The sequence below is a fragment of the Phascolarctos cinereus genome, unplaced genomic scaffold (assembly GCF_003287225.1).
Source record: "Phascolarctos cinereus isolate Bilbo 61053 unplaced genomic scaffold, phaCin_HiC Scaffold_3;HRSCAF=262, whole genome shotgun sequence".
Lineage (NCBI taxonomy): Eukaryota > Metazoa > Chordata > Mammalia > Diprotodontia > Phascolarctidae > Phascolarctos > Phascolarctos cinereus.
Window position 1 is genome coordinate 22961407 of NW_027555736.1, and position 144179 is coordinate 23105585.

Below are 144179 nucleotides of genomic sequence, written 5' to 3' on the forward strand. Positions count from 1 at the left end.
TTCCAGCATGGATCAACTCCAGGGACCAGCCTCACTGTATAATCAAAATGTAGCTCTCAAGTATCAGGCGATGAAGTTTTAACTTTTTACCACTGGGAACTCAGAATGTGGAGCCATGTGTTAACAGTTGAGGTGATAGGTCGGCAAAGAAACATATTGCTCTTGTCTAGGAGAAGTCAACTAAAAATGGGGAGAGAGAAAGTACTGAAGAAATAGATATAAATCCATTACTGCCCCATATGTCTGTGATATACCAAAAGGAGTTTGCTTCCCATGTAACAATGGCAGCCTGCCATCACTTTCAGTCTCCTCATATTAAAAAGAAGGAAGGAGAAGAGAAAAACTCAACAGACATTCTAGGGGAAAATTAGGCTGAAGTTCTTTAGGTATGTTTAAATTCAATAATGTTACACTTGTCGAGCAGTAAGGGAAAGTTGATAAAGGGCTGGCCTGAGAGTCAGGAGTTTAATTCCCAGCTGATACTTACTAGTTGTGGACCCTGGACAACTCATTTAGCATTCCAGTGAGTGCCCTAGGCAACTTCCTTAAGACTATGGTACAGGCATACTCTTGATCTGAATCAGTAAAAGGAGTTTTTCATACTAGGAGTTCCTGGTAAAATCACAAATCAAGATGAAACTGGAGGTCATTTCCCTCCACCCCTAAGCAACCCCCCCCAAAAAAGGAAATCTTTACCTCTCTCCAGAGTAAATGATAACCTCATTATATCATAACTTGTAGTTTGTCCAGTTCTTCTGGAGTTAAGTTATGTCTGATACTTTGTGATCTTATTTGGGGTTTTCTTGGCAAGGTACCAGAGTGGTTTGCCATTTGCTTCTCCAGCTCATTTTAGAGATGAGGAAACTGAGACAAACAAGGTTAAGTGACTTCTCTAGGGTTACACAGCTCCAAAGTTGCTGAGGCCAGATTGGAACTTAGGTCTTCCTGACTACAGGCCAGGAACTCTAACCACTGCACCTTCCAGTAGCGCCCCAGTTTGGCTTAATGGCTGGCTGCTATTTCTCTTATATGCAGGTTCTAATTCTGTCCATTTCAGACTAAAGTTGTTGTTAAACCCTGGAATGTGTCTTCATTTGGAAAGGGTGGAAGCAGTAAGGGGTAAGGCAAAGAACACTGTATTTAGATCCCATAGGATTGGGGTTTGAATCTCAACACTGCCACTTGTTAACTATGTGGTATCAGGCAAGTCACAACCTCTCTGGGCCTCAGTGGTCTCATCTCTAAAGGAAGGGGCTGGATGATCTTACCCCTATTTTTGCTACTCTCTGTGGTCTCCATTTTACAGAGATCTTTGCCCTCCCCTACCTTTATTTTTGTTAGAATCTGTTACTTCAAATAAAGATTAAAACACAAACACTTGATTCTTGACTGGTAAACCCCTCACTCAGCAGATCAATCCAGCAACACTTGACTGAATTTCCTTGTTCTCTTGAATAGAGAGATCCTGAATTCATTCTGCAGATTGGATTCTGCTGTAAAGTTTTCATTGTCCAAACTTGGCAGCTAATCAGCAGAGGGAGAACCAGAATGACCTCATGGAATTTCTTCATGTGCTACCTACTCCAACACCCTCTGGTGAAATGACCTGGAGCACTGATCCTCTTTGGCTTCTGCTACCAAGATTCCCCTCAGCCCCATCCCCTAGGAACTCGCCTCTGAATATTTAAATGAATACACTTCAATACTTTGGAAAATAAATTATCTAATCAATATGGGTATGCCCTCCAATAGTGTAACTTACAATCTGTCCATCTGGAGCCATAACTAATGTTTTGTTTTGGTTTTTTTGTTCTTGGGGAAAGCATCACAACTTATTCCAAATGAAACAACATGAAGAATAGATTTGGAAAACAGAGTGGATGGGGAGAAATTCAGCTAATAACTTCCTACTTAAGCCAACTACCTTGCTAATTAGGAGTTAAGTACTGATGTTTCTAGCTGCTAAAGGACTGAAAGTACTAATTTCTCAGCCTGGGACAAAGCTCTTATGTCTTCACCCTAGTTATGAATGAGGAAACTGAGGCAAACAGAGTTGAGTGACCTACCCAAGGTTATGCAGCTTTTGTTGTTCATCCTTTGTTTTTGAAGATTAGTAACATCACAGGGAGATGACTTGACTTATGAATAAGTGTCCAAGGCCGGATTTGAACTGGAGAAGATGAGTCTTCCTGTCTCCAGTACTGGCACTCTATACACTATGGTACCACCTAGCTGCCCCTATATAGGGGTGTGTGTGTGTGTGTGTGTGTATGTGCATGCGTGTGTGTGTATGTATGTATGTATGTATGCATGTATATGAATATGTGTGTATGTGTGTATATATATATCTATATATATATATATATAACCTCCTTGGGGGTTGAGATTATTTGCTTCTTGTCTTTGTATTTTCTTTTTTTCATCATGATTTTCAGGTAGTCCAATAATTTTTAAATTGTCTCTCCTGAGTCGATTTTCTGGGTCAGTTGTTTTACTGATGAGGTATTTTATATTTTCATCTATTTTTTCATTTTTTTTGTTTCTGTTTGACTGATTCTTGCTCTCTCATAGAGACATTAGTTTCCATTTGTCCAATTCTAGTTTTTAACAGATTGTTTTCTTCTGTTAGTTTTTGTCCTTCCTTCTTCAATTGGCCAATTGTGTTTTTTAGGGACTTGTTTTCTTCAGTGTACTTTTTTTCCAATTGGCCAATTGTATTTTTGAAGGACTCTTCTACTTCTCTCATTTGACTATTAAAATCCTTCTTGAGCTCTTCTAAGAAGGCTTTTTGGGCTTCAGACCAGTTCATATTCCCTTTTGTTATTGCAGATGTGGGTTTGTTGACAATATTGTCCTCTTCAGAATTTCTGTCTCATAATATGAATCTATGGTACATTTCTTTTTACTCATGGTGTTTCTTTATTCCCTGGCCTTCAAAGAGATTGAGCTCTCCTGCTGGGGAACAGAGGGTAATTGACCCAAGCTTCTCATGTTGGGAGCCTAGGTCTTGGTCACTGGCGTTGTGTGCTGGGACCTCTTATGCTGCCAATTGGAGACTGTAGGTTTCTGGCAGCTTACCTCGTGTTGGGCTGGAATCAGCAAGGCTGGAACTTTCAGGCAATTCTAGGTTGCCTGCTTTTCCTTTCCTTTAGCTTTCTTCAGCTCCTTTTAGATGGGTGCTGCAGGGTGTTTATCTTCCTGGGGACCCCTGCAATGTTGTCTCCCTCCTTTCTCCTAATGCACTGGGAGATTCCTTTGTGGTAGAGTGCCAAGGCACCTGGTGGTTTTCTAAGCTGGTTTCCATGGGTTCCCCCCTGCCCTCACTGAGGCACTCGGAGGTCCGGGTGTTGGTGTTTGCCTGCTCTACCACCTGGGCTTCAGGATTTCTTCACAATTGGAGGCTGCAGGGCTCCGACAGCTCACCTGGTGTTGGGTTGGAATCAGCAAGGCCGGGTCTTTAGGAAGCCTTTAGGTTGTTTTCTTCACCTCCTTTCAGTTGAATGCTGCAGGGTACTTGTTGGCCTGGGGCCCCTTGTAGTTCTGCCTCCCTTATTTTTGCTGAGGCACTGGGAGACCTGCTGCTACACTGCTGCTCCCCATCTTTCTTCTAGTTCAGCTGTTCCAGGGGTTTTTTTCTGGAGTGATATTTTCTGGGTTTTCAGAGGTTGAGAGGGGAGAGTGAGAGCGACCACCTTTGCACTGGTCCATCTTAGCTGCTGGAAGCAGAAGTCTTGTCTTTGTATTCTCTGTCACTAGCACAGTGCCTGACTTCAAGAAGGTGCTTAATTAATACCAAATGTCTGATCAGTTGGCTGGTTGAACCCTTAAATGAGTTGAATTATTGCCTTAATTTTATTTGGCTTTGTTCTTATAGACCTGTTCACAGATCAAGAGGTCACCTTCTTTGAGGAAAATAATTTCTGTTATTTTTGTGTTTAGATTAATCTGGTATGAAATCCATTTTAATTTTCTCCAAATTTACCTGTATCCAGAAAATCATCTTGTATATTGTACTGTATATCCATGTATCTACCCCCTTCCATTTGCTCCATCTCCTGCTATGGCACTTCCTATCGCACCACAGATGAGGCTGGGCCTGATTGGGATGAAAGTGTTTTAAAAATGCTGCAAAACAGAGACCAGATTAATCTTCCTAGCAGGGTACAATTTATATGAATGACAGTGTGTTTGTCCAACGTTAATTTGCCTTCTGGACAATTCTATCCTAAAGTGTCTCGAGTGAAAAGCATGGCGTTTGCTGCCCTGCATTCTGCAGTGAAGGGAGGGGGTACAGCTTGTACAAGCAAAATGCTTTAGGAGGATTCCGGGTCCAAGCAACAATGTGGCTGCTATGTGTAATTCAATAAACTTTAATTAAACCCCCAGTTTGTATAAGGGAGGGGAAGGAAAAAGGGAAGCAACATTTATAAAGCACCCACTATGTGCCAGCACTGCGTTAAATGCATTACAAACATTATCTCATTGGATTCAAGGGAGATTAACACATCCTGGCTGGGTGACCCTTGGCAAGGACCTTAATCTCTCAGCACTTTAGGCAATTCTCCCAGAAGGTGCCAGCTTGCATTGAAGGAGGGGGTTTCCTCACTTGGGAGTTCCTTATACCAATGAAATCATCATTCTAGTTCCCATTATCCCCCATGGGAAAGTAGTATAGAAAATGATAGTTATAAGGACAAGAAACAATCAACCAGCAAGCATTTATTAAGTACCTACTGTTATGTGTCAGACACCGTGCTAGGCTCTGGGTTAGAAGTCCAAAGAATGAAACAAGTCCCATTCACAAGGAACTTACATTCTATTGAGGGAGACCTTCAGGAAGCTTATATTCTACTGGAGATATAGAGTCAAACACAAGTAAGACAATTGTGCAGCTCATTCAAGGCCCAAATCAATCAAATAATGAGCATTTATTAAGTGCCTTCTAATAGCAGGCACTTTGCTGGGGGCTGACAAGAAACAAAGTAATCTCTGCCCTCATGGAGCCCACATGAACATGTATAGATATTTATGTACAAAATACATACAAAACAGCCTCAGGGGAGGGCAGCAGTACTTGGGAGCCCAAGCAAGGAATCCTGTGAAGTGGGGGGGGGGGGGTTGCTTGAGCTGGGTGTAACAGGGACTGGCACGCAGAAGGGAGAATATAGAGAAGCTGGGGGCCTGCTTCCAGAAGAGATGTGGCGATGAAGAATGGCAGTGCCTTTGGAAGAATGTGAAGTGTGTGTCAACATTCCGTAACTGGCTCAGGTCTGCTAAGCTCATGGTTAGGAGAAGCCTTATGTTTGGATGCATTTCTGGAACTGGAGGTGCCTTCAAAAGGCCCTGGTGACTGAAGTTGTATTCTCTTTGACTACTCTCTCTAAGTTTGACTACTTTGTTGACGGCATCCAGTGAGCGAATAGATTGTAAGGGCTTTCTCCCCTCTAAAGATGTGCAACCCTATGAAATGGAACTTGATTCTTTGCCTCTGTGTTTATTATTTTCCGTTTTAAGGGAAGAGATTGGAAACTCCACCCCTACATGTTTCAAAAGCTCAGAAGATGGAGCCTCTGGGTTTCCAGGTATCCCAGGATTGGGTTTTGCCACTTCCCAGCACTAATGTCCTGAGAAGTAAGTGATCTTCAGAACCTAGTCCAGTGGTTCCTAAGAAAAGAGCCCATCTAGCAGCAACTCTGCTTTTGGATACACACTCAGTGGGCCTATTGTATTGTTGCTATGTGTTGTGTGTTATGTGTTGTTCACTCATTTCAACTGTGTCCAACTCTTCATAGTCCCGTTCAGGGTTTTCTTGACAGAGATACTGCCATGGTTTGCCATTTCCTTCTCCAGCTCATTTTATAGGTAAGGAACTTAGGCAGAGTAAAGTGACCTGCCCAAGGTCACACAGCTAGTAAGGGTCTGAGGCCAGATTTGAACTCAGGAAGATGAGTCTTCCTGACCCCAGGCCCAGTGCTCTATGCACTATGGCACCGTCTGGCTACCCCAATGCTATGAACTAAGTCTGAGCCCACTCTCCTCAGAGAGTAAGGTGGGATAGGGAAAAGTGAGCCCTCAAAGTATAAAGTGGGAAAAGTTTGTAATTTTGCTCTTGCTGTATCTTTGAAGTAAATATCCCTTTGTGAAAGCTAATTGAAGTTAAATGGTCCAATTGAACTGGGACACTAGTCACTAACAACTAATAATAGAGAAGAATAAAATCAGTAGGAGGTTGAGCCATTGTCATAAGAAAAGAGATTCTCCCAAATCTCTTGTGGAGCTTTGATAGCAACCTTCAAGGGAGAAGACTGCCTGGCTCTGGACTAGTGACCCAGAATGTATTTGCCACCTAAGCACTAAAAGAAACTAGGGATTCCTAGAACTGGAGGCTGGGGTAGGGGTTAGAACATTCTATGCAGAATATATACAATTAAGGAAACAAAAGGCATACTCAAAGAAAACCAAAATAATTGCGAGAAGAAGAGCAAAATCAGCAGAGCCATTGGAAGAGGAATTGGGAAAGACATGGGGACCTGAGCTTGGAAGGGAGGTAGGGTTCCTAAGAAACAGAGGTGGAAGCCAGAAATGGGATAGAGGATATGGGGAATCACCAGCAGGCTAGTTTGATTGGAAAGGAAAATGCATGAAGGGGAATGATATGAAAGAAGCCTGAAAAGGTAAGTGGGAGTCTGAGTGTGGAGGTTTGTACATGTTGGGCTGGACATGTTTATCTTATCTTGGAGGAAATGAGGCCTTGACTTTCCTGGGGAGGAGGCAGGGGAATGCCATGCTCATATGTTTGCTTTGGGCCTCTCAGTTTGGCAGCTATGAAGAAAGTGTATTAAAGAAAAGAGACAAAACCATTAGCAGGCTATTACAGTTGCCCAGATGAGATGCGGTGAGGGTCTAGAATAGGGTGGAAGTTGCACGAGGTGAGAATGGACCACAGGGGTGGTGGGAGAGGGGGAGATTCAATTTGCCAGAGGCCCCCTGGAAAAGCTTTGGGGAGTCAATGTCTTGTCCAAGGCCACATACAGGGGCAAGATTTGAATGCAGGTTCTCTGTTCAACATTAATCCTCTTCCTATTGTGTCAGGCTGCCCCTCAATGCAAGGAGAATGTACTGTGTTACCAACAGTGACCATTCAGTTCACAGAATGGTGGAAAAGCCCAAATGGAAGAAGATAAGGTGATCATGTGGTGAAGGCAAGAGTTAGCCTATGACTGCCAAAGTCTACCAGTTGCCCATGGAGGGTTAAAATGACAAGAAGGAAGCCCCCAGTCTATTGGATAGACCATCAAGAGAAGATGGTTGCAAATCCATTGGGGAGAACCATCCAAGATAAGGGAGGGGATGTGCTATCGGGACTATTAAAGGAGTGTCTGCACTGAGTAGGTCAAGGACTCATGGATCCATTGAAGTGTTGAAGACTCCATCTGAATGTTTAATGCCTCGTTCTCATTGTAGACTCTTCAGTACAGGTGGCAGTTAAATCTACAATGCAATCAACCAATCAATAGACATTTATTAAGCTCCTATTCTGTGCCAGGCACTGTTCTAAGTACTAGCGATACAAAGATAAATGTTAATAGTTCCAAACCCAAGGAGTTTCCATTCTAGCAGGAAAGAAAATCATGCACCTATATATATACAAGGTAATTTTGGTGGGATTAGGCCCTAGTATCTGGAAGAATCAGGAAATACTTCCTGTAGAAGGCAACATCTGGGGTTAACTTTATTTGGGCCGGTTGCGTAGAAGTTGCCATGAAGAGCCAGTGCCCACCTTATGCTGTATGTTGCTGGCCTGGGACAAAGCTCCATCTCCCAATATCTGTTATAACTCTGCTACAGTGGCAGGGGAGACACAAATAAGAGGCTACCAATTCCTTGGTTGAAGTATATACTTCAATATATATCAAGAGTGTCTGATAAAAGGAATAGCATTTGCTGCCATCCCATTGCCATGAAGAAGCAACAACCACAGTCCTTCTTACCACCCTTGAGCCATGGCCCAGCCTTCTTGCATGATCTCTGTGCAATGCCGAGGACAGAAGTGGCGCTCAGAACACAAGGAATGCCACCCACAATGATAATTCATAATGCATCCTCTATTGCCATAACTGGAATTAGAATTTATTTTGCCTCATGCCCTAAAAAGGAACAAGTTCTTTGACCTTGTGTCACCAATCTGGCACCTCCCTAATCACTGATGAACATGTGCACATATGCATCTATACGTGGCACATGTAAAAAACCTACGGATCTGCAGCTAGCTTGTCGATGTACTGAAATTTATGGAGTGCTGTATATAACAATAGCATCTTTACACGGATGGATGAAGATGAAGGAGCAGATGCAGAAAGGCTGTTCATTAACCAAAAGAAGAAAATGAATCCAAAGACACTCAGGGAACCCCTTAATTTATTAGGGCTTTCATCGGAGAAGAGACAGGACCAGAGTGAGAATGGAGCCACAGACAATTGCAAGAATAAGTCAGCAAGCAGAAAAATAGAGGAGGATCATTTATAGCCTGGGAGGTCAGTGCACTTACAAGGCCAACAAATATCAGATTCAACACCCAATTCTTCACTTTATTAATTACTTTCCACAAAGCACTGGCCATCAATCTGCAGAAAACAGCTAGATTAGCGTGCTGTCAGAATTCTGTGTGGAGCTCATGAAGAGAGGCATTCTTGACTCTATTCCTTCTCTGTTACATTTGGCATAGACTGCCTCCCTCCCCCAGGTCTCCAGAGCTCTTTTTTGACCTTGATCCCTTAGACAGCAGCCCATTTTGGATTAGAATTGGGTAGCTATGAGATGCAGGGGATAGAGTGCTCCACATGGAATCAGGAAGACATGAGTTCAAATTCTGCCTCTGGATTCAATTAGCTGTGTGGTCTTGGACAAGTCATTTAACCCATGTCAGACTCATTTTTCTTATCTGTAAAATGTAAGTAATAGTATCTACCATGCCAGGAGGGGAAAAAAGAGAAATATATATATAAAGTGCTTTGTATGCCATAAAGTGTCACAAAGTGCTACTTATTATTTCTTTATTCATATTATATTCATTATTCAATATTAATTTTGTTGTTTCATTAATTATTGTTTATTTTATTAATTATTGCTATTGGAAGATCCATAGAATCTCAAAGTTGGAAGGGACTTCAGAGGGCATATAGTTTGGTATTCATAAGAAATCCCCTCTGAAGCACCGCCCCCAAGAAGTGGTAGCTGACCTTTGTTGGAAGAAGACCTAAGCTGCTTTATTTTCTGTTTTGGTACTCTACCTAATGCTCACTGAACCTTTGTACCTGACTTGAACCTTAAACCTACTGATTTGTCTCCTCCTGCTTGAGAGCTGCTTGAGAGGAAGGTTGCCTCTGAATTTTATTTGTACCTCCAGAACTTTGTCCAGTGTTTTATATGCAGTGAGTGCCTAGTAAGTGTTTTTCATTCACGCATGCATGCATTCCAATAGCATAAGCAAGATAATGCAGTTCAACTAAAAGAGAAGTAATTGGGGAAAATCACAGTAAATTTCTCTGATAAAGGCTTAATATCCATGCTATATAAAGAATCGATTCAAATATGGAAGAATATGAACCATTCACCACTAGATGATATATTCATCCCCTTCTCTCCAACAATGCCACCACTCTGGTGCAGTCCTTTCACTATTCACTATTAGCTATCACAATATCCTGCTGGTTGGTGTCCCTGTCTCAAGGTTCTCCCCAATCTGGTCCATCCTCAGCTCAGCTGTCAGATCAATCTTCCTAAATCAGAGGTCTGACCATATCACCCCCACCCCCCATTTAATAAGCTTCAGTTTAATTCAGTCATTTTTATGTCTGATTCTTTGGGGTTTTCTTGGCAAAGATATTGTAGTGGTTTACCATTTTCTTCTCCAGTTTACTTTACAGATGAGGAAACTGAGGCAAACAGAATTAAGTGACTTGCCCATAGTCACTGAGCTAGTAAGTGTCTGAGGTCAAATTTGGACTCAGGAAGATGAGTCCCTGGGACTTCAGACCTGACACTCTCTATCTCCAGAACTAAGTATAAAATCCTTTGTTTGGCTTTTCAAAGTGTTTATAGCCAGCCCCCTTCCTACCTTTCTAGCTTTCCACACTTATCAGATTGGCAAAGATGATGAAAGCAGAAAATAAAGGTTGCTAGAAGGGCTGTGGCAGGCACCTAATGAACTGCTGGAGGGGCTGATGATAGCACCTTGGCACAGTGAAGAGTATTCTGACTGTGGGTTCAAATCCTGCCTTTGATGATTCCTACCCGGGGATCTTAGGCAAGCTGATTCATCTCCCAAGGCTGGCTTCATTTTCCTCATCCACAAAATGAAAAATTTAAATGAGATGGTCTCTGAGGCCCTTCCCACCTCTAAATCTCTGATCTCTCCAAGTCACCAAATTATATAGCTATTGACCCAGTGGGACTATATAAAGGCAGCTGAGCTGGGTGGCTTACCCAGTAGATAGAGCACCAGGTCTGAAGTGAGGAAGACCTGAATTCAAATCTGACCTCAGACATTGACTAGCTGTGTGACCCTGGTCAACTCATCTAACCTCTGTTTGCCTTAATCCACTGGAGAAAGAAATGGCAAACTACTCTAGTATCTTTGCCAAGAAAACCCTGTACAGGGTCACGAAGAGTCAGTCACGATGGTACAGTAACAACAGCTATATACGTAAGTTTATTCGGGCTATTACTGGAAAGGCAGATGCTGAAGCTCAAGTACTTTGGCCATGGAATAAGAAGGCAGGATTCCCTGGAATAGACTCTGATGTGGGGAAGGATTGAAGGCAAAAGGAAAAGGGGGCGGCAGAGCAGGAGATGGAAAGAGAGTGTCATGGAAGCAATGGATATGAGCATGGAGATGTAGAAGATAAAAGAGAGAGATAGAAGAGCATATCGTGCTATGGCCCATGGGGTCATGAAAAGTCATGCACAACTGAATGACTGAACAACAGCAAATTGTGTGTTTGTGTATGTGTGTGTAGGCAGCTGGTTGGTGCAGTGGACAGGGCTTGGAATCAGGAAGACTCATCTTCACGAGTTAAGAGGATTAAGTGACCTGCCCAGGGCCACCCAGCTAGTCAGTGTGAAGGCTAGACTTTAACTCAGGTCTTTCTGATTCTAAGCCTGGAGCTCTATCTGCTGTACCCCTGAGTTGCCCCTGGCTATTTAAATATGGACCAGGCAAACAAATCACCCTATTGGCCATATTTGAATAACTCATTTGTCATTTCAAGTCCATTACATGTACCATACGTACATATACACATACAAATACATAGATATAAAATAAGTATACATAAATACATACACATGTACATACACATACATATGCACACACAGACATGACCAATGAGGTGTTCTGGACCGAACATATTTGTTACAAGGGAGGGCTTCTAGTCAATGAGGAGGGTTTGGGTAAGGAAGTTAGGAGATAGTTATTGGTAATAAAAAAAGAGCACTGACACACTACTAAAAAAAAAAGAAAAAACCAAAAACAGGGGTCAAAGTCCAGAATGGGACATGGCCAAACTTCAGCTTTGTTTCTACCTTGTCAGGTTTAGATTTCTGACATGATATGTCATGCTGTTCTGTTCCATTTCTTAGGGATTGGGCACTGCACACACAGCTGATATAGGCACTCATATATGCCCTGACTATGGAAACCTTTTGTTCAGGAGGCTCTGGATTGGAAATCATCCCCTTAATCCTGGATGGATGGAATTTGGTAGATACCCCAGTTCAGCTCAGTAAGAACAAGCCAGCTGTTGTCCTTTTCTCTTGTTACAAATCCTAGCTCTCGGGTGTTGGGAGATGAAGTCTTTCTTCTTTTTAATTACACTCAGGATTTTCTGACCACAAAGAGGCAATGTTGGTATGGAAGGGAGTGAGGTAGCTATAATTGGTTTTGTATTCCAGGTTGGAAAAAAAAACAAAGTTTGACTCATTTGTTTTATTTTTTTAAATGTCACTTCCCCACCTCCCACCCCATTCCCACATGGAAGATTGTAAGAGAGTTACTTCATTTTTAGGATCCTGGAAAAGAATTGTTTTGTAACCCAATACCAGCTGATATGTCATGAAGGCTGTGGCCCAGGGATATTGGTGTTAATATCCAAGACAGCCCTGAGAAGCTCAGATCAAATCATAGTCAAGAGAAGGCCAAAGGGATCAGGAGAGGCACCAGGACCCCAGAAATAGGGCAAATACAGTACACGAAAGCCTGGGCTTTGCTGAGCAAGAAGCCAGATAACCAATAGAAATTAAGAGAATGGGGCGGTGGAAGGGGGTCTAGGAGAGACAACGTGGGGAAAGTTCATGCAAATAGCAACAAGGAAATCTACAAGAGTGGGAGGAGCAGAGTTTTGGAATTGTCCAGTGGATAGGCATAGCAACCAGAAGGAATGATCTGGGGAGCTGAGGGAGGAAGGGCTGAGATATTAGAAAAGCAGATTGATGGGGCCAGGCAACTAGTCAGTGCATGTTTTTTTAAGCACCTACAACATTCAAGGGATATGTCAACCTGGAAAAGAAAAAGATGGCAGGTCATGTAACAAAGGAAATCATATGTGTAAAAACACTCTACCAACCTTAAGGCATCCTGGAAATGCTAGCTATTATTGGGAGAGGGACTGGGCTGATGATTTCATTGATAGAAGGAACTCCCAGATGGGAAAACTCCGTCTACACATATAGGTTGCCAACCCTTCTGTGAGACTTTGAGTCTTAGAGTTTTGCCTAGAGCATTGGGAGCTTAATTGCCTTATCTAGGAACAAACAGTAGCTATATGTCAGAGGCAGAACTGAATCTGGGTCTTCCTAGCTCTGGGGCCAACAATCTATGTGCTGTACGATTCTGTCTCTCTCTAGCTATTGTTGTCATATCATTTTAATGAAATGGAAAATAATTTGGTAAGTGCTTATTCTGTGCCAAGATGTGCTAAGCACTGAGGATATACAGTAAAGAGTCCATCCTGAAGGGATGGGGAAGTGGAGGTAAGGGACACTGAGGATTGCACTGTTATCTATGCAATAATAAAATGAGAGTGACAGCAGACATTTACCGTACACACTTCTGATGCCTTCTCTCATTTGAGCATCACGATGATTCCTTAAGGATACAATAGATATTACTATGTCCATTTTACAGAAGAGAAAGCCAAGGTTCAGGGAGACTAAACTGACATAGAGTCGGACATGACCGAAAATGACCGAATAACAGCAGAAAATAATCTCTATTAGGCTACTAGTGTCAGTGTGGCTGCATATGCGGATTAAGTACATATATGTAAATGTACACACAGGTCTGTACTACATAGATTATGTACACACATGTGCAAAGTATGCATTCATGCATAAGTATACATGTACATACATACCCATACACTTACATATATACTCACACTAAAACTATAGCCTGGTAAATAATACATAATAGCTAACATTTATAGAGGTCCTTGTTCTTTGCAAAACTCCTTGTATCTTATCTCTTTTTACATTGTAAACTCTTTGATATTAAGGGCTATATGTTGCCCTTTATTTTATCCTCAACCCTTGCCGCGGTGCTTGGTACATAGAATGTGTTTAATAAATGTTTACTGATTGATTGATGGATCCTTACAACAATCCAGTGAAACCGGTGCTATTATTATCTCCATTTTACAAATGAGGAAACTGAGACTGAGAGGTCAAGTGATTCGCCCAGGGGCACACAACTAATAAGTGTCTGAGGCAGGATTAGATTTCAGGACTTCCTGACTTCAAGGCCAGCTCCTCCCCATTGTGCCAATTTCAGTTACACTGAAAATGAAAGTAATACTGTTCCCTGCTTCAGCTGTGTCCTCTCTTCCCTTGGCCCTCTTTGGTCAAAATGTGGAGACTCGGCATATTTTTAATTTAGAAAGAGTCCTATTCTGTGAGTAATCAGAGTAGGCTTCAGCTAAGATAAGACTAAGGTGGGTGTTCCTTGGAAAACTGCCAGAGAGACCCCAGGGGGTCTGGTAACACTTCTGCTGACACTAAATACCCTATTATTTTTATTCAGTAACATATCTGTTTATATCGTGCTCTGCCATAACTCAATGCTGTATATTCAGTGTACCCTGGCGTTGTTTAATGACGTCAGGTCATGTGTTTCTTAATAGCTTGCTACCATGGCATCCACACACACTCTAAAGGAAATCGCAGCTGCATTTCTGAACAACTGAAGAACTGTCAAATGATGGCCCACCCCAGCCTTACCATCCAAGGACTAATGATATTGCTGTTCTAAAAGAGCCTTCACAAAAGACAACCTAACACATTGCCTTGCAAACATATCCTTTCCCATTTCCATTATTGTGAATTTTATAAACCTGCTAACCTGCTAGGCTGAGCCTTAGTATTCTATTTGCTGCTTTTGTAAACCCATAATCAGGGGAGATGTCTATAATAACTGTTTTACTCAATCCCCTGCTGTACTGGGGAAGGTGATTTTTTTTTTATCTGAAAGGGGACAAAACTGCATTATAAGTAATTGCTGATGATGACAATTGCTGGCCAGCATCCAGGTGTCTAAAAATAGGAGGCAATTGGCTCCTGCCTCCTGAGAAAGAATACAATGTCAGCAGTGTCAGGAAATGTAACCAAACCAAAAGGAAAACATCCCATGGGGTTACATAATTCACTGGGGTCGTTTTTTCAGGTTCTGCATGTAAATGGCTTATCCCCCTCCAACCAGCACCCCACCCCAGACAACCTAATCCTATGAATTTTATAGGAGCAGTCGATGGGCTGCAGTACTGTGCTTTAGACTCAAACAGTTCTTTGATATAAACAATATTTTTCATTACAAAGGTAATTGTTGGTAGCCAATAGGCACCGATGGTCCCACGGGAGACACACAATAAGTACAACAGCCTTTCAGAAAGCAGAATTGCTTTTTATATGATAGAGACCATTTGTGCAATGGAAAAGCCATTCAGAGAGGCAGCAAAGAGAGAGCCCCTTAGCTTGCCAAGATGCAAATGTGCAGGAGCGTATTATGTGACATGCTCACCCATGAAAGCCCCTGGAAAAATGATTGTATGTGTGGATCTACAAATGCATGTATATCCAGATCTGTATATATGCATATACACATGTATAAGCTTACATACAATGCCAAATGTGGTTATACATACACACATGCACACACATGTTTGCAAACATAAATGCAGGTATAAATATAAACACATAAGGATATCTATAATCTCTCGCTTTATGAATATATGTGCATATATAATATATAAAGTATATATCTGGATATCTAGATGGATAGATGGATAAATAATAGATAGATAGATAGATAGACAGACAGAAAGACAGACAGACAGACAGACAGACAGACAGACAGACAGATAGATAGATAGATAGATAGATAGATAGATAGATAGATATGTAATTGAAGCCAAGAACAGGACCTGTGATTTCATTGGTATATCGAACTCCTTGGTGAAGAAATTCCCTTTACCAATGCAGGTAGCACCTTTTCAGTAACTTAGTCTTAGAGAGTTGCATAGAGCCATTAGCACAGCTAATGGGCACAATGGATAGAGCACCAGACTGGGAGTCAGGAAGGCCTGATTTCAAATGTGCCTTCAGATACTATATGACCCCAGACAAGTCTTAATCTCAGTTTCTTTATCTGCAAAATGGGGTTAACAATAGAACATTACTTCTTGGGGTTGTTGTGAAGGCTCGAATAATATTCCTCATATTTGTAAAGCATTTTGGAAACCTAACAGTGCTATCTAAATACTAACTATTATGATGTTGTGTTGTTATAGTGAGAGATTAAGTGACTTGCCCAAGGTCAAACTCACAGTATGTTTCAGAGGCAGATCTTGAACCCAGGTCTTCCTGGGTCTGAAGCTGCCTCTAGGTCCTTCATACCATGCTGCATTTTGACTTTCATTGTATTTACATTCAGAGGAACAAGGGTGAGAGTTGTGCTTTCCTTGTTGGAGGGACCTCCTTGTTGAAGAGACCCCTTCATCGATGCAGATCACAACTATTCTACAGCTTACAACTTTACAGACTTACCTAGGGACACTAAGAGATTAAAAGACTTCACAGGGCCACACAGACAGCAGGGAGAATTTGAATTCATGACTGCTGACTCCTGGGCTGGCTCTATCCATTGCATCACACTGTTACTCATATTTACATTACTTGTGATCATTTCTTTTTTAAAAAAAAATCTGTCAATGCTTTTTTTAACTTCAAAAAAATCTGAACTTAACAAACACGAAATAAAATGAGTATTTCTACCTACATAGTAAAATGGAAAAGAAGATTGTGCATGATACTGCAAATTTCTATTATGTGCAGCTTGGTTTTCTTTTAAAATATGTAATGTTTAGCATCTAACTTTCAAAGCTGTCCTGCTTGTTTGTGCTTCTTTCTAGACATCCAGTTTTCTTCTGTGTTAAAAGAAAAAAAAAAGGATGCTTCGACGAATCTCTTTTCTTTCTTTTCTTTTTTGGCACATTATCCTTATCCTCTCTACTCCCCTGCCCCTCTTATTTATCTCCCTTCACTGGGGATAAAAAGAAAAGAAAAGCCTTTGTAATAAATATGCGCGCACACACACACACACATACACACACACACACACATACACACACACACACACACACACTAATCCCCACATTGGCTATGTCTGAAACTGTACCTTACTCTACATCTTGAGATCACCATCTTCATAATCCTTCCTCTGGAATCATGGTCAGTCATCACATTGATCAGAGTTCTTAAGTCTTTCACATTTGTTATTGTCTTTTTAAATGTTGTTTTAATTACAGAAACTATTCTTCTGGTTCTGCTCATTTCCCTCTGGATCAATTCATACAAGTCTTCCTAGTTTTTCCTGGAAATGATCCCTTCTGTCATTTCTTATGGCACCACAAAAATAGTTAATAATAATAGCTAACATTTATATAATGCTTACTATGTGCCAGGCACTGTGCTTTACAAGAACTTTACAATTTATATTCTATTTCTTTTGGATACCACTCTTTGTTTAGCCATTCCCCAATGGATGGACATCCACTTGGTTTCAAGTGCTTTGCTATAACAAACAGAGATGTTATAAATATTTGTTTATGAAGGGAGTTCTTTTCTTCTATCCTTGATCTTTCTGGGGTATAGACCTAAGAGAGACATCACTGAATCAAAGGACATCTATATGTATATATGTGTATATATGTATATGTGTGTGTGTGTGTGTGTGCGTATATAAATATATACATATACATACATATATATACACATGTATATGTGTGTGTGTATGTGTGTTGTGTGTGTGTGTGTGTGTGTGTGTGTAAATTTAGCAACTTTGGGTGTCTGGTTCCAGATTACAAGAATTTGCTTTACAAGTGACTTTACAAGTTCCCCCACTAGAGCATTCATATGACTTGTTTGTTTGTTTTTTTTTCCCACTGCTTCTCTAACAATCCTAATTTTCTGTCTTTTTGTTGGGTCATCTTTGTCAATCTGACTGGTGTGAGGCAGAACCTCAGAGTTGCATTAATTTGCATTTCTTGAATTATTAGTGGTTTGAAACTTTTTGTGTTATTAATTTGACTCTCTTCCTTTGAAAAATACCTCTTTGTATCCTTTAGGAAAAGAGATCTTATTATTATAAATTTGAATTATTTCCCTAGAAATCTTGGAAATGAGACCCCTTTCTAACAAACTTGCAGCACGTATTTTTTCTAGATGTATTTCCCTTCTAATTTTAGCTATATTGAATTTGTTTGCACAAAATCTTTTTTTTTAAACTTTATAGAAGCAAAATTATCTAATTTATTCTCTCTGATCCTACCACTCTTTGTTTGGTCATGAATTCTTTCCCCATCCATAAGACCAAAAGGTCAGTTCTTCTTTGCTCCTCTAAGTTCATGATGATAATGATGATGATGAGGAGGAGGAGGAGAGGAGGAGGAGGAGGAGGAGGATGTCACCTTATATATAAGTCTTCATTGTGTCCATTTGGAGCTTATTTTGGTATGTGGCAGGAGATGTTGGTTTATACCTAATTTCTGCCAGATCTATTAACGATTTTCACAGTGGTTTTTGTCATATAGGGATTCTTTACTGAAAGCAGGGGTCTTTGGGTTTATTGAACACCCTTTTACTCTGTTTGCCTCTGCATGTTATAGACATAATCTTTTCTATTGATAGACCTTGAATTTTAACCAGTACTAAATTGTTTATGTGATGACTTCTTTGTGGTAGAGTTTGAGATCTGGTCTTGGTAGAATCCCTTCCTTCCCAATTTTTAAATTATTATTTCCCTTGATATTCTTGACCTTTTGTTATTCAAAATGAATTTTTGTTTGTTTTTTCTATCTCTGTAAAGTAATCTTTTAATAGTTTCATTGGTATACCAATGGAAAAGTGAATTAATTTAGGTAGCATTGTCATTTTATTTCATTGGCTCAGCCTACCCACGAAGAATTAATATTTCTCCAATTATTTCTGTTTGTATTTATGTCCACAAAGAGTTCTGTAATTGTTTTCATATAGTCCTGTGTATGTCTTGGTAGGTATGGTTCCAAATAATTCACATATTCTATAGTTATTTTGAATAGAATTTTTCTCTTTTTTCCTTTCTGATTAAAAAATGTTGAAAACTTATGTTGATTTATTTTTATATACTGAAATGTTGATGAAGCTATTATTTCAATTAATATTTTTCCTTTTCCTTTTTTATTTTTTTAAATTTATGGAACAAAGCAAGCATTTTCATAACATAGTATAATAAAAAAGATGATTGCACATGATACTGCAAAAAATCTAGTATACACAACTTGCTATTCCTTTTAAATATACAATAAAGTTATCACATACATTTCTTTTCTTTGTCACTCCCCCCACCCTAGAGATGGTTACCATTAGACATAAATAGGCATGTAGGTAGGTAGATAGATATATACACATACATACATACATACATACATACATACAAACATATGCATATATATGTAACATTGTGCTATACATATTTCTATTTATCAGTTCTTTCTCTGGATACAGATAGCATCTTTCTTCATGTGTCCTTTACAGTTAATTTGGGTGTTTATAATAGTCAAAATAGCTTATTTGCTCAAAGTTGCTCTCAAAACACTACTGCTATTATTGTATACAATGTTCTCTTGGTTCTGCTCATTTTACTCTTCATTTTGTGCAAGTCTTTCCATGTTTTTCTAAAATCACCGAGTTCATCATTTCTTATGGCATAGTAGTATTCTGTCACAATCATATACTACAACTTGTCCAGCCATTCTGCAGTTGATGGGCGTATCTGCAATTTCCCGTACTTTGCCACCACAAAGAGAGCTGCTATAAACATTTTAGAACATATTGGTTCTCTTCCTTTTCCCCTAGTCATCTTTTTCAATTAATTTTCTGTTGACTCTTTTGAGTTATCTCCGGTTGATCATCACATGACCAGCAGAGCATCATAGTTTGGTTTCATCTTTACCTACATTCATTCTTTGGATTTGTTTATTATCTCATTTTAAATTCTTGTTGTTGTCATTTTCATTTATCAAGCATTTACTTCTCCCCTCTTTGGGGAAAAAAAGATAGAAACACAGAACACATGTATCATATCAGCAGTCAGGCAAAACAAATTCCCACATTGGTTATGCTCAAAAATGCATTACTTATTCTGGAAATGAGTCTACCTTCTTTCTAGCATGAGGTGAATCCTTTTTCCATTACATAAATGTTGGTTTTTGGTTTTAGATGGATACTATTTGCCATAGTAAGGAATGGTCCATTTATTCCTATGGTTTTTAGTGTTTATAACAGAAAGGGGTGTTGGATTTTTGTCAAAAGCTTTTTCAGCATCATTTGAAGCAATCCTGTTTATGATTATTATTATTATTTTAATATCATCTATTATGTTTACAACTGTCCTTAAGTGAACCAATTCTTCATGCTTGATATAAATCCGAACCTGGCCATAAGCTGTGGTGACCTCTTTGCTTTGGGAGTGTTTCAAGGGAATCTCAGAAGTACTTCTTTTGGAAGAAGGCCATATAGTAGACAACCAAGCTTAGAAAAACTACAGCCTCCAATTTCAGATTTTACCTTTGAGTGATGGAATTCTAGTGCTCCAAAGAACTTCCAAGATACTCTTCATAGACTTAAGACTGTCAGAGATAGGGGTGGGGGGTGGAGCGGTCTTAGAATATAGAACAAAGAATGTCAGAACTGGAAGTGAGTTTAAAAGGTTACATTTCATATGTAGAACGGGGCTCAGAACACAGAATTTTGGAGCTTGAAAGGCCCTAAGAGAGGCTATAGAATGTGAGAGGTGAGAGGCATCTTTGAACATTAAATGTCAGAATTAGAAGAGGTCTTAGAATAGGGAATGTTGAAGGTGGGAGAGGTCTAAGAACAATAGGAAATAGCATTTCAGAGTTGGAAGGAACTTTATGGATCATCTCAGACAACTTCTTTTTCCAGGTACAGACAGAATTGGGGAAATGATTTGCCCAAAGTCATGCGGTAAATACTCAACTTTGGAGTGAGCCTTGGGGCAGAATAGAGCCCCCTGGTGCTTCAAGCATGCTTCTCTGCTCTATAACCACCTTAGTCTCAGCACTCCTCTGAGGTCTCCCTTGACCATGGGAAGGATCTGGAAGTTTTAGACCTATTGTCTAAAACAAAACATCTCCTCTGCTCTCCTCTCTCCTTCCCCTGGGCCACCAGCTCAAGACCAAAAAGACCTTTCTGGGAGCCAAAGGGTGAGGGAGATTATCTGCTACTCATTGGAGTGAGCCCAAAGGCAGAGCTGCCCTGGCTCTTAATAAATCTCTTTAACAAATCTTGTTGTCATTGTTCTTCAGTTGTGTCCAACTCTTGGTGACCCCATTAGGTGTGTTCTTGGCAGAAATGGTTTCTTGGAGTGGTTTACCATTTCCCTCTCCAGCTCATTTTGCAGATGAGGAAACCAAGGGGTAAGTGACTTGCCCAGGGTCACACAGCTAGTACACTAGTAAGTGTCTGAGGTCAAATTTGAACTCAGGTTTTCCTGACTCCAGGCCAGACACTCTATCCACCGTGCTTCCTAGCTGCCCCCTCCCCCTGTCAAGTCAATGGCTTCTATTTTCTTCTCCTATCACCTATTTGCAAATAACACAGAAGGGAAGTTTGAGATAGTGACTTCTGCCCTAATCATGAATTTTTGCAAATAGTGCTTTCCCAAGTAAATCTTATCAATACATACTTGCCCTTTTCCCCAGGGTCAGTGATAATAATGCTGCCCAGGGAGTAGCAATCAATCAATTGATCTATAAGCATTTATTAAGTTTTTATCATGTGCCAGAGATTGTGATCTGCACTGTGGATACAAAGACAAAAATGAAAGTTGCTTCTTTCCTTCAAGGAGCTTATAGTCTCTTTTGTCAGGACACAATGTATTCATATTTAAAGAGATACAAAGAGATTATAAGAGATACAAAAAGGTGGTGGGTACTTATGGGAAGCATTAAGCTGCAGGATAGAGCTGCTTAAGATTAGGGGTTGTTTCATTTTTTTTCTTTGTATCCCAAGTGAATAGGACAATGTCCGTTGCATAGCAGGTGCTTTAAAAAAATATTGGTTAGTTGATTCATCAGCAAATTTTTATGTAGAAGGTGGTACTTGGATTGAGCCTTGAAGCAGCCCAGAAGGCTGATTTTGCTTCCCTTCCACCCATAAAATACCTTTCATCCAGAGAATGAAGCTAAGTTAACAGGAAAAGAGAAAAAAAGGATAAAGTATTTGGGCTCATAAGTATTTTGTACTTATTTTCAAGGCTAAGTTAAACACAGGATATCCAAGTGAACACCCCAGAACAAAGAGAATGATCTGAAGATATATTGTCTAAAACAAAACATGAGAAGGAAGACCAGCGAATGAATGTTCATCAAGAGATTAACAGCAATCCAATTAAGGGCTCAGAGTCAGAAACAAAAGAAAAGCACACTAATAACACGAAATTCTCTGCAACCTTAAAGGAAATCAATCCTTACATCATGTTGAGAGTAATCCCATCTGCTCCTCCAAAGAATCAGGCTAGATGTTCAATTAACATTATAAAAGGGCAAAGAAAATCCGAGGTTTTGTAAAAATCAAGCTTTTGGTCTTTCAATTTTGGTAGAGTGAAAAAGGAGAAAAGGCGAATTTAACTAGCTCTGGACATCTAGGGAGAATTAGGTCAAGGGATAAAACTCATCTGGGAGTCAACAAGTTTGGTTCATTTTCTCTTCCTACTCTAAGTGACTGTGAGACATTGGACGAAGTCACTCAACTTCTGACTGCCTTATTTTCTCCTTCTGTGAAAGGAATGGCAGGCCAATTCTGCTATTATTACAGTGGGGCCATAAGGGTCATTGACATCTGTCTCTAAAAGCACTGACAACATTTGAAAAATACTAAATTTCACATCCTCAAATCTTACAAAGGATTTTAAAGCCAATACATTATCTACACATAGTCAGTCCTTACTGGGAAATGTCCACCTATCAATTAGGACTTCTCCATATTCTCTACATCAGTTTGCATATTTCTGAATGTTCAATTCAAGAAACATTTATGGAATGATTTCCTTAGGTGAGAATCTGGCACTATTTTTTTCTAAATTTTAATTTATTTTATTTTTAATTTATGAAATAAAACAAGCATTTCCATGATATATAATAATAAAAATTATCCTAAAAAAAGATGTTCTGTTTTCTAAGAATGAAATAAGACTCCTTCACTTTTTCAATGCAAGGAGATCTTTAAAATTATTCTAAGTCTCAGAGACCATGTCTGATGTAGAATCCACATGGACAAGAGATTCCCTATAGCTAGTGAGGCCCTCCAGGTGCTTCTGTTTGAGCAGGTTGTTTTATTGATCACATCAGGAATCAGAGCATTGCAGAATATGTTCAATGATGTCCATAACCACTCAAAAGAGTTTGGCCTGACCATTCTCACAGGAAAAACCAAATGCTTGAAGAACATTGATTGTGCTGATGATAGCATATGGCTAGGTGGACAACAGTACATCAGCTCCTACATCTCTCATGGATTTCTGGCACACACACACAGTGAGCTAGTCCCAGAGTTGAAGGGGAAGAATCCAGCTGGCTGGATTGCCTTTAGAGAACTGAGCAGTACTTTCAATGACCCCAGTTTACTCCCTGAAAGAAAGTTACATTTTGGGAGAGAAGACAGAAAGATCCACTGGAAAGAGTATTGAACTTGGAGTGATGTACTTGGAGACATAGAAATTTGGTCCAAGTCTTCTCTTGGCCACTAACTTCCTGCATAATCTTGGGTGAGTCATTCTTTATCTGAGACAGGAAGACTTTGGGCTAGATGGCCTTTGAGGTCCCTTCCAGCTCTAGAACTAAAATCCTACAACTTAAATTCAACTAAAACTCTAGAACCAAGTTCGACTTTGAGTGTGACTGTTGAACAGTATTCTGCCTGTGATGACATATGGCTTTTAATCATGGAATACCACAACTTCTAAAGACTCAGAATTTCTGGTCCCCTAAAAGGCAATGGGCAGCTCTAGGAGAAATTTCAGCGGCTTATTACATATTGCCAACATCAAACTGTGCAACAAAAGAGTACAAAAGACATCATCAAAGAGATGCGTGATGGATAAAGCTGGTGGACAGATCATATAGTAAGATAGAGGGAAAATTAATGAGCGGGTCTTTTGGTGCATTGGTATCAAAAGATCTAGAGGAGACAAAAGATTCCCAGGAGGACATGGACAAGAGTCATACAGATTAAGAAGGTGTGCATAACTTGCAATCCACACTGATGCAGGAAACATTTACAATGATAAAATGCTGTGACCTAGTAGATAGAATGCTGAGTGTGGAGTCAGGATGACGTGGGTTCAGCTCCTTGTTGACTATGTAACCTTGGGCAAGTCACTTCATTGCTTTGAGCCTCAGTTTCCCCACATGTCAATTGTTGGACATGAAATCAAGAAGAACTAGGTTGAAATCCTGCCTTGGATACTTACCAGTTGTGTGACCCTTGGCAAATCATTTAAGTCCTAAGCCTTATTTTCCCCATCTGTAAAATGGAGATAATAATACTTGTTATGCTATAAGAAAACATATATGAAATGCTTTGCCAATTTGAAAGCACTATCAGTTATTACTTTTCACTACTTCTACTAGATTACAGGCTTGGAAATAAAAGTGCTTTTGTAGTTGAAAAATATAACCGTTATCAGTTAATAGTCTGAGAGGCATAAGAGGAATATAGTGGAAAGAGGACTGGATGTAGACTAGGGAGAAAACTGAGTATAAATACTGCCTCTGATACCTTCTTTTTAAAATTTTACTTATTTTATTCTGAACTTAAGAAATAAAAAAGCATTTCCATAACACAGTAGAACAGATAAAAAAAAGATGATTGTACATGAAACTGCAATTCTAGCATGTACTACTTGCTATTACTTTTAAATGTATTATAAAATTGTTATGTAACTTTTTTATTTTATTTTTTCATTTTCCCCTCCTCCTTTCCCCCACCCCTGCCCTAGAGATGGCTACCATTAGACACAAAGATATGTATGTATGTATATGTGTGTCTGTATTCACACATACATATATACATATGTATGTATATATGTAAAACCATTCTATACATACTTCTATTTATCAGTTCTTTCTCTGGATGCAGACAGTGTCTTCATATGTCCTTTGTAGTTAACTTGGGTATTTATAATAGTGAAAATGACTTAGTCACTCAAAGGTGTTCTTAAAACAATATTTTTGTTACTGTATACAGTGTTCTCTTGGTTCTGCTCATTTCACTCTTCATTATTTCATGCAAGTCTATCCATGTTTTTCTAAGATCATTGAGCACATTATTTCTTATAGTACAGTAGTATTCCATCACAATGGGCATTGGTGGAGCAGTGGTGAGAGGGACAAAGAGTCTTATGAATGTTCACTAATTTTGAAACCATTTCACACACTATCCTCTGTTGGAAAATATGCATTTTATAAATTATCAAATTCATTTTCAGTAAGGAACTGCGTATTGAAATACCTTTGAGAGGGAGACTCTTTGAAACACAGACAATAAGGGCAAACACTGCATGCTGATGGCTTGCATGGCCAACAGTACCCAGTCAATCAACAGACATTTATTAAGCACCATCTCTGTGTTAGACAGTGTGCTAGGCCCTGGAAATGATAATGCAAAAATAAAAACTCATTTAAACATTAAATGTATTGTTTTGAAATATGGAAGTACCTTATATTCAGTGGCCCCCAACACACACAGATTCATTGAAGGGGGCAAAAATTAAGTACTTGTAACTCTGGTACTCGTGAAAACTCTAGATCCCTGAAGTTTTTTCTGGCTTACAGAAAGGAAAGCAGCACAGATTGAGAATTGATAGGTATCGTGAGACACTAAGTTCAGCCGAGCACAGCAAATCCCTCTAGTTTGCCCTTATGAGATCCAATCAGGTAATTTTATCACTGGATTTTGTGTGAGGAAGTGCTTGATTTTATACACACACACACACACACATACACATGTATACACATACATATTATATATATATATATATATACATATTATATATTATATACATATATACTATACATACATTTTATATACTAACATTTACATAGCACTTTAAGGTTTGCAAAGCACTTTACATGTTTTATCATTTGATCCTCATAACAACCCAGTGACATAGTGACCATTATTATTCCCATTTTACAGACAAGAAAACTGAGACCATGGAAGGTTAAGTGACTTGTCCAGGGTCACATAGCTACTAAATGTCTGAGGTCAGATTAAACTCGGGTCTTCCTGATTCCAAGCCTAGGACTCTGTCCATTACATCCATGTAATTCATGCACAATCAATTTCGTTTGATCCATAAAATGAGCAAAATACCCATCATGCCTACCTGACAGGATCATATATGTAAATTACTTTGTAAAACTCAAACCATTATGTAAATATTGGTTATCTGGATAATTTGGCAAGCTATGCCCCACCCCCTCTTTATACAGTGAAATCCTTGAGAATAGAGATGGTTTTATTTTTTCTTCCATCCCTAATTACTGTCAGTGCCTGGCAATTAGCAGGTGCTAATAAATGCTTGTTGTCTGATAGAGTTGTTAACCACAGATACCTCTCTGGTCTATGTTCTTATAACACAATGCCTGGCACATAGTAGGGGCTTAATATATGCTTGATGATTGATTTGTTGACTGACTTTCCTATTCATAGTCTCATATTATACAGTTGGGTTTCTTGGCTAGGAAATCATTCTACCCTTTAAAAGATGGCTTTGTAATTATAAGGGCAGAATCAGACCTGCTGATGAGTGGTCATCTGAGCCACAGGATGGACAGAGGGCAGCATGTCTGGTATTCTATGCTCTGCCTGTAGAGTTGTGTGCAAGTTGGAGATGAAAGTCACTCGGTCTTGCCTGTCCACCTCAGTCCTAGCCTTGGCAATACTTCTTCCAAATAAATACAGAGATTTCAGTAGAATTCTATCTGACCTATGGGGTAAAACCCACATTGCCTTTGCCTTGTAGCTTTTAAAGGGGGGAGGGGGAAAGTTAGAATTTTTCAGGCTCTCAGAGAATTCATCTGAGTTAGAAATGTCAGCAAAACTCGAAGGGAACAAAAGAGTCAACTGTCTGCTTCACTGTCCCTATTCTACAAGGTCCCTGAATGTCAGGCAATCTATTTGTATTGGCTGCTTCAAATGAAATACACTAGATTAGGGCATCACTTCAGAGGAGTATGAAAGCGTGGGTTTAGAGCTACCAGAAACCTCAGAGCCCACTTAGCTCTCCTATTTCACACAGGAGGAATTGAGCCCCAGAGAGGCTGAATGATTTCCCCAGCATCACACAGCTAGCAAGAGTCTGAGGCAGGAAGGAGGGAAAGAGTGGCTAAAAGTAGGAGGGGGAGTTGGCCAGTCCTATCAAGAGCTCCAGGGATTAACCACTCTTGATGCCAAAGGAGACATATGAGCATGTGCCTTCCCCCCTTCTTTTCAGAGGTGGGGAAGTAGGATTGAGGAGAACTACACCTCATGTCAGACTTGGTTAATGTGTTGGTTAGTATTCTATCATTACAAGTGTTTTGTACATCAGTACATCTGTCCAGCAGCTTCCTTGTAAGGGAGCATGTGGGTGGCCAGTGATGTTCTCTGTAGACCATCCACAGAAGCCTTCTTGCTCTGCTTGGATAGCACCTCCTGTCCTGATTGCTCAGACTGTGCCCCATGCCAGGAACACTATTCCTCCTCATCTCTGCCTCCTGGCTTCCCTGGCCTCCTTCAGGACTCAATGCAAATCCCATCTCAAGAAGCCTTTCCCAGGCCGTTCTACAGCTAGCATCTTTCTACGGAGATTCTCTCCCATCTATGTGTAGTGGTTGGCATAGTCTTCCATTATAAAGTATATTCCATCAGGACAGGGATCATGTTTTCATCTTTCTTTGTATCTCTTTTTGTTGTTGTTCAATCATTTTTCAGTTGCTGACTCTTTATGACCCCATTTGGGGTTTTCTTGGCAAAGATATTGGCGTGGTTTGTCATTTCCTTCTCCAGTTTGTTCGACAGATGGGGAAACTGAGGCCAACAGGGTTAAGTGACTTGCCCAGGGTCACACAGCTAGTAAGTGTCTGAGACCAGATTTGAAATCAGGGAGATGAGTCTTCCTGACTCTGGGCCAGTGCTTTGTGCACTATAGCACACCCAGAGCTCCATCAGACAAGAATCGTGTTTTCATCTTTCTTGGTATCTCTAGTGCCTTTGTATCTCTTCCCTTCTGGAGGGAGTGGGGAGGTTATTACAGCCTATCTTAGACTGATGAGATCACATATGTAAAGTCCATTTCAGACCTTAAAGTGTCTTATAACCATTAGCTTGGCTTAGTTAAGAGACGATTGAGAAGAACTGACATAAGAAACAATGTTACCAGTCTATAACTAGACATGGTACTTCCTTAAGTCTTGATCTGAATTGTAGATCACATTCTTACAGTTTTTAAAAATAACAAATTGTTAAATAAGTTACTTTGATTCCCATAGTGTTCTTTATTCTTTTGCATTATTTAATTCTCACAATAGCTCTGTGAGGTAGCTTCTATCATTATCCCCATTTTACAGATGAGAAAACTGAGGCAGACAGCAGTTAGGTGACTTGCCCAGGGTCACACAGGCAGGAGGCAGGATTTGAATTAAGGTCTTTCTGAATCCAGGCCCAGTGCTTTATCTACTGCACCATGTAGTTTTCAAAATTTCAAATTCTCATTTATTCTACCAGAACAATTTACGCCAATGATCTCCTTGTGTTCTTAGTTTTTCGAAGGAACCTATGGATAATATTTAGTAGGCACCAAATGGGGAAATGCCTTTATAACTTCCTCAGCTTGCTCTGTCGTCAAGTTTTCACAGAGAACATTTCAGGATGAGAGCCATGGCAGAATGAGACCTTGAGATGACTGCTTCTCACGATGGTGAACAATCAAGGAAGAAGGAGCTTAAATAAAATACTGACTGCTCTATTTTTAATCAGAAGAAGTGGGTCTGCATGTAAACTTGAGTTTATGCCACAGTTGACATTGTTGAAACTCACAGCCTCTCTGTTTGACACAGAAACTGGAAGGTCTTTGTATGGGAAGCTCTAAAACAGGACCTTTTCCCTGTTTATCTTTTAAAATAAATGTAAACATTTTTATTTAGAGTTTTGAGTTTCAAATTCTACCCCTCCTTCCCCTCTCTCTTCCCTGAGACAGTAAGCAATCAGATATAGGTTATACATGTGCAATTATGTAAAACAGTTCCATATTAGTCATTTTGTACAAGACTCGACTAAAAGAAAAAACGAAAGAAAGTGAAAAATAGTATGCTTCAGTCTGCATTCAGTCAATCTCAGTTCTTTCTTGGAGGCAGCTAGTATGCTTTATTTAGTTATATTTTTACTATATATACACATTATATATAATAAACTATAGTTACAATTTATTCATTAGTCCTTTGGGATTGTCTTGGATCATTGTATTGCTGAGAATAGCTAAGTCATTCACAGTTCTTCATCACACAGTATTATTGTTACTGTGCACAATGTTCTCCTGGTTCTGTTCACTTCGCTATGCGTCAGTCTGGATTTTTCTGAAGTCATCCTACCTTTCAATTCTTACAGCACAATAATATTCCATTACAGTCATATACCACCACTTATTCAGCCATTCCCCAATTGATGGGCATCCCTCCAATTTCCAATCCTTAGCCACCGCAGAAAGAGCTGCTATACATATTTTTGTACATAGAAGTCCTTCCCCCTTTTTTTGGATGTCTTTGGGAAACAGACCTAGCAGTGCTATTGCTGGATAAAAAGGTATGCACAATTTGATAGCCCTTTGGGCATAGTAAAATAGGACTTTTAAATTTCTATGACATCTATGGAGAGATTTTAGGGGATGTGTGAATTTTGATGGAGGAAAAATGGGAACAGTCTCAAATTGAAATTTACCGTTTCTTTCAAATGTTTTCAAAACATGATTCTGTGAAGGGTTTTTATCATAGGCTTTACCAGAGTGATTGTCAAAAGAGTCCAGGCCACAAAAAAAGGATTAAAAACCCCTATTAAATGAAAAGATCAGAAATGAGGGCCTTGAGGAAAAAAGACATTCAATTTTTCCTTGTAGCTCCATATCTCCTAATTCTTTTCCATTTTGCTGCTGAGTAACATTATTTTTCACTGTGTCTTTGACAATGAAATGTGGCTACTTTTGATAATTTGTTGACTCATGACTGGGCATGGAAGCCAAGCTCTAGGAGAGATGCTGTCACTCTATGTGAAGGAGAGTAAAAGGAACTCCAGGGAATGTGAATATTTCACCAGCCAACATCTGCCATCCTATTGTCTCAGCCAGAGACTGATGGACAAGAGTATCCTTGAACAAGGCTCAAGACTGGGAGCTATTATTGATGGTGTATATGACATTCAGCCACCAGTTATAACTGCATCAAGAAATTAAAAGTAGATCTCGACTGAAGTCAGGTTGAGTGGAAATGGCTCCCTTTCCAAAAAGGTTTTCCTTACCCCTGTCTTATTTTCATGAAGACCCAAGATGGATGCACTACCTCACATGGAAATTGAATAAAAAATGGCATAATAAATTATAAATACAAGTCCATTTTATTCTTGTCTCCATAGGTCACATTAAATAGGAACATTGAATTTCTTTTAAGCTATGAAGTTAATTTTACTGGAGAAATTCATAAAATGATCATTGTTTTTAGAACCCTATTTGTAAAGGTATGGCTTCCTTTCATTTTCCCCCCTTTTATGGCTGTGTACAATTTGCTCCTTGAGGGCCAAGAAAGAGTTTCACAAATGTATGGTTGCCTTCAAGGTGAAAATGACTTAAAACAACAGTTGTATAGATCAATGGCCCATCAGATTAAATGCCAAGGGGAACTTCTAAAGAGACTCTTGAGGGATGGACCAAGAGACCTCATTGGTAAACAGAAGTCTTCATTGGTCAGGGTATGGGAGGCTTGGGCTCTACTATAAGACTGGAAAGTCTTAATGGAACTGAAGTGGAATAGATTGAAGTGTGGAACCATCAGTATCTTAAGTATTTCTATAAAAGAAATACGGAGAATAAGAGCTTGAGCTATGAAACCTTAGTTATGACAATTCCACTAACTCCAATTTGAGTGGTGGTAATGGATTTTGATGTAATTTGATGTAATGGAAGGAGCACCACTTAGGATGAGATGACTTGGAAACAATTACCACCTCTGAATGTAGATGTAAGACCTTGGACAAGTCACTTTACTCCTCTAAGCTCTCATTACCACAATAGAAAATGGGAACAATAGTAATTCCTAACTCAAAAGCTTGGTGGAAGTCTCAAAGGACATCCTGTGTGCTATTGTAGGCCAGACCTAGCACAGCTGGTCTAGTTGCTGGACTGAAATGGAAGGAGACACTTATAGTCCCTTAGGAGTTAAAAAAAAGGTTTACTTAACCAGAGAATGGAAAGGGTACTCCTTGCAGACGTAGCATTTGGATCAGGTAGACATGGTGCTCTTGATTTTCATACAAAAATGTGCTGGGTAAATTGATAAATGGTCAAAGGATATGAACAGACAGTTCTCAGATGAAGAAATTAAAGCCATCTATAGTCATATGAAAAAATGCTCTAAATCGTTATTGATTAGAGAAATGCAAATCAAAACAACTCTGAGGTACCACATCACACCTATCAGATTGGCCAGCATGACAAAACAGGAAAATGATAAATGTTGGAGAAGATGTGGGAAAATTGGAACACTAATACATTGTTGGTGGAGTTGTGAAATGATCCAACCATTTTGGAGAACAATTTGGAACTATACCCAAAGGGCTGCAAAAATGTGCATACCCTTTGATCCAGCAATAGCACTTCTAGGGCTATATTCCAAAGAGATCAAACAAATGGGAAAAGGACCCACATGTACAAAAATATTCATAGCAGCTCTTTTTGTGGTGGCAAAGAATCGGAAATTGAGAGGGGTGCCCATCCATTGGGGAATGACTGAGCAAGTTGTGGTATATGAATGTAATGGAATATTATCATGCTATAAGAAATGATGAACAGGCTGACTTCAGAAAAACCTGGGAAGACTTATATGGTCTGATGCTGAGTGAAGTGAGCAGAACCAAGAGGACTTTGTACAAAATAACAGCCACGTTATGCAATGACTAATATTGTTAAACTGAACCCTTCTCAGCATTACAAGGATCTAAGACATCTCCAGAGGCCTCGGGATGGAAAATGCTGTCCACATCCAAAGAAAGAACTATGGAAGTTGAATCGCTATCACTTATTTTTACCTTCTGTTGAGTTTTGTTTCATCTTTCTGATGGTTCCTCCTATTGGTTTTAATTTTTATTTACAACTTCACTAATGTGAAAATATGTTTAATGGGTATTTAAATGTAAAACCTATATCAGATTGTGTGCCATCTTGGGGAGGGTGGGGGGGAGGAAGGGGGAGAAAATTTTCAACTCAAAAGCATATGGAAGTGATTGTTGATAAATCAAAATAAATTAATTTAAAAAATGGAAAAAAATGTGTTGGGTAAGCAAAGCAGGCTGTGGTGATTCAATTTCAACCAAGTGTGAATGTCACTGACTCCACTCCACGTGAGGGGTAGCCAGGTAGCCATGTCAACAGCAATATGCTTGACCTTTGGCCCACTGGGCCAATCAATGGTCAAGGACAGCTTCCTTGACTTTTAAGGAAAGAACTAACTTAGCTTACATTAGGGGAGAGGGGTCCTGGTAGATATTGTTCCTAACAAATATATAAAACTTTCCACAAATGGTAGTTATAATAGTGATGATGACAATAATAAATATTTATTTAATGCTTTGTAATTTTCAAAACATCATCTCATTCAATTTTTGTGACAATCCTATAAGGAAGATATGACAGGTATGATTATTCCCATTTTACAGATGAAGAATTTTAGGCTCAGAGAGAAGTGGCTTATTCAGCAGATTTGAATGAATTGGATTTAGATGAATGAATAAAAATATTAATTAATGCTTGTTCAGTCATGTGTGATTCTTCATGATCCCATTTGGGTTTTCTTGGCAAACATACTGGAGTGGTTTGCTGTTTCCTTCTCCAGCTCATTTTACAGATGAGGAAACTAAGGCAAACAAGGTTAAGTGATTCAGCCAGGGTCACACCACTAATAAGCATCTGAAGCCACATTGGAATATAGGAAGATAACTCTTCTTGACTTCAGACCCAGTGCTTTATCTCCTGGACCACCTAGCTGCCCAATTAAGCACTTACTCTGTGCCAAGCATTATGCTAAGTACTGAAGATAGAAACTGGCAAGTCATCACCAATCTGTGCCTCAGTTTCCTCATCTGTCCAATTAGAGGGTTGAATTCAATGTCCTCTAAGGTCTCTGGAAACTCTGAATTTACAATCTTATGTTCCACTGAACTGAGGAACATATATAAACAAAACAAGGGAGTATATGTGAAAGGTCTTTATAAACTAGCATTTTATGCAAGCCTACAAGATTATGGCCTTAATTAAAATCTCCTTCTTTGTGATTCCCTAAAGGTAAAAAGAAACATTATCACAAGATAATCACATTAAGTATTCTAGGGAAAGGTAGGAAAGAAACCAGCACAAAAAAAAAACAACAAAGAAACAAACAAAAAATAAAACAAGAGGCTCTCAGAGAGATAGAAAAGGACTTTGAAGAGATGGGGTCTGTATGACAGTCTACTAGAGGCAGTTAATGAGGCTAGAGGAAGCTAGGAACTGTATTTCTTAAAAGGGAACAGATGTCATTCGAGTGGCTATTTTTAACCAGCCTGATGATAAGCAACCTAGACTAGAAAGAGTTTTCAAATAACACTGGTCAGCAATTTGAGTCCTGATGGTATTTTTGGAGTGACTTTTAAAAATGAAAATGAGCCATAGGTCTTAAAGAGAAGCAGCTGGGGACACAGAGCTGAATATGGTGCCAGTAGGGTGTCTTGGGACTGAAGCACCTGATTCACGTGCATACTAGGTTATTTTCTGCCTGTGTGACCTTGGGGAAGTCATTTCCCCTCTGCTGGCCTAAGTTTGCTCATTGGAAAATGAAAGTGGAGGAAGTGTGGACTGGGTTACTGATCCACCTCCAATTCCTATGAAAGAGACAACTATTCAAAGTATTTTTAATCTCTACAACCAGAGCCTCAGAAAAGAAGTCTTCCCCCACCTCCTGAAGTAGCGTATTCTACTTGTGAATGTTCTGTTCATAGGAAAGATTTTTCCTGACACCAATCCTAAATATTCCTCTTTTCAGCTTCACCCAATTGATGCTCTTTCTGTCCTCAGGGACCAGTTTGTGTCCTCAGAATTTAGCACAGTGCTTGGCACAGAAGAAGTCCTTAATAAATGCCTTTTAGCTATTCATCCAAATCCAAGTATTCATTCATTCAAATCCAGTCCTTCTTCAAAGACATGTCCTTCCAAGTACTTGAAGGCAGGTATCATTTCCCCCTGAAATATTCTCTTCTGCAGGCAAAACATCCCTCACTCCTTCCATTAGTTCTCATGTGACATGAACTAGAGTCCCTTCACCATCATGGTTTCCCTACTCTGAAAGTCTCAGGGTCATAGGTATTGTTCTTAAACTATGAACTTAACATAAGACTTGGGACAGAGAACATGGATTATCACCTCTGTATTCCTGGAGGCTCTACCTTTCTTAATGCAAATAGCATTAGCTTATATGGCAGCTACACCATGCCTTCTCCAATGACCAACAGGCTGGTGTATTACTCATAGAAATGAAACATCATTCCAGCTATAAATGGAAACAGATGACAGGGCAGAAGGAAAGGGCAGCTAAATGGAGGAACAGCTCCTTGTTGTCTTTGGAGTTGGGAGAGCTGGTTTTTTGTTTGTTTGTTTGTTTATTTGGTTGGTTCTTTTTTTTTAGGCAATTGGGGTTAAGTGACTTGCCCAGGGTCACACAGCTAGTAAGTGTCAAGTGTGTGGTCTGAGGCTAGATTTGAACTCAGGTCTTTTTGACTTCAGGGCCAGTGCTCTATCCACTATGCCACCTAGCTGCTCCTGAGAGCTGGTTTTAAGGTGCTCCCCAAAGCAATAAGAAACCTCATTTCCTGAAGTCCTTGGTGATCATGTCTTGTAGTCTTCATAATGAACACCATGAAGAAAATTTTGGTTTATGTACCAATGCAGAGGGAAAAGGAAGACAGTAATTCAATGAAGAACTAGATAAGACTCTCCAAGCCATGCTAACACATACCTAGATACCCAGTGACTTCAGCGTGAAGGTGGGCATAGGAAGAACAGTGAAAGATGTTTTGGAAATACGGCTCAGGTTGAAGAATTAAAAGTCGGTGAATGCTGGCAGATGACTCAGAAGAATCATGCCTTTGTCATGAATACTTTATTCAGGAAGAGAGGGCATTCCTTCTACCGATTACCTCAAATTTATCCCGACTTTATCTTGTTTGTACATAATTGTTAGCATATTGCCTCTTCCATTGGACTGTGGGAGACTTGAAAGCAGGAATTGTTTTTGGTTTGGTCGTTTTTGCCCTTCTTTGAGTCCCCTGCCCTTAGCATGGTGCCTGGCACACAGAAGGTACTTAATAAATGTTTTTGACTTGATTGGAAGAAAATCTGAAAGTGTCAGGTATTGAGAGCACTTAATTATCTCCTTTTAAAAAATGAGATTGACTACATCTTAACGTAACACAATGACTAAGAAAGGGAAATGGAGTGGAGAAGCAGAAAGAATGAAGGATTTGGAATATGAAGCTCGGGCTTTTAATTCTGCTTTCGTCACTTATTATCTTGATGCGGATACTAGAAGTCACTAGGTGGCATCATAGTGCACAGTGTGCCTGATGCAGAGTCAGGGAGCCCTGAGTTTAAATCCAGCCTCAGACACCTGCTAGCTCTGTGACCCTGGATAAGTCACTTAGTTCTCTACTTCAGTTTCCTCATCTGTAAAATAGAGAAATGAATGGCACCTCCCTCCCAGGGTTGTTGTGAGAATCAAAAGATAATTGTAACATACTGAGTGTTCAATAAACATTTGTTCCCTTTCCTTTCCCATTGGGCAGCATGGCTCTGGAGTCAGAGGATTTGGGTTCAAATCCATCCTCTGACATTATCTATGTGACCTTGGGCATGTCACTTAACATCTATGGCCCCAGTTTCCTCCTCTGCAAAATAAGGGAATTATCTGAAATGGTTTCTAAGGTCCCTTCCAGTTCTAGACTAAGCTCCTATGATTTCTCCAAGCCTCAGTTTGCTCATCTATAAAATCACAGGGTAAGGGAGGCAGGAGTAGTATTGGACTTGACTATCTCTTTCCATCATCTGGGTTCAGTTTGTAACCTCAGCCCTCAATCTTATGGATTTCCATCCTGCTGATTTCTGTAACCATTGCACCTGGGCACATGGCTATCATAGCCTCTGGTGCTGAAAGACACCTTAGAACTGAGAAAAGAGGCCTGCCCTTGGAGTCAGGAGGACCTGTGTTCCAGTCCTACCTCTGACACGTATTAGTTGTGTTCACCCTGGGCCTCAGTTTCCTTCTCTTTAAATGGGGGGGTTGGACTAGGTCCCATGTAACTTTGGATCTATTGAGCCTATGACTGGGAATTACAGATGAATTACACTGATGATGCGCACTAAAGATTTCCCTACGCTGGTGTTCCCTACACTCAGAAATTCCCGATACTGATGAAGTCACAGCTTCTGAACAATAACAAAGTTTTGATGGTAATGGAAGAAGACAAGAAATGAAGAAAGAGGTTGCTTTTTCTCCTTTTTGTGCTTCCAAAGAATGTAGCCTGTGGATTGTGCATGGAGAGACTCATTCTAATGGACCCTGCTATGGGGCAGCTCCCACCCTAGCCTCCCCACCCCCAACCCCACTGGTTGCCCCAGTCTTGCTCTCTCGTTAGAAGAAACAAGAGACAAGATTGAACTTCACTCCCATTTTGCACCAATGCTTCAGCTCAGTCTAAGCAGAGTTTTCCTGCAAGCTCACAGAAGCATGACTTCTTGGAGAACATGATCCATGGAAAGGCGACGCACCCGAGCTCCATGTCAGAAAGGTGGAGATGACATGACAAAGTGGAGAGCAAAGAGAGAGCAGAAATGGACCTCGTGCTAGAATCTTCCATAGCAACTGCCAAGTTCCTTTTTTATTGATAATGGGTAAAAATTCTCCTAAGACACTACCTAGTAAGGAAACTTGCTGGTACATGGCTCCAGGCTACCCCTGAGGAGGCCTTTATTTATGCATTCTTTGCTTTTACTAGTGGTAAAGTAAGAGCAACAATAATAATAATAAAAATAATAATCGCTTGCATTTCAACACTTTTATCCAATTACAGAAAGCATTTCTCTTTGAGCAATAGTCTCCCAATCATTTCACGTAGAAGAGAATAGGATGGGAACTGAGTCTAGGACTTTTTCTATCTCAAGTCCCAAGAAAGAGAAAAGGCAATGAAAATGATTATAATAACAGTGATGATGATGATGATACTACTACTGCTGCTACTGCTCTTCATTACCGACAAGAGGGGTTTGCAGCAATAGCTCCTTGCTGTTCCTTTTGCTCCCTTGTGAATTTTGTTTCATCCACGGAAGAACAGAAGGGCTCTCTGCTATCTTACTGTGCTAATAGCATGGAGTAATAGGTAGAGCACGGTACTGGAAGCCAAGATGACCTGAGCTCAAATGCTTCACATAATTACTTGGGTGAGTCACTACCTCCTCTGTGCCTCAGTTTCCTTATCTGTAAAATTAGGATCTAGGAGCTTATTAATAGGTCTTTTCTTTGTAAAATGAGTGTATTGGGATTAATGACTTCTAAGATCCTTTCCAGCTCCTATCAATGATCTTTTAACATCATGTCACCTCCCTGTGCCTCAGCCTTCTCTCCTTTAAAACAAGGAGGTTGGACCCAATGACCTCCAAGATCCCTTCCAGCCTTAGATGCCTGATTGTGCAATCCGAATAGAGTGGAACCAGTAAGCTGAACAGAATGTGGTCTGCCCAAGGTAGGGTTAGCTCAGTTCACAAGTATTAGGTAGATTTTTTTGGGGGGGGTTATTATTAATTCACAAAATACCTTGAGCCATACAGGACTTCAGCTTTGGAGGAGACTGGAAATAGGGAAATCAGGTTACACAGATCAGTATGAAATTAGATTCGTGAAAACCAGTGATGCAGCGGCAATGACTCAATAAGTGAGTCTTTGAGCCTTTGTGAAAGACCAGCCTAGAAAATGGGAAGCGGGAAAAAAAATGAGAAGGAAAGGAGAATACAATTTTCCAAACATCCAAGGACTTATGAGAGCAGCCAGTCCTGGGGCTTGGCAAAAAGGAGTGTGAATTGCTAGAGCATTTGTAAAGTCTGTGTGCTCCTTGCATGCACTCATGAGGAAAGCAAGCTATGGATGCTAGATGCAAGCCAAACAAAGAAGGCCCCACTGTTAATACTTCTTCTGCAATCCCAAGCCTTTAACAGAGCATCCATCTTGTAAGGTTGAGAGTCTAGACAGACTTCAGAGACTTCCAGCTTCCAGTTCTGTAGAGGATGACACTGAGAGTCAGGCTAAGCTTTAAAAATGCATTCATTCATTTCAAAGTCTTATTAGTGACTTTTATTTTTACATCGCAGTTATTTCCCACTGTGCCCCCTGCTCCAGAAAGCCCTCGCTTGTAACAAGGAAAATAAGTTAAGCGAAAAGATGGAGGCAGCATGCTTAACAGCATTTTGTGCGTAAACAGATCTGGGGTTTCTCAGCAGACTGTAAATTCCCTATGAGTCAGCAGTGTGATGCGGCAGCCAGAAACAGCCCCCAAAGTGAAAATTGTCTTGGGCTGCAATAAGAGAGACAGAATTTTCAGGAAGGAAGTGAGAGGCCCACTGTACTCTGCCCTAGTCAGACCACAATTGGAGTACTATATCCAGACCTGGGCAACACAGTTGGAGAAGGCCATTAATTAGTATGCTGGAGAGCAGAGGAAGGCTGCCAAGATGGTGAAGGGTTAAGAGCTCATGCTTGCGCTTGTGTGGTGATTTAAGGTTACAAGGTGCCTTACATGCATTATCTCATTTGATCCTCACAACCATCTGGGAAGCAGGTGCTATTATCATCTTAATTTTGCAGATGAGGAAACTGAGGCAGGAAGAGGTTAAGTGAGTGCCCAGGGTCATACAGTTAAAAAGTTTTTCTGGATTTCAATTCCAGTTTCTAGAATCCAAGTCCAGAACGTCAATGCTGGCACCTAGCTGGACCTGGGAGGGCTTAGTCAAAAGAAAGCTCAGGGAGATGTTACAACAGTCTTCAGGTATTTGGCACCATTTCTGTTTGTCCTCAAAGGGCTGAATCGGAAGTGATAAAGAAGCAAATGTGAGATTGATATCAGGAAAAAAAGTAAACCTTCCTAACAAATAGGAAGAGTGGAATGGGATTCCTGGAGAGGCTTCCCTTCATTGGAGATTGTCCAGTGAAGTCTGGACAACCGCTCACTGGGTACATTAGAGTAGGTGGGGATTCCTATCAAGTCCATCTTAGACTAGAATTCAGGGGCAAGGAACCTTCAGCTTCGAGGTCCCATGTGGCCCTCTAGGTCCTCGAGTGCTGCCCTTTGACTGAATCCAAACTTCACAGATTAGTTTGGATTCAGTCAGAAGGCCACATGTGGCCTTGAGGCCACAGGTTCCCTATTCCTGGACTAGATGGTTGCTTCCAACTCAAATTCTGTGAAAATTTACTAGCTCAGGGATTGTATGTGACAGCAAACACAGCATTCAGCACCCTTCATCTCCCTCCTCTACCAAGAGGAACAGTGTATATTATCATGTCTTCTGGCATTAAGATTTCTCATTGCATTTGCTCTGAGCTTTGTTGCTTTTTCATTTTTGTTTTTGTTATTGTAGTGGGGTTCTCCTTTTTATTCTCCATTCATTTTTGTGAGCTAAGTTGAAGTGCCTAAGACTCTATAGTTAGGAAGCAGAAAGGATGGGACTGGGCTGGGCCCTCAAACCAGAGATGCATGGGTCTTTCCACTGTGCTCCATTGACAGCTCTTTAACACATTGAAAATGTATTTTTTTCTTCTTGCAGCCATTTCTTCAAGAACAGCTGTGATCCTCGTCCTAAGTGGTTTTGACACATAGACACCAGCTTTTGTGTATGTCTATCCATTCATTTCCTGCAACGTGATTTATAAACATTGTGAACTCAGTTCCAGACCTGTTGGTTAGGAGCTAGAACATGTTTAGATTCTAGTAGGACCAGTGTGGTTGTGGGAATGATCACATCCTTTGGCCTAATCCCAACTTCCAGAACTGTTCCGTGGATGTCATGGCTCAAAGGACCCAGGACTTTCTGGGGGCAGAGCTGGCAGTCAGTGCATCAGTATCATCTTTCAAAGATCTGATCTTAAGAACCATCTCTGCTGCTTTGTTGCTGTTGAATCATTTCAATCGTGTCCGAGTCTTCATGACCCACTTTGGGGTTTTCTTGGCAAAGATACTGCAGTGGCTTGTCATTTCCTCCTCCAGCTCGTTATACTGATGAGGATCTGAGATAAACAGGGTTAAGTGACTTGTCCGAGACTACGCAAGCTAGTAAGTATCTGAGACCCAGATTTGAACTCATAAAGATGAGTCTTCCTGAATCCAAGCCCAGTACTCTATCCACTGCGTCACCTAGCTGCTCCTTTCTGCTGCTTAAAAGAGACCTAATCACTTCACTTCTTGGAGAATCAGTTTCCTCCTTTGTGAAACAAGATAGATAAATCATTTCTTAAGGGCTTACTATGTGACAGAAATTGTGGGAAATGAAGGTATTGGGTTAGATCACCTCAGAAGACCCTTCCAAATCCAAGGGTCTATGAGTAATTCTACCAGTGGCTTAGATATTGTATCACCCTTCCCTGATGGTTCTCATGCTATTTTTGAAGTGATGCTCTTGACAGCCTGCATGAAAGGACTCATTCTCCCTTCTCTCCCTAAAAAACAAATCTAGGCATATATGACACAAAGGAGTCAATGTGGAACAGTAGAAAGAACATTGGATTTTAAGTCATAAGACCTGGGTGTTGAGGCTTTGCGATGTATTTGCCATGTGACTTTGGGCTAGTCACATAGTCTCTCAATTTTCTTTTCTATAAGCTGAAGGGGTGGGATTATATGGCCACTCATGTTGCTCCCAGATCTATGTTCCTTTGGTATTACAAACATCTTTAGACCTCAATTTCTCCCTCTGTAAGATGAGAGAGTTCTAAATATGATCTAGAATACCCTTTCCCAGTCTTGGGATCCATGATCCTAAAATGATTCCAGTTTCTGAGAATCCTCTCCCTTCTCAATGTGGGGGGGGGAAGGGGAGGGTTGAGGGGCTCTTGTTGACTTCCACTCAACTGCGCACAACAGGAGAAATATTTGGTTGGAATGCAGTGCTACAGAAAGTGGGGAAATGCCTGTCTACTTTCTGCTTATGTACATACTCCAAGTACCTGCACCAGGCATTTCAGCACAATGCCTCTGAGGAAAGGTGTAGCTCTCCTAGTGAGCTCTGCCTAATCCCAATGCAATTTAAGTGTTCCCTCAAGGTCAAAGGCCAACCAAAAGAAAACTCATACCAGGTTACTCCTAATTTATTTTTAAGGCATTTGGACCCAAATTAAAGGATCTTGAAAGCCTTTGTAAAAATGAAGTCCTACTAAGCTCAACTGTGGCCTACAATGGAAAGAGCACTGCTTCTGGAGTCAGAGAACCTGGGTTCAAATTCTGCCTGTAATGCTTTGGGGAAGGGAAGAAAAGGGAATAAACTTTGGTTGTGTGCCTACTATGTGCCGGGCACCAGGCTTTACAAATATTATCTCGTTTGATCAATGAAAGCTAAGTCTGTCTCCTTCTTGTGCCGAGATATTCTCATCTGTACAATGATGGGTTTGCCCTAGATGACCACTGAGGTCCTCTCTGGCTTGGGATTTCATGACTTCTCTACAGGGAGAATACAGACTAAAACTCAGACTAAAAGGGGTCTTAGAAATCATCCCATCAAACCCCCTCATTTTACAGATGAGGGAGCTCATGCCTAGAGAGGTTGTGACTTACCTAGGGTCACACAACTAGTAAGCATCTGAGGAAGAATTTGAACTCAGGCCCACGAACTATGCCATGCTGCTTCTCTGATGCCTAGCTTGGACTTTCAGGTCTGCTGCTTATGTTCTGTATGACTCTGGGCAAGTCATTCATCTTCTGGGCCTTTGTTTCTTCATCTGTAAAAGGAGATTAGACCAGTGCAGGGCCAGGGTCTCTTCCAGCTCTAAATCTGCTTTGTTATGATGCTCAACAGTCCTGACCAATTAAACTAGAAGGCAAGCAGGATGGGGGAAGGAGGGCGCAACGTGGATTTGAGATTCATCTAATTTACAGGGAAAGTCAGCACAAAAACCTTGCTCCCATGCAGTTTCCAAATAGCTGATTAACCCAGCACATCTTTCATAGAAGAAAGGTCATGAGATAGATCTGTGATGGAAGTACTTTAACATGAGTGCTTTTACTGCTTATTTCTCCTTCTCTCCTCCTTCCTTCCTCCCCCCAAAATCTGAATTATCATGTTTATGGCTGATAATTTCCAAGGTGTGCAAGCCAGTCCCTTGCTGGGATGAACCCTTCTTGGACAGGATTTGAAACCACCAAGGTTAGCAACTGAGGACTGACTCTACAACGATGTCTTCTGAGAGAGAGCCAGGGGAGAGGGCAGAGGCCAAAAGGCTTGGTCCTAGGTGACAGACAGCGTGGATGAGAAGTTAGTGCGGGCATTCAGTCCTCCCTGAATGATTCAGTTTCTCACCATCAGCTCTTGGACATGGTAATGTTTATGAATCACTCTTTTCTTTGTGCATTTAGGGCTTTTAGGGGTGTTGCCCCTGTGATGTACTGAGCCAATGCTGAAAGGAGGAGCATAATTGGATCTTGGGGCTGGAGGAGCCCTTTAAAGACAGCCCTGTACTATGTAAGTATACAGCCCTTTGTGGGCATAATGGATGGAGGCTGAGCTCAGAGTCTGGAAAGACCTGCCTCTGACATTTACCTGCTCTGTGACCATGGGCTAACTCCTTCACTTGCCTGAGCCTCAGTTTCCTCATCTGTCAGTCTCTCAGTGCTATCATGAGGCTCAAATGAGATGTTTTGAGAACTTTAGATTCTCCTGTAGAGAGTGATCACTGATGGAAAGTTATGTGGATTTCAGAGGTCTTGTAGCCTGACTCTTTCATTTTACAAATAAGGAAATCGAGACCCAGAGACATTAAGTGAATTGTCTGAGTTCAAAAAGGTAGTAAATACTAGCTAAAAATAGCTAGCATGCATGAATTGCTTTAAGTTTTGCAAAATATTATCTTACTGGATCCTCACAACAACCCTGGAAGGTAGGTGCTATTATTATCTCCATTTTACATATGAGGAAACTGAGGCAAACAGAGATTGAGTGATTTTCCCAGGGTCACAGAGCTTGCAAGTGTCCAAGTCTAGATTTGAACTCAGGTCTTTTCTGACTCCAGAGTCCTACATGCTAGGCCACCTCGTTGTCTAATGATCATAGGACTGAGATTCAACTGAAATGTCATTTGCTATTTAACTGAAGTCTAGAGGCAGTAAACAACTGACCCAAGGTCAAAGAACTAACCTGAAATGCACAGTCATAAGGTCCATGAGATACCATCCCTGGGGCCTTTCTTTTATTATCTTAAGTGCCTTGGAACATATAGTAAGAGCCACAGAAAGGGAAGCTTTATTTTTTTCCAGTCTTATTAAATATGGAAAGAACTCCAAGATAGATGCTCAGAGATAATTAAGCCTGGTATCCAATATAAAAAACCTCCGGTTTTCTGTGGATGATTCTCTAGACTACGAGCTCCGCTCTTGGAGAAGTGCCACACACATAAACTGACTGCATTTTTTGATGGGTGTAGGGAGAAGAATATTCCTAAGGGGAAAGAAATTACAAGTAAATCAGAGTTCAGGGCCCAGAGCCTAACAAAATTAAGCCATAAATGCATTCTGCCCTGGGTATCGCTATAGGTGAAGTTGTCTTCCTGGACATGGCTCAGGACCCATCTCTCAGGCAGATAGAATCACTGAGCCCTATTCAGCCAAATCCCAATTACATCAGACTTATGGGAAAGCCAATGCTAGTCAGATTTTTTTTTCTAAAACCATTTGCAGTCTCCTTGGTGACCAATGATGGAATATATTTATTCCATAATGCATGCTGATAGCTATTTTTAATTTCATTTCTTAGTTATTTCAGTGACATAAAACCCATTTGCAGAAAGCACCAAAAAATCAGGCACTGTGTTGCAAGTACAGCCTTCACACATGTGTGGAAAATCACAGGAGATGGCAGTCCCACTTAAGTAGACCTCAGACGCCAGCCAGCAGCTAGCTATTCCCTGCATCAGAATTTGAGGCATCAGCACGGAAGTCAACAGGCCAACACACCAAGTGGGCCAAAGGAAAATTCTAGAAAACTTCAAGTAACAAAAACAGAAATAACAATCATCGTATTGGGGTTATTTTCAAAGCTTTGCAATAGAGGGTCTATATTCTTTGTGTTAACACGAATTTGGTTCTTTCCAGAAAACCCTTCATCCTTGGTCACCCTCACTTGTAACAGTTAATGCTTTGCATTTCCCTATCTGTGTACATATGTACACAGTACATATGTAACATGTAATATTACAGTAATAGTAATATTCCCTAATAAGTTCCTTGTGGGAAGAACTATTTTTCATTTTGTTTCTGTGTCTCTAGTCCTTGGCAGATAGCAAGCAATTAAGAAGTGTTTATTCTATTGAATTGAAAAGAGTTTGGCTTTAAAAAGACCTTTGTTATGATAATATAAACCAAGTTTATTTCATATTTAAGTTGTATTCATAAAACATAGCATACAACGTAAGTTAGTGTATGTTACCTCAAAAGCCAGATGTTTGGGGTTTTAGGGACTTGCTGTAAAGCTACAGGACATTCTAATAGTATAAACATTTTTAATCCTTTTCTGCTTAGTGTAGATTCACAACAAAGTGATATAATGCCTCAGGAGGGTGGAGGGGGGCAGATAGCATCAAAATTCAGCGCAAGCATGCATGCATGCAGAATTGTGTAACCATAACGATATTCTGATGATCTTTGAAGCTATTTTACAATGGTACTCCATTGTAATTCCATGTGCACCCAATCTTGATGTTAATTTGCCACATAGATACCTAATACAGGTAGACTAGTCATTGTCTTTGGTCCAAGGGGTGCTGCCTTCAAACTAGGCCCCACTATGATCTGTTCATGGTATCACTGAATCTTAGCATTGAATGAAGGGCAGAGACCATCTTGTTTAAACCATTTAGCAATTAAAAAAAAACTCCTCTAAAGTATACTAGTCAAATTTTGGTCCACTAGATTTTTCTTGAAAGCCTACATGAGGAGGAAGTCACTACTTCCCAAAGCAGCCCATTGAACTTTGGGATAGCTCCAGCTGTTAAGGAACCTCCTCCTCATGTGGAGTCAAAATTTGTCTCATTGTGACTTCTATCCCCTTCTCTGCCCTTTGGGGCTAAGAAGAACAAGTCTGATCCCAAATCCAATTGCAAGCCTTTCAGATATTTGCCAGCACCCCAGCACCCAAGTCTTTTGTCCTCTATGCCAAGCAAGCATCCCCACTTCCTTCAACCAATTCTCATGTGGTAGAAACTCAAGGGCTTCATGTTCTGGTTGCCTTTCTCTGCAAACTTTCCTACTCTCCAATACCCTTCCTCTGATGTGTCCCCACCCCCACCCGCAATCAAAACAAAACAAACATTGTAGATGGTGACTGTCTGGAGCAAGCTTCAGACATGATCTTGAACAATGTAGCCTAAGGTCACCATTCCCTAACAGAATGCAGGCCTTTCAAGGCAAAGACAGCTTGGTTTTTGTCTTTGTATTCCTGACATCTAGCATAGTCAAAAATGTTTGCGGCTCATGCCATACTGTTTGCAGCCCACTAAGGTCCATAGATCTTTTTCAAGCAAACTGAAGTCTAGCCTGGCCTCTTCCATTCAGTTTTGGCAAGCACTTCTTAAGCACCACCAAGTGCTGGGCCCTGTGCTCATTTCTGGGGATACAAAGACAAAAATGAAAAACAGTTCCTACCCTCAAGGAGCTTATATTCTAATGGAGAGATAACACATAAACAGACAGGTAACGACCTATTTGATTTGACCCGAGACTGAGCACTAGCATCTAGTACTTGTGAAGAGAATTTTTGAATTCCAAGCAAACTTCACGATTTTTCTTACTGTCATTTTATTTTATTTAACCCACTGTTCTAACCTGTCAAAAAAAATTCTGTCATCCATTGTGTTAGCTATTCCTTCTAGATTTTGTTTTACCCGTAAACTTTATAATAATGCCACTTATGCCTTGATCCAAATCATTGACCACACTGTTGAATAGAACTGGGCCAAAGACGGACTCCCATGGCACTCCACCAGAGACTCTCTCCAGATGGACCCCTTTTGTGCCAAATCCTCCAATAAGTTCCAAATGTCATCTAAGGCATAGCGCCTTATCCATTAGATGTATTCCTTTGAGGGGGATACATCTAATGGATTGATAAAATCTAGCATCCCCTTAGCTACTGGTTTAGTAACTTGTGGATTGATAAAATCTAGTTACACCTTATCTATTGGTTTAGTAATCATATCAGTCAAGGGAATGAGATTAGTCTGATATAACTTGCTTTATTTTTGCGAAGAAATTCTGATTTTTTCTTTCTTATTACCAATTATTCTAGACTAAAGCAGAGGGTACTGGGGAAAATGATTTTTATATTGTCTAGAGATGTGGTGATTAATTTTGTTACTTATGCTTTTCTTGGTAGCTGTATTTATTTCCTTTTCTTCTGTTTCTGTTGTCTCTGGCAAGTTTACAAATCAGACGATAAGCCCACATCCCTTTTTTTTGTGAGAATCCTTCTTTTATTAACTGTCTGTCTTTTTTCATTGACAATTAGGCGTAAATTTGTAGGGTATGACACCTTGAATTGTCTCTTGAATTCTTCTTATTTTTCAGAATATAGTATTCCATTCCATTATGGAGTTTCTTATGCGGTGCAGAGTAGTCTTGTGATATCAGAATTACCTTTCTTTGTTTCATTTTAAAATCTTTCTTCTAGTGGCTTTCAGAATTTATTGTTTGCCTTTGGAATTGTAAAGTTCAATTTCTCTGTGTCTCAGAGTTTGGAAAACAGTTTTTAGTTTTGTTTGGTTGTTTTAGAGGTGATCTGAAGATTTTTAAGTTGGTACTTTGCTTAATGTACTCAGAAATTGTAGGCAGTTTTCTTGTGTCGCTGCATTATGGTGTCCAATTTTTTTTAAACTTGTGGTCATTTTGGAAGCCTACGTTCCTGAATTTATCTCTATTCATCCTTGTCTTCAAGATCAATATATTTTTCTTTTGTAGAGATCTAGTTTTATTTTAAAAGTATTGCCCTTTGTTTTAATTGTCCTTCACTTCTCTATATATGTACTTGAAATCAATTTTCTCTCTCTCTCTCTCTCTCTCTCTCTCTCTCTCTCTCTCTCTCTCTCTCTCTCTCTCTCTCTCTCTCTCTCCCTCCCTCCCTCTCCCTGCTATGCAGGCCACAAATTCTTCTTGTATAATTCTTTTTTTTTTTTAGAACCATCCAGGGACATCTTGTTGGCTTATTTTTTATTCTGTCTTAGGGTTCTTTGCCTCATCAAGTGTTAATTTTCTTTGTCTTTCAATATTATTTAGACGTGTTTTGATTTGTTTAGCTATCTTCCTTTCCGGTCCTTCTCTTCTTTGTTTTATTGGCTCGTGCTCAGAGCTTTTAATGTTTTCTTCCTCCTGACACTATTGGTAATTTCCATTTTCCTCCCTTATAATTCCCCTATTACTTATTTTCTGACTCCTTGCACTTCGATTCCCTAAGGACTAAACCTCCAAGTTGCCTTGACTTCCTCCCATGCGGAGGAATTGACTTTTCACTGGCCTCTCAGTCCTTGCACCAAGTGCCTTTTGGAAGGAAGAATTGGCCCTAGCTGGATGCTCATCCCCTTTACTTCAAACCTGATCCAGACCCCATATACATAATGGAGTCCTTCTCCAAATCTAACTTTCATTTCCTTCTCTAACTGAGCCCTGCTGCCACATGCTTCAGAATCAAGCAGAGCATGTCTCCACACCATAACTATCTTCCTTTTAGAGGGGAGGGCTGGCAGGGTTCAGGTCTGCCGCTTGTCATCACAGGATGGCAAGGAAAGCCCAAAGGAAGAGTATGACAGAGACTTTAATGGCACCAAAGGGATTACTGAATGGATTCTATGCTGGATAGTGATGCTCATCAGAGTCAGGGGCTGATGGGTGGAGGGAGTATAGAGAGACACTATTAGGGATTAGGTCCTTAGTTCTCTCAATTGAAAAATGAGTGTTTTGGCTTTCTGTCCGACATCTTAGCTTGGAGGCAGCAGCAGCGGGAGTTCCTGAAGCCTCACCATGCTGCCCAAGGACAATAAGAAGAAAGATGCCGGCAAGTTGGTGAAGGACCAAGATCCCATGAACAAATCTGGGGACAAGGCTAAGAAGAAGTGGTCCAAGGGAAAAGTTCGAGACAAGCTCAACAATCTGGTTCTGTTTGACAAAGCATCATACGACAAACTCTGCACAGAGGTCCCCAACTATAAACTTATCACCCCTGCAGTAGTCTCACAGAAACTGAAGCTCCAGGGTTCTCTAGCCCGGGCAGCCCTCCAGGAACTGTGCAGTAAAGGTCTGACTAAGCTGGTTTCCAAACACAGAACAAGTGATCTCTACCAGGAACACCAAGGGTGGAGATGCTCCAGCCGCTAAAGCTGCATGAAATAGTTCAACATTTGTGTACATTTTCAAAAATGAACTTATTGCACTAAAAAAAATGAGAGTTTTGGACTAGACAGCCTTTGAGATATCTATTTTAAATATATCATCTTATGTTCTTCTTAAACTGGGTATGAAGCAATATTATGTTTTAAAGTGCCTTTTTTCTTAACTTCAAGCAAATCCAATTGTAATGACTACAACAAAAGCTTCAATATTGGAAGGATATTTCACAGAAGCTTTCTCATACCAAAAACAAATAGAAAATGGTTCACAAGGTACCATTTTAAATTTAAACATTTGCATCATTTTGGTCAACAGTTCTCTATGTGCTATTTTCATCTACCACAGCTCTAAAGGGAGGGAAAACATGCAGCAAAACTTTTGTCAATTCCCCATTTCTTCAGGAATTTCAGGTAGATTAAAGCTGCCAGGAATAGATATCTACATGAGGACCGAGTGTGGAGATCTGGCCAATAGCCCTAGAAGCTTCTCTCATTGGAGAGAATGGGGCTTCTAGAGTATGGTTCATACATGAAACCCAGATTCCACATATTATAAATGGATGGTTTTTGTCTAGAGACTGCGTTGTGTTGTACACAGTAGATGTTAGATACTTGTTGAGGGAATGAATGAATGAAGCCTATTTCTTCCATCCTATTGATTCTGTGAACTAGATACATCTCTGTCTTCCCAATCACCAAGATATGTTTTCTTTCTGAGTTTTGACCAGAAGGATGTATCACTTTAGATGGCAAGACCATTTCCAAATAGTAGCTATAGTACCTGACATTTCTATAGGATGTTTTAGCTTATCCAGGTGCTTTTGCAGCAATGACAGTCATACAGTTTTGGGCAGAGTGATAGATGAGAGACCATTTGGTCCACTCTGGGAGAGCCCTGTCAGCTTCCTAATCAGGAACCTGTATCTATTTTGTGTGGATACAGTTCTTTGCATATTGTCTTCTCCATTAGAATATGAGCTCCTTGAGATCTAAGACTATGTTCATCTTTTTTTGTCTCTATAGTGCCAGGCACAGTCAATGCTTAATAAAGGTTTGTTGATTGCCTGACTGACTGCCTGTCTGCATGACTGAGCTGACCTATAGATATCTGATCCTCACCAAGTAGAAAGTCATCTACTCTGGCCATCTTCCCCAATCCACACTGCTTGGTGAAATGGTTCCCTGCTCAATTCCCTGGCATCTCATGATCTATTCACCCAGCCAGTGACCATTATATGTAGGCCATCTCAGTGTATAGTGTGAAGCCTCCATTAACCCATCATGTAAAAATGCCAAATAACCGCTCTAATAATGTTAAGAAAGGGGAGCTATTGCATAGAAGTGGAGGGGGCACAGCTAGGTTATAACATAGACACCTTTTCAGATGTTCCCCTGCAAGATGGCAGATGAGACCTTATTTTTGCATCTTCTCTACTCATCTCAAGAAGTTCTTCCCTCCCCGGTCAGTCGGGGTATTCTTTACTTGATCCTACAAGGTGATCTGTATGCATTACTGATTTTTGTTTGAAAAGATTAGCCCCATTTTGGGAAGGTATTAGGCACTGGTGAATAGGATGCAGAGAGGGGGAGATAAGCAGATGTGGGGACTTCAGAGAAGATATTAATGGATGATTGCAGAACCATGGGCTAAAAGTGGCCCTGACCTCATCTCCTCTCCGTGTATGCAATGTGGAGGGGCAGAAGCACTGGCTACACCCACAGGGGAAGTGGACACATCCTTGGAAAGCCAAGGTTCAGATAAGGTAAACTCAAAGGGCTGCACAACACAGGGCTATGGCTAAGGGGAGTTTGTGTATATTGGAACAGCTTCCTCGCGGGGCACTGATAGTACAGTGGGCAGGTGGGGAGTGGATAAGCAGGAGGAGGGGCTAAACCATCTAGGAATGACAGTCCAGGAGTACAAGGAAGGGATTCATACCAAGAACATAATAATGTATGAATACAAATGAAAGAAATAGGAGGTTGGGAGTTGGCTAGAGTCCTACATCATGAGAGCGCCAGGAAGTGCTGAGTAAGCAGGATTTTAGTATCAAAGGGTAGATTGGGCACTAGGTTCCAATTGGAATGTTGATGCACAAACACTGCCAGAGATTTCCCCTCCACTGCCTGGGTTTCAGTGTGGATAGCAGAGCCGTAAATAGTTCCAGGATGTGGGGCAAGCAATTAAAGAAACATGACCCCCCTGGGCACACAGTACAACAAAATGAGTTGCTGATGTGAGATGGCTTGGTACAAAAAGGACCATAGGATAGGGCATGATGGGAAACCATCCTGTGGGGAGAGGCAGAGACCCTCAGGTCCACTCAATGACAGGCTGCAAGATCCACCACTGAGACAGGAAGCAGAGGATTTCAGGGTGGAAGAACAACTTACTTCAGGGTACAGCTACCGTGGAGAGGAAGTTTGCCATCTGGCAGTTTCCCATTTTAACTAATTAATCTTGCTAACTAGGTGCTAAGTTCAGATGTTTCTACCTGCTGAAAAAGTGCAAGTGTTGTCAGCATCTTTAAATCTCAGTGTACTGGACAAAGTCCCAGTTACCCTCTCCTAGTTACAGGTGTGGCTAATGGGCAGCTTCTGACTGAGGGGTGTTACATAAAGTAAACAAATGCTTAGGCTAATTGTGGGCTTTGTGGCACTATAACTCCATGTTTGTGGTTGTGGTGGTGGTGATGGTGGTAGTGGGTTGACATAGGGAGAGATTTTAATTTCCTTATTTTGGTCAACCAGAGAAATCATAAGAATAGTTGGCATTCCTCCAAACATCACAAAATAACTATGCAATATGAAAGTGGGCACCTAGAGTGTTTAATCCTCAATTCTCCTTTCTAAAATATTATATAGGAAAACAGAGATCAATTATCCTAATGTCTATTTATAAATGAACAATTTGTTCTCTTTGCACATATTAACGAGCAAATACAGGAGTAGGAAAGAAAAGTGGTGAGTGTGGAGTCTGAGCCTGCTGGTTTGTGAACATAAAAGGCCGTAACACATGGAAAGCTGGAACCTGGGCATGTGACCTTCTGGCACGGCTAAATGTTGTTACTAAGGCAAGTTAAATATAGTGCAGGGGAAAAAAAGTACTGCCTAGAAACTGAATGAATAAAATAGACCAGGGATATGAATATGTATTTCTATTTTTTTATCCACAATCTCATTTTTCCAACTTTTTCACTGACAGGCACTCATCTAGCCCTGGGCAGATAATGACTTTTCCTTGAAATAAAAAGGGAGCACTGGCCAGAAGTAGGACAGCCCAGAGGAAAAAGGACCCTTGTCCAAATCCTGATCCTACTCTTGCCTACCTGTGGGACCCTCAGCAAGTCACGGTGAGATGAAAAGAACAACGTACTTAGAACTGGAAGACCCTGATTTCAAATCCTGGCTTGTTTACCTGGGTGAGCTTGGACAAACTTTGGATAAAGCATCGCATAAAAGCCTTGTTGAAAGGGTGGAGAGGTGTGGACTCCAAGATAACACAATTAGAGGCATGTGGAGCTGATTGCATTGCCAGACTCTAAGAGAAGTTGTTAATAGTTCATGGTGAAATGGCAGGTCTCCAGGGGAGGCCAGCAGGGATCTGTGCTCGATTCTATGCTGTTTAATATTTTTAAATCAATGAGTTGGATAAAGGCATAAAGGGCATGCTCATCAAGTCTGTAGACGGCACAGAAAAGGAAGTGATAGTGAATACAGTAAACCGCAGAATCAGGATCCCAAAAGCCCTTGACAAGCTGAATCTAATCAGACACCATTCGAAAGGGCTAAATGTAGGAGGGATGGTTAGAAAGCAGGTTGTCTGAAAAAGATCAGGCAGTGTTGGTAGATAACCTGAGAAATGTGACCAGCAGGGTAATAAGGTGGCAAAAAAAAAAGCCAATGTGATCTTGGCCAAGGTTCTGGGAATTAGGAGCTGTTAGTCCCACGGGGGCCACTTCTGGGCCTTTGCATTGGCTGTGCCCCATGCCTGGAATGCCCTCCCTTCTTACTGCTACCTCATTTCCCTTATTTCCTTCAAGTTAGAGGTCAAACATCACCTGCTACATGAAGCATTTCTTGATGCCTTGTATTACAGCCAGTCCCTGAGTGCCTTTTGTTTTATTTGCATATACACACACCATTTATTTATTTGTGTATGTGTATAGGTGTGTGTATAGATTATACAAATATATGTATAGGATATGCATATCCATGCACATACCAATGAATACCAAATATATTTACATGTTTATGTAAATATACATATATCTATGCATACAGAAGAAAGAGACAGAGATGGAGAGCATTTCAGTAATGAGGGACAGGCCAAGTATCTTGTTCATGGGACAGCCAGGAGACCAGTGTCACTGGATGGAAGAGTACTGTTATGGGGAAAGCTATAAGAAGAGTAGGAAGGTATGATGGTGCTAGGTCATAAACAGCTTTGAACACCAAGCAGAGTGTTTTGTATTTGAGCCTGGAGGCCATAGGGAGCCTCTGGAGTTTATTTGAATAGGGGAATGAGATGGTCAGAAGATCACTTTGGTGGCTGAATGAAGGATGGACTGGTGTGGGAAGAAACTTGAGGCAGGGAGCAGCTATTGCCTAGTCCAGGTATGAGGTGATGAGGTCCAGCATCCGAGTGGTGGCCATGGCAGAAGAAAGACAGGGACATATCTAAGAGATGTTACAAAGGTAAAAGGGACAGGCCTTGGCAACAGATTGGATTTAGGGAGTGAGAGATAATGTGGAGTCAAGGATCACACCCAGGTGAGAGTCTGAGGGACTGGGAAGATGGTGTTTGGGTGATAGGGAAGGGAGGAGTGGGGAAAGTTTAGAGGGAAAAGATAAGGAGTTTGGTTTGGCTTCGTTGGATAGAGAAAACAGAATCTCACAGCTAACAAGTCCCGGCTAAGTATTCTCATCACCAGGCTATTTCAAATTCCTTCAACTGATCCTGACATGGTATGAAATTGAGGACCTTCACCATTTTGTTGGTCTCTTCTGGACATTCTCTAGCTTAGCAAAAGTCTTCCTAAATCATGGTGCCCATAATGAACACAAGACAGCCCTCCACGAGTAGTCTGATTCCGCCAGCGTACAGCAGAGCTGATGTGTCCGCTTGGACGCCCACCTTCTCTTGATCCAGAATCAGAGTCCATTAGCTGACTTGGCTCCCATATCAAACTGTTGACTCCCACTGAACTTCTGATCCATGGTCACCCCCACACCTTTCTTTTGTAAATGCTGACCACCTATGTTTCACCCATCTTGTCCTTGAGATGTTGGTTTTTTGAACACAAGACTAAGATGATATTTGTCCGAAGCAAATTTCATCTTACCATATTTGTCTTAATGTTCAAGCCTGTCAAGATATTTTCAGATCCCAGCTCTGCAATGTGCTCACTCACTCTCTCTCTCTCTCTCTCTCTCTCTCTCTCTCTCTCTCTCTCTCTCTCTCCAGCTTTGTTTCATTCGCAAATTGAATAGGCATGACTGTTATCCAAGTCACTGATAACAATGTTAACCCAGGGTCAAACATAGTTCCCCCTATACTCCGCTGCGCACTTCCTTCCAAGAAGAAATGGAACCTGTCCATTTTTCAATTAGGATTCATTTTAGGAACTAAAAGTAGCTTAAAGGACTGGAGGACATTAATACTATCCTTTTCCCTCTGGAAAAAGACAACAGACAAGTACACTTTTGTTTTTCTTTCAAATAGTCAAAGCAAATTCTACTTCCATTGAAAATAGGCCATCGATATCAAGAGGGTCAAGGTCACAGCAGAAACAAATCCATTTGTTAATCGGGCTATTCCTGTTCTGGCTAACCAGAGCTCCAACCCACCCCAAGAAGCTGAATTATCAAGTAGATCTGAGGAAGAGAGACAGGAAAAGACGCTAAGATAAACATTTTATATAAAGTATTTAGTGCATGGAGTAAACTACAAAGGTCAACTGAGAAAGTTCTAGAAATAATTTGAAATGGCTAGACAATGAGTTGATGAGAAAAAAAACAACTAGGTTTATGTGAATCTAACTCAAGAGTGGATGGGCTGGTCTTGTCTTCTCTGAAAACATTCCAGAAAGAAAACATATCCTGCATGACAGAGATCCATGAAATGCCAGCCTTTATCAGTTCACTATTCAAATATTCATGGGGCGTTTTCTTAGGGCCCTTATTGTGCAGAAGAAATCTGTCCAGGACCAAAAATTATAGACCTCCTCAGCAGCCCAATTTTAACCTTGGTTTGGATGACTCACATAACATGGCTTGGAATGTTCTGAATGTGAAATAGAGCAGCCAGAAGTAAAAGAGGGAGGTAAAATGAGGACTGTCAATCAGTCAACAAACTTTTTTTGAGCAGCTAGTGCCAGATCCTGTGCTAACCATTGGACTACATTTGCAGTCAGAGAGTCTGGCTTCAAATCCTGTCTTTGCCACCTTTGACCTGTGTAACCTTAGGGGACACACAGCACCTCTGGGCCCTCAGTTTATTCATCGGTAAAAAGAATGGGGTTGAACTAGTTCCCTTCCAAACAACCCATCAACATACATTTATGAAGTGCTTGCTGTATGCCTGGCCAGTACCTGTGGTGCCAATTTTAGACCCTTCATTTCCTGATGACTCAAAGCCTTTAGTTTAAATTTTCAATTGTTGTCTGTATTCCATGGGCTGGATGTTGTATCCATGTAAAGAAGAAACATCTTGTTTTCCTGGCTTTAGGTAGGGGAAAGAGAGAGAGGAGGGGGGCAGATGGAGGGGAGAGAGAGATGGGGTAGGCTGGCTGTTCTGCCTTCATATTGTACCTCAAACACTTACTAGCTGTGTGACCTCTCTCTGTCCCTCTGCTTTCTTATATACAAAATTAGAGGATTGGACGGATAACTTCTCTAAATTTATGATTCTACAAACCAATAATCCAGTGGTCTCTTTGCTAATACTCCCATCTGGAAGCTAATAAGTCACCTAGAAGTGGAGTAGAAGGGAAAAAAAAGAAATGGAGTTAAAAAAATCAACTGTTCCAGAGTTAGCCCCAAATATGGATTAGTATTAGGAGCCAACTGCAAAAGTGACACGGGAATTTCCTGAGTACACTTGCCTATAAGGGTCTTCTCAGTGGCTAGGAAAGAATAGCAACATCAAAAATATTTAAATCCTGAATTCTACCCTATATGAACCATATTGTGGGGTCTTCACAGCCCAGAGTAGTGGAAAGAGCTCTAGGAGTCTGAGAACCTGGGTTCAAGTTATGGTTCTAATAATTCACAACTGTGTAACCCCACACCAGCTGCTTTCCCTCTCTGAGCCTCAGTTTACTTCTATGCAAGATAAGAATAATGATATATGCATGGCCTACCTTGGAGGGGCAGGGAGAGGATCAAATGAACAAATGTAAAGTGCTTTACAATTAGGAAACTCTCTATAAATGCCAGCTATTAATTTTTACCGAGCAACTGGCATGACACTTCTGGTCCTAGAGAGTTGCTTGGGGCACTGAGAGGTTAAATTATAGTGCAGTGTAGTAGAAAGATCACCAGCCTTGGTATACCAGGACCTGAGTTGGAATCCCAGCTCTGCTATTTGTTACCTGTGTGACCTTGGACAAGTCACTTGACTTCTGTGGACCTTAGTTGCCTCATCTGTAAAATGAAGGGCTTGGGCTAGATGGCTAAGGTCCTTCCAATTCTCCATCTATGGTCCTATGATCAAGAATGAGTGACTTACTCATGACCCCACAGCTCAGAGACAAAACTTTAACCTGAATCATCCCCCTCTGCCTCCACTGCATCCCACTGCCTCTAGAGATCTTGTCATTTTCTGTTGATAAGGAAATACATTTATGAGAAGGCAGAACAAAGCAAATTTACCAATTTCATGTTGTCTTTTGGGGCAAAATAATAACTGGCATTTTATTATACTTCAAATTTGGCCAAATAAAAAATGCTTTTATTTAAAATTAGTACATTTAAAATTTGAAAAAAAAATGCCTTATAAATATTCTCACCCCTGATCTTGCACCCACTACCACATAAGCTGAGAACTATTGGCGTTCCTATTTGGCAGGGTGAGGAAACTGAAGCTTAAGGAAGAGAGGGGACTTATTCATGGGCACGCAGCTGGTGAGTATCCAAGGCAGGATATGAACTCAGGCCTTCTTAATTCCAAATCCTAAGCACTGTCCACTGAGCCACTCAGCCCTTTCTGGAGTATTTGTGTCCAATGGAAGCTGCTTGTCCCTTTCCCATTATTCCTACTTCCATTTCCAAAGAAAAACATAACCAATGCAGGTTTAAGCCTACTCATCCAAAAGTGGTATATCATGTTTAGATTTTCCCACAGGACAATAATCATAGCAGATATTTATATAATCCTTTAAGCAACTGTTGGGTTTTTTTTTTTTGCTTTTTTTTCCTTTGTGTCTCTGCAAACACCACAGACAATAAATGTTGTGGGTTGATTAATTTATTTACTTCAGTAAATTCCAAGACCCTTGAGGGTAGGGATTGCTTGAGTTTCCTCCCTGAATCCCCAGGCTATAACACAGCACACTACTAAGGGCTTAATAAATGCTTTTAGTTTAATTGATTACAAAGCACTTAATGTCAATTACCTTATTTGAGCTTCACAACAACCCTGTGATGCAATGCTATTGTCAATTCCCTCTCTTTTTTTAATGGATGATGAAACCAAAGCTCAGGGAGGTTGGTAATGTTAATAGTCGCAGTTTATACAGTCCCTTAAGATATTACAAAAGGTTTTGCACATATCTCACAACTCTGTAAAATCATATTCTCATTCTGCAGATAAAAAAGCAGAGGTTGAGAGGTTAAATAACTCACCCAGGGTCACAGAGCTAATGAGGCAGTATTGGAAACCAGGTCTTTCTGACTCCAAATCCAGTGCCCTATCCACTCTGCCTCCCAGCCTCCTTGCTCCTCTTGGACCAGGTTTGCACCACTGTGCATGGCCTGATTGATGCTGGGCACCATAAAAATAACCACCACCAACAATAACAAAATCAGTAATAGTAACTGGCAAAGACAGCAATGAGTTTGATGAAGTCCTTTTAGAATTTGCAAAATGCTTTACCCACTTGATCTCATTCACTGTCCTGTCTGTCCTCCAGCAGTTCAGACAGGCAGGCCTTATAAACCCTCCCGAAGAGAGCAGATGATAGATGCCTTACTTAAGCTCTAAAAACCCATTCAGAAAGCCCTGCCAGGTCTCCAATTGGGATCCATCTGAAAATATGCTTATACCAGTCATACCCTTTTTCATAGAGAATCTATTTTTGGAGAGTCGATGCTTGTTTTCCTGGAAGAAAATATTTAAATGTGAAAATAATGCCAGGAGCAAATCCGCAATAACACCCAGCTTACAAGAGATGGAGGAAAATATGCAACGTGGAACCCAATTGCACATAGGCCTTTTTAGAAAAAGAGCTACTATTCAGCCTCGCAGTGATTAGCTGGTCACTGCAAATGCCTTGCTTTTTGAAGTTGACAGGTTCCTTACATTCACATAAGTATTATATTCCCACTCTTAAAATTATTATGGAAGATTATAAATGCATCCATTAGTTTCATGTGTAATTACATCCTTATGTTTAAATAAGAAAACAGAGAGGGAGAGCAGAGGGGGAGAGAGAAAGAAAGAGAGAGAGAGAGAGGGAGAGAGAGACAGGAAGAAGAAGAAGAAGAAGAAGAAGAAGAAGAAGAAGAAGAAGAAGAAGAAGAAGAAGAAGAAGAAGAAGAAGAAGAAGAAGAAGAAGAAGAAGGAGGAGGAGGAAGAGGAGGAGGAGGAGGAGGAGAAGGAGGAGGAAGAGGAGGAGGAAGTGGGGAAAGGAGAGGGGGGAGGGGAGAGACAGACAGAGAAAGAGACACAGAGACAGAGACACAGAGACAGAGAGAGAAACATATGACTGAGAGCAAACAAGGACTGGGGATGGAATTAAGTGAATCAGATATAGATTTCTTCTCTTGAGAGCAGAGCATGTCCATAAACCTGTTCCTCTAACCTGTCCACATGACATCATGTTGTGGGGAAATTTGAAGACAAAGTCCTCTGGCCCAGTTGTTCCTGGGTCACACTAATTCAAGGCTACCCCACGGCTTATCTCTAAGAACCATCTCAATGCTATGACAATATAGGCAAGGGAAAAAAAGTACAAGTTACCCCAAATTTTTAGCAAAAGTTTTTAAAAGCACAATATGGTTTGAAAATGTTATTACCACATTCATAGGAACAGAGATTTCAATCTGGAAGGGCCTTAAGATTCATCTTGTCCAAACTTCTCATTTTACAAAAGAGGAAACTGAGGCCCATGAAGGTGAAACCAGTTGATGAAGGTCACTTAGGAAGTAATTGGCAGAGTGATGAAGGGGGAGGGGCTACATTTGGAATAGGATGACCTGAGTTTGAATCCAGGCTCTTCTCTTTATTATGATTTAGGGCAATCCCTTCACCTCTCTTGGCTCCAGTTTCTGTCAAATGCAGATGACCTCTGGCCTCCAGTCCAGCTGTCCATCTTGTATTCTGTGAATTCGGGTCCTATGTCTCCAGTACCAGAACAGAACACAACCTAAAGCAAGAACCCTCACTATCTATGAAAGCCTTTCCTTGAATACTCCCAGGAGCAAATAATTCACTACCCCCATAAGGCAACTCATGCTGGTTTGGGGCACCCGTAATTGTTAGGAAGTTAATGCTCAACTTGAACTAACATCTGCATTCTTTGTGATTTCCTGCCATTGGTAGAACGCAACATGTTAAAATATACATTAATTATTGGAAAAGACGCCAAAATCAGCCATGCTGAAAGGCATGCAAGTTTATGAAATAAAACAGGCAGATGTTTCTATGTCAGAGAAATGAAAGCTCATTTCTTGGGGGGGAAGAAGTGAAATGAATATGAGGCCTGCTTTCCATATGGTTCTGACTGACTTTTCCTAAATTTCTGGCTGGCGTGAGAACTGCCCCCACCTACCACTACCATCAGCCCAGGGAAAAAGGCACTTGTAAATAGTGGTTCAGAAGGAACCTCGATGTTTTTCTCTTCTGGTGGTAGTAGCACGAGAGACTCTAGGGGTTCAAAAAGAATGTGAAACCCTAGTCTGCTAGGTGGAGCAGTGCATTTGGAGTCAGGAAGACCTGAGTTCAAATCCTGCCTCAGACACCTTAGAAGCTGGGTGATCCTGGGCAAGTTAGGCAAACCTTTGCCTCAGTTTCCTCAACTGTCAAAGAGGGACACTTATGAGCACCTACCTCACAGGTCATTGTGAGGATCAAATAAGACAACACATAAAATTATATGTAAAAGCTAGCTATTAAATTCAACATTCTTTGTATCAGCACTTCTTATGCTGATGTGTCTCATGGCTCAGCAAGGCTCTAGGCCAAAAGGTCTACACAGTACTCCATAGTGAGTCTGAAGACTTTGATGTTTATAGGCTCTGATGTTTACAATTTGGGCAGTTAATTTCTCTTGGCCTCCATTTCCTCATTTCTAAAATGTGGGGCCTACACCTGCTTCCCTCAAGGCCCTGTGGAACTCTCCATTTGTGATCTGGTCATCTCTCAGGGCTTCACTTTCCTAATGTGTAAAGTTAGAAGACTGGACTCAGTGAACCGCTGTAAGCCAACTACAATCTATAATTAGGAAACTTAGTGGTTGTGTACTTCCAAGAATGTAGAAAACAGAAACAACCACTTTGCCTGGTAGGCACCAGTACTTCTGACACTGAAACTGGTCTAACTACCCAGTCTGTGTAAGATGACCTGACTAAAGTTGTTTTACAACCATATCATTGGTACTTCATAACCAAACTATGCCATGAAACAGTGAAAGTTCACCATAGCACTCTCTGGCCAAACAGCCGTTCTTGACATTGTTGCTATGGGATGTTGACCCCTGTAATATTGTTTCACCTGACATGGCATTTTTGTAGAACCAAGAAATGTCATTAAGCAGGATGGGCCCATGCATATAAATAAAGGGCTCCCACTGAACTAGATCCAAGTATCATACTATTTCTTGAGAGTCTATAAACCATTGTGAATGACTCTCTAGGCCCAGATGCAAGATTTTTCTTTTCTGGGATGACCTGTGCATCTATGAATGGGCAGGGGCTTTTCCTAGCATCCTGCCCACAATGAGGTAATTTTTATGACATTTTTTCCTTCTTTGATTTGTTCTGCATTCACTGAATGTAACCTTTTATGTCACAAAGACATAGGTAGAAATGGAAAAGGAGACTTAGTCTGTTGATAGAAACAAAGTCCAAGGCTCAGTATTTTCAGGCGGCCTTTTTGATATTTCATCTTTCTATTCATCGTTTTCCAAGGACATGCAACTAAAGCCCCTAACAACATCTCTACATATTGTTCTCATGCATCCAGAGCTCTTGAATCTCTGAACTGGTGCTCCCTGATTCCATCAGATGAAAGTTAGAATGATAGCAATCAGCCAAAGAGCTTTCGTTTAGCAGAGTCATCTAAAAAAAATCTCTTGGTGATTCTTCAAAATCTCTTCTTTTTCTTTTAATCTTTAAACAAAGTTCTGTGCTAAGATGAGAAAAAAAGATCAAGTCAAAATGACTTATATTCTGATGCAATAAAAAGACTCAGAAACTAAAAGAAGTAACTTTACAGAAGTTTACTTTCCAGTAGACTATAAACTCCTTGTGGTCAGAGATTCTTTTGTTTCAGTCTGTTTCCCTAGTGCCTGGCACACATTAAGCATTTAATAAATGCTTGGTGGATTGCTGAAGTAACATACTATTGGGAAGACTTCATCTTTGAATTCAGCAACACTCAGCTGTCCCTGGGAAGTCTTCTAAAGGAATAGTTGCTGCTTCTGTGGTCTCACTGTCTCTGGTGCTGGGTGAAAGCCTACTTTCCCTAGGCTGACTTGGAAAGCTCTCCTCTCCTTTCAGACTTTGAGGCTGTTTCCTCAAGGAAGCCTGCACATCTAGCACCAGCACAATTAGGCGGTAGAGCTGCAACATCACAACGAGGAAGTTCTTGGCAGCAAAGAACACCAGCATCTGGTTGATCACTCCAAAATAGGTCATCAGTATGAGGCGGACAATGAGGAAAGGCCCGTCCTGGATGAAGAGGCTGATTCCAATGTTCCACAGATCAGCACTGTACTGGCAGAGGAACAAACTGATGAATCCTTTAGCGGCCACAGATGAGGGGCAGACGAAATGCTGTACTGTAAACACAAGACAGGTCCGTTAGCATACCTTCTAAGGGCACAGACAAAGACAGAACATAAGCTGCTGTTGGACAAAGACTATTTCAGATCTGCCTTTCTGTCTTGAAGACAAACCCTCAGTCAGATGTTTTCTTTATCCTTTCTTGCAGAGGCTCCTGATACTGTTACTGTATCGTTAATGACAAATTGAATTTTGTGGAAAGGGCATGTCTGGCTGGTGGTTCGAGGTAACATCTGGCTTACTATGAGGTGGGCAGGTACAATTATGATGTTTGACACTATGAGGAATTTGTGGAAAAGTTAGAAAGGTGTTGAATGGATTGGTATGTGTTAAGGTGTTCTACACCTTGTGTGTATTCCACACATGTGAGCCTAGCTCTGGGAAATCATGTTACCAATGGGTAACATTTATATTTTTGGCAGTCGGGATGCCTGTGATCTAACTCCTGACCTTGCATATAGGAAGAGATTACTATGGACCAATAATTCAACAGAACTAGATAATTCACAGTAAAAATGATACTCACATTAGCCTCTAATTCAAATTCCAAACTAGTAAAGTACTTAGAAAACATTTTTCTAGTGTATATCTACTTCAAAGCATTACTAGAGTAGGCCAGGTATTAATACCTGAGTGCTTATTTTATGTAGAACATCTTGAAAGGTGCAAAAGGAACAGAAGACATCATTCTGACCCTATTCCCAAGGATTTTTCAGTATAACTCTGCCCAGGACAAATACACAAATACAAAGATACAAAGAAAAAATGAAACAGCCTCAGCCCAAGAAGTCTACAATCTACAGGAAATGAGCTTAGGGTACATGTATAGGGAACCTCTGATGAAGATTTAGGGATAACTCATAGTTCATCAATACCAGAAATGAGAAGTCAGTCAGTGATAAAACGGGTGATTGAGACAAAAACAGAGGACCAAGTGATCAGTGTCCAGGAGGCTGGAGACAGCATGTCACCACAGAGGAGGTTAAAAGGGTTTGGTGCAGGAGAATGCTAAATAGACACCTCTCCTCCCCCAAAGCTTTATCTACTTGTATTTATTTAAGAAGAGTTTTAATGTAGTGGTGAAGATAAAAGTTATATTTCAAAGAGTCACAGCATAAATGGAAAAGAAATAAATACTATAGGAATCCCAGGCTTCTCACTGGAGATTTCTAAGCAGAGATTAAGTGACAGCAACTTGCATATGCTCTAGAAGGGAACATTTTCCAGATTAGGTCTAAACAGCCTTTGAGATCATTTCATCTCATAGGTTCTTTGTTCTAGAACTGGAAAGGACCTTTGAAGCCATCTATGCCAACCCCCTCATTTTATAGATATCAGAATTAAGTCTCAGAGAGTTTACAGGACTTATTCATGATCAGCTAGGTAGTATGTGACAAAACTTGGATTTGAACTTGGCCCCTCTTTCCACTGGAGCATGTTCCTTCCAACTCTGAGACTCTAGGATTTTTTGAGGCTGCAACTTTGTGTTCATTCAAGAAATCCAGCCAAAGGAAGATGGTGATATGTAATAACTTTGTGCCAATTCAATGGATCACTCATTTTTATTATTATCCCTAAAAGTTCTTGGAAAGGAAGAAATCAACAAATGCTAATTAACATGATGCCAGTGACCTAATATAAGTATAAAAGGCACATGGAGAGAGAGAAGGACTTAGAGCCCATAACTAATTACAGAATATCAAGAGATTCTGAGATGGCCCTAAGGTTAAACAGTTTGTAAAGGGAAGAAATTAGGTTCAAACCCTTGGCCAAGTCCAAGACGTTATTTTCATTATACTCTACCTAAGGCATGGAGGGTACTCAGCATCATTCAGTTAAAATACAGAAGGACTGGGAGAAGAGGTATCTCTTCAGGCTTCAGTAGAAAGGGGCTACAGTAGAGAGGAAAGAACAGTGACCCTGAATTCTGGGGAGACTTAGCTGGAATTCTGCCTCTGACGCATAATACGCATTTGACCAGAATCTACTTCCTTCATCTTCTTGGGACTCAGTTTTCCCTATCTGTAAAATGGGGGTAGGTCATACCTACATGCCTACCTTCTGGGGCAGGAGAGGTAACTACAAAGGGGACATGAGATAAAGCTATTGATATGTTGGTAGTTCAAAGTTCTGCATTTTCTAAAAAGGTCTACCCTCCAACAATGGCCTAAAAGATGAGATAGTTGTAAAAACCAAATGCTCACAGTAAACATGTTTTTCTAATGTAACCAAAAAAAAAAACCCAAAAGCAAACTTTTTCATGATGAGCACAATGGTTGTTTCATTGTTTTGTCTTCATTTTTTGTATTTCACAGTTTAAAGGAAAGGCTGGATATAATTACCACACAAAAGGAAATTTAATCAACAGAAGAAACTTTTTGTTTTAATTTCTCTAATTTCAATTGAATTCAATTGTGGCCCCCATTTGGGCCTCTGAACAAAGTGAGTAACTCCTAATGAAGTCTACCAAGCTTCTCCAGTGGCTTCAAGTAGCAACAAAGAATGGGCTCTTTGTCGGACAGACAACAGTGGGTGACCCAGAAGCCCCATTGCTTCTTCTGGTGCCAAGATGGGGGAGTGATGAAGGAACTCTGAAGCCTTCCCCAATCCCCCTACAAACAACCAGAAAGCTGCCTCAGGATTGATCTAGAAGCAGGGAAGCAGTTTACCAGCCCAGCAAGAAAGGTCTGTCTTACTGGAGTAGGAAGGGAGCAAGGTCCCAGAGCAGCAGCAGCAGCAGCAGCTGCAGCCCGCAAGCCTCACATCAGGGGGCCTGCAGCAGCCTGGGACATTCCACTAGTGATGTCCCACCCTTCTGCAAACTAGCAGCCCCCCAGGCAAACGAGCAGTCTGTACAGCTCAGCAAGGTCCCACCCATCCCCAGCACAAGCCACTGGTAAGGCCTTGACCCACTGCTGACCACTAGAAGACCCTACTCAGGATTGGCCAACAGTGAGACCCTGCCCCGGGGGCCTACCAGCAGAGACCCTGTTTCCACAGCAACTCAGCAGCATGGCCCCACCCCTGGGGTAGACCAGCCACAAGTTCTCTCCTCCAGGGCCAGCCACCAGACAGACTCTGCTACCATAGCAATCCACCAGCAAGGTGCTACCCCTAGAGCAGACCAGCAGCTAAACCCCACAACCAGGGGAGAACAACAGGGAGGCTCCCCCTCCCCAGTACAAGCCAGAAGGGTAGCCTACCCTCCAGAGAAAGCAAGCAGTTAAGCCCTGAAACCCAGTCAAAACCAGCAGTAAGATCCAGAGCCCCAGCACAAAAAGCTTGGGACAGTGCAGGACCAGAGTCCAATTCTCATATAAAAACACCAAGTCACAAAAAAAGGCAGGAAAAATGAGGGGAAAAAAAAGCTTGACTATAGAAAGTTATGGTGATTAGGAGGATCAAGGCATAAACTTAGAGGAGGACAATTCTGTCAAAATGGCTACATGTGAAACTTGAAAGAAAAATGTAATATGGTCTCAGGCTCAAAAAATATTCCAGGAGGGGCTTTAAAAGGATTTTAAAAAGCAAATTAGAGAAGTAGAAGAAAAATTTGGAAAAGAACTGAAAGTAATGCAAGAAAATCATGAAAAAAGAGTCAATAGCATGGAGAAAGATATACACAAATTTACTGAGGAAAATATCTTCCTAAAAATAGAATTGGCCAAATGGAAAAAGAATTACAAAAGCACATTGAAGAAAATAATTCCTTAAAAATTAGAATTGAACAAGTGGAAAGTAATGACTCTGTGAGACATCAAGATATGATAAAACAAAGTTTTAAAAAAAGTTTAAAAAAAGAAAAAATGTGAAATGTCTGATTGGGGGAAAAAAAACTGACCCAGAAAATAGATCCAGGAGAGATAATATAACAATTATTGGACTGCCTGAAAGCCATGATCACACAAAAAAAAATCCTGGACATCTTTCAAGAAATTATCAAAGAAAACTGCTCTGATATATTAGAACCAGAGGAAAAAATAGAAATTGAAGAAATCCACCTATCAGGCCTGAAAGGGATCCAAATGAAAACTCCCAGGAGGCAAAGGAGTTAGGATTACAACTAAGAATCACCTACCCAGAAAAACTGAGTTTTGGGGGGAGTGGGGTGGATGGACATTTTAAGGAACTAGAGGAATTTCAAACATTTCTAATTAAAACACTGGAGCTGAATAAAATAAATCACCTCTAAATACAAGACTCAAAGGAAACATAAAAGGGTAAAAGAGAAGTGAGAAAGAGAAAACATAAGAAATTTGATAAGCTTAAACTGTTTATATTTCTATATGGCAAGATAATATTTGTAACTCAGCAACTTCATTACCACAAGAGCAATTATAAGGAGTGTTTGCAGACAGACGGTGTGGATATAAGGTGATTTTGATGGGATGATACCAAAACAAGCTAAAATAAAGGGGTGAGAAGGAAATTGCACTGGAAGTAAAAGGAGGGGAATGAACGGGGTAAATTATCCCACATGAAAGAGGCACAAAAAGCTACTTTAATAGAAGGGAAACCAATGGTCATTCAGTGAAATAGAGGACTTTCAAGCATTCCTGATGAAAAGACCAGAGCTGAATAGAAAATTTGACTTTCAGATAGAGGACTCAAGTGGAACATGAAGAGGCAAACAGGAAAGAGAAATCATAAGAGACTTATTAAGATTGAACTGTTTGCATTCCTGCATGGAAAGATAATATTTATAACTCATGAGACCTTTGTCAGTATTAGGGTAGTTGGAGGGAAAAAATTATATGTATGTATATAGATAGATAGATAGATAGATAGAGCCACAGGGTGAATTGAAGATTAAGGGGTCTTATCTGGAGAATAAAATTAAGGGATGAGGGAGGATTATACTGAGAGAAGAAGAAAGGGAGAGGTAGAATGGGGTAAATTATCTCACAAAAATAAAACAGAAAAGAAAGGGCTCTTACAGTGGAGAGGAAATGGGGGAAGGTAAGAGGGAATGAGTGAATCTTATTCTCATAGGATTTGGCTTAAGAAGGGAATAACATACACATTCAATTGGGTATGGAAATCTGTCTTACCCTACAGGAAAATAGGGGGAGAAGGGGACAAGAGAGCAGGGGGATGATAGAGAGGAGGGCAGATTGGGAAAGGGGTAATCAGAAGCAAATACTTCTGAGGACAGACAGGATCAAAAGAAAGAATAGAATAAATGGGTGGGCAGGATAGGATTAAGGGAAATAGAGTTAGTTTTTCACAACATGTCTACTATGGAAGTGTTTTGCATAACTGTACATGTACAACCTATATTGAGTTGCTTGCCTTTTCAATGAGGGTGGGTGGAGGGAGGAAGAGAGAAAATCTGAACCTAAAGTTTTAAAAAAATATTTTAAAAAAAGTTTTCACATGCTACTGGGAAATAAGAAATACAGGAAACGGGGTGCAGAAATCTATCCTGCCCTACAGGAAAATAGAAGGTGAAGGGGATAAGAGAAGGGGGGGGGAGATAGAAGAGAGGACAGACTAGGGGAAGGGATATTCAGAATGCATGCCATCTTGGGGTGGGGGGAGGGGTGAGATGGGGTGAAAATTTGGAACTCAAAAACTTGTGGAAGTAAATGTCTAAAACTATAAGTACATTTATATTTTAAAAAAAAGGGAAACCATGTGGGGGGGATGGGCAAAGCTTATACATTACTCTCATCAAAATTAGCTCAATAAAGAATAATATACACACTCAGCTGGATAAGGAAGTAAAAAAGGAGAGGGATAGCAGAGGGGGAAGGGGAGAACTGATAAAAGGGAGGGTATATTGGGAAAGGCAGTGATCAGAAGTAAAACACTTGTGAAGAGGAAAAAGTTCTGGTGTAAGAGAAAGGGGATAAACAAGTGAAAAATAGCATTGGGGAAATACAGTTAGATATCCTAACTATAAATGTGAATGGGATGAATTCACCCATAAAATGGAAGCAGATAACAGAATGGATTAAAACACAGAATCCTACAATATGTTGTTTCTAAGAAACACATCTGAAGCAGAGAGATACAGAGTAAAGGTGAGGAACTGGAACAGAATCTATTATGCTTCAGCCAAAGCAAAGAAGGCAAGGGTAGCAATCATGATCTCAGACAAAGCAAAAGCAAAAATATATCTAATTAAAAGAGATAAAGAAGGAAACTATATCTTGCTGAAAGGTACTATAGATAATGAATTCATATCAATACTAAACAAATACTTACCAAATGGATTAGCATCTAAATTTTTGAAGAAGTTGAATGAGTTATAGGAATAATAGAACTATATTAGTGAGGGATCTCAACTTTCCCCTCTCAAAACTAGATAAACCTAACCACAAAATAAACAAGAAAGAAATTAAGGAGGTGAATAAAATTTTGGAAAAATTAGATATGCTAGATCTCTGAAGAAAACTGAATGGGAATAGAAAGAATTATACCTTTTTCTCAGCATTCCATGGCAACTTCACAAAAATCAAGCTTGTATTAGGACATAAAAACCTCACAACCAAATGCAGTAAAGCAGAAATAATAAATGTATCCTTTTTAGATCACAATGCAATAAAATTACATTCAATAACTGACAATGGAAAGAAATATTAAAAACTAAATGGAAATTAAATAATCTAATCCTAAAAAAAATCCAAGTGTGTCAAAGAATAAATCATGTAAAAATTGGTAATTTCATTAAAGAAAATAACAACAATGAGACAATATACCAAAATTTATGGGATGCAGACAAAGTGGTACTTAGGGGAAATTTTATATCTCTTACCACAACTGAATAGAGAAAAAGCAGATCAATGAATTTGTTATGCAACTAAAATAAACTAGAAAAAGAACAAATTAAAAATCCCTAATTAAACAAAAAATTGGAAATCCTGAAAATTAAAGAAGATATTAACAAAATTGAAAGTAGGAAAACCATTGAACTAATAAACAAAACTAGAAGCTAGTTTTATGAAAAAACAATAAAATAAATAGCCATTGGTTAATTTGATTTAAAAAAGGAAAGAAGAAAATGAAATTATTAGTATCAAAAATGAAGGAAGTAAATTCTCCACCGATGAAGAGACATTAAGACAATTGCTAGGAATTATTTTGCTCAATTATATGCCAATAAGGTTGACAATAAATGAAATAGATGAATATCTGCAAAAGTATAAGTTGCCCAGGTTAACAGAAGTAGTAAAATGCTTAAATAACCCCATTTTAGAAAAGGAAATTGAACAAGCCATCAATGGACTTCCTAAAAAAATCCCCAGGACCAGATGAATGCACAAATGAATTCTATGAAACATTTAAAGAGCAATGAATTCTAATACTACAAAACTATTTGGAAAAATAGGAGTCCTACCAAATTCCTTTTATGACACAAATATGGTGCTGATACCCAAACCAGGAAGAGTCAAAATAGAGAAAGAAAACTATAGACCAATTTCCCTAATGAATATTGATGCAAAAAAATTTAAATAAAATACTAGCAAAGAGATTATAGCAATATATCACAAGGATCATACACTAAGACCAGGTGGGATTTATACCAGGAAGGCAGGGCTCATTCAATATTACAAAAACTATTAGCATAATTGACCACATTGATTACAAAACCAACAGAAATCATACGATTATCTCGATGTATGCAGAAAAAGTCTTTGAAAACTACAGCATCCATTCTTATTAAAACACTAGAGAGCATATGAATGAATAAAGCTCACCTTAAAATGATAAGTAATATTTATCTAAACCATCAGCAAGCATTATCTGTAATAAAAAGATAAGCTAGAAGCCTTCTCAATACAATCAGGAGTGAATCATCAGCATTTCTATATATTAGCATCAAATTCTAGCAACAAGAGATAGAAAGAGAAATTCCATTTAAAATAATTGTAGACAATAAAAAATGCTTGGGACCTGCCAAGACAAACATGGCAACTATATGAACACAACTATAAAACACTTTTCACACAAATAAAGTCAGATCTAAACAATTGGAAAAATATTAATTGCTCATGGGTGGGCTGAGTCAATAAAATAAAAATGACAGTTCTACCTAAATTAATCCATTTATTCAGTGCCATATCAATCAAACTATCAAAATTATTTTATTGAGCTAGAAAAAATAATAACAAGATTCATCTGGAAGAACAAAAACGCAAGGATATCGAGGGAATCAATGGAAAAAAATGTGAAAGAAGGTGGTCTAGCCATACCAGATCTCAAAGTGTATTACAAAACAGTAATTATCACAATAATCTGGTACTGGCTAGGAAATAGAGTGGTGGATAGGTGGAGTAGATTAAGTACAAATTACATTCTAGTAAATGACCATACTAATCTTGTATATGATAAACCCAAAGATCCAAGCTTTTGGAACAAAAACTCATTGTTTGACCAAAACTGCTGGGAAAACTAGAAAACAGGATAGCAGAAACTAGGGATAGACCAACATCTCACACCCTATACCAAGATAAGGTCAAAAGGAGTACACATAACAGATGATACCATAAGCAAATTAAGAAAGCATAAGATAGTTTATCTGTGAGATTTATGGATGAAGGAAGAATTTAGGACCAAAGAAGATATAGAGAGCATTACAAAATGTAAAAAAAAAAGATAATTTTGGTTATATAAAATCATTTTGACTATATGTAAATTTGATTATGTAAAAAAGTTTTTGCACAAACAAAACCAATGCAACCAAAATTATAAGGAAAGTAGAAAACTGGGGGGAAATTTTGCAATAAGTATCTCTGATAAAAATCTCATTTCTCAAATGCATAGAGAACCTAGTTAAATTTATAAAAATACAAGCCATTCCCCAATTGATAAATGGTCAAAGGATATGAACAGGCTGTTTTCTGACAAAGAAATCAAAGCTAGCAACTATCATATGAAAAAAATGCTCTATATCACTATTGATTAGAGAAATGCAAATTAAAACAACTCTGAGGTACCACCTTGCACCTATCAGAGTGGCAAATATGATAAAAAAAAAAAAGGAAAATGTTGATATTGGAGGGGATATGGGAAAACTGGAACACTAATGTACTGTTGTTGGATTTGTGAACTGATCCAACCATTCTAGAAAGTAATAAACTATGACCAAAGGGCTATAAAACTGTGCATACCCTTTGATCCAGCAATGCCACAGCTAGGTCTATATCCTAAAGACATCCAAAATAATCAAAAGGATATATTTGTTTTTTGTTTTTTGTTTTTGTTTTTTTGCTTTTAGGAAATTGGGGTTAAGTGACCTGCCCAGGGTCACACAGCTAGTAAGTGCCAAGTGTTTGGTCTGAGGCCAGATTTGAACTCAGGTCCTCCTGACTTCAGGGCTGGTGCTCTATCTACTGCTCCACCTAGCTGCCCCAAAAAGGACATATTTGTACAAAAATATTTATAGCAGCTCTTTTTGTGGTGGCTAAGAATTGGAAATCAAAGGAATGCCCATCAATTGAAGAATGGCTAAACATGTTGTGGTATGTTTGTAGTGGAGTATTATTGTGCTGCAGCATTGAGAAGCAGGATGATTTGAGAAAAACCTGGAAAGACTTACATGAACTGATGCAAAGTGAAGTGAATAAACCTGAAGAACGTTGTACACAGTAATAGCAATATTACTTGATGAAGAACTGTGAATGACTTCACTATTCTCAGGAATACAATGATCCAAGACAATCCCAAAAGAATAATGATAAAGCATACTATCTGCCTCCAGAATGATTGAATACAGACTGAAGCATGATATTTTTCATTTTCTTTCTTTCATTTTTTTTCTCTTATTCAGGTCTTCCTGTACTAAATGACTAATAAGGGAATGTTTTACATAATTGAACATGTATAACCTGTATTTGATTGGTTACCATCTCATGGAGGGGAGAGAGGTAGAATTTAAATCTCAAAACTTTAAATAAAAATGTTTTAAAATTTTAAAAAAGGAAATTGTAAAGCGCTTTTAATGATCTCAGGCTTCCCCTAGAATTAAAGGTTCATATTTTTAATTAAAAAAAATAAATAAAAGCCCCATTGCTCTCCTTGCTTCTCATAACTGCATGACATTATGGTCCCTGATAGTTTATAGACTCTCCTTCTAAAATAAAAGATTTTCTCAGTGAGCCTTCAAACCATAAGATGTGGCAAATGCCAGCTGGGGCCTGGCATTGTCCCTTCCTGGGAACCAGTTGGGCAATGGTCATTTGAGAAACACTGGGGATGATGGGGTCTGACTTCTAAAGCAGCCTGTGGTTGGGTGGGCACACATCCAGTAGCCCATGACTTGGTTCTCTAACAGTATACGTGTTTGGGATGTGAGCTTATTGTTTTATTTTTCTTATTTGTGGCACGAGCTTGTTATTAACTTAAGGCATGAAGGATGTCACCAAAAGGAATGATGACCTTTAAAGAAATGATGAGTCTGTCAAAATAACAAGCATGAGGGATAATTGGTGGATATCCCATGAAATTCACTGGTATCCATGCCATCTTCATCACAATCCACAAGCATTCATAAGCACCTACTATGTGCCAAGTATTGCATTAAATGGTAACGATACAAAGAAAACCCCTGGAGGAGCTCACATTCTCATGGGAGGAGACAACATGCAAATTGCCATGCAAGTACAAGATCTATACATGTAAATGGAGAGGGGCACAAAAGGTTTCTTGCAGAAGGTTAGATTTGAATGCAGGCTTGAGAGAAGTCAGGGAAGCCAGGAGGCAGAGGTGAGGAAGAGGATTACAGCCTAGATGACAGCCAATAAAAAGACTTTTGCTGTTGGTCCTTTGTTTTTTGAAGAGGGCAAGGATTAGGGAGATGTAGAGTTGTGTGCAAAGACCCAAGTAGGCAGAAGGGGAGTGATGCACGAAAAGATGCAAAAGGTAGGAAGCACCCAGGTTGTGAAGGGATTTAAAAACTGAACAAAGAATTTTATATTTGATCCTGGAAGTAAAAGGGAGGCAATGGGGAGGCCTGAGCTTTAGGAAGATCACTTTGGTGGCTGAATGGAGGATGAATGATAGCGGAAAGAGGCTTGAGTCAGGAAAACCAACCAGCAGGCTACTGCAGTGCTCTGGGCATGGAATAATAGGAGCCTGCTCCAGGGTGGGAGTTGTGTGGCTGGAGAGAAGAAGACGTACACGAGTGGGTGAAGGCAGAAATGGCGACACTTGACAATGCCAAGAGAACTTGAGAAAGGCCCTCACGTCATTGGAGGAGGCAGACAAGAATGACATAGGACATGAGGCACAGAAGAAACAACAGCTCTTGACTTCAAATCTGGAGGGAACCTCAAAGGTCATCTGGTGCAACCCCTTGTTTTAGAGATGAGGATACTGGGCAGGGTGGGGCCTACCCCTTGGGATGGTGGACGGTTTATAGACTGAGAATGATAAGACCCAAGTTCTAATCCCAGATCTGCCTTTGAGTATTCATGGAACTTTGGGTAAATCCTCTTCCCTCTCTGGGCCTCAGGTTCCTTAAATATTGGAGTTGGAAATGATCTCCAACATCTCTTCCAGCTTTAAATCTCAGGTCCTATGTCCAGGGAGGTTAACATGCCCAGAGTCCTGTAGGGAGTAAGGAATCAGGGGCAAGACTTGAACCAAATTCCTAAGATGTACTATGAGCTGCATTGTTAGGAGAAGGCTCATTGATGAGATGACAAATTCATCCAAGTATCAAAGTATCCTTCATTGATCTTTCAACAAAAGTAGTGTCATCTTCTCATTAACTTTGGCGCGCGCACGTGCGTGCGTGTGTGTGTGTGTGTGTGTATGTGTGTGTGTGTGTGTGTGTATAATTACCTCAGTATTTTTTTTCTTTTTCAAGAGACCTTTCTTGGAACCCCAAGTTGCTAGTGCCATCTCTTCTAAAACTAGCTTCCATCTACTCAGTATATAACTTGTATGTTCTGATTTTTCATGTTGTCTCCCCATTAGAATGGAGACCCTTTGAGGGCAGGGATTTTTTTTTTCTTTGTATCTCTGGAAACTCAGTTTCTGGAACACAGTAGGCACTTAATAAATGCTTCTTAACTGATTGATTTTTAGCAAATGACAGTTGGTATAAGATGTAGTCCATGGGAACTTTGAGAATTACTCTGAGCTTTTCATTCAAGATGGAATTACAAAATTTTTTGAAGGGTTGGAAGGGACCTCAGAGGGTGGCTAGTCTAATCTGTATGCAGAAGGAATCCCCACAACATACCTGACAACAGATTGGCATCTAAACTCTGAAAACCTCCAACTGATGACAAATGTGTGTGTGTATAAATAGTTTGTCTTAAAGACATAAGATCTGTTGCATCCTGATTGAAAGGGAAATTTTAGTGATGGAGAAAATGGAGTGAATGAGGAAAAGGGAATGAGCCAAACAGAGGCTGGGGCAGACATCAGTGAAGTGCAGACTCAGGGCAGGCCCGGGCAGATGGGCACTGTAGGATGGAGGGGCCTATAATGTTTTGGGCCAGCCCTGGGTCACCAGCATGAAAGAGTGGAAATGGCTTTGGGCTCAGAGGAACCAGGTTCGAATCCTGGTTCTATGCCCTCTGCAGCATTCCCTTTCAGTATCCTCATTTGCAAAACATGGTGGTGGACTAGATAATCAATCAGGTTTTTCACAGCTCATTATCTATGGGGAAGCTTAGATCATCTTAGGCTCAGGGTTAGTAATCTGGATCCATTCTAAAACAGATCCAATTGGATTCTGAGTTTCATTACAAAAGAAACACTAAAATTCTTAGTATAGATTTTGGATTACTTTCATCTCTCTGCAACTCAAAAATGGCCTTAACTTTCCAAGTATTCCTAGACTGTGGACATATCCAAGTGCTTCCCTGGCCACACTAAATCCTGACCACTTTCCCTCTTGAAATCATTCAAAATCCACACTTAGACATGAAAATTCGTTACTAACAATTTCCAGAGGTTCACTGTGTGGGCCCTGATAATGGCCATCTTACCAGCTCTGGTAAAGCTACACAGGATCTCACTAAGAGTAATGAGTGAATAAGGGGTGCCTTGATGCACTCAAGGTTGTTGGAAACTTTTATTTCTTTGGGCTCTTGGCCAATTCAATGAAAGAAATATGAAGTGCCTACTATGTGCAAGGTATTTACTAGTAACTGGAGATACAATGGCAAAAATAGCCCCTGCCCTGGGACTTGAGAGAGAGAGAATGAGAGAGAGAAAGAGAATGAGAGAGAGAGAGAGAGAGAGAGAGAGAGAAAGAGAGAGAGAGAGAGAGAGAGAGAGGGAGAGAGAGGGAGAACATGTATCCAATTAAGTAAATGCAAACTGTATACAAAGTAAAGAAAGCAATTTCAAAGAGTGGGAACATTCATGATGAGGATTCAGGAAAGGTTTTGAGAAGGAAGTGGTAACTGAGCTGGGCTTTGAACAAAGCTCAGTAATCTATGAAGAAGAGTAAGGAAGGGCATGCCAGACATGCAGTACATTCAGGCAAAGGCATGGAGGTAAGAGATAGAATGTCATTTACAGGGCAAAACAAGCACTAACCTGCAAGGTCAAGTGGAAACTGTAGCATGCTCCAGGTCCAAATGGCAAGAATTGCATAGACAAGTACAGGATTATTTCTGGGAGAAACACAACATTCAATAATGTTCATAAACACATTGCAGAAAACCTGCAGAAACACACAATCTTCCCCACCCAGACCCAGCTTCATGGGTTTTCTTGGGGGGTGGGGTGGACATCTACATAGTTGGAGCTACAAGATGCATGTGCAATATACTGAAGATATGCATAAGCAAGATGCAGTGATGAGCTTCCACCTCATTGCTTCAAGGATTCAATTCATTACAATTAATCAAGTTTTACCAAGGGATTTCCTCACTCTTGACTTCTGTTTACTTCCCTATAAAATGAGGGAGCAAGACTAGATGAGAGTGGGTGCCTCTTATAGCTCTAAATCTCTTGATATGTATAATAAAGTACCTACTAAGTGGATTACATATGCATGGCACAGCAGATTAGAGAGTTGGCTTCAATATCAGAAAGACTCAAGTTTAAACCATGCCTTTGCCACATACTGGCTGTGTGACCTTGGATAAGTCACCTCATCTCTAAGAACCCCCAGGAAAGTCTCTCAGATGAGAACTTGCAGAGAAGGTACAATCCTGCATGGGTAGAGAAATCTTCACCAGGAACCAATGATATCAAAGGTCTGGTTAAAAACAAATAAATGTGAGAGGCATTGGGGTTAAAAAAGACAAAAAGGAAACAGTCCCTGCCCTCAAGGAGCTTACATTCTACAATGTTTACACAGAAAAAATAATATATATACACAATGGAATTGTGAAGTGGAGAGCAGTAACAACTGGTGTGGGAGGGGCTCCAGAAAATCCTCCCATGAGAGATGACAAGTTGAATTTCATCAGAGTGGGGGGCTCCTTCTACCAACATAGGTCACGAACTCTCTATAGTCCAGCAGATGGTCTTTGAGAGTTAGTGTGGTTGAAAAGTTCATTCCCCTGCAGTCAGTCTTGGAATGAGTCTTCTTTGAAGTCTGTGGTTGTTCAGTCCTTGCAGTTGTGTCTGACTCTTCATGACCCCATTTAGGATTTTGTTGGCAAAGATACTGGAATTGTTTTCCATTTTCTTTTCCAGCTCATTTTTACAGATGAGGAAACTGAGGTAAACAGGGTTAACTGACTTGCTCAGGGTCACACAGCTAGCAAGTATGAAACCGGATTTGAACTCAGGTCCTCCTGACTCCAGGCTCAGTGCCCTACCCGCTGTGCCACCTAGCTGCCCCTCTCAGTTAGCTAGACTGATTTCCCTATCAGCCAAATTCAGTGACCAAAAGATGAATGAATAGTTCTCAAAAGAAGAATTGCCAACTAATAACAACCATATAAAAGAATGTTTCAAATCACTAACAGCAACAACAGTTAACATTTATATAGTCCTGCTATGTGCCAAGCACTGGATTAAACATTTTGCAATCATTATCTCCTTTGATCTTCACAACAACCCTGGGAGGTAGGTGCTATACTGAGGCAAACAGAGGTTAAGTGACTTGCCCAGGGTCATACAACTAGTAAGTGTCTGAGGCTGGATTTTAACTCAGATGGTCCTGACTCCACGCCCCGCCCTCAAACCCCTGCACTGCTAGCTGCCCCAGTGATGACTGCACCCATTTTAATCACAGGTGAGAAAACTAAAGTTCTAGGATTTGCCTAGATTTGGGAATCCTTTTCCTCTTCTTTTCCCCTCGCCCCCAAATCTTCAGGCTCTTCAACTAAACAAGCATTTCCAGTCAAAGGCAAAGTGAAAACTCCTCTTCTTGTCTGCATCACAGTCAATGGGTGCAACCATATTTCTTAGCATAAAAATTCTTCATTAACAGTTTGGGACAATTTTTTAAATGCTCATTCTATTTGTAGCTGCAATTACAGCTGCATTCCTTTGCATGTGCCAATGACATGTGAATCCACACAAAATATGGGTCACTTTGGGAAGATAAGGGGTTGGGAAAGGTCACCAAAGCATTCAGAAACAGTTTTGGAAAAGCTATTTGAGGTCCCAGGATGTCTGAGGTGGGTAGATCTGGGGTATTAGGTCAAGGAAGGGCCAGTACACAAGACGAGCCTAAACTAACGGAGACAAAGGGGGTAAAAATAAGTCACCAAGACCACATGGCAACTACTCAAAAGTTCTGAGGCAACTTCAGATGGAAATTGCCCAATCCAGGCAGGTTACTGACTCCATTAAATGTGTACTATTGCCTCCATACTGGCCAAGACAGAAGAGTTATTGATCAAAATGACTGATCACAGGTACAAATGCCCAGAATGGGGATCTGTCCCTCCCCCATTTTCATCCATTGGGCAAATAGCACCATAGCTTTTGAAAAGGAAAATTGCACCTACTGGGTGGGCTTATTTTATGTGAGTGCGTAAATAAAAACAGCCCACTTTTCTATAGCACTTTAAAATTCTCTTTGCAGATCTTTATCTTATCAGAGTCTCACAAACAGCTCTGCAAATTTAATTTTATCCTTTTCCCCTCTTTACAAACGAGGAAACTCAGGCTTGGGGACATTATGCCTCTCAACTTCTTAACCAGGGACATATCATATTATAGTTATATTGTTTATGTTGTAATGCTATTTCTAGTCATTATTTTATTATAACATTTTCAAATATTTTTATTATTTATATAATAAATTAAACAGGTAACTTTCAAAGCTGTCTTGCTTGTGTTTTTCCCTCTGAAAATCTTTTGTTGAAAATCTTTCTGAGCATTAAAAAAATGCTTAAATGACCTTCTTTTGTTTCTTTTTTTTTGACATTTGTAACTTAGCTCCCTTCTCCCCCTCCCCCTATTAAAAAAGAAAGGAAAACACAATCCTTGTAATAAATAAGTAAAACATTTTTTAAAATCCATACATTTGCTACTTCCCCAAAGTGAACAAGCATTCTAACACGTTCTACATCAAGAACACTAACTTGAGAATAGTCACTTCTCTGACTGGAGACTTGTTAACAGTAAGCTATTTTGGGCACTGACCCTGGGATAGATCTTATTTGGCACTTTTTAAAAAAGAACCAACATTTTTGTCTCTGGCTCCCCACTCACTCTGCACCCTAGGTCTGGAATGGTTCCTTCCCAAGCTTGTAGGCTGAATTCGTAGTCATTATTTCAAGTTCTCCCCCATTCAGATCACCTCCATTCTTCCCAGCTCCCATCTCATAACTGGACGAGGCTCCCTTCCATGGCACACCTGACAAGAATTTATCAAGGCTTTGCTTGAAGACCTCCAATGTGAGGGAACCAGCCATATCTCAGGCAGCCCCATTCCACTTTTGGACAGCTCTCATGGTCAAAATCTGTATATCTCCAACATCGGTCCATTGTACCTAGTTTTGGCCTCTGAGACAAAACAGAACACTTCTAATCTGTTTTGCATATGAGAGCCCTTTGAATACTTAAAGTCAGACATCATATCCCCTCCCCACCACCACCCCCATCCCAGCCTTCCTTTCTCCAGGCTAAACTCAACCAGTTCCTTCAACGGACCCTCCTATGACATGGATCCATGGTCCTTCACCATTTTGGCTGCCTTCCTCTGGATACTCAACAACGTCCTTCTTAAACAGCAGTGCCCACAACTGAACACAAACCTTCAGATGACTTCTGGCCAGACTGGGGTTCCTAGCTCCCTATCATTGGAAGCTATTGTCTCTCTTGGGCAACTAAAACGTGCCACTGTGCACACAGTGCCAGGCCTAGAGTCAGGAAGACTCATCTTCCTGAGTTCAAATCTGCCTTACTTACTAGCTTACTATACTTACTACCTGTATGACCTTCAGCAAGTCACTTAACTATGATTGCCTCAGTTTCCTCATCTGTAAAATGAGCTGGAGAAGGACATGGCAAACCACCTCAGTATCTTTGTCAAGAAAATCCCAAATGGGCTCACAAAGTTGGATATACCTGAACTGCAAAATTGTCTGTCTTAATATGGCCAGCCCCACTTTTCATGAGCTTTTTCAATTACTTCACAGGGACCCTGTGAGGATCAAATGAAATAATATATGTAAAGCACTGTGTAAACGTAGGCTAATAATAGGAAAGTCTCTAGTCCAATACGTACTGAACAATACTCCTCCCTACATCTAGTGAGAGAGATCTCACCACCTCCCAGGGCAGTCTTTTCCTACTTTGGAGGAGCTCTAATACACCCTAAGAGAGTTTCCTGTGAGCAAGCCCAAATCAATCTTTATGCAATCTACCCCCATCACTCCTAGTTCTACCCTATGGGAAGGAGGGAGATGGAGTTGGATTTTCTGTTTCCAAGGGCAGCAACAACCTCCCTCATTTCATGGTACATTTCATCATCTGCCTTGCAGTTCTCCTAAGGACCTCAAGAAAACAGGGTGCCATCAACGTCATCCCAGCCTGTGTGCCAACAACCGTTGCAGAAGTAGGAGAAGCAGGGAAATCCACTAGGGAACCCTCCAAGATCATCCAGATGAACATTATACATTAATATTATTTATTTCAATATGAGGTTGGGCATAGGAAAGAAGGAATTAATTAATTAATTGACCACTTGCTCTGTGCCAGACACTATGCTAGTATTGGGGACGCCAAGCACAAAGAACAATGGTTTCTGCCTTTGAGGAGCTTACATTCTAAGAAGAGAACACATCACATAAAAGGTTGGGAAGAGTGAGGGTACCTTATTCTGGGACATGGTTTTGTACAGAAAGTCCAGAAAAAAATTCAGGAATAAGGCCGGGAGGAGGATGAAGGCAGGTCAGTCTGGGCCCCGCCTCCCCCATAATATAGTGGCTCCAGAAGGAATTTGCCAATAAAAGAAGGAGGGATGGTCTTGTGGAGGGATATACCAGAGTAAGCAGCAATGGAAGTGAGAGGTTGTTCCAGGGCTAGGAAGCCTCAGATGCAGAGGGAAGATCTAGGATTGGCCAGCCACAGAGAAGGTATAGTTTTAAAATCCAGAGATAAAGGCAAGTGAAGGTACAAGAGAAGATGGAGAAAAATGGAAAATAGGGTTTAGGATTAAGATACCAAAAATGTTATAGGTGTTGAAACCTCCTACCTATTTACCTTGACTACTTTCTGATTGGCTGTGAGAGTTGGATTATAAAGTAAGCTGAGAGGTGCAGGACTGATGCTTTCAAACTGTGGTGCTAGAGAAGACTTTTGAGAGTCCCTGGGGTATCAAGGAGATCATATCAGTCAATACCTAAAGAAGCTAATTCAGGGTATTCACTGGAAGGTCAAATACTGAAGCTGAAGCTTAAATACTTTGGCCACATAACAAGAAGATGGGACTCATTGGAAAAGACCCTGAAGTTGGGAAAGATTGAAGGCAAAGGGAGTAGGGGATGGCAGAGGATGAGGTGGGTAGGTAGTGTCATGGACACAATGAATATGAATTTGGACAGACTTTGAGAAAGAGTGAAGGACAGAAGGACCTGGTGTACTATGGTCTATGGAGTCACAAAGAGTTGGACACAACTGAATGACTGAACTACAGCAACATTTACTAGATTTCAATTAAAAGTCATTAAACAATGATGTTTTGTCCCACTTAGGCCTGTGCTTTCATAGGTATGGGAAAGTCCTTGTGTGGAAATTCCCTCTACTGGTGCAGATGAGGAAATTCCTGGTAACTTCTACTTTTAGAGAGTTGTCTGGGGCATGGAAAAGTTCAGTGTCACGTCCAAAGAATATATTGAGTAGGGAAATGGACTACATCTTGCCTGAGAGGAAATGACTAATTACCGATGTGGGAATCCAGTGAATCAGATGTCTGCGTGAACCACTAGGCCCCACCAAGTCTCCCAGAAGAGACCTCTGATGGCTACAGGAAGCAAAGAAATAGGATAAATAATGTGAACAGGACGAAGTAGTTTCACAAATCTCAGAAAAGCAAAAATGAGCAGAGGGGGATTTCTTCAAGACTGAAAGATGGAGTTTTAGGACAACTAGAAGGAAGGCACAGTGGACACAGCAAATACCCAGAGTTATGAATCAGGATGAAAATAATAGATAAATGAGGTGATTATATAAGTGCATAGAAGGTAAAGGGCGTTAGGGAGATCTCCTTACTATGTTCAACAACTAGGCTTTAGAAAACATGCAGGATGTGCCATACAGTTACCACTGAGGCAGAGACGTTTGGACTGAATATCCTTTAAGGATCCAAAGACACTAATACTTAGATTTAGAGCCAGAAAGGACTTCAGAAATCATACAATCAAGAGACCCAGAGAAAACTGAGTTTCAGAGAAGTGAAATGAATTGCTCCAAATCCCAAAGACAGGAACCAGTATTTGAACCCAGATCCTATGATACAAAGTACCATGCTCTTCTTCTTCCTTCACCACATGGAATCCAATTGAGAATGGCTTTTATTCTTAAGTTATAAAGCCTTTCAGATTAGTCCCTTGAGATGTCCCTTCCACTACTATGGTCAGTGTCATGGTTAATTCCCTTCTCGTCCCATACGCATCCACCCCATCTCCACCAGATGCATATTTCAGCCTTAGCTGAGGTTAGTTGTGTTTTCATGGCTAGATTTTGTCATTGACATTTACATCCCTTTATGTGCTTCATACTGGGGGCACAGGAGCTGCAGTAGAATGAACACTAGATTTGGAGTCTGAATACTCGCCTTCATATTCTGGTTCTTCCCCATACTACCTAAGTGACTTTGGTCTAAGTCACTTCATCTTGCTGGGCCTCAGTTTCCTAGTAGTGTAGATTTAGAACTGGAGGAAACTTTAGAGCCAACATCCTCATTTTACAGACTGGGAATATGAGGGCCAGGGAAATTAAGTGACTAGCCCAGGGTCATCCAGCTGGTAAGTTTCTGAGGCACAAGTCTTCCTGATTTGTAAGTCTAGTTCCCTGTCCATCATGCTGCCTCTCAACTTTAAAAAGAAGGGACTATGCTTGATGATGTCCAAGGTCCATTTCAGCCCTAAGTCCATGCTCCTATGAGCTTTGATCCTGTCTCATTAATTCGTTTGTTCATCGTGTTATTTTATATCATAGACTATGTCTTTCAATTCCCTTTCAATTCAATTCAATAACTCTATTATATTTATCTATTATAGAAACCTAAAGATTATTTGGTATAGGTCAATACACCAATACATTTGTTATTTCATTGATATGGGTATTCCCTCCAATGATAAGAGACCACAACCCATTCATTCCTATTCAACCTGTGTGTCACTTGTCCATGCCCCCACCCCATCAACTATAAGGGGTCCATCTAACAAGTCAGAGACCTTTCTTATTTTCTCCTGATACTTAAGGATAAGAATGGATCAAATGACATTATTGGTAAAGTGGTTCACAAAGTATATATAGATATAGATGTAGATCTATGTGTGTATACACATACACGTGTTAGCTATTCTTTTTGTTGTTGTTATCATCGCATGGTCTATCCATTAGCTATCCCTCTGTCTTGCCACAGGAACAACCCATCTTCTTTTATTTTTTATCTAAGTTCCTTTGATTTTTCTATTACCCGGCTATACTAGATAATTCCTTGTTTGTAATGCCTGCTGTAGCCTGCTCATGCCTACTTCTCCATTGCCCTTTGAGTGATTATTGATTTCATTCTTTCAGAGATTAACATGTTCCAAGACTTCACAATTAAACACAGAGAGAATGAGAGAAAGAGAAAGAGAGAGAGAAGAGAAGAGAAGAGAAGAGAAGAGAAGAGAAGAGAAGAGAAGAGAAGAGAAGAGAAGAGAGGAGAGGAGAGACAGAGACAGAGAGAGAGACAAAAACTAACAAAAAAAGTCTTGTCAGAATGATTTTTTTAATGCATAAAATCAAATACATAAGACCACAAGGGAAACCAATTATATTGTAACATAATTATCACAATATTAAATTAAATTCACGGATTCCAGATGAAGAACCTCTGATCTGTAAAACTCCTCTTTAACTAGGACTGTTCACTGGAATTCCTCCATGATCATGGGAACCCCTTTCACCAAACAAATGCCTCCCTGTTTGAGGCCTTGCTGGATATTAATGATTAGAGGGTTGTCAAACAAGTTGTGTCTGTTGCATTGCTTTAATATACGAGTGAGGTTTGGAAGCTTTGTTGGAGAAGACATTTTGAGATAGAGTTTGCTCCCTAGATTCAAACGTCCACCAAAAATAAACACAGTGGAATCTTTTAGTCAGTTGTGTGATGATAAAGACGGGGCCAACTGTGAACTCTCAGTCATGAACGCCTGCTTATTCACTTTTAATACATCCATGCAGGTTGTTCTTGGTCTCAGTGAGGATTATTCTCATAAAAATTCATGCAAACAGCAGATTAGGCATACAAGTCAGTAGTTATCACTGTTCTCTTGGTAGCCTCTGTTATAATTTTTGATAATAATAAGGTCTGAGAGTTCCCCCTGTCTTCTCTCTCTCTCTCTCTCTCTCTCTCTCTCTCTCTCTCTCTCTCTCTCTCTCTCTCTCTCTCTCTCTCTCTCTCTCTCTTTCTCTCTCTCTCTCTCTCTCTCTCTCTCTCTCTCTCTCTCTCTCTCTCTCTCTCTCTCTCTCTCTCTCTCTCTCTCTCCCCCACCTTGAGAAGAGATCTCTCACTTTCCTCAAGCTTGTGACATCCCCCAGCATGGACCTTATCTGTGTAAATTTCATGTAGCCTGGTTCTGTCTTTGCCACCTTTGTTTCGCCATGTCTACTTTCACTGTAATCCCATTAGAATGTTGGCTTCTTGAGGGAAGGGACCGTGTTTTTGCCTTTTATTATTATTATTATTATTATTATTATTATTTTGTATTTCCAATGCTAATCACAGTGTCTGGCACAGAATAAGTTTTGTTTTGGTTTTAAAGCTAGTTGCCTGAGTGACTGATCACAGAACTGTAATATCTAGTCTAACTTTTTTATTTTATACATAAGGAAACTGAGGCCCAGAGAAACAAAATCACTTATCCAAGGTCTCACAGCTAGTTAACATCAGAGTTAGGACTGAAAATCAGGAGTCATGGCTACCATTCCAGTGGTCTTTTTATTCACAAAACTGATGACTTTACTGTTAAGTAAATGATTGAATAACACCATTTTTGTGATTTAGAGGAAAGTATACTGGACTTGGAATGAGAAGATCTAGGTTCTTCTGTCACTAATGATCTATGTGACCTTAACCAAGCTGCCCTCTTGGCCTAAATGAGTTAGATTGACTCATGGGATAGAGAGCCAGAAGGGACATTGGAAGAGACATTATTGTAGGCCTGGAGTTCTTACTTGTTTTTGTATCATTGACCCCTTGAGCTGCCCATTATAGTTTTTGGACTCCTGCCAACCATGTTTAAATGCATAAAAAGAAATACAGAGGGTTAAAAAAATACAGTTTTGTACAAATACAAATATGAAATACAGTTATCAAAATATTTTTTAAAACTACATTCATGGATCTCAGGTAATAAATCGCAGATCTAGGCTAATCTTCCCACTTTATAGATGTGGAAAGTGAGGCCTAGATAGATAAAATGACTTTCTTAAGGTAAGCAAGGCTAGTAAGTAACCAATGCTCTTTCCTCTATCCCACTGGAATATGGTTCAGGTCCACTCAACTTACAACTTTCTCCAGTTATGATCTACTGCATACCCCATGAGAGCTGGGGCAGGGGAAATTGTTGGGCCTACAGCAACAAAACTAAAGTTAAAATATGAAGGCCAAAATATCACCTGGGATTCAGGACTTTTCTTTCTTTTTTAAAAAATCAATTTAATGAGCTGTAGACAAATTCACGTAAGTTAAAAAAAATGTTTCCCATGCAGGTGAGCCAAAGTGACTTTTTATTATAATTGGAATGATGTTGTTTGTAAAGTAAATTAAAGTATAAAGGTCATTTTATGTTTGTATTTTTTTTCAAAAAGCAGAGCATACAATAAGCATGCATTTAGAAACCAGCTTCATTCCAATTTATTTTTATAGCATTGTGGAAAATAACCCAAGCTCAAAGTGTAGAAATTCAAGGACTGAGACTTAAATCCCAATGGTAAGAAAATGGTTCCATAAACAGATGTGATCATGGGTTCTACGTTTATTTGCTAGTGACAAAAATAAAGAAACCTACCACTTTGCCAACTCCATACATTTTAATTTATAAGCAACTATACCAAAAATCCTTTGGGCACCTCGAATAAAAATGACTCAAAACAAAATTTACTATTACTAAATGTTATTACTAAACTACTAAACAAATGGCTAAAACCAAAGTTGATCTGCCCCATTCTCCCTGCACACTGGGGAATATTTAGGGCTTGACTATAGAGAAATGCTTTCTTCCTCCATGGAACCTCAGGACTCTGACTTAAAATAAGAGAGATACCCAGCTTTGAGTTAGAGCTGTCATTTACATCATGGTGGTTTGATTTAATTTCTCTCTCTCTCTGTCTCTCTCTCTCTTTCTCGCCCTCTCTCTTCTCTTTGCTTTATTCTTTCTCTCTACATGTATGAATATATAATTATATAGTTATTTTATATAATATATAAAACATTTATATGCAAATATCTACCTCTATGTATATAGATAGCAAGGCACGAACATATAAAAAATTTGCACATATGTGCATTTTATATACTATATAAAATTATGTAGAGACTATACCTATAATTTCCTTACTATAAGGAACTCTCAGGTAAGGAACCTCTCTCCACCAATTCAGGTCAGCACATTCTCTGCCACTTAGAGTCTTAACGAGTTGCTCAAGGTCACGCAGCCAGAATGGGCGGAAAGAGGGACTTGAACCTGGGTATTCTTGGCTTTAAGGCGGGCTCCCTATTCATTAAATTGGGCTTCCTCTTATCAAAAGCATGTGTGAATGCTGTATATTATTAAATAACACATATATGTATATACAAATGCTAGTTGTAACTATATAATTTTTATTTTATTTTTTCTCAATTGTGACTATTTTCAATCAATCAGAATGTATTACGTGTCTATCGTGTGCTTGGCAGTATTCTTGGTGGGGAGGATATAATGACAGAAAAATAAATAACCCCTGCTCTCCATGAGCTTATAGTTTATAAGAGGAGACAATATGCACATACATGGAAGTATAACAAAATATAAATATATATAACAAATATATTTAAATGTATAATAAACATAAATGTATAAAAAAGATGTATTATTTAAATATATAAAAATAAATGCCAGGTAATCTTGGTGAGTACAGGGAAGGCCCTAGTAGCTAGGGGTGGGTGGGAACATTGACCATGAAGCGCTTTATGCAGAAAATGGCTCTTGAACTGAGCTATGATGGAAGCTAGGGATTCTAAGAGGTGGCTGTGAGGAGGGATTGCATTCCAGACACTGGGCACAGCCTGGGCAAAGACATGGAGATATGAGATGAAATACACTGTGAGGAACAGCGATAAGGATCATGACATGGTATACTAAAAAAAAAAAACTATGTCTATGGCTGATATAAAATAAGATCCCCCTTCCAAAGAATACACCAAGTCTTCAGAAGAATGCCTGCTCCTTACCTCACATCATGTTCTTCCAGGGTCTCACTAGTAAACTCCAGTATGTCAGCCGCAGTCCCCACAAACATGAGAAGAAGTTGAGAGAGCTGGTCCCGTGTGATTCCACCACCGATGGGTAGAAGCCATCTTCCAATTATCAGCATTAACAAGAAGGTCTGGTGGAGTCCCAGAGTCCAAACTTTCTCGCACACAGTCGATAAATTATTGACAAAATCTTTGGCCTATTCAATAGAAAACACCACACACAGGAGGGTCACAAACATCTCCCAGGAGGCAGATGCTATCTACCCAAGGTGCCAACGTTTCACTCTAAAACTGAATTAACATTTCACTTCTCCGGGGTGTGGTCTTTAATTCCAATCCACTCAGTGAAAAGTGATCATTTAAGAGTATAAGGTCATTCTGTTTCTCATTTTAGAAGATACTAATGGATACCAGAAGTAAAAATTAAATAAATAGATAAAACCAGCTAAGAGCAAAGCAAAAGGCCCCTCCTCTAACTTGTAGCTACAAGTCACTGCAATCTCTCATTTGCTAGTTGGCTTGGTACATCATGGTGCTTGTGAAGCCAATTCCATAATCATATATTCAAATCTCTGCTTAAAGCCCATTCTACATTTCCCATTGTCCCCCAGGACATGGTGTTCAGACAAAATAAATATGCAAACAAAATCCTTCAAAAGCCCAAATTCCGAGTGAGAGTTGCTGAGGAAAATTGAAATGTTAATTTTTTTTTTTTAGTTTAATAGGCACTAAATCTGAACTTTAACTACCTGGGAATATTTTCTGCACTGCACAATTCCCGAAGATCTGGTCTCTCTCTTTTTCTGTTTCTATGGTGGCAGAGAACAAGCAAGCAGCTAGTGAGGGGCTGTGGGTTGTACAATAAAGCCCACAGCCAAAGGGGACCTTTGACATCTTCTAGTGCAGGGGTTCTTCACCTTTTTGTGTCCTAACAAACCTCTGGAGTCCTCACAGTAATGATTTTAATGCAGAAAAATAAAACACATAAGATTATGAAAGCCAATGACATTGAAATATAATTATTAAAATATGTATCTTAAAAAAACGTTCACAGTCCCCAGGTTTAAGCAGCCCTGATCTAGTCCAATGCCTGCATTTTGAAGGTGAGGCTCAATAGAGTGAAATAACTTGCCCTAGGTCACACAGATGGCAAGGGGAAGCTAGGTGGTGCAGTAGGTAGCACCAGGTCTGAAGTCAGGAAGACCTGAGTTCAAATGTGTTACTAGCTGTGTGACCCTGGACAAGTCATTGAACCTCTGATTGCCTGAGTTTCCCCATCTGTGAAATGGGGACAATATTAGCACTTACTTCCTGGAGTTGTTGGGAGGGTCAAATGAGATAATAATTTTAAAGTGCTTGGCACATAGTAAAAGCTATATAAATGGTTGTTGCGGTAGTGTTCATGAGCGGGTCAAGCTTTGATCCTAGGTACTACAACCCTGTAACTTGTACTGTACCCGCTTATATCAGTGACTCAGTCCCTCCAGTTACTGGATGGAGTTGATCAGCAAGCTCCTTCACCTTCCTCATTTGTGCAGTTATAACACTTGCATTTGTGGCTTAGTCATTTTCAGTCGTGTTCAGCTCCCGGTGACCCCATTTGGGGTTTTCTTGTCAGAGATACTAGAGTGACTTGCCATTTCCTTCTCTGCTCCTTTTATAGACGACAAACCTGAGGCAAATGACTTCTCTAAGGTCACACAGCTAGTAAGTGTCTGAGGCCAGATTTGAACTCAGAAAGCTGAGTCTTCTTGACTCCAGGCTCAGCATTCTACCCACTGTACCACCTCACTGCATTACCTACCCCAAAGGAGTTTATGGAGTAGGGAGCAACACAGTCAGACCTGTGCTTTAGCAAAATCACTTCAGCAGCTAAGTGAAGGATGGATGGGAGTGGGGTGAGACCTGAGCCAGTGAAACCAACCAGAAGGCTTACTGGAATAATCCAGGTGTGTAGTGAGGGGCCAGTCCCAGGGTGGTGGCTGCGGGAGTTCAGAGAATGGGACATACATAAAAACATGTAAGATAGAAACAACAGGACAACGACAGATTCTATATATGGAGTGAGTCCAAGAGAGGATGAGCCTGAGGTTGAGAGCCCGAATGCCTTTGACAGGAACAGGAAAGTTGACTGGAGTTGCTTGAAAAGAAAGATCATTTGTTCTGCTTTGGACAAATTGAGTTTAAGATACCTAAAGGACCTCCAGGTTCAAAATCTAGCCAGTGCAGTGGTGATGACCTGGGCAAGAACTGAAGAGTGGGATGTTTGGAGGTCATGGTGAGGGTAAAGAAGAGTGTTAGGGGTTGTAAGACCTGAGGAAAGATGGTATAATAAGATTATGACCAGATGAAGGAATTTCAGAATTAATGAGTGTGTGAGTGGAGTGAAATACTTGTGGTCCCCTGGCCATGGTAAGGACAAGGGCTGTGTCTCACCTAAACTTTCCATCTTCCCAAGTACCTAGCACCATGATCTGCATACAATAGGTGCTTCATACATATTTTCATGGTCAGATTCAGAACAAGAGGAATGAATGCAAATTTTTGCTGGCTGGTCACATGCAAGTATGAGAATAAACCTATTAGTTAACTGGTTAGTAAATTTCTATTTTATATGTTCTGCCATCATAGAACCCATTCTCCCAATAGAGCAGATTCTCCCTGTTCAGCACAGCAGAAGAACTACAGCACTGACGTTACGGGAGGACATGGCCAACGGTCACCTAGGATAGGAAGGCATGGATGGGTGGTGGTCTACATCACTGGAGCAAGCATCCACCTATCTAACCAATTAGTTGCAAAATCTTCCCATTTCTAATTTCACATCATCTCTCACACATGACCCTTGTCTCTACTCACATACCCTCATCATCTCTCACTTAGATGACTATAACAACCCCCATAATTGGTCTTCTTGCCTCAAATCTTTTCCCACTCTAGTCCATCTTATGCATTGCTACCAAGTAATATTCTTTACATGCAACTGTGACCAGGTGAGTCCCATACTTCCCAACTCCCCCAACTTCTTGCCTCTAGAATCAACTGTTCAGCTTTTAATGCCCTACACTGCCTTTTCCTCCTGCTCTCTGTGATCTGGCAAATTGGCCTTCTCTATGTTCTTTATTTTTTTTCTTTTTTTTTTCTATGTTCTTTAGACATAACCTTCACCTCCCATCTTCTTCTCACCAGCACCCACATGCCTGGAATTCGCTCCTTCCTTACCTCTGCCTGGAAGAAATGCTCTCTTCTTTTAAGAGGCAGTTTGGGCTCCATCTTCTACATGAAGCCTTTTCTCATTTATCTAATGGCTAGTGCTCATCCTCTGACTCCCTCGTATTAAACTGCTTTGTATATTAACTTCATATTTATATTGCGTATGTTTCTCCATGTCCTTGTTGGCTCCCTCAATAGAATATAAGCTCACGAAGAGCAGGAATTACTTCATCCTTTATACTTGCATCTCCATCAGCTATTACAATATCTAGCACAGAATTGGTGTTTAACAAATAGTTTTTGATTATTTAATTCAATAAGAAATCCATTTGAGTATTGGCCATATATATAAAGATAACTTACCACTTTGCACTAGATCTTTCGATAGAAAAAAGAGAAAACTCCCTTACCGTCTCAAGGAGAGTCTCGGTTCCGGTGTTTTGACTTTTCATCATCTGAGTTCGATTGAAATCCCCCTTGCTACCAATATTTGGAGACATTCCTTCAGCCTGGTTACTGCAATACTAAAATATATATGTGTGTATATATACATATGTGTGTATATACATGTATATGGTATAATAAAATATGTAAATATACAATCTCAAATATTAAGCAAATATCACCCCAACATCTCTCATGTAACTCCTCACCACTCAACATAGTTCAGGCCCTTCACAGCCCTCCCCTAGATTATTGCAATAACCTCCTAATTCATTTGCTTAAGTCATTTTTTACACTAGATGTTTGAATCTGATGGTTCTATGAAATCCTGAGTTTCTCCATGAAGTTCCTGGATCATAAGGCTACTTTCCTGTTGACCACCATGTTTTTGTCAATATTCTACCTTGAGCCACTGAATCCAAAAAAACAGTGTAAGATCTTATTTGTAGACATAAGTACATTAGAAAAAGAAAGATTACAAATTTCAGATGAGAAAAAGCCTTTTATGGTCACTGAAGAGAGGCAGGAAAAGCATCAGAAAGACAAGAAAATGTTGCATAAAATGACTCCATGGAGGCTTTGTGATTTTGGGCAAGTCCCAAATTCTCAGTACTCTGGTAAACTCTCCAAGAACATAAATGGCAGGGAGAGTGTTGGTCTGTACTGTTTGAGGAAGTTTTCTCATTAGAGAATTTTCCAAACTAATGAAATCACAGGCCTAGAAAAACTATAGACACACATGAAGTCCCTGGTGAGAGGCTGGCCAGTCTTCCCTGGGCTAAGCAGGGAACAGCTCACCGCTGGTGGGCCTCAGGGTCCTAAAGTGACTTAGCCCTGGATGGGCCTTCAGAAGTCATCTATTCCATTCCTCTCATTTTGCAGAATAAGGGCTGCAAAGATTAACTGAATCACACAAGGTCACGCAAGAAGCAAATAGCATTAGAACTCGGGTCCTCTGACACCAAATTCAGCAACCTTCCTGCCGAACAGTGCTTGAGTCACAGCAGCCCACAACACAAATGGACTTCAATCCATGAATACAGAGTAACAGGTAGAGCCCTTCCAAGTGGTAAGTAAGCCATCTATCAATATTAATTTAGCACAGGTACTCTAAATGTGTGCTCTTTATTCAACAGCTAATGAGTTACTATGTTATTGAAGGGAATGACCCACAGCAATATTGACATTCTCTCCACAAGTAAAAGCAGAAAATATAAATGAAGAAGCAGAAAAGTCTAGGGGAGGCAGTGACAGTGTAGCAAAATCAGGAATCCTGTTTTCCATTGTTCATTGGAAAGAACAGCAGATTTGGAATCAGTATACCTGAGTCCAGATGGAGCATGGCTCTGCTGAAAATGGAAAATGATCAGGGTGAGCCTTAGGAGCATTTAATTATATTACGGTTAGTAATCCTACCAGGGATGAGGAACTCACAGCCTCGAGGCCACATGTGACCTCCTAGGTCCCAGGTGCAGCTTTTTCTTTCTTTCTTTCTTTTTTTTTTTTGACTAGGCAATGGGGTTAAGTGACTTGCCTAGGGTCACACAACTAGTAAGTGTTATGTGTCTGAGGCTGGATTTGAACTCAGGTCCTCCTGAATTTAGGGCTGGTACACTATCCACTGTGCCACCTAGCTGCCCCCACCCTCCTGGTGTGGCCTTTTGACTGAGTCCAAGATTTCCCTTTATGGAAGGGATTTGTTCTATAAAGTTTGGAATCAGTCAAAGGGCCGAACTTTAGGACCTAGAGGGCCACATGTGATTTGGAGGCCACAGGTTCCCCACCCCTGTACCCTAAGCCTTATGTATGACTTCTGAGCCTTGTTTTTCTCATCCGTAATGTGAGGGTGGTAGGTTGAACCTGCACAGTCCTTTTTTCAAGTTAGCATGAGATCAAAGAGACTGCGATTTTCAATCGTGAGAAGCAGGTCTCCATGTTGTATGGATCGTCTGTGGCCAGTATATGGAAGATTATGGACGAGAGGCGTTAGAGATGAGAATATCTGGATGGCTTTCAATCTGAACCACTGGAGGGAGTATCTACCCTAATGAGATCACAGATCCATTGCAGTGTGGAAGAACTGACCTATCTCCCTCCATGAGAATAGCTCCACAAAATGAAAATCAAATGCTGTCCTGCTCCTTTCAAGGCTTAGCTCAAGAGCCCCCTTTTATTTGAGACCTTTCCTAATTGCCCTGATTGCTCCAGTGCTTCTCTCCTCCTTCCATTCCCTACCCTCCAGTCTTCCATTAATAATGTATTTGTATCCTCTTTATATCTACCTTGAGAAGCCGCTGGTGGTGTAATGGGTAGAGATCTGAGACACCCTGGCTGTGTGCCCCGGATAAATCAACTAACCTCTCAGTTCTCCAGGCAAATCTCTAAGACTAGAAGTGGCTGAGAAAATGCTGACTTAGATCAATAGTTGGAGTTTCCTCAAGGTAGAGTGCCAGGCTTATCTGGAGTCAGTTCATACCAGCCCACAAAAGTCCACCGTTAATTTTCATTATGAGCATTTATTTTTCAGAAATTGACAAGTGCTAATAAATCAGAGCTTGATTTATTGTTTTGTTGATTTTCTATACTTGAGAAAGTCATGGAGAGAATGTTAATGAAGCAGATTAGACTTAAAAGTGTGTTCTGCAGATTTTTTTTCTCTCCAGAGAGCTGATTGTAAAACAGTTATCAGCACCACTGGGAGTTCCCTATGATTATGCCAAAGAAAACACAACTCCAGATGGCATTTTATATTTCCCTGGCTAATTATGCAGTTACACTTCCCATCACCCCTGAAACCACTATTAGAAAGTAAACTCCTTGAAGGGAGGAACAGTTTTTATATTTTCTTACTATCTCTAGAGACCAGTATAGTGCCTAGAATATCTTTGGTGTTTAATAATGCTTGCTGAATTGAATTGAAACTAAATTCCAATCCAATTGAACTAAATTCCAGCTGATTATTGTATCTGATCTCACTTGAAATTCCCATTAGAATGTTCCTGAGGTTAAGACAGCCTTATGGCAAACTGGACAGATTAAACATGATGGTCTCATGTCCAATGACATTTCTTATTAAGAAAATTCTTTTTCTCAAAAAATAAAAAGGGGAAGGGGCTTTTTTGGTTTAAATACTCAGTCCAATGTGTTGTTCATTTTTCTCCTGCCTGAAAAACTTGTAGCCCATCCATCATTTGGTTGGAGGCCAAAATTTACCCTACCAGAAGTGCAGTGAAATCATATTTGGGTTTCCATTTTCACAGGAATTTGTATTTGTGAGAGAACTTGTTCGTGTGTGTGTGTGTGTGTGTGTGTGTGTGTGTGTGTGTGTGTGTGTGTTTCATCTAGGCAGATGCTCAGGATGGAGGGAGCAGAAAGAGGAGAGAGGCGTGGGCTGGAGATGAAGAGCAGGGGGCCTCCCAAGAGCAGTGTTGCAGCCAATGCAAATTTTACAAGCTGGTGAAAAAAAAAGAAAGAAGAAAAAACAACAGCTTTCGTGCATTTGAGGAATTTCAAAATTCCTTTGCAAAGCTAACCTATATGTGACATATACACACCCATGCATGCATTCACACATTTAGAGATCTTGGAATTTCAGGCAGAATTAAATTGAAAAGAAAACAACCCTCATCCCAAAGTTGCTCAAAGTCTAGATTTCTTAGTTATTTTGCTGTTTTTATTATTTTTCCCCACTGAGTTCCTTCTGAGGACTGACAAAGAAAGGCAGTAAAGACCCTAGTTATTTCTTTCCTCCACAGAACCTCAGATTATAATAGGTGACATGTCAGGAATAATTAAGAATTATGCATAAGAACCCCCATCCCTCTGAAGGATAGTGCAGCTATTGGAACCAATCCTGGACTCTAGTCATAGAATAGGGAATCATGTGCAAAAACACTGAGCCTCCGACCTGACCAAGCAGTCTCCCTGCCCCAGGGGGGTTGCTGAAGCCCTGCCAAAGTCCTGCACTCACTTCAGTTGCTGGATTCCTGGGCCCTGTAATGCGCTGAATTTAGAAATGGAAAACCTGGTAGGATTTTTTAACAAGGCCTAATCATCTCATTTCTCCACTTTTATTTTATCCCAAATGCATAGTTTTGTATTGATAGACTCCGATGGCTAGATGTGGGACACTAGCACATTACCCTATCTTTCCTCTCCATTTTAAACAAAATTCATGGAATTCAGTTTCAAAATGAAGATAAATCAGGATTTCAATGGCCAATATTGTTGACTTCTAAAATAGATTTATTCATCACCATCTTAAAATTTTACCTTTCTTATATTATACGGTATGTTTCATTGATGCCCAGTCATTTCTGGGAGAAAAACAATGTTCTTCTCCCAACTGGCCCTCCCCCCTTAGTACAAAAGCTACAATTAATCAAAAATACCTGATAGTGATTGCATCTTACAATGCAACCTCATTCTGCCAGGGTGGTGTGGGACTAGGTCATTATCGCTAAGACTGGAGCTCAGATTCTATCTTAAATATTCACTAGCTGTGTGTTTCTAGGCAAGACCCTTAACCTCTCTCAGACTCAGTTACAGACTCATCTGTAAAAATGAAATGATTCTAATAGCACTAGTACTTATAATAGCACTTCTGTAATAGTAGAAGAAAATGAAATAATATACAGAAAATATTTTGCAAACGTAAAAGTGTTACGGAAATGCTAGTTATTATTATTTTTCCTCATTTTCCTACTTTTGGCACAATTCTTAGTGATAGAAAATCAGCATTATTTCTGTTAATCAAATTATCATTTGCTGAGTGTGTGTGTATGTGTGTGTGTTTGCTCCATTGAGTCTGGCATCCAGAATGAGGCTGCTTGCTTTTCTGTTTGGTTCTGCCTTCATTCAGCCATATTGGAGACGTCATATACATTTCGGGAAACAGCATTTTAGGAAGAATGTTGCCAAATTCCATGATATCCGGAAGATACATGCTCTTTGATGGAGAGTTGAAAGGGACCTTCGAGTCCTTTTCTAATCCAGCCTCCTTATTTTATAAATGAGAGAACTGGGGCATAGGGATGTTAAGAAATCTGCCCAAGATCACATAGGTACTAAGCTTCAGAGGCGACATTTGAACCCAGCTTCTCTGACTCCAGAGCCAGTATTCTTTCCACTATAAGATACAAAGAATTAGAGGTATTGTAAATATGTTGCCAGAAAAGGAATGTGATACTCTTCTGGGCTGAGATTCTGAATGGAATGACTTGCTTTCCTTGACTGTCACTGAGTTATTAAATGACTACTATTGAGTTATTACCAATCATTATGACCAGGGTCTCCAGAACAAGTCTATTTCTCCAGGCAATCTGATCGGGTTGGGCCTGAGATGCTTCACTGGTAAAGGTTGCATTTCTATTTACTATCTTAATTACCTAAAGAAATTACCTGGGTCTCATGATGCAGTTCCAGCAGCCATAATGATGGCACAATGCTAATCAGATAGAAAAATATGGCGGGTGAAAATCTGTGGAGGCAAAGAAAAGCAGTGTCATTTGGAGCAGAACCTGCCTATAGGAATTGTCCTTTTCTAGGGGAAATTGTGCTATGTGATTTCTGCCATATGGATTGCAGAGAAACAATGCAACTGCAAAAGACACTCACAGCTGCCGTTCTCGCTGAATTTCTAATCAAGCTAAGAAATGTTCACTTTGATATGGCGTCATGGGACACCGCCAACGAGTGAGAGGAACAAGACTTAGGCTTTGATTCAAAAGTGTGTTACGCCACCTAAGCCAAATGATCACCCTCCTTCCTTGATTAAAAAAAAAAAAGCAATACCATGCAACACAAAGCTTAGTAATTGATGTCAGTTCCCTTATCTATTCTGTAAAGCTACAAGCCTAAATATTGCCATGCCAATAGGACTATTCCAATACACACACACGTATGGATGTACATAAAACACACATACATATATGTGAGTATACATACACCTATAAACAGATATGTATACATACACTTGGCATGCATATATATCATTTTTTATATTTGTGCATACATTACATATGTATATGTGTGTTTATGCTTATATATATTTTATATACATATAAACGCATGTGTGTATATATATATATATATATATATATATATACACACACAGAAAGAGGAAAAGAATATCATTGTCTACATGTATTTGCATTTGTCACTAATAATACACACGCAATGATATATATGCACACACACACACACACACACACACATACACCTCACACCTGTGACACCTGTGATGTTACTGGCATAGAGAGGTTCTTAGTTGCCTAAAATGGCTTGCGAAAGGTCAAAGAGTCAAAAAGTGTCAGGAAAAAGAATTGACCCCAGGTCTTCATGACTTCTAGGCTGGCCCGGAATCAGCTAAGCTGTGTGAGTCTTCATATATTTAGATACATTTAATGGGCACCACGTAAAATATATATTAAATACTGACTAGATGCCTGTGGGTATGTGTGTGTATTTATATACTAGACTCAATATTTATTTAAAACCATTTCCATTCGTAGTTTTAAGCTTGAACAATCCCAAAAAGCATGAGTTAAAACCAAAGAAGATGAAGTGACAAAAAGGTATATTAGGAAGTTTCGTTATTTTTAACTTTTGTTTAAATGTTTAAGGATATTTTTATTCCCAGATTCTAAAAAAATTCTATGAAGCATGTGATGGTTAAATTTAGCATCATAAATGAATAATATAGGAAAAAGAGGGGGAAGCCAAATCTTTCAACAGCTGAAAGTTATTTATATTTTTATTTATACAGGTTTGAAAAATGAAAACAAAACATGGTTATATACAGGTCTATATACACATATAAACATATTCCTATATATACATAGGGGGCAGCTAGGTGACAGAGTGGACACAGTACTGGGCTTGGAATCAGGAAGACTCATCTTCTTAAGTTCAAATCTGGCCTCAGTCACTTACTAGTTATGTGGGCCTGGGCAAGTCACTTAACCCTGTTTACCTCAGTTTCTTTATCTGTAAAATGAGCTGGAGAAGGAAATGGTAAACCACTCCAGTCTTTGCCAAGAAAACTCCAAATGGGGTCATGAAGAGTTGTACATGACTGAAAATAGCTAAACAACAACATATATACATATGTGCATATGTAAATATACTATATACACAAATCTGCATATACACACAATCTTCTATAGAAATGCATACATGTATATTCTGCATATATCTATACACGTATCTACAAACATCTACATATATGCATATACATACACATATTCACGTACATATACCTACACACACATACACACACACACACACACACATATATATATATATATATATATATATATATATATATATATATATATTATATGTATATACTCTAAGAAAAGATATGCACACACACATACATACTTGTGACTATACTCTGCAAGGGCTGTCCCAGATTCAAACTTCTTTCATTAACATAAATTAGCAACTCAACTGTAACTTGGTATCTTAAGAGAGTTGCACTGAGAAGTTCAAGAGCACACAGCCCTGACAGGCATCAAGGACAGGATTGAACTTAACTTTTCCTAACTCCAAGGCTGTTCTGCTAACACTAAACCACACTGCTTTTCATGTATTTAGGGAATTAAGATATTTTGCAATAAATTTTAAATTAAAAAATTATTCACAAAATTTAAAAAAATTAGATACAACTCCACAGAAATATTCTCTGTGTTGGTTTGGAAAGGAAAAAGGTTATTATCTCAGACCATTCTCTTTTCATTGGAGAGATCGGGGTGGGGGGGGCAGCTATGATAGCAGAATGGTGTGTGCACCATCAGATTCGGTGATTAGGTAAGTTCTTTTTTTCTACTTAATTGTTGGTGTTACAGCAGTGGGAGCGGAGAAGGCATACTTAGAAATAACTGCAAAGTAAAAACAAAAAGTATCAATCTAGTTTAAAAAACAAAAATTAAACATGGGCTGAATCCCTCCAAATCCTCTTGGTGGCTTCTGGGAGCTTTAGTTAAGTTTGTGTGTGTTTTTAAAATGTAGAATTCCAGAACTCCCCCTACTGTCATCTTCCAGTCTTCAAGGGCTATATTCCCTCTATCTTGCCTTGGACAAATAAACATCGTACTGTAACAGCTCCAGCATTTAATCTCTTGGAATCACTGACTTGAAATAAAGTACGAGCTTATGATTTGTAATGACTGCTGAAAGCCTCCATGGGACATGCTGACCTTCTGGGGGGACATCAAAGCCCCCTGCTTCATATAACACGTCAAGAAGAAAAGGAGCTAGTATTATAGGTCTTTGACCCAGGGTAGCAGGGGAAACATAAGGAGAAACCGTTTCCCTTGTGCTAATGGGAAAGGAAGTGAATTTTAAGTGCAAAGGACAGTTGGGATATGAGAGTCTTTGCTTGAAGGTTCCAGCTCTTGGCTGGCCTACAATTCTACAGCTTCTCTTGGGGACAGCCAGCAAAAAATATGTCACCAAATCTCAGAGCTAGAGGGAACCTCAAACTTCATCCAGCATAGCCAGTCCCTGAGCAAGAAGGCACTCTAGAAACTTTCCCAGTAGTGGGCATCCATTTCTGGCTTGAATAGCACAACTAGGTGTGTGTGTTGGGGAGGGGGGGCGGATAGAGAGGTTCTCACGACTATCTGTTTGTTTGTTTGTTTGTTTGTTTGTTTTTTGGTGAGGGCAACTGGGGTTAAGTGATTTGCCCAGGGTCACACAGCTAGTGAGTGTTACATGTCTGAGGTGGGATTTGAACTTAGGTCCTCCTGACTCCAGGGCTGGCACTCTATCCACTGTGTCACCTAGTTGCCCCAACAATCTGTTCTGAGGCAGCTCCAATGGTGTGTAAGCCTTTCTGTACCTTCTACCCATTCCTCCTACTTCTTCCCTCTAGGGCCAATCAGGCAAAAAAAAAAAGTGATCCCACTTTCAAGTGGGATCCTAGTGGGAACACAATAAATCCTTCCTTTCCTTCGGATTTCTCTTTTTGTTGTGGTTGTTGTACAGTCATTTCAGTTGTGTCCAACTCTTTGTGACTCCATTTGGGGATTTCTTGGCGAAGGTATTGAAGTGGTTTACCATTTCCTTCTCTAGCTCTTTTGACAGATGAGGAAACTGAGTCAAATAGGGTTAAAAGACTTGCCCAGGTTCACACAGCTAGTAGGTGCTTGAGACCAAAGTTGAATTCAAAAATGTGAAGACAGCTATGTTGTCCTCGCAGAGTATTCTTCCTTTCTAGGTGAAATATCCATAGTTCTTTGAAGTGTTTTTTTGCATAGCGCGATCTCCAGGCTCTTCGCCATTCTTTCTGCCCTCCTCTAGACCCCCTCAAACTTATTGCCCACCCTAAAGTATGGTACCCAGCACAGGGCACAGCCCTCCAATGTGTTCTGATGAGGGTGGGGCAGAATGAGTCTGCCACCTGAGAAGCCCTGAGGACCACACCTCACTTAATGAAGTCTAGTATCACACCAGGTAGCTAGGTGGTGCCACAGTGGATAACATCCTGGGCTGACAGTCAGAAGACCTGGTTTCAAATAGTACCTCAGACACTTCCTAGCTGTGTGACACCAAGCTAGTCACTTAACCTCTATCTGCTTCACTTTCCTCATCTGTGAAATGGGAATAATAACACCTACCTCTCAGGGTTGGTGTGAGGATCAGATGAGATATTTATTTTTTAAAAATGCATAGTACAGCGCAAATGCTGTTTCCTTCCTTTGGATTTCCCTTTTTGTTATTGTTGTTCAGTCATTTCAGATGTGTCCAACTCTTTGTGACCCCATTTGGTGTTTTCTTGCCAAAAATACTGGAGTGGTTTGCCATGTCCTTTTCCAGTTCATTTGACAGATGATGAAAGGGAGGCAAAGAGGGTTAAATAACCTGTCCAGGGTCACACAGCTAGTAGGTGTCTGAGGTCAAATTTGAACTCAAGACACTAGGTCTTCCTGACTCCAAGTCCCACGTTGTGCACTATGGCGCCCCCTAGCTGCCCTTCTTCCTTTTACTCCTGCCCTATATTTTTGACTTACATTTTCTGAAATCAAATCAAACTCACTAGCTTTTAAAAATTCAAACAAATACCTATCTAGCCATGTGTTTCCCCCATCATTTACATATGATGTTATTCTTTTAAACACTATAAGTCAGGGGTCCTGTTGACACGTCTTTCAATTGCGGTCTATGAAAATGAAAGAACAATCACATAGTCAGGTGTATAATGGCCAGCTAAGTAAAGGTTTGGGTGGTGTGTGTGTGTGTGTGTGTATGTGTGTGTGTGTGTGTGTGTGCTCCAGGAGATCACTCTTAACACATATATTATGTAATAGAAAGAACACTGGAAATAGAGTCAGATGGACAGGATTTGTAGCCAGGCTCTGTCTCTTACTAACTGTGAGACCTTGGACAAGTCATTGACCATCGATCTAGACCGGGACGGGAGCTCAGAGGCCATGGAGTCCAAGAGATAAGAAAATGAGAACTCCAAAGCCTCATGCTTCCCCTCTACAAAACAGGGTGTAGGTAGGGGTGGCCTCCATATTCTGTAAGGAGCCTTCCAGCCCTAGGTCCTATGGTTGTAAGAAATATTATCCTTTAAAATAAGTGACCACCACCACTGGTATTTTAATCCCAATTCTAATCATCTGATTAAAATGGGAAAGCTGCCTAATATTCGTGTAATAAGACATCCTGTAGCAATCCTGTAGCAATATGACCTAACACCAAAGTATTTCTCAGTTTATATTCAATAATTTAGCAATGTTTCCTTTATAAACTGAAATCTGTCTCTCTTGCTCAAAGACATTTTCTTCCTTATACCAACTGGACTTTGGCACAAGGGGCTGCCAATCTATACTTTCTCTCCACAGTGCCCCCTGTTGGTTATAAACTGTATGAAGTGAAGAGGACATTTGGGAATTTGTCAGTTTAGATTATGGCTATGCCCAAACGCAAAAATGTATTTATAACATGAAACAACATTTCAGTAAGTTGCAATCTAGCCAACATGAATCCCATGACACTTAGTAAACTGTTTCTGAGGCATATGTTACCTTAATGCTTCTCACCACAAGGTAAGTATTTGCAGAATGTGTTTAGGAATTTTTAGCTCCTACAGACACATTATTTCTTTTTTTTTCATTAAAAAAGTTTCTATTCTAAGCTTAGAAACCATCAACAAAACATTCACATAAACTACAAAGGATCATACATAAAATGTGAAACTCTGAATGATTTACCATGTGCTTTATTTTTTTACTTGCTTTTTGTTTAAAAGTGTCTATTAAAATGATTTTTAAAATTGACTATTTCCTTCCCTGTCATCTCTGACTTTTTCTTCTTCTCTCTGTGTATATGAGTGTTTCTATGGATGTATTTTTACCCCCTCAGAAGTATCCTGACATAGTGGTTGGAAGAAATGCTTTGCAAATCGCGAAGACCCAAGTTCAAGCCCCGCCTCTGACGCATGGTGGCTGAATGTGGCTGGACAAGACGAAACTCTCAGTCTCCCCAGGCAATTCTCTTAAGCCTCTAAGTTGTAGGAAAGGGTCAGATCTGCACTGGTGGAGGGAGTTTCCCATGCCACTGAAACTTATGGCTCTGGGCAAAGGAAGCCATTCCTGTGTTTTTACTACTGTTGTTGATTATTGTTGAAGCCAGGAAGATGTAGGTTCACATACTGCCTCTGCCACTAACTGTTTGATGCCAAGAAAGGCATTTGACCACAATATACTCCCAAGTAATCCTCTAGAACAGAGGCCCTTGGCGTTCTGGGGGCTCTTGGGCCTCTTCGACAGCTTTGTGAAGCATTTCTGGAATGTTATAAAGCACATGAAATAGAATACAAAGGACCATAAAGGAAACCAATTACATTGAAATAGTTATCGATATACACACATGTATATGTACATATGTAGGTGCGTATGTATGTGTGTGTATATGTGTATATATATATATATGACATACGTGTATACACATACATGTATGTGTATGTTCCTGGGTCCCAGGTTAGGAACTCCCACTCTAGAATTGTTCTACTAGCTATCACAGATCAGTTGCAATCTACTTTGGTGGATAGAGTTCATCACACTATGAAAATAACAGCTCCTTTGTGTATCATTATTTCAATTATAATTGCTATCAATGTGTCATTGTTTTGATTGTGTGCTTGTCACTGCATAGCTTCAGATGAGTCTTCCCACATTTCTTTGCATTTGCCATTTCTGACAATGCTGTCTTTCACGTCTCAGGGACCTTGTACCACACAACTAGGACTGGCACCACAAAACAGCAATGTCCAGACCTTTCATTGCTACCATATTTCCGCCATACTTCATAATTATTGAGTTTTCTTCACCACTACCTGGAAACCAGTGATAGTCCTCCCCATTTTTATGGGTCACCAAGAAAAGAAGCTAAAAAATGAATCTTCCTTTAACCTAAGTGAAGTTTCTACTACTTTTTCTGCCCCCTTTTTTGTTTCTGATGATTTGTACACTAGCTGGTCTCTTTGTTTTCTGTATGTTGACATCAAAACCAACATGCTAATTATGGGCAGAAATCTTAGAGGTCTAGTAAAACCACATCATTTTACTAATGAGGAAGCTGGCATCTAGGCTTTGTTACTAGCTGAGTATACCATAGTGGAGTGACTGGAGGAAGAAGGACCATTTGTAATGCTATGACAATAGACCAGGCAAGAACTAATGGGGGCCAATCGATTATGACGTGGAAAAATTCTAAGTAAAATGCCTATATAATCCCTGCATTTTACCATGCTCTCTCAAGAATTTTGAGACATAAATATTCAACTGCAAGGTATATTTGATTAGAGAGTCTATGTACACTAATACGTGTGCAAGAGCCATCTGGATGAGCTGTTCTGCCAATTAACTTTTCTTCCAAAGGTTATAGAAAATGCCATGATGGACTAAGCATTAACAAAGGCAGAAGACGGACCCCGAGGCTCTTACTTGTGAGTTCTACTATATGTCGGAGTCATATGGAAAACTGTCCAATTCATATTCCCAGCCTCAGTCTTTCCCCTGAAATCCAGATCAGCATTTCCAATTGCCCATTAGAAATCTATCACATCTATCACATGGATCTTCTCCTGGCAATTCAACATGTCAAAAACCCAACCCATCACTTCTCTGCTACACCTTAACTCTTCCTGACATCCCTTTTTCTTTTTGTTGCCCTTTTTTGGTGAGATAATCAGGGTTAAGTGACTTGCCCAAGGTCACCAGCTAGTAAGTATCAAGTGTCTTCCAGATTTGAACTCAGGTCCTCCTAATTCCAGGGTCGGTGCTCTATACACTGCACCACCTAGCTGCCCCTAACATTACTTCAGAAAAAAAATTATGAACTACAAAATCATCAACAAACATAAACATCTCTATATACAAAGCCAGGAAAAGAGAATTTATATATGAAATAGTGACTATTAAATAGACAATCTTAACAGACACTACATTTTACTTGAGAATGTCAATAGTGTCCTCACTGTATGTGTCTTTCTGAAATTCCTTCTGTTCCTTTCTATACATTTTGATATTTAATTAATGCTTTTCTTTATTTTTATTTTTTGTTTTATTATTATTATTATTATTATTATATTATTATCTCCTCCAATCTTTCCCCAGAGCTATTGCCCCAAATAAATAAGAATTCTTCCTTTAAAAATATACATAAGCAAGCAAACCAAATTTGTGTTGTATTGGAATTGTCCAAAAATGTATGCCTCATTCTGCACCCAGAGTGCACCACCTCTCCATTAAAAGGGAGGAGGCATGTTTTCTCATCAGTCTTCCATGATCATCTCTATCTCCTGTTTGGTCATCAAGTATTCCTCTATCCAGAGTTCTGAAAATTAGTTTCTTCCTCATTCCTCTAATTTTGTTTTTTGATCTCACCCTTTACTCATTTGCAACTTATCTTGGTAAATAGAGTGAAATGTTGATCAATACCTAGTTTCTGACAGATTGCTTTCCAATCTTCCTGGCAACTTTTGTCCAGTAGTGAGGTCTTACTCCAAGCAACCTGAGGTCTTTGGGTTTATTGAAGACTAAGCTACTAGCTTCATTTGCTTTTGTATGTTGTTTTATTCTACTGATTGACTTCTCTAATTCTCAACTGGTACCAAACTTTTGATAATTACTGCTTCATAATGTAGTATAGTAGTTACATTTAACGATTCCAGTGACAAGCTACATATTCTGCAAAGAATCAAAGGAAAGATCTTTGAATATAAAGGAAAGGAAAATGGGGGAGGTGGGATAAGACTATTCTGCATTCACTAGAAACCACAGAAGGGAAGGGAATAATGTGTTCCAAAGAGCTAAGGGGCTCAAGATGCAACCCAAGGTGATGTAAGGTGTAAATCTATGTCTAACCATTAATGAAAAATGAAGGATATTCAAGAAAAAATAATTTCCAAAGAGACAACTGTACCTGATGCATTATTTTTTTTTTGCTTTAAAAATACCTCAATCCACAGATACACATGAAAAGTAAACTAATACTGTATCAAGGACAACAGCAACAAAACAACAGAGTGATTATTAATAGATTTCTTTTAAATGCACGCAAAGAGAAAAGAGTGAAAGCAGAAGTCAAATAGAAGTGATGGTGGAGTAACAGTCCTGAAATACCGTAGACTAAACTTCACAACACCTGAGACAGATGAATCAATGCTTTTTGTGGGACTGAATTACAGAATGAGAGGAAATACGAAATGGGAAAGAGGAGGAAAAAGATGGAGAGGAATAAGCAATGTATCCTAATCAAGTCAAAGGCTCGTAATGAAGGGAAAATAACTCTTGTAGTCTCTCAGGAAGAAGAGAGCCTGAAGGAGTATAAGCAAGAAGAAAAATGTAGAAACTGAAACCAGGACAAAGAAATGGGGAAATCTTCTTTAAATGGTGTTGGCAGTACCATAGATGTACGCTCCCGTGGGAGAAGAAAGGTTTTCTATAAAGGGGTTTGAGGACTTACAATAGGCATAATCTGCAGCTATTCAGGGCTTAAAAAAACCACTCATCTTGCCTCAGAAGATGAGTCAGAGCTCCTGAGGGAAATGAGACTGAAAAGAGTGGGAAGGCATGGGCTTATGGAAGAGATTTCAAGGAAAATGGAGGGAAATGACTATGGGGAAGACAAAAGTTAATAATGAGCTTCCATTGAGGGGAAATCCCCTCAGCCTCCTAAGGCGGTCAGTAAGCATTTATTAAGTGCCTACTGTATGCATGCACTGTGTTAAGTGCAGCCCATTCCACTTTTGAACAGCTCTAATTTTTAGGAATTTGTTCCTGATATCAAGCATAAATCTACCTCCTGATTCTGCCCTCTGGGTTCAAGAAGCACTAATCTAATCCCTCTTCCTTGCAACAATCCATCAAATTTTGAAGCGGCCTATCAGGCTCCTCCATAAAAGTCACTAATCAGTCATTCAATAAACATTTACTAAGTAAGGGTCTACTATGCACCCTCAGACATGGTGCACTGTGCTGGGGATACAAAGAAAGGTTAAAGACAGTCTCTAGACTCAAGAAGCTCATACTCTAATGTCAGAGACAAAATGCAAATAGCTCTATGCACAGTAAACAGGAAATAACAAAAGGAAGACATTAGGATTAAGAGGGATTGGGATTTTAGCTGAGACTTGAAGGAAGCTGGGGATGCCAAGGGGTCCAATATTCCTTGATTTTTAGAAGAGGAAACTGGTTTTGCATACTGTAACTGAAAATAAACATCATGAACTAAAGTTCCCTCTCTTTTTTACTTTCTTCCTTCACATCCTGTTTTCCTATAATGAGGTCAAGCCCTTTCCCCCACCACGCAGAGTGTTAGTGTGCCAGATCCGTGAACTTTTGCAGTCACTCATAGCTACCCTCCTTCTCTCCAAGTCTCATGTGCTCCCTCCTTTTTCAACTCCAACTCTCAGAATCCTTATATGTCTTCAAAGCATAGCTCAGAGGCCATCCCCCCTCCTCCAGGAAGCCTTCTTTGTTGCCACTGCTCTCTCACTTCATAATTATCTTGCATTTTCTTGTTACCTATTTACATGCTGTATCCTCTCCATAAAATGCAAATTCCTTGAGATCTAGGAATGTATGTGTGTATGAACGTGTATGTGTAGATATATATGCACACACGCATATATAAACACGTATACATACGTGCATATATACCCACATACGTGCGTGTTGTTCAGTCATTCCAGTCATGTCCGACTCTTCGGGACCCCATCTGAGGTTTTCTTGGCAAAAATGCTGGAGCAATCGGTTTACCAACTGCTTCTGCAGCTCATTCTATAGATGAAGAAACTGAGGCAAACAGGGTGAAGTGATTTGCTCTGGGTTGCACAGCTAGTAAATTTCTGAGGCTAGATTTAAAGATGAGTCTTCCTGATTCCAAGCCCAGCACCCTATCCACTGCACCACCTGGCTGATACACACACACATGCACACGTGTGCACACACATGTGTGTTTGTATTACAGATGAGGAATATGTATACATATATACACACATATATGTATATATCACATATATGTATATATTCCTCATCTGTAAAATGAGCTGGAGAGGCAAACAGCAAACCACTCCAGTATCTTTACAAGAAAACCACAAAGGGGTCACGAAGAGTCAGACTTGACTGGTATGACTGAACAATAACATAGATGGATATAGATAGGTAGGTAGGTAGATAGATGTGTATATGTGTATGTATACACACACACACACTCACACATTTCAATCTTGAGCACCTACCATCATGTTTTTCCTACAGTAAGTGCTTTAAAGAGCTTCATTGAATTGAATTGTGTGAACTGCTTTCATTTCTTTCCCATGTCTAGGCTAGCCCCTGATGCAGCTCACTTGTGGAAAGAACACTGACACCCCTCCTTCACTGAATATGAGTCAGCTTGGTCAGTTAGAGGAGAGCAGGTCAGGACAGCAAAAATTAAATAAAAATTCAAGCTATGGACAAAGTGTTGCACTTTCTCTCAAAAAAATTCACGATGCCTACCCAGAGGGTTGTTTTGTTCAGCAGACAAACAAGAGAGGAGAGAAATAGAGAGAGAGGAGACGAGGGAGTAGGAGGGAGGAAGAGGAAAAAGAGAGAGAGACAAAGAGACAGAGAGAGAGAGAGAGAGAGAGAGAGAGAGAGAGAGAAATATGAGATGAGGTGAGGTGTGAGAACAGGGTGGGTCTTGCTATAATTTCACGCTTTCCATGGTTTTAACGTTCTGAAAGTTCTGGGGTGTGAAGAAGGCTCCAGGGCCTCCAGTTCTGTCCTCTTGCCAGTAAAGTCAGGTTAGATTATTGCATCTCCTTCATTCCCACATACTTTCAAGAGAACATGCTTCAAACTTGTCAAAATCTTGGTAATTTTTCTATCCCCCGAGGAATATTTTACCACTGTTGGCTGTGAAACAACTGAAATATTGTCTTCTATTTGACTTTACTCAAATGGTATGTCACAGATCCATTGGATTTTTGCCCAGAGAAGAGAAAGGAAAAAACAAGAAAAATATGGTAGGGATATACCAACTTCCAGCTCATAAATATGAGGGTCCATGAACAAAACTGCAGGAGCAAAAGTAACATTCCCTCGCATAAATTTCTTGAGCTTAGCCAGGTAAGGCATCAACTCAGAATCTATCTTATAGGATCCCAGCGTGTTAAATCTCCACCATCTGGCAAGTTAGTGGGGTTGATGTAATATGGCCTGTCTCTGGCCAGCTGAGCTCAGCATCTTTAGTTCCATCTTTTCTTTCCAAAGAAAAGTGGGAGGAACTTTTCTTGGATGACTATAATATGTTTGGTGAATTTCAAGGGATTTCAGTAACACTTTCCTCTCTAGCTCTCTTGTCTGTTCCTCATATACTTGCTTGGTCTAGGAGCAGGGGTTAGCAGTAACACAACAGAATTCCTCTTGTCTCCATCAAAACTGAGCAATCCAGAGGGGTCAAATCAAGCTAAGAAGCACTTATTTAACGCTTACTGTGTGGAGAAAGCCAATGTACTCTTAGGTCAAGGGAAGAGGATCTTTTTTATTTTCCTTCAGGTATATGTAACTGAAAAAGGCTACTTTTTTTTACACAGATTTAGTACAATTTAGATCTATCTTGTAAAAGTTGGCAAAGGAGGATTGAACAGGAATAGTGATAAATATTATTGTTAAGAGTATAAAGAAGTTAAATCACTTTAATTTTGTAATACACCAAAATTCTTTTTCTTCGAAGGTTGATGAACAAATTTTTATCTGGTCATAGGAATTAGCAATTCTTGTTAACTCCCTGCATATTTTGCATCATATTTCATAGAATCATATTATAGCAATGGAAGAAACCTCAGAGACCATCTCATTTAACCTCTTCATTTTAGAGATGAGAATACTGAAAGTGAAGGAGGTCAAGTCCTAACATCACTAAGGTAGCAAATGTCAGAGGCAGATTCAAACCCAGGTCCTCTGACTTCAAATTCCACAGTCTTGCCAGTGTGCCATATTGCTTCACTCTGAGACAACTGTGATATTTATTCTCTTTGGTTTATATGTGGTTCTCATTAACTTAGATTTTTTTTTAAAAGAACAGTAGCAAAACATCTTTTTGCACACCACAAATAGAAAGGCCAATCTATTTTACTGGGACAAATTCCTTACTTGTAGATCAACACTTGGAATCACTTACTCTTCAAATATAAGAGTTGGAATGGCTATTGGTGGCCAACTAGTCCAACTGATACAACAAAAGTATCTCCCCATAATAAGTGCAACAAATGGTCCTCTGGCATCTAATTAAAGATGTCATAAGGCAGCCTTGAGGTAGTCCATTCCACTGTGGTATAACTTAAATTATTAGAACATTTTCCTGACATCAAACCTACTTTTTGGCAGCTTCTGTCTGTTATTCCTCGTTCTACCCTCTGGGTTCAAATTCTTAATGTTGTTTCCTTTCAATTATTTCCAACTCTTTGGGACCCTATGGGGTTTTCTTGGCAAAGATAGTGAGGGTGGTTTGCCATTTCCTTTTCCAGCTCATTTTAAAGATGAGGAAACTGAAGCAAACAAGGTGAAGTGACTTGCTTAGGGTCATACAGCTAGGAAGTGTCTGAGGCTAGATTTGAACTCAGGTTTTCTTGACTCCAAGCCCAGTGCTTACTCTATTTGAACTCAGGGGTAACTAAGTGGATTGGTGGATAGAGCAGTGGACTTGGACTCAGGAAGACCTGAGTTCAAGTCTGACTTCAGACATTACCTAGCTGTGTGATCCTGGGCAAGTCACTTCACCCTATATGCCTCAGTTTCCCCATCTGTAAAATGAGCTGGAAAAGGAAATAGCAGATCACCTCAGTATGTTTGCCGAGAAAACCCCATTGGGTCACAAAGAGTCAGAGACAACTGAAAGCAACTGAATAACAACAGCAATAAATCCATCTTCCACAGAGAGCCCTTCAAATACTTGAAGAGAGCCATCAGGACCCTCCTGATTCATCTTTTCTCTAGACTAAATATAGCACTTCCTTCAACCAATACTCACATGCATGGGCTCAAGTCCTTTCTCCATCCTGGTTACCTTGGGCCACTCTCCAATTTATCAATGGCCTTCCCAAACTGTGCAAGACTCTCGGTAAGGTCTCCTGAGGGCAGAGTATGATAGGATTTTCACCTCCCTACTTCAGCCTCTCCTAATGTAGTCCAAGATTTCATGAATCCCACTGTCCACTGTATTACACTCCTTGACTCATATGGAGCTTGCAGCCCACTAAAACCCCCAGATCCTTTTGTTTTTCCCAGAACTGCTATCTCTCTATGCCTCCTCCATATTATACTTGTCAAGTAGGGTTTTTTTTGGTATCCAAGCTCAAGACTTTATATTCATCTCTACTGAATTTCATTTTAATATATTCAGCTCATTACTCGAACCTGTCAAGATTGTTTTAGATGCTGACACTGTCATGTCCCATGCTAGCTAAACTTCCCAACTTTGTCTCATCTGTAGATTTGATAAGCACCCCATCTATGCCTTTATCCAAGTCACTGATTAAAAAAAATAATGTTAAAAAACACACGAGACTACATAATAACAGATCCTTGGAGAAATTCACTAGAGACCTCTGGGCATGTTGACATGGAATCATTAACAACCAGCATTTCTGGAATACATCTGATTGGGCCCTCATCTCATCCATCTTTCACCATCTTCATCATACAAACCATATGAGATATTTTATGAAGAGCTTTGCTGAAATCTAGATAAACTTTATCCACAAGAATCCCATCACTTGGTACATTAGTAATCCTGTCAAAAAACGGAAATGAGTTTAGTCTGGAATGACCTATTCTTAATAAAGAGGGAGGTGATATTCTCACTGTCCTCTACCCTCATAAGACATCAACTCTTTAATGATTCATTCTAGAATTTTCTCAATAATCAAAACCAAAGTCACTGCTTTGCAGACTTTCTCCTATCCTCTTCTTTCTTCTTCTTCTTCTTCTTCTTCTTCTTCTTCTTCTTCTTCTTCTTCTTCTTCTTCTTTTGCTTTGAAAATTGGTACATTTGTCCTTTTAGAATCTAGGATTTCATAAATGTGCACAATACCTTCAATGGCCCAAATCTCAGCTCTTCTAGAGAGGCAATAAGCATTTACACTAAGCCCTAAGGATACAAAGAAAGGCCAAAGTGTTGCCTCTAGACCAGGGGCTCATCCATTTTGTGTTATGTCTCCTTTGGCAGTCTAGTGAAGCCTATCAACCTCTTCTAAGAATAATGTTTCTAAATACACAAAATAAAATACAGAAGGCTGTAAAAGAAACCAATTATATTGAAATAACTATCAAAATAGTTTAGTTATCAAAATATTATAGAATAATATATCTAATGGCAGGTCAAATAACTACAGTAATTTCAAAGTAGTAAATGAGCATAAATGATATTTTTGAGATAGCTGCAACAAATGTAATATAATGTGAAAATATCTGTGATTTCTATTGGTAAAAAAAAAGTCCCAGGTACTGTTTATAATTGGGGCAAATGCTAAATTTCAGTAGGAGTTAGGGAAAATAAAGATGTAATTTTTTTCCCATGATAATTCATGGTCCTCCTGAAATATATCCATGGATTCCTTGGAATTCTCTGAAATCCAGGTTCAGAACCCATGTTCTAGGGGCAGCTAGGTGGCGCAGTGGATAGAGCACTGGCCCTGAAGTCAGGAGGACCTGAGTTCAAATCCAGCCTCAGACCAAACACTTGACACTAGCTGTGTGACCCTGGGCAAGTCACTTAACCCCAATTGCCTAAAAAAAAAAAAGAAACCATGTTCTAGACCTTAGCAGATAATCTCCATGGATTGCTGTGCCACCAAATTTCACCACCTGCTTTCTGGCTGTCCTTCCACTCAGAAAACTATAGAAAAGGAGTGAGGTGTGTCCCTAGACAGCAGACAAATAGTCCATCATGGGACACATAACTGGAGCCTGCCCAGTTTACTAGCAACAGGTACTCTGCTGGCACAGTCTTCCAAAAACCCAGAATTACTTCCAAACCATTAGAAGGCACTGAAGTAGGACATGAATAGGCTTATGTAATGTAAAAGAAGCAAAATAAATGCAACAAGCTAATTAAAACAACCTTGGATATGGCTTTTGTCTGGTGCTTTTCCATATTTCTGCAGCATGTCTTCATATGTGCTTCCCTCTCCCTCCCCCAATGATTTTTAGTAAGTACTTAGCAGAGTGTGAAATAAAATTTCAGTTTACAAAGGACTGATTTGGTAGACTCAGTTATACTCAGCAAAATGAGTAGAACTAGGACACACTAAACAGGCCATTTTAAAAACGTTTGTAAAATGTTCTTCGTTAGCCTGAAGGTCGTAGCATATGGCACCAGAACAATGTAATGTAAACAAGAAATGTCTTGAAAGGTGGCTGAACTCAGATGAATTGAAATGACCAATCTTGGTCCCAGAGAAAAGATAGTGAAACCCATTTGTCTTAGAGGTGGGGAATGGGAGCAAAATATTGGTCATTCCATTCCCTCATCTGACAGATAAGCAACTGAGGGCTGGGAAGTTATGCCTTGACCAATGTCACGTAGCACGATGGGAAGTGATAGAGCTGGGATCTACAGCTAGGTCCTTTGACTCTAAAAGCCATCCTTGTTCCATTGACAGTTTAGCTTCACTTTTTTTGTTTGTTTATTTTTTTAAAAGGGAACGAGTTCTATGTGTTTCTGTGTGGGCTGGGGGAGGTTAATGGTTGTATTAGTTGAAATAAACAAGGATTAGAAAAGAAATAACCAAGGATTAAAAAAGAAAATATATCAATAAAACCTTCAACTTTTAAGAAAGACTTTAAAAGAGTCTTAAAGCCTACATATCTATGCTAGTTCAATTAATCTGTTTTGCTTGGTCACTCTGAAATGGTTAAACTGGACACTCCCCAGGACAAGAAAATTAGACTCTTTATTTCTGCAATATAAAGCCCTACTATAGCAACCTTTCCACTCAAGTAAAAGTGACTAGCTTCATTTTCTGACTTTATTCCAGTTCATGATTGTTGGTGTCTCCAGGAGGTTTCTCTACTTGCTTCAAAGGACAGTGTATTCAACTGATGTAAAAAGAAAAAAAAATAAGTAGATGTTAAAACTAAAAGTAAAGAGGGCTCACTCACAGACCATTGATACGTGACAGATGGAGAAAAATGCAAACTTCTTCCAAGAGCACCCTGGACACTAGCCAGCAACTTGGTCACCACTTTTACCTCCCACAATTGGCTTCTCAGTTGACTGTGAATGGGGATGTCAGCCAGAACCAGCTATTAATGTTGACAAGTTAGATGGGAAAAGTTCTACTGAACCACAGCTTTTGGATATAAATGAGATAAGAACACAGTGTCCTAGATCAGAGATTTAGAAGGGACCTCAGAAATCAACTAGTCCAAGACCAAAATTTTTTACAGAAGGGGAAACTGAGGCCCAGAAAGTTAGAGTAACTTGCCTATGGTCACCTTGGTAGTAAGTGGTATCAATTAACATTCAAGTGTTTCTCCCTAAAACAGCCATTAAATTGTTTAGAAGGTGCTTTTCACCTCTTCCAAAATCAACTGCTTATTGTCAGTAGGTCAGCTCTACACTGTACATGCTTCTGCTAAAGACTTGATTCTCTTACTGCTGGAAATACTTCTCTGCTTTTAATCAAGTACTTTGTAAAAAACAAAATCAATGTTATATGACCTAGGTGAGAAGAGAAAAACACACACACACTCACACACACACACACACACACATACACACACACACACCCATTTCTTTCCATTTGTTTCTTTAACCCTAAAACTTGTTTATGCAGCTAATTGCTTTTCTCTTTGAGGATTCCAAACATGGGTTCTACAAGGTTTTGTGTTGTAGTGGGAAGCTTGGATTTGGAATGAGAAGACCTGCATTCAACTGTCAATTCTGCAGTTTAGTACCTGTGTGACTTGGGGAAAATCACTTAACCTCTCATCTATAAAATGAGATGGCTCTAAGAACTGGCCAATTCAGCTCTGTGTGATATGAGAGGATTCTCTGATAAGGCCCTTCACTGTTGGAGGTCCCAGTTTCCTCACTGATAAAATGAGAAGGCTCACCTGGATGAACTCTCTGACCCGTCTCCCTCCCCCAAGGTCTACACCTATGACACTTCAGCCAGGGCAGACCAAATGTAACACCCTACTGACATTAGAAAGGAAGTTCTGATCACCACAGCATTAAGTCAAGTTTAAACCTTGAAAATGGCCTGGGATGGCATCTTGTGAAAAATAAGAGCACAGAAAGAAATGATAGATTCCAAGCTGGCAGCGACTTGGAGATGATCCAGTCCAGCCCCCTTATTTATCCATGAGGGAATAAGAGGCTCAGACAAGCCCAGTGACCTATTCAAAGAGGCACAGCTAGCATGTGGCAGAAATAGAATTCAAACCCAGGCCCTGTAATTCCAAATCCAGGCCACCACCCACTTTCCACCATGCCATACCTGCCATTCCAATGAACCAAATAAGTATATTCACCAGTCATTCTCTTCTAATCTCTTTCTGTCATGCACATTGACTTTTAAATGTTTACTGTTCTTTTAAATTTCAAAATGTAAAAGCCAGAACTCTGAGAATTCCCTGAGAGCCCATCCATGGCTTCTACATTTTGAAATTTTAACAAAGTAGATATTTAAAAGCCAATCCACATGACAGAAAGAGGGAAATGACTATGTGATTTTTTCTAGTTTAAAAATACAAATAAAAATCATTGAAATGGTAGGCAATTTAAGACCCTGAAAAAGTTTGAGATTAAAACAGATTAGAGGCAGAAGGCATGTAAACAGTCGAAGAATTCTCTCTTAGCCTATTCACTGCCGTTCAAGTTGGAAGGAGCAGAATATGTGGAGGATGAAGCCTAATTGTAGGAAAGGAGACCCGGGCTTCCCAGGGAGGATAGTAAAGCACAGAGACCCTGAGTTACTCTGCTATGATTAACTGGGGGGAAGCCAAGTAAAAATCCCGAGCAATGTCCAAAGGGACCGGATGCCTAGTCCCCAGAGAGCATGATAGGGAAGCCAGGGACAGCCAGTGCCCAGCAGAGGAATCTGCTTCTGCCCTGACTCGGCTTTCTAACCCAAGCAACTTTCTCAAAGCACATGCTTTCCTTTTCCTGTTTCCTGCAACTAGGCTGGTATGCAAGAATTCAAGGAAGAAAGAAGGAGGGATTCAAGAGAGAGCTGGAGGAAAAAGAAAGAAAAAAGAGAGAGTTTGTGAAAAAGCCAAAAAAACTAAGAAAGTGAGAAGTAGAAAGAAGGGAAGGAGGAAAAAAAAAGAGAGGAGAGGGGAAAGAGAAAAGAGGGAAGAAAGGAGAGAGAAAAGAGGAAAAGAGAGTAGAGAGTAAAAAGGAGAAAGAAAAAGAAGGAAAGAAAAGGGGGAGGACAGCAGAGCGGGGAGAGAGAAAGGAAGAAAGGAAAGAAATGAATGACAGAAAGGAGACAGAAAAAAGGGAAGAAAAAAGGGGGAGAGACAGAAGGAGAGGGAGGAGGAGAGAGAGAGAGAGATTGATTGACTGATTGATTGAGAGAGAGCTCTAAACTCAGGAAACAAGAACACAATCCCTCCTCTTCTTGAAGCGGGGACAGAACAAGAGCCTTTCCTGCAGCAGGGTCATTGAACCCCCTCTTGCCTCCTGGGAGCATTCGCAAACCTGAGTCCAGGGGCTCCCTCGTGCGCCCCTGCGTCTCCAGCCGAGATGTGGGAGCGAGGTGAGGGAGCCAGGGACGCGCTACTACGCACTGGGTCAGCCACGTCTCTGCGCCTTTTTGCCATCTCAGGCTGGACGCGGAGGCTCCCACCCGAGACGGTCAGGGTGATCTGGGAGGCCCCGGTGGGAATGGCTGTTGCGGGGGTAGTGGGAGCTGCGGAGGACATCGAGTGGGGCGGTGGGGACTCACCCAGGGTAGCCTCGGCCTCGGCGCCTCTTCAGCGTGAGCGCCGTCTCCAGGACGAGGGGAAGATGCAGCAGTGCCAGCAGCCAGAAACGGGGCTCCTTCTTCACCTCGGTCACCCGCCAGACGCCCACCAGAGAGTGAAGCGCGAAGAGCAGCCGCGTGGCCAGAGCATTGAGCAGCACCAGCGGCTCCATGGCCCCGCGGCCGGCCAGCCCGCCACTGACGGCTGCGCTCTGCACCGAGGGACAGAGGGCTGGGCAGCCCGATAGGTGCCCCGACGGGGCGGTCCCGCCTGCAGCCGCCTAGGGCTGCCCTGGCCAGCTACCTCCCTGCCCTCCTCCCTCCAGCAGCTAAACCTGGAGCGGCCCTCACTCGGCCAGCAGCCCTCCTCTACGCTGCAGTCGCCTCCGCCGCCCCCGACGGCCCGTTATAAGTCCGGGGCGCGAGGCTCGCCCCTCCCCCCTAACTTCCTGACAACTCTTTGGGAGCCAGTGAAATACATACAGGCGCGCACACACTCAGACACATGCACACTCAGAGACACGCACGCACACATATGCACACACGGGACCATCTGAACGGAGCCTTTCCAGAGCGCGCAGTAGGAGTGTTGGCTCACCCAGCTCCTGTACCCCACCCCGGAGCCCGGAGCCGGGCGCCAGCTGCTGCTGCTGCTGCTGCTGCTGCTGCAGCTCCTGGCGACTCACTGACCGCCTCCGGGGACACCCCGGAGCCCCGGAGCCAGCCTGACGAGCGGAGCGCAGCGGGGACCTCAAACACTGCTGACGCTTCCTCTCTAACTCACGCTGACGCTCACACACAGCCCACCGCCACACTCACGAGCACACATCCCCGGCGGACACCCTGCACCATCTGGGACTGGGAATGGAAGGCCAGGCAGAGTGAGACGAGGTCGTTCAGTCCTCGGGGCTCTGGTTTGCTTCAAGTTCTTCTGCCCTGGCTCAGACTCCAAAAACACACAACTTCCCTCGGGGGGCCACAAGTTGTCCCGCGGGGAGTTTCACTGCCCCACAAGCTACAGCTTTGAGGTCGCAGGGGGTGTTATTTCCCCCATAATTTCTAAATTACATGGGGTATAGGGAAAGTGGCACCGGAATTGGCACTCCGTAACTACCTCTACATCCAATCAATCAATAAGCATTGATTAAGGACTTGTACATTTCTTCCAGGCTCTGTGCAAGGGGCTGCTCAGAGAAAGATAAAAGTGAAACAGCTGCAACAGCTGGGGGATGAGGTTATGGGAAGAAATGCTACTTAAAACTGTGCAGCAATATCAGCACCTCGAGCGTAAGGCCTTTCGTTATATCCCAGGTGCCTAGTACACCGTGTCTGTCACACAACAGGTGTTCAGCAAATGAACGACAAATGCATGATCGTGTTCAGACTCGGTGAGCCTGTCTGGCCTCAGTCTCCTCTTCTGTAAAATGAGAGAAGCGCACTAGGTGGCATGCACGGTGCCTTCCAACTCTATGTCCGTGATTTAGGAACTTCCGGTCCATCACTCTGCTCACCTATGAAACACCGGGGTTGGGTTAGATGTTCTCTGAGGTGCTGTGATCTTCTTCAGAAGCTGTCTAAGAGTTCACTCCATTGCAGGGGTATCTCTGTATAACTTTGAAACAAAGTGGCTTGATGAGAATGGAGAAGACAATGCAAAGACAGCAGACGCCTAAGCCCACAACCTTCCAAAATCTCTTCAGATGGTAAGAGGCAAAACAAAAAGAGTGGTTTGGGAGCTTTCCCCAAAAACCTGAGAGTTCCTTGTGCCGAAGAACTTCACTCTGTAGTCCAGGGAAACAAATCATGCCTAAGAAGTTCACTTTTAGGGTTTTTTTTTCAATCCTGTCCTAAGCCTTCTAGTAATACTGCAGAAATTTTAAATCTCTGTCTGGTAACTCAGATTTCTTTTTCTCAACTTCCCAAGAAGCCTTAGAGGGGCGGTGCCCAGCTCTGTTGTTAAGGACTTCTAACGACCTTCAACTGAGTCTTTTTCCAGAGGGGGCAATAACCAGGTCTTTCCGAATGTATGGTTGAAAAGTGAGTGAAGTGATGGTGAGTGAAGTGAGCAGAACCAGGAGAACCATTGTTCACAGTAACCTGTTGTGCGATGACTAACATTAATAGACTTAGCTCTTCTCAGCAATGCCAGGATCTAAATTAATTTTAAAAAAGAAAAGTGAGTAAAGATGTCACTAAAAAAAGAGGCTACATTCAGTTTGGAAAAGGGGAAAAATCATTTTATCTACTACAGTTACATTTTTGACAAGGTAAGCTTTGCCCTTTGAGTGAGCTTTGGAAGGGGCTGGCTGAGAATCAAAGTGGGGACAGAAGCAAAATAATTTTTTAAAATCTGAGACTGTGATTGCATCAGTGCAGGGAGCTCCTGGTATAAAAACCTCCTTCACCAATGCAGATCAACATCTACTCTCAGAGTTGCCTAGGTCATTGAGAGGTATGGTGACTTACACATGCCCCACAGCTAGAATGGATCAGAGGTGTGACTTGAACCGAGGTCCCTAAGACTGCAAAGCCAACCCTCTATCATTCATACTATTTTGTCTCTCAAGAAACTAGCAATTAAAAATTTGAAAAGCAAAAGACAAAGTTGTACTTGTTATTTGGTATCATGCAGTTTATTTTTTATTAATTTATGTATTTTTAGTTTTCAACATTCGCTTCCATAAGCTTCTGAGTTTTAAATTTTCTCCTCCCTTCCTCCCCTCCCCCTCCCCAAGATGGTGTGCAATCAGATATAGGCTCTACATATACATTCCTGTTAAGCATAGTTTCACATTAGTCATGTTGTAAGAAAGAATTAGAACCAATAGAAGGAACCACAAGAAAGAAGAAACAAAATAAAACAGGATTTTTAAAAAAAAGAGCAAACAGTATGCTTCGATCTGCATTCAGACTCCATAGTTTTTTCTCTGGATGTGTATAGCATTTTCCATTATGAGACTTTTGGAGATGTCTTAGATCCTCTCATTGCTGAGAAGAGCTAAGTCTATCAAGGTTAGTCATTCCACAATGTGGCTGTTACTGTGTACAGTGTTCTCCTGGTTCTGCTCACTTCACTCAGCATTAGTCCTTGCAAGTCTTTCCAGGTTTTTTCTGAAGTCTGCCTGCTCATCATTTCTTATAGCACAATAGTATTCCATTACATTCATATACCACAACTTGTTCAGTCATTCCCCAATTGATGGGCATCCCCTCAATTTCCAATTCTTTGCCACCACAGAAAGATGTTATCAATATTTTTGTACATGTGAGTCCTTTTCCCATTTTTATGATCTCTTTGGGATATAGCCCTAGAAGTAGTATTGCTGGGTCAAAGGATATGCACATTTTTATAGCCCTTTGGACATAGTTCCAAGTTGCTCTCCAAAATGGTTGGATCAGTTCACAACTCCACCAACGATGTATTAGCATTCCAATTTTCCCACATCTTCTCCAACATTTATCATTTTCCTGTTTTGTCATGTTAGCCAATCTGATATGTGTGATGTGGTACCGCAGACCTGTTTTAATTTGTATTGGTTATCATGCAGTTTTAGTATGGGCTTCTAGGTGGTTCAGTGGATAGATCACTGGGCCTATAGTCAGGAAGACCCGAGTTCAAATTAGGCCTCAGCTACTCACACTCAGCTGTGTGACCCCTGACTTGTTCGTGTAAGCAAGTCATTTTACCCTATTTACCTCAGTTTCCTCATCTGTAAAATGAGTTGGAGAAGGAATACTCCAATATCTCTGCCAAGAAAACCCCAAATGGGGTCCAAAAATTATAAACAATAACAAGTTTTGACAGAACCTATCCCTCAGGGCTCCTTCTCCAACTCCCATTCCAAGTAGTAGATCAGGTTCCCAAATGGTGGATAACTAACTACTACTCCTAACAATTCTGGAGTGATCCCAAGGATTAATGGGACTTCTTCTACCTGTTGTTCACAAGCCCCCACCAGTGTGCTTCCCAGTGATTATAAACCAGACTTTAATGGCTTTTAAAAAAGATATTTACTTGCTACAGAAACAGTTCCCTCCCCCAATTCCAACCCCCAAACCAGGGACATATCCTCCTCTTGCACACACAAGGACCATAGGAGTTTGGACTTAAATTCCTTGTACAGTTATATTAAACACACATGAAGGGAGCCATTGTGGCCGAAGAGCAGGTAGTACCCCTTCATAATGGCCTCGTGAAATTCTTCCTAAGTATAGCCCTCTGCTTGCCTTTCTAGGGCCCATACCTGCCATGAGAGGTCTCACTCTCTGAACTTCCATTATCTATTGACAGACACTTTTGTTTTCAGCCTCTGTCCCTCTGGTGACCACTGTTATTTTTTCTATTCCCTTATAGGACCTCTGATGACTTTGCTGAAGGTTCCAAAATCACATAGTCTCTCCTCCTTCCAAGGAATCCTCTCTCAGGGCTTGGCTGGATCTCCTCCAAGAGTAACCAGCTCGCCATGTATAAACAGATGCAGAGGTGTATCTGATTTTTTCAACCAATCATAATATTTCCTATATATCATCATCTGTCTTTATTTAGTGATCAAAACATGTATTCCTTTCCATTTGATTTAAGACGTGCTTCCACTTTGTTTATATTCTTGACTGACTGATTCAATTAGTTGTCTAGGTCTTCTAATCACCAGACCCATCCACCCCTCCCCTCCTTTCCCCCCAAAAAGACTTACTCATTCAACCCAACCACTAAAAATTGAATTGAATTTCATCAAATGCAATTGATGGCTTGCATCTATCCATACTCTTAGTCCCCCTAGGTTCCCTCAAGAATCAGTTGCAGAATCTCAGTCTACTTGATTTTTCTATTATTCAAGCTGCTCATGCCTCCACCCTATCATTTTGTATCTATTTTGTATTGACTTTAATATTCCTACATATGCATATTTGGTCTCTTCTGATCAAGCGTAAGTACCTTGAGGGCAGAGGTTGTTTGATTTTTTCCTTGGCATTCCTAACATCTGGCATAGAGTCTTGTGTAATATAAGCACTTAATGAATGGTTGTTGATTGATTGATGATATTGACCCCATATTGGGAAAATAAAGAAGGAAGGAAAGGAGCCTTTATTTAGTACCTACTATGTGCCAGGCAGTGTGCCAAGGACTTTACAAATATTATTTCATTTGATGACAACTCTAGGAGTTAGAGGCTATTATAATGTTCTTCATTTTACAGTCAAGTAAACCAAGACTGACAAAGGTTAAGTGACTTGATCAGGGTCACAAAACTAGTAAGTGTCTAAAGCCAGAGTTGAACTCAAATCTTCCTGACTACAGGTCCAGCACTCTGTCCACTATACCCTCTCATAGCTTCTAGAAGACATTTATCATTTAATTGTAACTCCCAGCTTCATAACCCTTCAGGATTTGTGGAAGATTTGTCTCACAACCATCCTGTGAGGTGAATGATAAACATATGTTCTGCCCATTCTGTAGATGAAGAAATCGAGGTTAAAGTGACTCAACTATGCTTGGTAGTATGGGGCAGTGAAAAGAACATTAGATTTAGAGCCAGAGACTGCAGGCTCAACTCTTGGCTCTGCCCTAGGCAAGTTGCTTCCTCTTTCAGAGACTCAGTTTCCTCATCTATAACATGATGGGATTGGACTGGATAACCTTTGAATGACCTTTCAGTGTTAGTTTTGTGATCCGTTAAGGTACCTGAAGCAGATAGAGTCTGAACCCAGGTCTTCTGAAGTTTGGCACCTTTTCTGCCTGCAATAATGATGATAAAAATCTAATACTATGAATAACATTTGATAATGAAAGCCCTAGAAATAAGACTGTGCCTATAGGAAAGCCTCCTAATGCTAATTTTATAAATGTTCCTTTTGCATAATTCAGACATGGCAACCATCCCTGCCAGCTATTGTCTTATATCTCTCCTCCCCCTTGTGGCTGAACTCCTTGACAAAATCTACAATTGGTGCCTTCACTTCCTCTCCTCTCCCTCTTCTAAACCCTCCACTATCTGGCTACCACCTCCATCATTCAACTGAAATTATTCTCTAAGTTACCAAGGATCTCTTACTTGCCAAATCCAATGACCTTTTCTTGACCTTCATTTGTCTTGATCTCTCTGCCACCTTCGACATTGTCAATCTCCCTCCTCCAGAATACTCTATCTTCTCCAGGTTTTTGTGACAATGTTCTCTCTTATTTTCTTCCTACTTGTCTAATCATTCTTTCTCTGTATTCTTTTCTATACCTTCATTCAAGGGGGCCCACTAAGGTGTTCTCCAAAAGTCTGTCCTGTGATTCTTGACTTCTCTTTTCCTTCCATACCAGCAGATCTTTTTTTTTTTTGGCTAGGCAATGGGGTTAAGTGACTTGCCCAGGGTCACACAGCTAGTAAGTGTTAGGTGTCTCAGGCTGGATTTGAACTCAGGTTCTCCTGAATCCAAGGCCAGTCCTCCATCCACTGCACTACCTAGCTGTCCCCATACCAGCACATTTTAACCTAGAATCTGAAAACACATTTTTAAAATATATTTTGATAACTGTATTTTGATATAATTTCTTTTCTTTGTAACTCTATGAATTCTATTTTATGCATTAAAAAATTTGACTCTGAGAAGACTTCACCAGACTGCCCAAGGTTAAGAATCCCTGCTCTACTCTACCTATCTCTCTCAATAATTGCATCAGCTCACATGAACTAAATTCTCATTTCTATGCAGAGGGACCCAGATCTATACAATGGCCCTATTCTTTTTGCTTGGGCTCCAAGCTTGTAACACCATTTGTCTTTTGGCCATCTCAACTTGAATGTCGTGGAGGCACTCAAGCTCAACATATCTAAAACACAATTCATTTTTGTTCCTCCTAAAATCATCCTTCATCCCAACTTGCCTCTTACTGCCCAGGATACCTGCACCCACCCAGTTACCCAGGCTTAGAACTCTAGTATCATCTGTGACTGCTCACTTTTACTCACCACACATATCCAATTTGATGGCAAATCTCGTCTGTTCTACCTCCGCAACATCTCTCTTCTAAATCCCTTCCTCTGACCTAACACAGCTGCCAGGCCCTCATCACCTTATGCCTGTCATATTAGTCTGCTGATTGAGTTCCCTGCCTTAAGTCTCTCCCTCTACAATCCAACTTTCCGTAGCACCAGTCAATCTCCTAAAGTACAGGTCTGACTGTGTCACTCCCCTACTTAATAAAAGCCATTGATTCCCTTTTACCTCAAAGATCAATTCCTTTGTTTGGCATTTAAAGCTCTTCAAAAGTTGACCCCTTCCTACCTTTGGAGTCTTCTTACACCACAAAACCCTCCATGTACTTACTCTGAGATCCAATTACGATGACTTCCTGGCTGTCCCTTGCACAAGCCACTTCATTTGCCAATTCTGTGCAATTTCACAGGCTGTTCCTCATGTCTGGAATTATCTTCCTTCTCACTTCCTCCTTCTGACTTTCCTGGCTTCCTTCAAGAAAGCACAAATCTCCCTTCTACAGGAGGTCTGTCCCCATCTCATCCACTATTAATGCCTTCCTTCTGAGATTAATTTACACTTATACTGTATATGTCTTTATGCATGTGCTGCAGTTTAATTTGACTCTTCATCACCCCATTTGGGTTTTCTTGGCTGAAATACTGAAGTGGCTTGACATTTCCTTCTCCAGTTCATTTTACAGATGGGGAAACTGAGGCAAACAGGGTGAAATGACTTGCTCAGGGTCACACAGCTACTAAGTCTGAGGCAGGATTTGAACTCAGATATGAGTCTTCCTGACTTCAGGCCCTGCACTCTATACTTTGTAATGCCACCTATCTGCCTACATCTTCATGCACATAGTTGTTTGCAGTTATCTCCCCCATTAGAATGTGGGTTCCTTGAACTCAAGGATCCTTTTTCCTCCTTTCTTTGTATTCCCAGCTCTTAGCAGAGTCCGTGTACATACTGCTCAATCAGTGGTTGTTAACTGACTAAGGATACCTATAGAAAGAGAGACTGCTTGGTGTTACCTTCTTCCAGTGGATCAAAGTACATGAACAAACAGCTCTCAAAGGAAGAGTTGTAATCTACCAACAATCAGATGTTCCAAAATCAACAAAGGTAAGTGAAATGCAAATAAAGTGTTTCTTGGGAAACCTAGCAAATTAGTAAAGATAGGAAGAGTCAATGCTGGAGGGACTGTGGAAAGACAGGCTCCCTAATGCACTCTTGGTAGAACTGTAAGTTGGTTCAACCATTCTGGAAAACAATTTAGAATTTTGAGAAGAGAGTCAACAAAGTATTTGTAAAATCTTATTCAGATAGGCTGCAAGGAGGTTAAATATAGAAAAAATGGTCCAATAGATGTCGAAATAATCACAGTAGCACTTCCTGTAGTTGGAAATAACTGGAAACAAAATAGATATCTATTGGTTAAGGAATGCCCAAATAAACTGTGGCATATGAATGGATGGAATAGATTAAATAAGCATTTATTAAGTGCTTACTATGTGCCGAACAATGTGCTAAGCCCTTTAGTACAAATGTTATTCCATTTGATCCTCAGAACAACCCTCCAAGGTAGGTGCTATTACTATCCCTATTTTATAGTTGAGGAAACTAAGGCAGACAGAGGTTAAATGATTTGCCCAGGGTCACACAGCTAGAAAGCATTTGAGATTGGACTTGAACTCAGGTCTGCCTGACTCCAGACTAACAATCTATCCATTGCAGTGCCATTTAGCTAATTGTGATGAAATATTGCTGTGATTTTAAAAAATGATGAATGGGAAGAATAGGGAGGAAAATGGAAAGATATATAAGCATATACAGAATAACTGTAAGCAGAGGCAGGAAAGAAACATATATAATGACTACAATAATGTAAGTAGAAATAACAAAAACAACAGCAAACTAAATGTTGTATAATCATAATGTTGGTCTGTCCCTAAGAAAAGATAAGGAAATTTATTCCTTCACTCTTTTTTTTTTGCAAGGATGGGGGATTATGGATTTGGAATAATACAGATAATATTAGGCTTAATTAGTGGAATGGCTGGTTCTACTGAACTTTTATTTCCCTTTTTAAAAATTTATTATATGGAATGGCTGTTTAGAGAAGAAAAAAAGTGTGGATTTTTTTTAAATGAAAGTGATATAAAAGCAAAATGCATTAATAAAATAACAAAAATTATACATAATAACACAATGCAAATAATTTAATGCAATATATTATACTCTAACATAACAATAAAAATAATATAACATGGTATGATATAGTATAGAATGATCTGATGCTATATAATGTAATATAATAATACAAAATCAGATGACATGAGATGAGATGATGAGATAAAATGATCTTCTCAGCATTAATGGCACTTGTTCTTGCAGAGATGGCTTCCTTTCATGTGAATCCCACCCTTTCTGTGCAGGAAGGAGAAAGGACTGTGCTCAAGTCCTTGGAAGCCACTTCTGATCCAGACAACTGCAGCTGCCTCAGTTGTACAAGACATTCAAGGGTCTAGTCTTGGTGAGATCATTTGCAAAAGGGCTTGTTGGAGCTCTCCACTTTCTTTTTTATTGTTCCTTTAATGCTTTGTTTATATTTTTAAATTCTGCATCCCTTTGATTTCTAAATGCATCCCTCTCCTATCCCTACCCAACAAGCCATTCTTTGTACCAGAGAGAGAAAGAGAAAGAGCTACTTTAGTAAAACTGACCAGCATATCAGCCACTTCCAACAGTTCCACATCCATTGTTCTCCACTTCTGCAAAGAAGAATCCTTTCATCTTTATCCTGCAATTGTAAAAATCTAGTTCTAGCACTTATTTGTTCCTTAGATTAGAGGCTAGGGGAGAAGGCTGGACTTGGTTTGAAGGGATTAAGAGGAAAATGGGCAGAATGCATAGTGAGAGAAAAGAATATTTAACAAAAGGAAGGAAAATGACTGAATAAGAGGCTTGTGGGAGCTACTTCTCTGTGGTATCAAACTTCTTGCCTCATCATCTCGTCCTTGAGTCCATTCTCTGGAAGGTGCTGGGATTTTATGGTCATATGATACATCTGAGAGGTAGAGATTCTGATTCTGAGACTGGGCCTAATGGACATTCTAAGATTATTAATGAAATAATATTCATCTAGAAACAAAGTAGATTCCCATTCAATGGAAAATGACAAAACTAATTGGGGTACATCAATATGATGGCATATTTCCTTACTATAAGAAGCAATAAATGTGAAAAATTCAGAGAACCATGGGAAGACTTATGTGAACAGATACAGAAGGAAATAAGCAGAATCAGGAAAATGATGTTCATAATTATAACAACATAATTGGAAATAACAATGAAGACAACAATTAAAACTCTTAAAAACTTTAATTATAATAACTAAAGTTGTTTCCAAAGAACAAATATGAAAATGTAATTCTTTGCAGAGGTGTGGTGCATGAGTGTGGAAGACTACATATCCTATCATACAAAAAAAAAATGTACCAGTGAATTTGGCTGATTTTTTTTCTTCTTTTTTTTTCTTCCCTTGGTTATAAGGAGTGGTTCTCTAAATAGGGGAGGGGGGGACATATCTGGAAATGGAAGTGATATAAAATGAAAAAATCATTTTAAATAAATTTCTCAGATTCAGGTCTTGGGTTCTCTTTCTTCTTTCTAAACTTGGTTGTGTTGTGGCTTCCTCTGAGTAGAGGCACACTTACTCCTCAGAGACAGCTAACTTCTGCAAATCCGAACCCCTTCAAGAAAAGAATAATAGAAAGAGCCTGGGATTTAGAGATAGAGACCCTGGCTTTGACTCCTTCCCTTGTCACATAATTAGTCTCCCCATTGGGAAGACATTTTACTTGGCTCCCTCTTTTTCTACATTGGAAGATTGTGAGTTCTTTGAGGGCAGGAACTATTTCACATTGTCTTTGTATCTGAACCTTCCACAGAGCTGTACTTGGACTGGATTCAGTACAGACTGAACAAAATGAAGGTGAGAATAGGGCAATGCATCATTCTGCCTCCAAAAAGGTCAAGACAGATGTGAATGGGGTCATAATGGAGTGTGCCTAGTCAACATCTGGTAACTCCTAGTTTATTTCACCATCCAGCTGCAAATATTCCCAATTGTGAATTTCAACAGCCCATTCAGAGGCTTGCTGACATTTGCAGAGAATGAAATTTATAAATACCAGAGAAAAAGCCAGAGAATTACTGTATTCCTGGCAGCTTTCCTTCCCGGGCAAGGTTTGCACTTTCTCCTGGTGTCAATGTTGTGTTTAATAAAGCTCTGGATTGGTTGGGTTCCTATTAAACCGAATGCTAGGATTTGGGGTTTGGAGTTGTTTTTTTTTTTTCACGTGACTCATAACACATAACCCTGTGGTTCTGTCAGTCAGATAATTTTGTTTTCTTCTCCATTGTCCTATTGAAAAGAGAACTTTGAGAGGAAGATTGTATTTTCCCAGAGTTAGGTGTGCTCATACAAAGGAGTGTGAGCAAAACATTTTACCATGATATTTCTTTTCTTGATACACAATCTGTTTGATTCGTCTTCTCCTCCACACATATCTCTCCTGAACAATATTATAGCTGGCTTTTATACAGTGCTTCAAGGTTTGCAAAGCACTTTATAGGCATAAATTCATTCATTTGAACAAAATACTAGGCCTCATTTTCTCATTTGAGCCTCAAAAGAGATCTGCATGTACTGCTATCCCCACTTTACAGATGAGGAAATTGAGACTCAGAGACATTCGATGACTTGCCTTGGATCATATAGCTAGAACGTATCAGAGCTAGGATTTGAAGCCAGCTTTTCCTGTCCCAAAGTTCAGTACCCTTATCAACTATAGCACATTTACTTTTGTGTATGTTAACTACAAAGGAAGTTTCAAGAAGGATAAATGTCTGACTGTCAATAACAGCTCATTCTATGCAGTCTATGGAAACATTTTTTGTGCAAAAAGACCCCTGAATCTCTTTTATAAGTGATAAAAAATCAGTATTTCCCATTGCTCAGTGGAAGAATGTTCAGATTAGAAGACTCCATGATGTTGCTGTGAATTCAGTGCTTTTTTCAATGGCCCCATTCCCCTTCATTGTCAATTAACAAATCAGCAAACATTTATTAAGCACTTGCTACATTGCAGGCACTGTGCTAAGTGCTAGGGATACAAAAAGAGGCAAAAGACAATCACTGTTCTCAAGGAGCTCACAATCTAATGTGAGAGACATTATGCAAACAAATATGTACAAAACTGTATACAAGATAAATCAGAAATAATTAACAGAAGGAAGGCACTGGAGTTAAGAAGGATTGGGAAAGGCTTCCCATAGAAGGTGGGACTTTAGTTGGGACTAAAGAAAGCCAGAAAGGTCAGTCATTGGAGTGGGGAAGGGAGAGTACTCTAGGAGACACAGCCAGAAAAAAAAATACCTGGAACCAAAAGATGGAACTTTTTGTTCATAGAACAGCAAATGGACCAGTGTCACTGGATCGAAGAGTATGTGGAGAGAAGGGAGGTGTAAGAAAATCAGAAAGGCAGGAGGAGCCTGGATCATGAGGGACTTTGAATGCCACACAGAGCAATTTGTATTTGCTCCAGGGGGCAATAAATAGGGTGTTACTGGAGTTTGTTGAGTAGCAGAATTACACAGTTGGATGTTAGGAAAATCATTTTAGTAGCAGAATGGATTGGAGCTGGGGCTTGTGGTATGTAGACCCACCAGCATGCCATTGAAGTAATCAAGGTGTGTGGCAATAACAGTCTGCACTGGATGGATAACAGTGTCAGAAGAGAAAAAGAAGCATAATGGAGAAATGCTGCAAAGGTGAAATGGACAGGCTGTGGCAACAGCTCGGATATGGGGGATGAGAGATAATGAGGAGTCCACGATGACTGCGGAGCTGTGAGCCTCTGGGACTGGGAGGATGGTGCTTCTCTCTATAGTAACAGGGAAGGTAGGAGGGGAAAAAGTCTAGGGGGAAAGACAATGAGCTCTATTCTGAACATATTGGGTTTAAGATGTCTACTGGCCATCCAGTTTGAGGTGTCTGTTGGAGGTACAAGACTGAAGGTCAGCAGAATGATTGGGCCAGGAGTGGCAGATCTGAGAATCAGAAGCGCAGAGATCATAATTAACTCCATGGAAGCTGGTGTGATCACCAAATGAAATCATTTGATCTGGATGAGTACCCAGCAAAAGCGATAGAGAAGGAGTAGGCAGATGGGTAGGAGGAAAACCAGAAGAAAGTGGGGTCTTACAAAGAATTCTAAAATTATCTTAATACACCTTTCCTCTGACTTAAATTCAAATAGGTCATGTGTGTTGAAGTTTAATGATGTGGATTATAGCATTCATAAAAATCAGAAGGTGTTTTAATCCAATAATTAACAGTTACAAATTTCAAGGTATGGGACATACCCACCACACCCCCAACATGGCAAGCCTAGATTTAGAGAAGGAAGAGATCTTTGAAGTCATCTAGTCCAACATTCTCATTTTACAGAGAAGGAAACTGAGGCCCAGAAAGTGCCTCAGTTAACATCACACAGGGAATATGTAGCAAAAATTCAAAGCTTCTGGCTCCAAATCCAGGACTTCTCATTCTAAGTCTGCCTATAAAACGTGTGAAAACTTCTACCTTCAATACCCGCTCTTCTAGCTCCCACATAGATGAACCAAGGTGAGTACAACCATTAGGAGCAATGGGTAGGATGTAAGCCCCTTGAGGGAAGAGATTGTCTCATTCTGATATTTTGTAGCCTAATTGCCAGGAACCAAGCCTGATACATAAAAGATGCATGGCAAATGCTTGTTGAACTGAAAATGCTTACAAAAGGAACTAACCAGATGATTTCATCTATTTCCTGGCTGCATTTGAGTGAGGAGCACTGTAAGCCTCTGGGTAGGGAAATGGACCTTGGGCTTTTTGCTCCCCACCACAAACACGTGACATGGCTTTTTCTGTCTCTTTGCATTTGCTCTCTCTTGCTCATCAGGGGTGGAGTATTTCGCAAAACTATGATGTTGGGAGCCAGCAGAGCTCCCAGAGCTAGAATACACAGGAGATTTTTTGTACAGCTGAATCAGGTGATCTGCTTCACCCAGAATGACAATAGAAGAAAAGTAGCCACAAGGGAGTAGTGCTAACTTATCCACCTGCTCTTCCACATTTGGAAGTGAACTTGGTGGGGGTAAATGCTTTATTAAAGTTTGAGCCCACTGTCCGCAGGAGCTAAGGTGGTATAGAAAAGAGTATATGTCCTGGCTCAGAGGAATGTGTTTGTGCCTCTGTTCTTGCTATATATTCACAGTAAATATCCCTTATCTAAAAGCTAATTGATATTCTTTTGTTGAATGGTACTGGGGCACTAATCAGTGATAATTGATATTGAGGAGAACACACTAGAATGGGGATTAAACCATTAACAATAATTAACAAATGAATGAAAAAGCATTTATTAAGTACTTACTATGTGCAAAGCAGTAAGGATAAAAATGGGGAAGACAGTCTCTGCTCTCGAGCTCATATTCTAATGTAGGAGACAACACATGGAAGGTTTCAGTTACAAGACAGTTGCAAAGGCAAAGAGGTTGGTGATGCCTCTTCTATAATATCATTTTGACTGATAAAAATCATATCTGTTTCTGGTGTTAGACTAGTTGATGGTGTCAAGGACTTCCCTTCTTAGGTCTTCGATATCTGTGGCTATAGCACCTGCAGGAGCAGTGGCCAGGCTGAATTTCCAGAGGGGCTGCTTTCCAGGAGGATGGCTGAGGGTGCAGAGATAAGTGTTACTTTCTCAAGGCTCTTGGGCTCAGAGTCCAGGGCTGTCTCCATTAAGGGTCTGAGGTGAGATAAATGAAAAACCCAAGAGACAGAGTTTCTGGGTAATTAATAACTTATTTGTTAATTAAGCTAACAATCAATAAATTGATGGTCAGTGGTTTCTCTCAGTAACCAAAGACTCCTAATTGAGATGCTGAATGCCTTAAATATTTTTTTTTGAAAGGTAATGCTCCTGACAGAAGAAATCAACCCTAAGTGGTGTACATTTAAATGAGGAGGTGAGCTAGAAGTCTTCAGCTCCTCCTCCTGGGAACATTTTGGCCTTGAGACTCAGCCACTTCCAGCAATCTGGACAGGGGAATCCATGTCCACCCAGACCACTCTAGTTGGTTTTTTCCTTCATGAGCTGGGTCACCCTAAACTCCAATGGAATGGTGCAAGGAAATGAGCTTATTCTTTCAGGGCAAGAATTTACTTAGACTAGATTCTTTTTTCTCTTAGTTGGGTGGAGTCCTGACCAAGATTTGGGAGCATGTGCCCCAAGGATTAAGGCAATGTCTTCTATCAGCCATATCCTTCAGAAACTGGTTGGCTGACTTCCCTAAATGATGGCTATAAGGGCTGGACTGGTGGTCTAGAAAGGTCTTATCACTTCCTGTTCTCCCATGCTGATCTGCATGGGAGCTGGTAGCAGTGGGACAGCAGTCATTGCTGGTGGTAGTGAGTAAGGTTGTCAATCCCCTTCTCCACAATTTCTCCACTCAATAATGGCTGTGGGGGCTTAGCTAAAAACAGTCCTGGGGTCTGGAAAACACTGCTCTTCCCAAGGCTCTTAGGTTTAGGCTCTGTGTCTGTCTTTCATCAGGGATCAATGGGTGGTGATTTGACTTGGTTGTCTCATGTCACCCCCTGTCTCCTCCTCAGGGCACCTTGCTGCTTTGGCTCTGACTTGCCTACCATGAGAGCAGCAGTTGTTTAGAGAAAATACACCCCTAAGTCCTCAGGGATGTACTTAGAATGTTGATGTAGGCTTGCTCAAGGACCCGAATTGCCAGTGATTACGGGAACTGGGATGAGGATCCTTAACATCTAATAGTGTGTGTGTGTGTGTGTATGTGTGTGTGTGTGTGTGGCTTTTGCTATGCAAAGAGGCAAATTCAGGTTGGATGTGAACAAAAATTATCTAACAATTAGTCATCTCAAACTGTAATGGACTTCATTAGGAGCTAGTTTCTCCACTTCTCCTCTGGAGGTCATGAATAAGAAACTGAACAACCACTTTTAGGGATAACAGAGAAGGGAATCCCAATCAGGAAAGTGGGATAATAGTTAGCTTCTGCAGCCTCATCCACCTCTGAGTTTCTGTGATGCTGTAGTTTTGAACTTTTCTTCAAAATTCCATATTTGAATTTAAAAAATAAACAACACTTGGCAGAATCCCTCTGGACTTGGAGCTATGGAGCAACTACTGGATGACCAGGTAGGTCTCCTTCAATTCACAAATTGGTCCTGGAGGGGAGAGGAATTACAGAGGGCTTGGGGGAATCTTCAGTCCATGTATTTGTTCAGGAATGACTCTAACAATCTCTGTCTCATGCAAGGGTTTGCTGCACAGTTGCAGAAACAGGAGAATGAAGTTTTTCAAGGATAGAGAGCTAGAATGGCCATTGAGATAAAATGCTTCATTTTATAGAGGAGAAAACTGAGATAGAGAGGTGAAGTCATAAATGGAGCAGCCAGAAGAAGAGCCTAGGAAGCCCCATTGTACCTTATGTCCTTAAAATGTCCTTGTGTCCTTAAAGTATAGATTTGTGACTGAGGAAAAGGTCCAGAGCTAGATGATTTCTGAGTCCCACTCTAATGCTAAGGTCTTATGAGGCAACAATGAGAATGAACTGAGTCTTGGAAGAAGTCAGGGATTCTAAAAGGAGGAAGAGAGGTGAGAATTCATTCCAGACACTGAAAATAGCCACTACAAAAGTGTTGAGATGAAAAGATAGAGGAAATGGAGAATGACTCACCCCATCTGACCCCTTCATGAGCTTACAAAATCCTGTGAGGTAGGTACTATAGGTGCCCATTTTACACATGGGGAAATCAAGTCCCAGAGAGATTAAATGACTTCTCTGTGGCTACATAGTAAGTGTTGGTCAATAAATCAACAGCGTTTATTAAGAAAAGCAGAACACTTAGCATGGCTTTGAAAAGCAGAATACTTAGCATGGCTTTGGAACTTAAAGAAATCTAAGAAGTCAGTTAGTCAACTTCATTTTATCAATGAGGAAAAGGAGGGTCAGAGAGGTGGAATCATTTGCCCACCTCCTCATAGAGAGTAAACAGAAAGATCAGTATTAAAGTTCCAGTCCTCTGATTCCAAAGCAGCAGAGCCAAACTGCCTGACCCAATGCTCCTTCTATAGAACATTCCATCTCAAGGCTCCATGCCTTTGCTCAGGGTGCATCTCATGCCAATGGCTCTTCTTCCTTACTGTTACCTCTTGGAACATCCCACCCCTATGCTACCTCCTGCAAGAGGTCTTAATTGATGTCCTCAGTCATTAGTGTTCTCCCCACCCACTCACTTCACATTTATTTTGTATTCACTTGCAAATTCATGTGTCTGTACTCCCCCACCCAGGAGCATAATTTCCTTTGGGGGAAAAAAATGAATGAATGGATGGATGGATGGATGGGTGGATGGATGGATGGATGGATGAATGAATGAAAAAGCTTCTATTGTGTACTTACTATGTGTCAGGCACCATGCTAAGCAGTAGGGATATAAAAAAAGTAAAATAAAAATTTATCCCCTGTCCCCAAGAAACTAATATTCTACTGGAGGAGACAACATGTAAGCAACATATCTTGTACATACAAAATATAAGCAGCATGAGTGGAAGATAAGTCCCACTGAAATCACTCTCACTTGATGTTCTGCCTTCAGCACATTCCATCTCCAGTCTCTGTTCCTTTGTACAAGCACTTTTAGGACTGTTTGTACCCAACCTGTGGTATAGCCTCCCAACCTTGTATGGGTCTGATCAGCCACAGCTGGACTCACTGTACTTTGATGCCCAACATTGTGATGTCATTTTTATCCTCTTCAATTGGACAACAAACAACAGGCTCCAGGGTCAGAGAGATTTTTTTGTTTGTTTGTTTTTGTATTCTCAATGCCTAGTACAGAATACGTATTTCATGAATGCTTATTGAATTTGTCTTGAATTAATTGGAATGCACCAGGAGATGAGCCAACTTCTAAGCCCTGTAACCCTTGGGGAAATGATTGACTTCCAAAGGAATGTTATCTGTCCCTGCAGCTCAACTACTGTTTGACCAAATGGACATGAGTTCTAAGAAGATTCAATCTCGCTCTTCTAAGGTAGGTCCCAATACAAAGACTTTGTATCAGCACCCACGTTTCCCTTTCCTGCTATCCAAGAGTCACCATTTTCAAAACCTGGCCAATGACTCCATGAATAAAGGCTCATTTTGTTTGTGATTGCTTTTCCTGTGAGTCAGGCTAAGCTTTCATTCCTATGAGTACAACATGCACTTATTTAATAGATCAGCACAGACTTTCCCAAGGGAAGTTAAAATTGTTCTGATCATGTTGTTTGCTTGTTTGTTTATTTGTTTTTCTTTGTGACTCAGAAGCTCATAATGTAGAGAACAGGGTAGCCAGGACATGGCTATGAAGCATTCTTCACTTTATTGGAGAAGCATCAATCTTGGCAAAAGATTCTTTCTCACATAATACTTTGGAACGTTAGAGTGAAAGCACAAGCCATTCTGACTCTTCTAAAGTCCCCTTTTGCAGAGGTAAACTTGATTCCTTTAGAATTCACTCTGTTTTTTTCCCCCAGAAACTCTTTGAAATCCCCAGGGTGGTCATTTTTGTTCACTTATGTCTGTCTTCCAAGCTGGTCATGTTTTGTACTGGGTATGAAATTGGCTTCCATTCTCAAAGCTTCATCTTTTCAGACTCTCCAAAGATGAAAAAGAAGAGAAACTATTATAGTTCTAAAAATCCCCTAGGACAAGGAGGACATGGGTCAATTGGACTTTTGAGCTTGATGGGCCATGGAACCTTTCCTTAATTGGATCATAGGTTCATAGCTTCAAAGCTGGAAAGGTCCTCTGAGTTTATCTAGTCCAAACCTCTTATTTTCAGATAAGGAAACTGAGAGTCAGAGAGAGGAAGTATCTTACCAAGTATCTTGCCAGGAAGTAAGTGGCAAAAAAAAAAAAAAGCATGGCTCCATGTCAGAGGAACCATGTTGTGCTGGTAAAAAATATTGGGTCTGGAGTCACAGACCTTAGGTTAAAATTCTGGCTCTACCCCATCCTCCCCATATATCTTTTGGGTGAGTCATTTTAATTTTCTTAGTGTTCCTTGTATATAAAATGGGTGGGTTTACTAGATTACATCTGGGGTTCCTTCTAGTTCTCAATCTATGCCCTACTGACTTCAAACTCTTGAGGTCCCGTTCACTACATTATCCTAATTTCTTAGATTACTGGCTTCATACCCTTAGGATTATCTCCTCTCCATCATACCACTTTGTACAAGGAATCCATATTCAAACCCACCTATGGTCTCATTTATTGGAGAGTTCTGGCCAATGACACGTATCGCAAGTCATCCATGCTGGCCCAGCTTGTGTGATCCTCATCCAAGTTCTCCTATAGGTTTGCCACAGGGAGTTCACCCAGTGTATTGGAGGCCTTCCTCCCTTTGTCCTGACGTTGCAAGCAGACTGCTGGAGTACTTTGGCTACTCACCTGCTGTCCCTCATTGTCACCACATAGCCTATCTTTCTCTTCCTATCATGCTGATCCCTGAAGGCACACTTACTGCTGTTCTTGTAGTTCTTCATCAGTTTGGGATTATAGTCTGCATCTCTCCTTTGCCCTTAAATTCTTTGGTCTATGCAACTGATAAGAGAAAATAAACAAAGACAGACACATCTGTTAAAATCCACCTTGAGGTGGAGCTAAGATGGTGGCGTGAAAGCAGTGACTTCCTTGAGCTCTCCCCCAAACCCGCCAAATACCTGTAAAAATAATGGCCCTAAACAAATTCTAAAGCAGCAGAACCCACAAAAAGACAGAGTAAAACAAATTTCCAGCCCAAGGCAGCCTGGATGGTTGATCAGAAAGGCATATCATGCCAGGCAAGTAGAAGAGCGCAGTTTGGTGTGAGCACTCAGGATGCAGTGAACCTAGAGCAGGCCTCAGAGGAATGAATCACGGGCAACTGTGGCAGCTTCCAGACCTCTCAATCCAGGAATGTCAAAGACAACTTAGAAGGTCAGTGGGAAAAGTCTGTTTCTGCGGTGCTGAGAGAGGAGCTAGGTCAGAGCCAGCTCCAGAGCGCAGAGTGCAGAGCGGGGTGGTGACTGCGTTCTGAGCTTCTGGCCCACAGACTGAGGGGGAATCAAGTGGCTGATCAGAGGATCTCTTTGCTGGTGCTTAGGCAGGAATCTCTTTCTTTGCTCGTGTTTGGATCTGGGTCACAGTTCTGGGTGGTGGTCCTGGGATGAGGAGGAGCACTGGTGCAGTGGAGCTTGTAGTGGTGGTGGAGAGGAAACCCTCCTCACAGTTCCAAGAGAGAAAAGACTGCTGGTAGCTGGTTACTCAAAGACCAGAGCACAGGCCAGGAAAAGAATAAACACCTCAACCCTTACCATACCACCTTGGAAGAACTTAAAATTTACAGGTCTTTACAAGTGTCTCTGAAAACAGCTATACAAATCCCCGAAGCTTGGGACAGTACATTCTCCACATTGGAAGCAGACTCTTACCTTAACAAAGAGTTTAAAACTCAAGTAGTTGGCTGGGATCATGAGCAAACCTTGCAAAAAGAGTCAGACTATATTATCTTACTTTGGTGACAAAGAAGATCAAAACATACAACTAGAAGAAGACAATAAAGTCAAAGCTCCCACATCCAAAGCCTCCAAGAAAAATATGAATCATCCAGGCCTTGGAAGAGCTCAAAAGGGATTTTGAGAAGCAAGTAAGAGAAGTAGAGGAAAAACTGGGAAGAGAAATGAAAGTGATGCAAGAAAATCATGAAAAACAAGTCAACAGCTTGCTAAAGGAGACCCCCAAAAATACTGAAGAAAATAACACCTTAAATAAATAGCCTAACCCAAATGGCAAAAGAGGTCCAAAAAGCCAATGAGGAGAAGAATGCCCTAAAAAGAAAAATTGGCCAAATGGAAAAGGAAGTCCAAAAGCTTACTGAAGAAAATACTTCCTTAAAAATTAGAATAGAGCAATTGGAAGATAGTGACTTTATGAGAAATCAAGACATGTAGAACAAATCCAAAAGAATGAAAAATTAGAAAACAATGTGAAATATCTCATTGGAAAAACAACTGACCTGGAAAATAGATCCAGGAGAGAGAATTTAAAAATTATTGGACTATCTGAAAGCCATGATCAAAAAAAAGCCTAGACATCAACTTTCAAGAAATTATCAAGGAAAACTGCCCTGATATAGAGAACCAGAGGGCAAAATAGAAATTGAAAGAATCCACAGATCTCCTCCTGAAAGAGATCCCCAAAGGAAAACTCCTAGGAATATTGTAGCCAAATTCCAGAGTTCCCAGGTCAAGGAGAAAATATTTCAAACAGCCAGAAAGAAACAATTCAAGTATGGTAGAAACACAATCAGGATAACACAAGATTTGGCAGCTTCTACATTACGGTACCGCAGGGCATGGAATATGATATTCCAGAGGGCAAAAGGGATAGGGTTACAACCAAGAATCACCTACCCAGCAAAACGGAGTATAATCCTTCAGGGGAAAAAATGGTCATTCAGTGAAATAGAGGACTTTCAAGCATTCTTGATGAAAAGACCAGAGCTGAATAGAAAATTTGAGTTTCAAATACAGGACTCAAGTGGAACATGAAGAGGTAAACAGGAAAGAGAAATCATAAGAGACTTATTAATGTTTACATTACTGCATGGAAAGATGATATTTGTAACTCATGAGACCTTTGTCAGTATTAGGGTAGTGGAGGGGAAAAAATTAAATGTATGGATAGATAGATAGATAGATAGATAGATAGATAGATAGATAGATAGATAGATGGATAGATAGAGGGCACAGGGTGAGTTGAAGATGAAGGCATGATATCTGGAGAATAAAATTAAGGGGTGAGAGAGGATTATACTAGGAGAAGGAGAAAGGGAGAGGTAGAATGGGGTACATTATCTCACACAAAACAGACAAGAAAAGGTTCTTACAGTGGAGGCAAAACAGGGGAAGGTGAGAGGAAATGAGGGAATCATAATCTCATAGGATTTGGCTTAAAGAGGGAAGAACATATACACTCAATTGGGTATGGAAATCTGTCTTACCCTACAGGAAAATAGGGGAGGAAGGGGACAAGAGAGAAGGGGGATGATAGAGAGAAGGGCAGATTGGGAAAGGGGGTAATCAGAAGCAAATACTTCTGAGGAGGGACAGGGTCAAAAGAAAGAATAGAATAAATGGGAGGGCAGGATAGGATTAAGGGGAATAGAGTTAGTTTTTCACAACATGTCTACTATGGAAGTGTTTTGCATAACTGCACGTGTACAGCCTATATTGAGTTGCTTGCCTTTTCAATGAAGGTGGGTGGGGCGGGAGGAAGGGAGAAAATTTGGAACCCAAAGTTTTAAAAACACATTTAAAAAAAATGTTTCCACCTGTAGCTGGGAAATAAGAAATGCAGGAAATGAGGTACAGAAAGCTATCCTGCCCTACAGGAAAATGGAAGGGGAAGAGGATAAGAGAAGGGTGGGGGAGAGATAGAAGGGAGGGCAGACTAGGGTACAGATATTCAGAATACATGCCATCTTGGGATGGGGGAGGGGCAAGATGGGGTGAAAATTTGGAATTCAAAATCTTGTGGAGGTAAATGTTGAAAACTAAAAATAAATATATATTTTTTTAAAAAGGAAAAGAAAAAGATCTATGGGTTACAGTGAACCTGCAACCATTGTTAGGTGGCAGATAAAACTGTTAATGAGATCTTGGGATGCAGAGGAAGTTACAAGATTCAGAATCTGTCTGGTTCTGGGTCCCCTGCCCTCTATTAGAACCACATCTTAAGTGTTGTATTTATTTAGGGGTGCCACATTTTAGGGAGGTCACTGATAAACTAGATAGGGTCATAGAGAGCCAGAGCTATTCAGTTTGGAGAAGAGATTTCTCTTCAAGTTAAAGGAATATTATGTGGAAAAAAAAGATCAGAAAAAAGAAGAACTACTGAGTCCCAGAGTACAAAACTGTAAGTAACAGGTAGAAGATACAGAGAGGTAGATTTAAACCTTTATGGAAGGAAAACCTTCCTCACAACTATGGCTATCCTTAAGTGGACTGGGTTTCTTTGGAGGGTAAGTAAGCATCCTCTCCCTTAAAATCTTAAGAGAAAGCTGGATGACCATTTGGGATGCTTTAGAGGGGAATCTGCCATAAGGTACCAGTTAGTTTTTGATGAACTCTCTGGTCATTTTCAATTCTGTGATTATTCACAACCTTGTCTTACATCCTCAAGGAATTAATACATGTTTTATTCACACTAAGAGTTCAATAAATGACTAATATAGATTAAAAAAAATCTGCCTTAAAATATCTGTATCTACATAGAGCGCCTGGATGTTTTATTTCCTTGCCTTGAGATTTTCTGCTCTAAGTTGTTGGTTATGATGGTTTGCATCTATCTCCATGGAAACAAATAAATCATAGGTATCTCGGGTATATGAAGAAGGCACTTTAACATTTATGATGAGTTAGCCATGCTGGTTCCCTTATGTTAAACATGCAATGAGTAATAAGAACCTTGGCATTACTCAAAGCAGAATTCTTGAGCCGTGGACAGTCCCTTACCAGGGCAGCCTTGATGAACTTAGACCGGACCACAGTCTCTCCTGATGGCTGGACAGCAGACAGAACATGTTTCAGATGGAGTGAATTAACTAAAGATCTTTTGGTGTAGAGAGAGCCAACCTTTATCAAGCTTCATCAAGGTGTGGAGATGACCCTGGATGCTCAAAGGCTAGCTCAGTGGAAAGAAGCCTCTGACACGTTCTTTGGAGATGAGAAAAGCCTCAAAAATAGAGTCAAGGATGTTCTGAAAGAGGCCCAGCCTAGTACATTGTGAGAGGTTGGCCACCAGAAAGTTGGCATCTGGAGAATGAATTTGGGGGACAATGGAAGCTCATATAACAATCCATACTACAGTGGGTGAATTTAGGCTCTATATCAGGAAACAAACAAACAAACAAAAAAGCAACAAGCTTCCTAATGATTAGGACCATACAAAAATAGCATGGACTTCTGGGAAGGAAGTGGGCTCCCAAACAGAGGCGGAGGGACTACTTGTTGGATCTCTTGCAGCCGTCTCAGACTAGATAATCTATGAGGTGTCTTCTAATTCAAAGACTCTGTGAACAATCAATGAAAAAGTCAGTCAACTACCATTCATTAAGTACCTAATTTACCTTAGATGTCAACTGACTCAATTCACTCATTTTATAAAGATGGCATTTATGTACAGAGAGGTTGAGCAATTTGTTGAAGGTGACACAAGTAGTAAATAGCAGAATTAGAATCTGAACAAAATTTAGTACCTCCAGATCACTATAATGCCTCCATGAGTAGGCTACAGAAAGAAGGATTAAAAACTTATACTGTTCTCTCTGGGACACTTCTCATTAAGGAAAGAGCCAGTGCTTTCTCTCTTGGACTTTCAGGGGTGGGAAAAAAGAGGAAAGGAATTATTCACTCCTACCTTCCTCCAGAAGTCAGAGTGACCTGCAGCTTGGACATATGGAATAACAATCCACATGTCTTCACCTAGATGGGCCTGACACAGTACACTCACATCCCTCATCTCTTCTGCTCCGTCCCTGATGGGAAGTGACTATCTATCCAAAGGGATGGGTGTTTCTAGACTTGGTCATTACCTCATGAGTTCTACAGCTCTTAGGTTCCTGAGTCAGTGACAACTTCCCAGCAAGAGGTTCTGCCTGGTGCTGTAATACTTCTTGCGGACAGAGGTGACTCTCAGGGACTGAAAGGCCTGGATGGCCAGATCTGGGCCATGCAACTTATTGGACAATGCAGATCTGAGGTGAATGGGGAGAAATCCAAGTGGAAATATCTAGTAGGAGAGATGGGATTGAAGATGGACATTATTGCACTCACTGGGAATCAGAACATTAGAGCTAGGAAAGGAAGTCCTTAGAAATAATTTAATCCTTCACACTCACTTTACAGAAAGAGTCACTGTGCTAGGCACTCTTCTAGGTGCTGAAGAGATAAACACAACCCCTACTTGAAATGAGCTTACATCCTAATAAGCAAGGACATAGGAATGCATGTGCAAAATAAATAAAAAGGAAATAAGTGCAAGATTGTTAAAAAGTAGTTTTCAAGGAAGGGCACTAAGAGCTGAGAGGATCAGGAAGGGCCAGGTGTGGAAGGGAGTGGTAGATCTTAAAGGAAGAGAGATCAGATGAGAACACAAGATCCTTGCAGCCTAAAAGTAAACCCATTTCATTAAGTTCTTTTTATCCCCAGCACCAAGGACATAGTAGACACAATAAATACTTATTGAGTTGGTTTGAAAAGGACCTTGATTTCTAGCCCAACTGTCATCTGCTATCTGTGTGACTGGCTTTGATCAAGTAATTCATTACATAAGTGTCTCTGGGCCTCAGTTTCTTAATCTGTAAGATGAGCAGGTTGGACTAAATGGTTTCTAAAGTCCCTTGCAGCTCTAAATCTATGATTCTATGAAGAAATATGGAAAATCCTCCTATGCCATTGACTAGTGGTTGAGTTACAATGTCATGGAATCAATGAATTATTCAACTATATAGAGTTTTAAGTATCAGGTATTACGAATATTATCTCTATGTTAGAGATGAGTAGACTTACTCATCCTCATCCCAGCATCCCTACTTCTGCCCATGACTTCATCTTCTTTCAAACAAACTGGGTTCATGAGAGTGGGATCATTCTAGATGTTTCTCTCTTTCTCAACTTCTGGATCCAAGACTTGTCCATTCTGGTAGATTCTGCCTCCATGACATATCTTACATTAATTCCACCCACACAGCCACCACCCTAAGTTGAAGCTTTCATCACCTCATGACCGTGTGAACCTCCTCATACATTTCTCTGACTCCAGTCTCTCTCCTCTCCAACCCATAATCCATACACCTGTCAGATTAATATTCCTAAAGCACAAATCTGACTACTTCACTCCCCTGCTGAGGAAGAGTCAGTGGCTCCCTATTGTCTTTGATAAAATACAAATGCATCTCTTTGGTTGCAATTTAGTTCAATCCTATCTTCCAGCATAATTTCCAATAACTCTTCCTTATAAACTTTGCAAATACTTCCCCCCTCTCAGGTCTCTTTTATGTGCTGCCTTCTCTCATTAGATTATAAGATCCTTGAGAACAGGAATCATCTTACTTATGTTTGTATCCCCAGCAGTAAGCACGGTGCTTGGCACATACTGGGCATTTACATCCTTCATCACTGATACATAATTTATTTGTTCCAGCCCAACCGACCCATTTACTGTTCTTTGTATGCGCTGTTCCATTCTTGTCTGCACGCCTCTGCACAGACTGGGCTGAAGCATCTGAAATGCCTATGTCTATGTGTGAAAGGTAATTACTCTTCATCTTGGAACCCATTACTTTTTTCCAGGTTCAGCTCAAATCCTGCCTGCCACCAAAGCCTTTCCTCATCTCTCCAGATACTAGGGCCTCCCTACATCCAAAATTTATATGGTGCAGTGGAAAGAACATGGACTTCAGAGGTAGTGATCTTTTTTAGATCACCTACTACCTGTATGACCTTGAACAAATCATCATTCTTTGGACCTAAGTCTTCATCTGTAAAGTGAAGGGATTGGCCCATGTGACCTCGAAGGTTCTTTCCAACCAAATCCATCTTGATGATCCATTTTGCATTTGCTTTTCTGTATAAATGCTGCTTTCCTCTTCCACCCCCTCCCCCACCCCCGGTAGAATGGAATCTCCCTGAGAAAATGATTCCTCTTTGTCTTTTCATCTCCAGGACCTAGCATAGTCTCTGACACATAGTAGGGCTTAATAAAAGCTTATTGAATTGAATTGACCTTTAACTTAGGTTAAGTAAGGAGGAATTTTGACCTAGGTTCACAGAATCATAGTAATATTTATGAAGTGGCAGCTAAGTATTAGTTACTTGGGATTAGTTTATTCAGTCAGCGAGCTATCATTTGTTTTCTTTATTATTCCTCCTGCTAGCAATGGCTATGTTGTCCCATGGGCAATACAAATGGTTAATAAAGTGGCAGGTTGCCAGGACAAGCCCTCTGGGATATCTGCTAGGAGATACAGTCTCGCTTGTTCAACAGACACTGCCATGTTGAAAATCGCCTGCCACTCACAGGTTAAAAAGGGTCAGTTTTCCCCCATGAGAGCTCAGAAGTAAATGCATTTGGGCTCATTTTATGTTTTAATATCTACAGTATAATTGTAACATAAATCACTGACATTTCACCCATTGTGAGTAGCTGGGCTTTAGGACAATGGGCTGCATTGTCCCCACTGGGCTGGGCTTGGCTGGGGGGGCTTTGTGCCGATGCATGTTTGCCTATATGTTAAGCTTGGCTCAGGCAAATGCCTGGATTTGGATCAATGAAATTGGCAAACCTTTGGAGGCCCAGGAAATTGGGGGGGGGTGGAGGGACGAATTCTGAATTTCCCACAAAGCTCCCCTGGAAATCTTATTTAAAACATCTCTGTACCTCCAGTGCTTAGCTGAGTGTTGCTTACACAGTGAGTGCTTAATGTCTGCTAAATTAAAACGCAATAGTCAAATATCTACAGCTGTATCTTTGTAGAAGCCATTGTGATGATTTCTTTCTGTGTATACCTCTACCTGTACCTTTAATGAACAGCACAGCATAGGAAATAGGGGCAGGGTATTCAGGAAGAACTGCAAGCAAGTTTGGCCTCCCGGGCAAGTCTTTTAACATTTCAACGCCCCAGGCAAGGTGAAGTGAACGTTGAGGTGCTCAGCTGCACTAGCGGATGGTGTTTCCACACTGGAAAGGGAGGGAATGGAATTGTGTGTGTGTGTGTGTGTGTGTGTGTGTGTGTGTGTGTGTGTCTATATATCTATGTCTATTTTTGTATGTATTTGTGTTTGTGTTGTGTGTAACAAATTAGAGATAATCCCCCAAGGAAAGACACTAGCATTGAGGAGGACAAGCAAAGGCTTCTTAAAGAAAGTGGGATTTGGGATGACACTTGAAAGAAGCCAGGGAAGCCAAGAGGTAGAGATGAGGAGGTAGACAGAGGAAGGGGGTTTGGATCCAGGCTCTGCTGCTTCCTACCTAGATAATCTGGGACAAGTTATCTCTCTTCTCTTGGATT

The 144179-nt window shown here is 40.4% G+C and overlaps 1 protein-coding gene and 1 pseudogene across 1 annotated transcript; one reads left to right on the forward strand and one right to left on the reverse strand.

The window, feature by feature from the left end:
* The first annotated feature begins 47922 nt into the window (after window positions 1-47922).
* LOC144456244 (small ribosomal subunit protein eS25 pseudogene) lies at window positions 47923-48561 on the forward strand (annotated as a pseudogene).
* Window positions 48562-57127: 8566 nt separating this feature from the next.
* On the reverse strand, window positions 57128-116332 carry TMEM26 (transmembrane protein 26). The gene is made up of 6 exons (XM_020998234.2): window positions 115949-116332; window positions 95893-95971; window positions 90459-90572; window positions 86812-87032; window positions 75291-75367; window positions 57128-61783 (listed from the first exon to the last, which is right to left on the reverse strand). The coding sequence occupies exons 1-6, from the start codon at window positions 116137-116139 to the stop codon at window positions 61371-61373; spliced, it is 1095 nt and encodes a 364-aa protein (XP_020853893.1). The 5' UTR covers window positions 116140-116332; the 3' UTR covers window positions 57128-61370.
* Window positions 116333-144179: the final 27847 nt, after the last annotated feature.

Excerpts from the sequence above, each read along its gene's own strand:
- TMEM26 (XM_020998234.2), bottom strand. The coding sequence starts at position 116,139 with ATGGAGCCGCTGGTGCTGCTCAATGCTCTGGCCACGCGGCTGCTCTTC. Across the intron at positions 95,972-115,948 it reads CGAGGCCGAGGCTACCCTGG|ATTTTCACCCGCCATATTTT; the intron begins GTGAGTCCCCAC and ends TTGCCTCCACAG. Across the intron at positions 87,033-90,458 it reads CCGAGACTCTCCTTGAGACG|GCCAAAGATTTTGTCAATAA; the intron begins GTAAGGGAGTTT and ends TCTATTGAATAG.